This window comes from Oryx dammah, unplaced genomic scaffold, assembly GCF_014754425.2.
Source record: "Oryx dammah isolate SB20612 unplaced genomic scaffold, SCBI_Odam_1.1 HiC_scaffold_19, whole genome shotgun sequence".
Classification (NCBI taxonomy): domain Eukaryota; kingdom Metazoa; phylum Chordata; class Mammalia; order Artiodactyla; family Bovidae; genus Oryx; species Oryx dammah.
This window is the reverse complement of record NW_024070203.1, coordinates 28,316,722-28,447,854: the sequence shown is the minus strand read 5'-3', so window position 1 is coordinate 28,447,854 and position 131,133 is coordinate 28,316,722. Positions and strand designations below refer to the sequence as shown.

Here is a 131,133-nt window from a genome sequence, read left to right as displayed (position 1 = left end):
TATCCGAATTACCTGCCCCAGAATCACCTGGACTGTTGTTTGGAAGAATCACTGAGTCAGACCTCTGGAATCAGAGTCTCTGACAGTGGAACCCACCCCTTGTCTATGTAACAAGCTCTGCCGGTGATTCTGAGGTCATTCACACTTAACCCCCGCACCCCCCCCACCCCATCCATGCCTTGTGACTAATTAAGCATGCATGCGTGCTTAATTGCTCATTCTGACTCTTTGCAACCCCATGGACTGTAGCCCACCAGGCTCCTCTGTCCATGGGATTTTCCAGGCAAGAAAACTGGAGTGGGTTGCCATTTTCTTCTCCCGGGAATCTTCCCAACCCAGGAACTGAACCTGCATCTCTTGCGTCTCCTGCGTTGCAGGAGGACTCTTTACCTGCTGAGCCATCAGGGAAACCCAGCATCTATGAGACTGGTCCGATTTCTAGGATTAATCTCAAACATATTTGCCACATGCTTTGTACTCCCTTACAGGGGAAGAATTAAACAGATGATCCATGGATCGACACTTCCTGGGTAGCTGTTTTAAACTGAAAATTGTCAGAGCCCAAGCTGCAGAGTCGCCCAGACAGGACACCAGCGCTGGGCACCGTACCATCTGGAGACTGTTTTCACGGTTGTCCCTGTTTAGAGACGATGCTACGCACACTCAAGTTGGGTTTTAAGGATCATTTCAGAGCAAACTTTGGTCTGTAGATGTGACTATTGAAATCATTCATCGAAACATTCATTGAGTGTTTTCTATCTGCCAGACACTTTGGTGGCACTAGTGGTAAAGAACCCGCCTGCTGATGCAAGAGATGTGGGTTTGATCCCTGGATCAGGAAGGTCCCCTGGAGAAAGAAATGGCAACCCACTCCAGTATTCTTGCCTGGAGAATCCTATGGGCAGAGGAGCCTGGTGGATTATAGTCCGTGGGGTTGCAAAGAGTCAGACATAACTGAAGTGACTTAGCATGTATGTAGTTGCAAAGTACTTTGACTGTAGTATTATCTAACAATGCTATGATGTGGGTAGTAATATGTAACAGCAAAATCAGACTGTAACACAATTTATGAACTTCGTGTGATAATCATATGTCAAAAATTAATTAATTATTATGGATGTACTACTTTGTTGGGAAACATTCATAACAGGGGAGTTTGTGGGGAGGAGAGAACTGTCTGTGTTTTGGGGAACTGTCTATGTTTTCTGATCAATTTTGCTGTGAGTCCAAAGCTACTCTAAAAAATTATTGTTATTTAGTCGCTAAGTCATGTCCAACTCTCTGTGACCCCATGGACTGTAGCCTACCAGGCTCCTCTGTCCATGGGATTTCCCAGCCAAGAGTGGATTACCATTCTTATTGTCATTTGGCTGCTACAGAAGCTGAGGCCCAGAGAACAGGTTGAGCTCAAGGTCACAGAGTTCATAAGCATTGGAGCCAAAACACAAACCCAGGCTATGGTATGGAATATTCAGTAGCCATGTGAGTCTACTTCAGGATACCAAGTCTTGGGCTCAGGGGGGTGAACTGTCCACTGATAGTTTTGGCTAAAGGGATCAGTGGACCCTTTGGGCATTTAGCTCTTGAAGTTCCTGGAGCCTGGAACTCTGCTAGATGCTTTGGGGACCCTCACAGGGTGAGAAGACACAGTTACTTCCAGAAACTCACAGTGTAGTTAAGAGAACAACTCACATGCAAGAACCTCTTATGACTCACATGGACTTGCTGAGAGTTTTGCTCTGCGGGTCCCTGTGTGTGAGAGGCTGTGTTAGTGTGAGTGTTTATGAGTGTGTGTATATGCATACATGTGTGTAACAGGAGCAGGGGTGTGAGAAGAGACGGCAGTGCTAAGAGGGTGCGGTAGGAGAAGTGATGAGGCTGCAGAACCCACTTGAGGGGGCTGGGAGCCCAGGATGGTGAGACAAGAGGACTCCTTGTGGAGGTGACACTTGAAGTCAAGTGACAGCACCCTAGACTATCTGGGAGCTTTGAAAAATATCAATGCCTGAGAATTCCCTAGTAGTCCAGCAGTTGGGACTCTTCACTCTCACTGCTGAGGGCTTGGGTTCGATCCCTAATTGGGGAACTAAAATCCCACAAACTGCCTGCAAGTTGCATAGTACAACCAAACCAAAACAAAACAAACCCTGAAATTCCCAAAATACCAGTGTCTGGGCCCTACCCACGTGCTAAGTTGCTTCAGTCGTGTCTGACTCTTTGCAAACCCTATGAACCTGCCAGGCTCCTCTGCCAATGGGATTGTCCAGGCAAGAATACTGGAGTGGGTTGCCATTTCCTTCTCCAAGGGATCTTCCTGACCCAGGGATCGAACCCATGTCTCTTGTGTCTCCTGCATTGGCAAGGAGATTCTTTACCACTAGCGCCACCTGGGATAGCCTACCTACAGAGACTCAATTAATTGGACCAAGCCAGGGATAGGAGAGAGACAAGTCATTTTTAGAAGCCCTCTTCGTAATTCTGCAAATATCTGGACTGAAAACTGTACAAGTACATACTTTCCCAGCATCTTCCAGACCACTCTGTTTTAAATCCAAACTGCAGATCTTTCAACAGACTCCCTGGTGCTGGACCTTCTTGTGCTCTTTCCTGTGACCGAGAGGTCGGATGACCATGTAGACGCCTGCTAGGCAAGGCCACCACCTGCTGCTGTAAATCTGATGGAGTTGCATCATCGCTCTGCCCCACGTATCATCAGTGTCTTGTATCTGCATCTGGACGGACAGTCTGTTGTTTTCTGCTTTGTAGCAGTTTGTGCAGTCACAAGGGGACGTGTGCTGTGTGCTGCTCCACCGCTGGGGTTTTTGTCCTGTAAATATATGCTGGGGTGAGTTTATTTATAGGAAATGATGATGGTTCCTTTTGATTGTTATTGACCAGAGCAGGCTTTCATGTGTCACATCTTTCTTTAATTCATTGTTGTGGAAAGATTTTCAAAGAAAGGCCAAGTGGATTCTAACCACTTTAGGGAAGTTCTCCCTATGTGGGAGCTTCAGTGAGGCCCGAGGAAATGATCAGAAATCACCCCCAGAGTAATCAGAAGGATGGGAAGTCTGGGAGAGAAGAGCTTTGTAGATGTATTTGACAGTGCATTAAGGTAGTGGTTCTCAATCTTGGCTGAGACATTAGAATCTTCTAGGGAACTTAAAAAATCAAAAGAAACACAACAAAACCCCCAAACCTCAGACCTCATCTTGGAACAATTGAATAAGAATTTCTGGGACACAGTACCCAGCATCAGTATGTTTTAAATTCCTCAAATGATTCCACTGGTAGCCAAGTTTAGGAACCGCTGGGTGAAGGGATAAGAGTGCGGCCCTCTGGACTGTAGCCCACCAGGCTCCTCTGAGCATGGGATTCTCTAAGCATGAATACTGGAGTGGGTTGCCATGCCCTCCTCCAGGGGATCTTCCGGATCCAGGGATGGAACCCGGGTCTCCTGCATTGCAGGCAGATCCTTTTTACCATCTGAGCCACCAGGAAGCCCTAATAAAGAAGAAGGGGCCCTAATATGTCGCATGAAAGAAGAGGAAGAAGGTAAGATGAGGAAACAGTCATCTACAGCAGCTTTGGAATGTAATAGTTAAGTTCAGCCAGATCCAAGAACTCAGTTTAACTTGAAGAAACTGATGGCCAATCTCCAAACATCGTTGCAATCCTTAGTTCACAAGCCATTTGCATCACGAGCCCCAGGGTCTGTGAGGGCTGATAATGAGAAGAGTATCTTGCTGCTTCTGTGCCTCATGGCCCAGGGAAGAAGGGACTCCAGGATCACTCTGGTTCTCCATGCAGCCAGCGATCCAAACAGGAAACTGCCAGAGAGGGTTAGGAAAGTGTGGGTGTGGGGACGATGGGATTGGTCTTCAGAAGTGGGGTCGAGAGAGCCTCTGGCTTCTGCCTTTGTGGTTGTACAAGGGGAGAACCACAGACAAGACATAAGTCCATCATCTGTTGAACAGGTGTGGTCTGTCTGCTCAGTGTAAGCAATTAGCTGGGGACACTTCAACAAAATTCTTTTATTTGGAGATAATTACAAACTTAGAAAAGAGTTGCAAGGAGATTACAAAGAAGTTTCTCACCATGCATCCAGATTTACTAATCATTCATCTGCAACCACATTTGCTTTATCACTCCCTCTCTCTCTAGATGTATATGGATTTTTCTGAATCATTCAGAAAACCTTTTACTCCTAAACTCTTCATTGCTATTTCCCATGAGTAAGGACATTCTCTCATGTAATTGCAGAACTGTGGAAATAAACCAAGATCCACCAAATGAAAAATATCAAAGGCTATTTATGCTGAGCTTACTATAGCAAGAGAGTTGGTTAACATCACTTGAACTTTGGCAGAGGTGCAAAGGCAGGCAGAGGAGTGGGAAAGCTTTATAGTGGGGGAAAAGGAAGGCTTCAAGTATACCCTGATTGGAGGCTGTTGGCAAGGGGATGCTGGAGGTGGGCTAACTAGAAGTGGGGGATCCACATGATTGGTTAGGGGTGCGTGATTGAATTTCTCTGGTTGATCCTAAGTTGGGAGCAGGAACAAGCATTAGGAAAGGTGGCCCTTATTAATCAAGTCCTGGCCATTTGGGACCAATTGTTACTGAATTATTGTTTGGCTTCCTGCATTGTCACTAGAGAGAGCAATCAGGTTTTGTGCAAGTCTGACTTATAACAGGCTGCTACCTGGGCTGTTTATTGTAGATAGAGGGTTGGTTTTCTGGGCAAGTGGCTACAAGTTGTGGGTCAAAAATATTTTTTTAACAGTATCTGGCCTTATCAGATTTAGCTTTAGGGTAAAACACTGTTAGCTAACACATACTCCATATTCAAATATTGTCAGTTGGCCCAATTATATCTTTTACGGTAATATCCATCCCTCCCCCTGCTCTGGTCCAAAATGCACTGGAGGGTCATTCATTGCATTTAGTCGTCATGCCTCTTTTATCTCCTCTAATCAGGAGCAGTTCCTCAGCTTTTTTTTCACCTTTCACGACACTGACTTTTCTGAAGCATCCAGAAAACTCTTGAAGACACAGCAGTTCAGCTGACAGTGAGCCTGGGTCAACAGCCTGGCTCCAGGCCTTGTTCCTTGACTCCTGTCCTAGAGACTCTGAGAATTGTTTGGGTTGAGGCAGCTCAGGTAACCAGACAACCAGCCCTTCAGTGAGGACACGGAAAGTCACGTCTCCATGCAGGGCGGAGGAGAAGCTTTGTAAACAGAGTGTGGTACCCGCAGTTGTGGCCTTTAGCAGCTAATCCTTCGTCAGGTCGAGTTTGTGAAACGTGTTTTGCTTCCACTTATGGAAATATGTTCTCTCATTCCTCCAGCTTCTCTCTGCGTTTTACAGACATGGACACTAGTTTTTGTGTTTTTCCACTCCTCACCTCTCCTCCCTGCCTCCTTTTCATTCCAGTTTCCCATCTCAGAAAAGGGCCAGAATCATTTGCCAAGGGAGGGTCAGGGTGCCGTTCCATAGGCTGGGGAATGGTGGCCGCCATTTGTCCAGGATGGTTGAAATTGGTCTGTTGTGCTTTTTAAGAACATCAGGGACACAGAGAAGGTTTTGTTTGGGGGCCTGAAAAGCTCTGGGGACAGGACTGTCACTCCAAAAACATTCACCTCTCTGTCACTCCGAGCCACTCTCAGAGAGTGATCTCTGGATCTGTCAACAGCCTGGATCATAGCTCAAATCCCCTTTAGCTTTATCCATCTTAATACACTGAGCAGTAACACGCTTTCATTTATGGGAGACTGGACTAAGATAAGTTTGCTTTGTACGCTGGTTAAGATCTTGGTCTTTGGTGTCCGATTGTCTGGCTATCAATCTTTGCTATCTAACCATATGTCCTTGGGCACGTTACTTAACCTTGGGTTCCACAGCAGTAAAACAGGCAAATATTAGCTGTTCTATAGGCTCCTCTGCCCGTGGACTTCTCCAAGCCAGAATACTGGAGTGGGTAGCTAATCCCTTCTCAGGCGATCTTCCTGACCCGGGGACTGAACTGGGTCTCCTGCACTGCAGGTGGATTCTTTACCGTCTAAGCCACCAGGGAAACCTGGCAGGGGCGGTAGGTAACAGACAATGAAAGTGTCTGTCTTTTCAGGGAATTAACTCGTATTTTAAACCGAGACCTTCAATCCTGGAATCCTAGATATTTCAAGGTGAAGAGAATTTCCAAGTTTTGGAGTCTTCATTTTTCTGTTAAGTTCAAAACCCCCATAGTGAGCAGCAGAACCTGGGTTAGAAGTCAGCTCTGATTTCATGTCTGGATTTTTCTTTTTTTTTTTTTTTTTAATGTGAAAAGAGAGTCCTGGAGGAAATCTTGGGGTCTAAGATAGACAAGTTAGAAAATTGGCTTTGGTCAGAAGAACTGATCAGTGTCCCCTTTCCTCCACGCAGGGCTGAGGGTGGTGATGTGTCTTGAGTGTAAACCACCCACAAAAACATGCCACGGAATCAGCCAGTAGAACCTTGGGAGGGTGAGCCTCAGGTTTCCATTTCTTGAAATTTAATTTTTTGAGTGGGTTTTATTTTCCAGATTTAAAAAAGAAGTTTCGTAAATTTGCATAGGGAAGAATAAATAGATTCTAAGTTACAGGAAAGGTCATTTTTACTCCAAAAATCTGGACATATTCACTTACACCCTCATTAAGAATGAACTCTCCTTTCTTCAGTACCCAGGACCCTGCAACTCCCTGAGCCTCTGAGCTGGCTTAGTACAGAGAAAGAATCATACATTGCCCCTTTTTTCCCTTCAGAGTCTTTTTTTTTTTAATTGACACATATATAGTTGTTGTAAATATTATATGTTATAGGCATATAATTCAAAATTTTAAAGGTTATATTCCATTTATAGTTATTATAAAATACTGGCTATAGTCCCTGTGTTATACAATGTATTCTTGTAGCTTATTTGATAACCTAATAATTGGTAGCTCTCATTCCCCTACTCCTATCTTTCCCCTTCTCCCTCCCTCTTCCTACTGGTAACCACTACTTTGTTCTCTGCATCTGTGAGTCTGCTTCTTTTTTGTTAGATTCACTAGTTTGTTGTATTTCCTAGATTTCACAGATAAGTGATGTCATACAAAGAGAAGTATTTGTCCTTCTCTGTCTGACTTATTTCACTCAGCATAATACCCTCCAAGTCCACCCATGCTGCTGCACGTGGCAAAATTCCGTTCTTTTTAATTGCTGAGTGGTATTCCACTGTGTGTGTGTGTTTTCTTTATATCTTCTATATTGTACCATATCTTCTTTTTGATTAATTTTTATTGGAGTGTAGGAAAGTTATGACCAACCTAGATAGCATATTCAAAAACAGAGACATTACTTTGCCAACTAATGTCCGTCTAGTCAAGGCTATGGTTTTTCCAGTGGTCATGTATGGATGTCAGAGTTGGACTGTAAGGAAAGCTGAGTGCCGAAGAATTGATGTGTTTGAACTGTGGTGTTGGAGAAGACCCTTGAGAGTCCCTTGGACTGCAAGGAGATCCAACCAGTCCATTCTGAAGGAGATCAACCCTGGGATTTCTTTGGAAGGACTGATGCTAAAGCTGAAACTCCAGTACTTTGGCCACCTCATGCGAAGAGTTGACTCATTGGAAAAGACTGATGCTGGGAGGGATTGCGGGCAGGAAGAGAAGGGGACGACAGAGGATGAGATGGCTGCATGGCATCACGGACTCGATGGACGTGAGTCTGAGTGAACTCTGGGAGTTGGTGATGGACAGGGAGGTCTGGCGTGCTGCGATTCACAGGGTCGCAAAGAGTCGGACACGACTGAGCGACTGAACTGATGGTTGGTTTACAATGTTGTGTTAGTTTCTGCTGACAGCAAAGTGAATCAGCTATATGTTTACATACATTCCCTCTGTTTTTGGATTTCCTTCCCATTTAGGTCACCACAGAGCATTAAGTGGAGTTCCCTCTGCTATATAGTAGTTTCTCATTAGTTATCTATTTTATGTATAGAATCAACAGTGTATACATGTCACCGTATCATCTCACTGCAGTGAGCCTGAAGCTTTAACTGTTAGTTTACTCCCAAGGGATTGTTTCTTTGAGGTCCCTATAAATTGCAAAACCAAAATGTGAAGGATAATAATAAAACTTCTCTTCTATTAGAGCTGTCAAAAGGATGAATAGTCAGATTGGTGAGGCATGGGGAGGGTCCAGAGGGCATGGATATGAGAAAGCTATGTTTTGATGGAGGAGGTGGGCTGATGGAAGAACGGAGAGGAAGATACTGCTGGAGCTTCAATTATTTCCTAAAGAAGTTACTTCCATGTGGGGAACCTAAGTGTGGGGAACAGCGGAGGAACAGAAGGGCAATATGAAGACAGAAGATAAAGCAAGGAAAGGTAATACCAAACACAGAGTTGGGAGAATGTTGCTGAAGTAAATGTCCCCTGCTTGCCAAGTTTGCTAACATTGACCCCATATTTGAAAACTCCAGGCTTGTCACTTTGAGACTTATCAAATGTCCATTTACATAGTATTTGCCTCTTTGGACTGGCTGTGGGAAAAGGAGAATAGTCCACGAATTTAACTTACAGAGATTTTGGTTTTTTTTTTTTCTCTTCTTATTCTCAAATAAACCATTAAACAGGAAAGAACGCACAGACCTTGACCCGATTCATGTCTGACTAGAGCAGGACTGTGGGAGTCCAGTGCCTGTAAATCATCTCTCCTGTCTGAACTCCTCAAAGAAAATCTTTCCCCAAAGCAATTGCCTCAGCCAGAGTTCACCCACACTGACCAGCCCTTTGAAAATTCTGTCTGCAGATAATGGCCGTCACAGCCGGCCTGTCTTACTGAGAGGATCCTGTTGTCTGTGATATAATCCAGAAGAATCCCTAAGGTAGCTGATGAGATCTGCCTTTTGGAGAAAAAATATATATATAGCATTTCACATTGCAGTTTAAAGAGGCCTTTAATCTCACAATCCTAGATATTTTAGGATTCTAAAATTAGGAAGATGATTAAGTCTTCAAATTCAATTTAGAGAGAACTGTGGGTTAATGGGGATTCAAGCACCACCATCTCCTCTACTGAGGTTTTTTTTTTTTTTTTTAAATTGACACAGGCTTTTGTCAATACCCATGACCTTGAGATCCAACCCATTTTTAGGCTACAAATAACTAACACTGATCGTCAGGGGCTCAAGTCAAGGCTAATCTGGGGACACAGCGGGAGGGAAAGTCTAAGTGGATGTGTGTGTTGGTCCTCTAAGTTGTTTATCCAAATCATACTTTTAGTCCATGATATCAGAATCAGCTGGGATGCTTGCTTAAAATGTTTGCTGAAAATATTCCTAAGTTCTACCCAATCTGACTAGGTCAGAAATTTGGGAGAAGGGTGGTAGCCTAGAACTTTATACATTTCACACAGTTTTTCCATGCGATTCTAATGCACACCAAGTGTTGCTTTTAATGAGACTCAGCTCCTAAAACTTCCAATATCTGTTTAACCCCAGTTGAAATTTCAAATTCCTGGGAGAGAGAGAGAGAGAGACTATGGTTAGCTTCATGTCTGAGTGATCTGTTGCTGAACAACAAATTATCCCAAAACGTAGTGACTTCAGACAATAATTTTGTTTCATCTCATGATTTACAGGTCAGGAATTTGGGCAGGGCTCAGATGTGTAGCTTATGCAGCAACAGCTGGTGCAGCTGAAAGATCCACTTCCAAGATGGTCCATTCACATGGCTAGTAGGTGGTTCCTGGTTGTCAGCTGGGAGCTCAGTCAACGCATTAATGGGGAGACCGCACTTTGTCCCCACGTGAGCCTCTTTATGGGGGCTGCTTGATACCCCTACAGTGTAGCAGCGGAGTTCCAAGAGCAAATGTTCCAAAGGACTAAGATCAAAGCTGCAAAGCTTCTTCTGACCTAGATTTTGATGTCAGATAGCATCACTTCTACCATAGTCTTTGGTCAAAAAATTTGCTAAGATCAACCCAGATTCAAGCATAGGTGAAAATAGGCTTCTCTGGATGTGAGGAGTAGCAAATTCACAGGAGAAGGAAAGGAATAGATGGTGGCCATCTTTGAAGACTTTCTGCTGTACCCTACTTGGGTCAGTTGTCAACCCCTGGATCAATCAATCATGAACACAGGCATTGAAACACAGTATAGATTCAGCCCCTAAAAATAGTCTCATTTTAGTTTTTGTTGTCATGATTTGCTGCCAAATGAATTTGCTGCAAATATACAAAACAAAGAAGCAACAAAACAAAACACAGGTTTTCAGAGATTTTTGGATTTTGAAATTGTGATAGAAGGTTGTTGATTTGTATGTTTCTTATCATCCCAAGTTGACTTTTCCCCAAATGTTAGCTCCCTATCCTATCTACTTGGTCTCTGGTTATCTTTTTCTACTTATTTAGATTATGAGACCAACATGGTCTCTATCACAGCTTGGAGATTCAGCGAGTAGTAGGTTGAAGCAATGGAAAAACCAGAGTTCCAGCTAGTGGATCTTTCTCCTTATGACTTTAGTTCTCATTTCTGGGTCAGCACCTGATAGTCATGACCCCAGAGGAGACCAGTGAATCATCCAGTCATGGGGTTTGGAGGTGATTCAGCAAGATCGAAGTGGTGTCAGGAGTGTTTTTGGCTTAAGTTCTTGAAGGTACTGATTACATATCCAATTATGCAACCAGCCATGGAGGATCACATTGTGGTACACACTGATTCTCACCCAAACTAAGCGTGTGAGACAGGGCCCTCACCTCGTGGGGCATGTTCTCCTGGTAGATCTCAGGCCCTTGGAGCCCAGTAAAATTGCTCCTGCCAAGATGGTTTACGTATCTTCCTTGAGAGAATGGGAGACTCAGAGCTACCCTCATCTACATTTATCCTCCCAATATTATCCTCTTCCTCTGAACCAAGGACAGAGCTGATTTGGGGAAAAACCAGAGGTGATTCCTGTGTCACATTCTCTTGATGTGTTGTCAACCTTTATGGTACAAGAGAGGACTTCTCTGGGTTGAATCAGTTCCTGATGTCCAGCATTCAATAATTAGAGACTCATTCAAATGGGATCGGAATTTGTCCCTGTTTTTATAGGCAGAATAGTGTACTAGAACTTGACATCATGAGTTTGGATTCAAACCCCATTTTTGCTGCTGACTTGGCCCATTCACTTTATCTTTCTGAGCTTCATTTTTGTCAGTCAAGTGGGATGATGGTGGGAAGCAAGACAGAAAAACATAGGAGACACTGCATTACCTTTAGTATTCTGTTATCCTTGAGAAGGCTATCTGAATTCCTTCCCTTTTATTCTCTATTCATCCAATAAATATTTATTGTATATCTACTGTTTACATTGTTCTAGTTGAAGGTACACTGACTGTATCTGCTCTTAGTTTATATTCTCGTGTGATAAGGCCAAAATCTTAAAAGCGGAAATGGGAGGCAGTGATAAGTGCTTCGAGGAAAATGAAGCAAGATAAGGTCCAGGTGGTGCTAGTAGTAAAGAACTTGCCTCCCAATGCAGGAGACTTAAGAATCACAGGTTCAATCCCTGGGTAGGGAAGATACCCTGGAGGAGGGCATGGCAACCCATACCAGTATTCTCACCTGGAAAATCGCATGGACAGAGGAGCCTGGCAGGCTATGGTCTATAGGGTCACAAAGAGTCAGACACGATTGAAGTGACTTAGCTATAAGGGTCTAGAGAGTGAATATGGGGTGGTGGTCGTGGTGTGGAGTAATCTTGACTCACTTGATGGTGATCAGGGAAGGATTTTTGCAGGGAGGTGACATTTGAGAAGGAATCTGATAATCACTCCATAATATTTGTTGAATGTATGAATGAGCCAGGCAGAGTCATTCATGGTTTGATTTGAAAGAAAACATTCTAGACAGAAGAAACAGAATATATAAAGGATCTGAGTTGGGAATGACCAAGGCATATCCGAAGACTAGAAAGAACCTGGTGGAGTGGAGGAATAGTGAGTAGAGGGAGAGGTCAATGAGAAAGTCAGAGGTAACCAAGGCCTTATAGGTCAAGCTGAAGAGTTAGGTTTTATTCTGCATGCAAAGCGAAACTATTGGTGGAGTAACATAATCCAGTTTACACCTTAAAAATATCATTCTGCAATATGATGCCACTTCCAACCCACCAAAATGGCTAAAATTAAAAAGACAGACAATATCAACTGTTGAGATGTGGAGCAACTGGAACTCTTACACACTGCTGATGGGGGGAGAGATTGGTATGAATACAATAATTGGGAAACTAATTGGCTGTATCTCTAAAGCTGAACTTATATATATACCCCATGACCCACTGATTTCATTCCTAGATATACACTCAACAGATAGGCACACATATATTTACCAAAGGGTACGCACATGAGTGTCCATAATAGCCCTAAATGCTCATCAAGAGTAAAACAGGTACATGAATGTGATATTGTTATGTAATTGAACTATAGGGAACAAGTGCAAGCAAATTATAACAACACATAACAATGAGAATGAATTTCATAAATTTAGTGTTGAGCAGAAGCCATACCGAAGGTTCAACTGTCTAGTTCCATGTACACGAACATCATAAACAGGTCCAAATAAAATGAGGTGTTGGAAGTGAAGATAGTGGTTGGTTGCCCCCAAAGAGTCTAATGACTGGAAGGAGGGATGTAGGGGCCTTCTGGGGTACTATCGTATCGTGTTTCTTAATCTCAATACTGTTTACACACATGTGTTCAGTGAATTTCTCTAATTGTTGGGGCCTTCTGGGGTATTATCATATCCTGTTTCTTGATCTGGATACTGCTTACACACATGTGTTCAGTGACTTTCTCTATTATCTCTTTACTCTTGCTTCCCCAGGCCAAATGGGCCTTGAGCCCAGAGAGATGAAGAGTGTGGGAGAGTATTTACCCCTGGCCACTAGAGCACGGTCAACTTTTCTACTTACTATCACAGTGTTCTCAGGAGTGTTGAGCAGATGAGATTCATCCATTTTACAGGCCAGGACTTTGTTGTTAAGTGATCTGCCCAAAGTCCTGTGCCCTCATGGAAACCACCATTGTTTCCATTTCTCCATGTTGCCTGTCTGATTTGGAACAACTGGTTTCTCAGGCCCCCTTTTAGCTCTATGAATCCAAAATATTACATTTGCATTTGAGAATTTGAATTTTGAAACTAATTTAAGAAAATACAATGCTTTGACCATTATCCTTATTTATAGAGTCTTGTATATAATTATAATTTTTTAAAGCAATGTTGCTGATTAAGGGAATAAATATTATAAGCAAAAAAAAAAAAAAAGGAGAGAGACAGCGAGAGAGACTGGAGGCCCTTAAACTCTAGGGGAAGAAATGGTGGTTTTTTTCATTGTCAGATTTTCTCAGCCCCATTGCATGGACATATGGAACTGTGTGTGATATTTTTACTCTAACCACAAAATTTCATGAATTTTCAGTCACTGAATAATAAAATAAATCAACATTCTAGGTGAAAAGATGGAAGCAATTTTGAGGGTAAAAATATTTCCTTGAGAATTTCTTGAGAATCTAAGACTTTGACCACATTCGCTGGGACTGAGCCCTTAGAATGAAAGAGTAGGTCACTGTGTCCCCATAGGCCATAGGATGGGGAACCAGTGGCCAACAATCTGAGATCAATTTAGTCAACTGCAGCTAATAGCTAAACATTGTTAATAGGCAAATAAGAGAGTTCTCTTTCTGCCCTGTAGAAGAGAATATGACGTGTGGGCCCATCAAGGAAACTAGCATTGGCTGAGTGCCTCTTGGGTGGGCCCTCTGCTATCCTGTTATTTGTTACCTAAACAAGTAGAGGCTGTTTACAAAGGACCTTATGGGTATGGAAATGGAGTTTGACTTTCTTCCTAACCATGCAAGAGATTTAAGAAAGGGAGTGATCCGGTCAGATTGACTGATTGATTGGTTTTTCTGTGAAGAGCTCCTTTATTGCCTGAGGGACTCTGGCTCCATACTGAAGAAGGGGTTTATTTGGGTGAAGGGATTGGTGGCTTTCAATTTCAAGCTCTGGTTCTCAGTCTTCGGGTACATGTGCATGAATCGCTGCAGCGAGGGTGCACCAGGTTAGGGCCCCACGCACTTTGCCTTCCGGACCAGGGACAGATTCCAGGCCCCACGGGGTGAAGCTGCTGAAACTGGCTGGCTGTGGCTCCAGTCAAGCCGTCGAAGTCCCGTTCCAGCGCCTCCGGGTTTTCCACCAGTTCCTGCTCCTCTCGCTGTGGTTTTCGTGCCTCCCCAACTCCTCTGCCTTCTCTTCTGTCACCAGCTATCCCACGAAGCCGGGCAGCACCACCACCTCCTCGCCACGTAGACTGCGGCCCCGAAACGACGCTTCCAGTGCGTCGGGACCCTGGCAGATGCATGGCTGGGCGGAAGAGGCGCCCCAAGGAGGTGGGCGGGTTCACCCGGACCTCGCCGGGCAGAAGGTGCAGCGAGACGAGGGCGGGGTCGGCCAGGGCATCAGGGCGCAGGTGGACGCAGCGCTTGGCGATGGCTTCCTCTCGCTGTTCGCCATAGTCCGTCGCGACTCCGTAGCTCGCAGGCCAGCTTTATTTTTTTGAAAGATAAATGGATCTGTTGTTCCCCCACTTCTAGGAGTGTCGCTCCAGTCCTGACTCCTGGTGGCAGGGCAAGAGTGATAAGAGGAGAGAACGGAGCCAGGAAGAGTCGTTAGGGAGCCCTTTTGCATAGTCTGGCGACAGATTCCCAGCCAGTACACCCGTGAAGCATCAACATCACCCTTTTCCCGTCCTTTCTGCTATCATTGTCATTTACAGTGTCACTGTATATTTATATTTCAAATGGCATTGACGTTCTTAATGTCACTGCACATTTTTACTTCTCTATGTGTTATTACCTCCACCATATGTGGTTGCTAGTTTTGCCTTCGACATTTATATGGTCGCCTTACGTGCTTCCTTCTCATCAAGCCCTGAGAAGGAGAAGGATATTATCATTCCTAAAATATAATTTGGGCAGTCATATCCTAGTGGGGTTGAGTAGCTTGCCCAGGGTCTTCTTTCAGACTGGAAGGTCTGGAGGGTGACTGCTCAGGATTCTGTGATCTCATCATCACCTCCAGTTTGAAGATGGGGCTAAGTAAGGGCAAGTGCTCACCATCCTCCATGATGGATATAGAGATATGAAGACTGTTCACTGGGGACATTGTCCATCATAGATCTTTGAGATGATGGATAGAGGTAGAAAGAGAGAGAAAAGGAATTATTATAACATGGTCCCAACTTGCCATGTGAGGGAGCTGAAGGATGAAGGAGCTGGCAGAAGGTAGCAAAAACCTGGACACCTTCATTGCACGTAGATTCTGATTTTACCGGTGGGGAGACAAAGGTCCAGGGAAGGGAGGTAAATTATAACAATGTTGTTGCTGTTTAGTCGCTAAGTCCTGTTCGACTCTTTTGCAACCCCATGGACTGTAGCCCGCCTGGCTCCTCTGTCTGATTCTCCAGGCAAGAATACTTGAGTGGGTTACCATTTCCTTCTCCAGGGGATCTTCCCTACCCAGTGATCAAACCTGCATCTCCCGCACTGGCAGGCAGATTCTTTACCCCTAGCACCACCAGGGAAGCCCTTATGGATGTTATCTCTTCCAGTTCTTGCAGGAATCCTATGTAGGAGTTACTGCTTTTCTATGGGTGCTATAACAAGCCCATGGTCTCAAACAATAGAAATGCATTATCTCAAGTTCTGGAGTCCAGAAGTCCAAAATCAAGGTAATGGCAGGGTTCTCCCCTTCTAGAGGCTTTAGATGAGGAAGGACTCTTCTTTGCCTCTTTGGGTTTCTGATGGCTTCAGGCGTTCCATGGCTTGTGGGCTGCGTAACTCCAGTTTCTGCCTTCATCTTTGCCTCTGTGTCTCAAATCTCCCTCACCCTTTCTCTTAAAGGACATTTGCCATTTGATTTATGATCTGCCTAGTTAATCCGGGATTATCTCATCCTGAGATCCTTTATATAACTGCATTTGCAAAGATCTTTTTTTTTTTCCAAATAAGGTTTTATGTTTTGGGGCCATGATTCAACCCACTACAGTGAGATAGCATCATCATCTCCATTTTACCACAGGGGACCCTGATGCTCAGACAAGTTAAGAGATGTCCTCAAGGCCACATAGCTACAGATGGCTCTTTGTAATGCATTATGTTTAATAGCAGAAATGGTATTAACGACCAACCCACAGATAGCACTTATGTATATTAATTCAGTTAATCCTCGCAAAAACTCTATGAGGAGGCACGTGTTATCATAATCCCCAATTTAGAGAGGAGGAAACTGAGAAACAGAGAGGTTGGTTAATTTTCTCACGGTCACACAGCCAGGTACTTTGGCTCCATCTGTGCTCTCGTCCACTCAGAAACTGCCATATAGCCTCCTCTGCAGACACGAAAGGTCACCACGCAAACCACTGTTAGAGATGTTTTCAGTGGTGACTGGAAAGTCTCAAAAGGGGGTTTTGAGAAGGGTCCCTAAGATCTAGTGGGGGAGATAGACTATGTGCTCAGTCACTTCAGTAGTGTCCGACTCTTTGTGATCCCCTGGACTGTAGTCCACCAGGGTCCTCTGTCCATGGGATTCTCCAGGCAAGAATACTGGAGTGGGTTGCCATTTCCTTCTCCAGGGGATCTTCCCAACCCAGGATTGAGCCCGCATCTCTTTCATCTCCTGTATTTCCAGGCAGGTTCTTTACCACTGAACCACCTGGGAAGCCCCAGACAGACAGACTGTAGGCAAGATTACAGATCCATGGGACTATGCCAACCCCCGGGGTACGGGGGACACCGCTCTGGACATGGCAGGCCTCAGTTCCTGTCTCTGGGCTCTCACCTCCTGGCTAGTGGTCCCAAGGCGAACCTCCCTGTGCCTTTGTCCTGCACTTCTCTGCTTATGGCACAGTCCTCCTGAGAGTCAGTCAAGCTAGCAACGGCGTGCTCTCTCTCTTCTTTGCTCCCCACCTCCCCCCCTTTGTGCATCAGTTAGTGTCCAGCTCCCTGTGGATTCTGTCTCCTTGTTCCCTAAGTCCTTGCTGTCCCATGAACAGCTGTAGCTCATTGTGGGATAGGAATGGCAGCACATCTAAACTCTCTGGATTCCTCCATCCTTCCCCTGGCTGCCTGCAGAGTGGTCTTCCTGCAGCCCTCCCCCGGAAGGGCTGAGCATTCATTTGCTGAGCAAACCTGTGTTGGTTACCTTCTCTGTGTCAGGAACCAAGGAGACAGATATGGCCAAAGCAACCCTGTTCTCCGTCCTCATGGGACTTCCATTTGGGTGAGGGCATCAGCTAAATAAAGTCAGGAAAGCAAATTAAATAATAAATAGTTATGATTAAAGGTATGAAAGAAAGACAAAGGGGTGAGAAAGAATAATGCAGTGGGTGGGGTGGAGGCCATATTTTATTTTAGACAGTTGATTTTTTTCTTTTTTTGGCTTTACAGCATTCAGGATCTTAGTTCCCTGACCAGGGATTGAACCCTTATCCCCTGCATTTGAAGTACAGAGTCTTAACCACTGGACTGCTAGGGAAATTCCAGAAAGTATTTGATATAGGGTTTCAGGAAGGTGCTGAGGAGAATCTGGAAGAGTCTTGTGATACCTGAGCCAGATAATGTGGGTACAGTGCTTAGTAAGGGAGCAGTAAATGTTAGTCATTGTCATTCATGGATTACTTCACTCAGCAAACATTTTCTGAAGGCTAATTGTTATACTGGCTTCCCTGATGGCTCAACAGGTAAAGAATCTGCCTGCTAATGCAGGAGATGTGGGTTCGATCCCTGGTCTGGGAAGATCCCCTGGAGAAGGAAATGGTAACCCACTCCACTATTCTTCCCTAGATAATCCCACGGACAGAGAAGCCTGGCAGGCTACAGTCTGTGGGATCTCAAAAGAGCTGGACACAACTTATCAAGTAAAAAGCAATTGTTACACGTGTGTGCACAGCCCCTGGTGGTCTCAGTCTCAAGTGGAGAATTATAGGGGCCCTCTCAAACCCACTAGCATTCTTACTTTTGCCATGCAGATAAGTTAAGTCAAACACATCTATAGCCAAAGTGGGGATTAATTCTGTTTTCTTCTCCAACACTTCACAAAAGATAAGTGTCTCAGAGGCTCCGCTAATGAATTCTACTATTTTCTCCTCAGTCTTATCTTAGGTATAGATGTCTGCACATTACCTCACTTCCAGGCTGTCTCAGAGGGTTTTGATTTTGCAGTTGCCCTGGGGTGGCCTCTGGTCTCTGAACGTAAGGAGAGCCAGAGGGTCTTTTGGGGAAAATGCAGAAACAGCCTCCAATTTTGAATAGGACCAGGCTCTTGTGCTTGCATCCCCCTAACTTACAAACACTTGGGATTCTTGAATCTCTGTCCTCAAATCACCATTTTCTGGACCATCAACTTGTTCTGGGAGCATCCCTGGGGATTTCTGGACCACAGGCCCTGGAATGATAGGCATTTGGCAAACGTTGCTCACCTTGGGATTTTGGGAAGCTGCTCGAAAGCTATATCTTGTATACATTGACCGTGGAGTCCATTAAAGAGTTGCTAGTCCCTATGAAGTGGTTTGGTAGTGATTTAGTCACTCAGTTGTGTCCAACTCTTTGACCCCATGGACTGTGGCCCACCAGGCTCCTCTGTCCATGGGATTCTCCAGGCAAGAATACTGGAGTGCGTTGCCATTTCCTTCTCCAGTGAAATGGTTTAGTTCAGTTCAATACACATTTACTGAATACCTTCTCTGGTGTGGTCCCCATCCATGGGATGCCCCTGATGAAAAGGGAAGATGAGGAGGTGTCTGTTGTGGTGGCCCAGCCTGGGACCAAGGATGGTGGAGGTCATCAAGATGCCTTCTGGGAAGAGATGTGGTCTATGTGGGATAGATAATGCCTCCTCCCCAAATTCATGACAACTGGGAACCTCAGAATGTGACCTTGGTTGGAAGTAGGGTCTTTGCAGACGTAATAAGTTAAGGATCAGGATACGATCATACGAGTTAGGGTAAGCCCCAAGTCCAATAAGAGGCAGAGGAGGACATGCAGAGGAGGCTGTGTGATGATGGAGGCAGAGATTGGAGCAAGGCAGCTACCGGCCAAGGAATGGCAGTGTTTTCCAGGAGCCCCTAGAAGCTGGAAGAGATGAGGCAAGATTCTTCCTTAGAGCCTTCAGAGGGAGCCCAGCCCTGCCGATACCTTGATTTTGGATTTCCAGCCTCCAGAACGTGGGGGAACAAATTTCTGTTGTTAGAACCTGCTGAGTTGGTAGAGTTTGTTATGGCAGGCTTGGGAACCCCTGGGAGCCAACACAGTGTCTGAGCTGAGTCCTGAAGGAGGTATCAGAGCCTTGCCCTCATTCCCACACTCTTTTCCCAGGTTGGAGCACATGCAGTTGGGAAAACTCCGTTGGTCAGTGACAGCAGGAGCCTCATTCACCTCCATACCACTGTGCCTGCATGTAGGGGTTTCTGCTCAGTACTTGTTGAATGCATAACAGCTTATAAGTGAATGAAGGAAGAAGAGCGCAGTGCTCTCAAAGGAGGATCAGTGAGCGAGAGGCAGGAAATGGGTTTTCAGGTGTGAGAAACTGTGGCAGCCAGAGGGGAGGGGCTGCTAAGGGTTATCTGTGTCAGTTGCTTCTCCTTGTTTCAAGTGGGTACTGAGTGAAGTTTTTCATGGGGGATGTGCAGACTGGCCAGTGAAGAAGACAGAGAAATACCTAATACAGAGGAAGAGAAGGGAACTTGACTGTGTCCATTGTCCACTCAATGTCCGACACTGTACTGTGTCGGTTAATGGCCATCATCTGTCTTGTCGTTCTCCAAACAATCCCTCAGGTAGGTAAAAGTCCACCCATTTTCCAGATGTGGAAACTGAGGCTCAGAGAAGTGAAGTAACTTGTTAGACGTTGCACTGCCAGGGAGTGACAGGCCCTGAATCCAGGCCCAGGTCTCTCCTGCTCCCACATTTCTGTGCCTGCTTCCACAAATAAACAATTGTTGGCAAGGGAAGGTCGTTGGGGTCCCTGAGGCTGGGGAAGGACTCAATGCCGTCCAAGTCCAGATGACTGGATTGGGTGAGGGGAAGGGGAAGATTTTCTGAAAAATGATCCGGGTGGGCATGTGGAGTTCTGGGGACCTGGATCTCCTGATGGCTGTCAGCTGTGCCATTTTGAATAGTGTTCCTGTGGTTAAAATCAATGTCCTTTTCTTCCCCATCATATTTCACACTGCTCTAGTCTGTGTTTTTCATTGTTCTCAGGTCGGTCCGCAATAACGATTTTTAAAACTTAAGCACCATCGGGGTTCATTCCTGACTTAAAAGCACCAGTGCCTCTGCTAATTAAGCCCTAGTTCTCACCCACAGCAGCAAGAACACCCCAGTGGTGTTTAGGGCCTGTTCGTTTGTGCAGGCACTCATTCATTCCACAAGCACTTCACCATCATCTATGTGCCAAGCAGTGATTGAACTTGGCTCAGGGGTTTATAGGGCACTGAGACTCTGTCTTCGCCTCCATGAAGAGCACCCCTTCTGGCTTCATTCCAGGTCTCTATGGTGCTATAGTATGCAAAGAGCTGGAATAAAGGGAGGGAGGGAGAGGGGAAGGTGGGTAGAAAAGTTGGAAAGGGTTCCGTGGAGGAGGTGAAGGCCAAGTAAGAGTTCAGTAGGTAGGGCTGGGGGAGGCGTTGGAGCAGAAGTAGCCTGTGGAAAGGCACAGGGGTGTGTTGGAGCTGTGTGGAGAGGGTGGTGTCAGACATACTGAGAACACGTTTGAGTAAAGCCAGTTATCGTCCTTGTCAGGGTGTTACAGAGTTTTACTATAGGCAGCAGGGGTACTTGGTTTTTAAAACGTGGCTATCTGGGGCTTGCTCTCCTTCATCAGACAGAGCATGTGCTCACGCTCAGTCACACCGTCGCGTCAGACTCTTTGCGACCCCATGGACTGTAGCCCAGCAGGCTCCCCTGTCCATGGAATTTTCCAGACAGGAATACTGGAGTGGGTTACCATTTCCTCCTCCAAGGATCCCTCTCACCCAGGGATCGAACCCACGTCTCTTGCGTCTCCTGCACAGGCAAGCAGATTCTTTATTACTGAGCCATCTGGGAAACCGTCATCAGACAGGATATAAAAGAGGATGAAGCAGGATTATAAGAGGGAGACCATCTGGAGAGACTGGACCCTCCAGGAGGGGGCTCACCTTCTGAGTCACCACTGCTCATGGGGACAAGAGTCAGGAAGGGTCTGCATGGGGTGGGGCCAGGATGCCAGCAACTGTCTCTCACTGGGGCCGTGTAGCTCTGCCAGGGGACCGCTCTTATAGTGTCTGCTGGTCATTTCCTGGTCAGCGTGGGGCCTGATGGTGGTCTCAGCACAGCAGGCCTTCTTACAAGATGCCTGCTGGGAGTCAGGGCTGCGGAGGGTGGGTGGGGGGCGTGTCTCAGTGCAGAAGCTGGCAGGCCCTCCTGTGCCCCACTTACCCCTCTCCCGCTGCCGTTTCTCTCCTCCGGTGCTGTTTTCTCTGCTAGTCTCCCCCTGCTCCCTGGTGTGTTGGGGCAGGGTGTTTGATGTTTTTGTTGATGTTTTCTTGCTTACTCCTCGCTCTGCTTCATTTTCCCCTCTTCCCTTGTTGCCTGTTGAGATGATTACTCAGCCTAGTTGACATTTTTCCACTTAAAATGTTTCACTGCTCCTGGCTAAATATATTTTGACCTCAGCTCTGGACCGTGACTCTCTCCTCAACCAGCAAGACTGAGGACACTTTGTGCCAAAACATTCTCTCTCTTTCGTGTTGGTCTGAGTTTATCGTCGGCAGGTTGGAAAGGAATCCTCGGGTGCTGAGGGTCATTTGCAGCCCAGTTCAGATGTGGGGATTGACCTCGGGAGGCCCAGGTGTGTGACATGCACCTGTCACAGAGGTATCTGATCTGACGCACGGAGTTGGCCTGCGATGTGTGTCCTAATGGGTTTGGCTCTGGGACATCTTTCTTTATAAATCCCAGCAGGCAATTTACATAGTTTTGTGCCCCAGGGACACTTAGACGAGCTCTGAGTAGCCACAGACTCTGGCAGCTTATTAAATATTGGATAGAGACGAAGGGAAAAGAAAGTCAAAGCATTAGCAAGTCTCTGACAGAAGGATTGTTGGAGGCCACAGAAGGAGTTTATAGATGGCAAGACGCCTCCTTCTAATTCCAGGCAAATAGGGCCCTCTGGACAAAGCCTGCAGTCTTGACTGAGGTAGGCTGTGCCACCCAGAGTCACCAAACTTGATTTAGGAGGGGAAAGAAGAGGGAAAGCGGGAAGGACAGAGTGTTCCCTTAGCAGAGGGCCTGGGGGAGCTGAAAGTAGTGCCTATGCTTACTTAGCTCTGAGTTTGAGATGGAAATCCCAGAGATGTTGTTGATTCAGCCTCTGTGTCCACTTACTAATTCTTTCATCCACTCATCATGTTTATCAAGGATCTGCAGTCCTTGTGGCTGACACTGAGCCCAGCCAGCCCTGGCTCTGGGAATGCAGAGGAAAACAGAACAAATGTAAGACTATAGAGGGGAAGATGATGATCAAATTATCACAGATAGGGTGAGGGCTTCAAAGGGGTTATATCAGAGACAAGGGGGTCATTTAATAGGAGAGTTGACCCAGGCTGGGGTGGTGGGGGGCATGGAAGACTTACTCAATACAATGACTTTTAAATCTGGAGTGTCAAGTATAAATTGAAATTACATTAGGGGAAGAGGTGAGGGAGATGGTGTGTATTAAGCAGGGGCAAGAACAAGTGTAAAGGCCCTGTGGGCAAGAGAGAGGAGGGGGACTAAGAAAGGATGACTGAAGCAGAGATGACTGTAGGGAGCAGGGGAAGCAAAAGATGAAGTCGGAGAGAAAGGCAGGGGCTGGGTCAGAGAAGCCCTGGAGGCTAGATAAAGGCTAGAGTCTTGCAAAGGTCTCTGGAAGACTTAACATCATTTTGAACAGGAAAGTAACATGATCAGAACTGAATTTTTAAAAGAATACTCTGCCTGTTATTTGAGGAACGATCAGAGGGACAGGAATGGAAGCAGCGAGTCAATTAGGAGACTGGTAGGAGGCGGGGGACGGCTGCACTCAGAGAAGCAGTGATGGAGACAGAGGGGCTGGAGGTATTGGGGGTCTACTTCAGGTTTGTCATCTGGCGACAGGACCAGATGAGGATGGATCAGATGGAGGCATCGGCAGAGACTCCAGGGGGCAAAGCCCGTGGTTATAAACTGGGCAAGCATTTTCTGGTGGAGGGCACAGCAAGCTTGGAAACAGAAAGTGGAGAATTAATGGAAATGTGTGAGCTGGAGGCTGAAGCTGAACAAGAAATGGGGGACGTATTGGGAGGTGAGATCAGGAGACGAGAGCAGAGAGGTGTCCAGGGGCTGGTGGGGGAGCGAGCTTGCAGGTCCCTGCAGGTGGCCTGAGACAGCTGGAAAGGCTCTGGAGGGAACAGTGGAATGATCGATTCTGTCTCTCTTTTGTGTGTACCAAAGGTCACTCCAGGTACATGGTAGGCAGGAGGAGAAGGGAATGATGGAGGATGAGATGGGTGGATGGCATCACCGACTCAATGGACATGAGTGAGTAAACTCTGGGAGTTGGCGACGGACAGGAAAGCCTGGTGTGCATGAGGTCGCAAAGAGTCGGATACGACTGAGCGACTGAAATGAACTGAATTGAACTGAAGGGCACTCAGGCTGCTGTGTTGAGAAGAGGTTCAGGGGCAAAGTGGAAGCAGAGAGGCCAGTGAGGAAACGATGGTGATGGTTTAGCTGGAATCAAGGTGACGGCCAGGACCAGAGGCAGAGCTGTGGGTGGTGAGGCGCCGGCGGTCTCTGGATAGTCTTGGAACAAACAGAAGGAGGTGTGAGAGAAAGAGCCAAGAGGAGTGCCTGAGGCTTTGGGCCTGAGAAACCGGGAAAGGGTATTGTTCTCTCCAAGGATGGAGAAGTCCATGGAGGGGTCGTGTTGGAGAGAAAAGGGTGATCTTGAACATGTTAGTTTGAAGTGTGTCCTTAATATCGACATGGAGACGCAGGACAGGCAATGGGGTCTAGAGACAGAGAAAGCTGCCAGTCAGCAGTGGTGGGCAGTGTGGACGGCCAGGCCCTGGGTGAGCTGGGGCACCCAGGGAGTGATGTGCTAAGTTGCTTCAGTCGTGTCTGACTCTTTGTGAGCCCATGGACTGTAGCCCGCCAAGCTCCTCTGTCCATGGGATTCTCCAGGCAAGAATACTGGACTGAGTTGCCATTTCCTCCTCCAGGGGGTCTTCCTGACCCAGGAATCAAGCCCACATCTCTTATGTCTCCTGCATTGGCAGGCAGGCTCTTTATCCAGGGAATAAGAGTAGATCCAAAAAAGTTCTCAGGGCTAAGCACTGAGGTTAGTAAAGCACCGCGTAGTCTCCAGGAAAACAAGGAGACAAGAGCAAACTGCAGGGAGGAGGAAGAGAAGGAAGAGAATGGTTATTCCAGAGGCCGAGAGAGGAAGGTATTTCAAGATGGAAGGAGGGTCCGCTGTGTCATATGCTGCTGACCAGTCAAGTCAGACGGGAAGGGAAAGTGGGCTGCCTGTGTGGGCTTATGGAGTCATTGGTCGCCTTCATGGGTACAGGGTCAGGGGAGAGGTGAGACAGCCTACTCAGAGAGGTTCAAAGAGAAAAAACTGGAGTAAGGCCAGCCAAGAGCTCAGGTGCTGACCATCTGGGGAGGGTGTCTGGACAACAGCAAAGTGGTCTGGGGAGCAGGGCAGAGCAGGAGAAGGAGTGCAAAAACTACAGACTGGGAGGAAATGAAAAGTCTGGACCATGGACCCGGAGAGCCGGGTGGGGAGGAAGTCTTCAGCTGGGGGGCACCGGCATGCAGGCTCAGGGCGGCAAGACCCATTCTGGACACTTCCCTTGGCGGTGACAGGACTTGGCCTCCGCCGCTGGGCTGGGGCGGGGCTGGCAGGACAGGATGGGACTGGGACCAGCACATGAAGGTCTTCAGTGCCTGCGACTGAGCAGGGTGGTGCTTCTGGACCTCAGTGCACGTACATTACAGTCATCCGGGATGCTTTTCAAAAGTACAGAGCTCTGGGGACTTCCCTAGTGGTCTAGTGGTTAGGACTCCACACTTTCACTGCCGAGGTGGGCAAGGGTTCAGTCTCTGGTTGGGGAACTAAGATCCTGCAAGCCACGTAGTGAGGCCGAAGAAAACAACAACCAAAAACAAAAAAACCCAGAGCTCTGACCCTGCCTCTGAGAATCCCCATCTGTGCATCCTCAGTGAGGCTTGGGCCCATTTTCAGACTTCTTCCCAGGTGATTGTACTGTGCCAGCAGCTTCAGCTAATTCCCGCGTGTGGGACTGAGCCAGCATGGAGACACTTTGAGATAAAGAGGGCCATAGGGAAATGGCCAGCCCTGGCATTGGAAGGGCCACGATTGCGGTAAACTCTGAAGGAATTTGTTGGCTTTCCTTAGGACAGCAATTCTTACAACATTTGTCAAAATGAAAATCTTGATAAATTCTGCAGGTTTATAGCTCCCCAGAGGCTGGAGAAAAACATCATTTGGCAGCAGAAACACACTTTATTTATTTATTTTTTTGTGGTGGTGCAGATAACTTAGCAAATACTAGATACCAAGTTTCATATACTCTTCTGGCATTCCAATGCACTACATCCTAGAATGCAGAAAAATAGTGTGTGGGTGTGCTTAGTCACTTCAGTTGTGTCTGACTCTTTGTGACCCCATGGACTATAGCACAACAGGCTCCTCTGTCCATGGGATTCTCCAGGCAAGAATACTGGAGCGGGTTGCCATTTTCTCCTCCAGGGGATCGTCCCCACCCAGGGATCGAATCCATGTGTCCTGCATTGGCAGGTGGATGCTTTACCTCTGAACCAGCTGGGAAGCCCACAGAGAAACACAGTCAAGGCCTGTTGTTCCTGATGCCCCCTGGCAGAAGGACTTCCAGGGACCCTGCTGGGTGTCTTTGCCCTCTCATTCTGAATTTCCAGGATGTTCTGGAAAGATGTGGTCTTGTGAGCTCAGTGTTTATTTCTTGCACTGGGAAACTACTTCTATCCATTATGTGCAGTTTAGATAGGTTGTCAGCAGCAACTGTTAAGCCCACCTTGGCCTGTAGAGACACAATCCAGGACGAGCCAACTATAGTAACACAGTCACTGGAAATGGTGATTGGCTCAAGAGGGAGGCTTGGAATTCAAAAAGGGCCAATCACCATTGTTCTGGGGGAGCAGTTATTATATGGATAATGGTAAAGTTCTTTTCTGAAGCTAGAGAGTGTGGGCCTGGATTTATCAGTTGCCATTGTTCCCACACTGTGTGTATAAAGAAGCCTACAGATGAGGTAGAGAAGGAGGGAGGCAGAGAGAGACACACACACAGAGAGAGAGAGAGCGAGAATAGACACAGAGAGACAGAGATAGAGCAAAAGACAGAGTTCTGCCAGCAGTGTGCTTGGTCCCAGGCCTCCAGGCTCTGGAACTTTCCCTCCTGTTAGCTCCCCCTGCACCCTTCTAGGGTTAAGCTTTTTAGAGCTGGGCTCTGGCTCTTGCAACCAGAGCATCTTAACTAGGACAAATGACTTCTCAGTTTCTCACGGAACTCAGGGGACGGTGGAGTGGTGGGGGATGCACTGGAGGGTGAGGCAGGCGTGGTCAAAGAGCTTGTGAGGCAGCTGGCCCTGGGACGTCCAGGTGTCTGTCTCGGGGTCGTAGCAGTCGAAGGAGGCCGAGTCCTCAATGGTGCAGTCCGTGGTCAGCCGCCGCCCGCCCGTCACGTAGAGCTTGTTTCCCATCACCGTGGCCCCATGGTGCATCCTCCGGTCTTTCATGTCTGCGCATTTGACAAATTTGTTGGACTGAGGGTCATAAGCAAGGATCCTCCTCGTGTAACCTGAAAACCAAATGGCATATCGAGAAGGTCAGCGATGCTTAGTTGGGACTGGAGGTGGGTGGTCCAGGGATCTGTCTGATCTCCGCCATCACCTAACACTGAGGCTGTACTTTGAACTAAAGCGTGGAATATTTCATTAAGCTGGGGTCTGGACCTGGATCTATCTAACTTGAGTCTCTGCATCTTTTTTTTTTTTAATTTTATTTTTAGTCATGCTGCGTGGTATGTGAGATCTTAGTTCCCCAACCAGGGATTGAGCTTGTGCCCTCTGCAGTGAAAGTGTGGGGTCTTAACCACTGGATGCCAGGAAAGTCCCAAGTCTCTGCATCTTAACTCAGAGTGAAGGCAGCACACATGTCGTTCTTAAACTGAGAACAGAGATTCCAGGGGCCTCTCAGCTTCATTAGCTTTTTCATCTTTCACATATGCTCATTCAAGAGCCTTAACAATTCTAAGAAGGAGCTTTGGAAACTCAGAAAATGGGTCCCCACAACAGGCTTATCTAGTGGGTACTTTTAGGACCCCCATTTTACAGATCAGCAAACACAAGCACAAAGAGATTAAAAACATGCCTAGGAGCATACAGACAATTAGTGGTAGAGTCAGGGTTTGAACCCAGGTCTATCTGTCCCCCCGACCCCAACCAGCCCTCTTAACTATAACATCCTGAAATTGCAGAGAAATTATCCCTTAGCAGCTAGTCTTATTTACAATAGCATTTTTTTTTTTTTTTTTTTTAGTTTTTGCCCTGGATCTGGGATAGTGCTAAATGGTTTAGACAGGTGAGCACATTTTATGATCACAACTTTGTGAAATAAGTATTACATTATTTCATTCCTTTTTACAGATAAATACAGGGAGAGACTTCTGGATGAGAAAATAGCTTTGTCAAGTTGTCCACACTCCCCTAGCTGGATGGGTGCTTTTATTTTATTTCCTTATTTTTTTAATCTAATTTTTATTTTATATTCAGGGGTATAGTTGACTTACAATGTTGTGTTACTTCTAGGTATACAGCAAAGTGGTTCAGTTATGTGCTTTTAAAAAGGCTGTCTTATAGGACAACACCTGTCTATCAGCGACCCTTTTACCCAGGAAAGATGCCAGGTTCATGTCTGGCCTCATGATCCTCCATTCAAACTTACCTCCCACGATGACAATCCTCTCCCCAAGCACCACGGCAGGGGCACACACATTCTTGATCATTCTTGTCTCCATTTTGAACCATGTGTTTCTGGAAATGTGATAAACCTGAGGGAGAAATAAAATCACGGCACTGCATTTTAAAGTGATATATCTTTTTAAGAAGTAGAAGTAGTAGTTAAGAGGGTAGACGAGCAGTGATTTCTCTTTCTTTGCATTTTTTTCTGGTTCTGAAAATATAGGTATCTTACCATCAATAAACAAAATATATAACAGAATGAAGAAACTGTTATCAGAAATTGGTCTTTATGTGATCCGTGAGGTCAGTGGCTGTGCTTCTGTGGAATGGACTGAGAGTTATGCATTTGAGTTGATAGTATGTGTTTGCTTACCTTGCTTGGAACATTTCTTTCTTTTCACTGAGAAATGGAGCAACTTGGACTTGCATAAAACCAATGATCTTTGAATCATTTTTATTTCTGGCTCATGTTTAGATTTCAACATGTTCCAGTCTATCTGAGAGGGTCTTAGGGCCAAGAATAAATTTGGGTCCAAATGAGGAAGGCTTTTGAACAGGTCATGCCTGAAAGCCATTAGAATTATAGAGGAAAAAAAAAGGAAGCATGAGAAAAGGAAGAAAGAGGAAAGAGATGGGGGCAGGATTTCTTGGCCTTGGTCTGAAATAGAGCAGCAAATCACGATTCTCAGACGTGTGTGTGCGTGCTCGGTTGCTTCAGTCATGTCTGACTCTTTGCGACCCTGTGGACTATAGCCCACCAGGCTCCTCTGTCCATGGGATTCTCCAGGCAAGAATACTGGAATGGGTTGCCACTTCCTCCTCCAGGGGGTCTTCCCGACCCTGGGATCAAGCCCATGTCTCCTCGGTCTTCTGCATCACAGGTGGACTCTTTACTGCTGAGCCACTGGGGAAGCCTTCCCAGACATGTGCTCCTATTAAATCCCTCAGTTTAAAGTTTAAATATCAAATGTAAGTTAGTTCATGAGAGATATGGGATGGACTTCATGTAAGAAAAGCAGGAACAAAAACTTTCCAATATTCTTCACGAAAAATTCTTTCTGTGTGAATTATAATCGCCGCCATATTCAGTTCAGTTCAGTTGCTCAGTCTTGTCTGACTCTTTGCAATCCCCTGGACTGCAGCATGCCAGGCCTCCCTGTCCATCACCTACTGCTGGATTTTACCCAAACTCATATCCATCAAGTGAGTGATGCCATCCAACCATCTCCTTCTCCTTCTCCTCCTACCCGCAATCTTTCCCAGCATCAGGGTCTTTTCAAATGAGTCTGTTCTTCGCATCAGGTGGCCAAAGTATTGGAATTTCAGCTTCAACATCAGTCCTTCCAATGAATATTCATGACTGATTTCCTTTAGGATGGACTGGTTTAATCTCCTTGCAGTCCAAGGGACTCTCAAGAGTCTTCTCCAACACCACTGTTCAAAGCATCAATTCTTCGGTGCTCAGCTTTCTTTATGGTCCAACTCTCACATCCATACATGACTACTGGAAAAACCATAGCCTTGAGTAGACGGACCTTTGTTGGCAAAGTAATGTCTCTGTTTTTTAATATTAAAGGCCTTATATTTTATCATTTTAGCAAATTGATCTTCACAACCATCCTATGACGTGGATGACCACTACTTCCCTCCATTTTTCAGATTAGACCATTGAGGCTGAGAGAGGTTAAGTAACATGCCCAAGGTCACACAGCTAGACTGAGTGGAAGAGCCCAGAGTCCATGCTTTTATTCACCACACTCATGGCTCTGCTTGAGGCCATGGAGGTATGGCTTTTCTTTTCTTTTTAAAAGATTTTAAAAAATCATGTACTACTCTAATTTGCATTTATTACAGTATTAGTAGTGTTTAAAGATATCTGGTGCTTAGTCGAGCTTCCCTGGTAGCTCAGCTGGTAAAGAATCCTTAGTGTTTAAAGATATTTGGTAACTGTTTGTATTTTTGGCCACACCATGCAAAGCATACTTAGGATCTTAGTTCCTCAACCATGGCTTGAACAGATGCCCCCTGCAGTGGAATCTCAGAGTCTCTGGACCACCAGAGAAGTCCTTTTTGTAGGTTTTTAAAAATCGAAGTGTAGCTGATTTACAATATTGTGTTAGTCTCAGGTATTGTTGGTACTCTTGCCTGGAAAATCCCATGGATGGAGGAGCCTGGTGGGCTACAGTCCATGGGGTTGCTAAGAGTTGGACACAACTGAACAACTTCACTTTACTTTTCACTCTCATGCATTGGAGAAGGAAATGGCAACCCACTCCAGTGTTCTTGCCTTGGGAATCCCAGGGACAGGGGAGCCTGGTGGGCTGCCGTCTATGGGGTCACACAGAGTCGGACACGACTGAAGTGACTTAGCAGCAGCAGTGTATATGTGTTAATCCCAATCTCCTAATTTATTTGCCTGCCCACCCCAGCTTTCTCTATGGTTTTGTACTGTAAATATGTTCATTTGTATCTCTCTCTCTTTTTTTAAAGATCCCCCATATAAGAGATATTATATGATTGTCTTTCTCTGTCTGACTTACTTCACTTAGTATGATAACCTCTAGGTCCATCCATGTTACACAAATGGCATTATTTCATTCTTTTTTGTGGCTGAGTAATATTCCATTGTATATATGTACCACATGTTTATTCATTTGTTGATGAACATTTGGGTTGCTTCCATGTCTTGACTATTGCAAATAGTGCTGCAATGAGTATTGGAGTCATGTATCTTTCTGAATTATGATTTTCTCCAGATATATGTCCACAAGTGGGATTGCAGGATTGTATGATAACACTATTTCCGTTTTTTAAGGAACTTCCATACTGTTCTCCACGGGAATCCTTGCTGGCACATCAGTAAAGAATCTGCCTGCAGTGCAGGAGATATGCGTTTGATCTCCGGGTCAGAAAGATCCCATGGAGAAGGAAATGGCAATCCACGGGGTTGCAAGACTTGGACCTGACTTGGCAACGAAACCGCCACCACCACCGCCACCGCCATACTGTTCTCCGTAGTGGCTGCCCCAGCAGTGCAGGAGGGTTCCTTTTTCTCCTGTGTGGCTCTTCTTGATGGAGGCTTTTAAGACAAGCTCTCTTGAAGTCTCTGTCAGTTCTCAAAGTTGGTGAAGCAAAGAAGAGGCCACAGCTAGAGACAGGTTCAACCACAATGGCTGGCAAGCCTTGTGTTTTAAACCATCTGCAAATATGTAGGTGACACTCTGAAAAATGAGATCCTTGGAGGAAAGCAAACACTGATTGCATTTTACTTGAGTAACTGCCTCCTGGCTTGCTCTTCTTTATCAGTTTTGAGGATGGTTTCAAAAGTAGATTAAAGATTTGCTCACAATTCTCATGATACCCTCAGAGAGGCTGAGGCAAGGTCAACAGAGGATGGTTTGTGACCCTGGAGGAAGTGATACTTTGTTCTGGTAGAGGGTTTGCCTAATGCCCTCCAGCAGTAGAAGCAGAAAGAAGGCCAGGTAGAAAGGTTCATCTACATACACAATTTGCACAGTAACCCTCCGACTCCCCCCCCCTGGCCCCACCCCCCACTCTCCACCCCGCCCCAACACGGCTGTTTAGTCCTTTAAAAGAATGCTTGCGTGCAGGTAAACCATTTGATGAAGAAGTCTTTGTCCCTGTATCTGAAAACCCAACCTTCCCCTTCAAGTAACCCAAGCATTCATCCTGAACTATATATCTGGATGAGTACAATTTCCATGACAAAGCTAAATGCTAAGTAAATAAGAAGAGCTTCCAAACTGATACTTTTCCCATTTTCCCTTTCTCTGAACTGCAGGGTGAAAGGAGCACTCACATGTCAGTGTTTTGGGTTTTGGATTTCAGTTTTTTAAGATTCTTGTTTGATTGTCTTGTGCATTTCTGGATGAAGTAGCTTATAAACTCTTTTGGGCTTTGCATTTATTCTTAATAATTGATAACAATTTTGTAATGTGAACATCATCAACATATTTGTTGACTTAACTTTGAAAAATAGTTTTTTTTTTTAAATAGGAGGGGCTCTAGCTTTTCACAGAAGCACTTTATTATAAATCTGAGTGGCATTGCCAGAGTTTGGAGGGGTGCAAAACATGTCTCTCTTGGCTCAAGTACACAAGTGAAATCTGGAACAGGCTTAGCGTCTGCCTAGATGGTCAGGGAGGAGTGGGGAATATGGGCTGGAGAAGTGATGGGAAGAGAAAAACAAGGAAAGGGTTGAATAGAAATGATCACTTTTCTGTGTCGTCACTGGCACCAACTTAGTCCAAGCTGCCATCATCCTGGACCTTGCCTGGACCACTAGAAAGTTCTGCCAGTTCTCCTTCCATTGTCTTCTCAGGCCTCCTCCAGTTCCTTCTCCATGAAGCATCTAAGTGAAGTGAAAGTCTCTCAGTCGTGCCCGACTCTTTGCAACCCCATGGACTATACAGTCCATGGAATTCTCCAGGCCAGAATACTGGAGTTGGTAGCCTTTCCTTTCTCCAGGGGATCTTCCCAACCCAGGAATCAAACCCAGATCTCCCACATTGCAGGCGGATTCTTTACCAGCTGAGCCACCAGGGAAGCCCATGAAGCATCCAAAGGAAATTCTAAAAATGCGAATTCAGCCACTTCACCTGCCCTGCTACTCTCAGGATTGAACCCCAATTCCTTGACAAGGCCTGGAAAGCCAGACCAGCCTCATCAACATAAAGAGTCATCCCCCAGAATGTTCTAGAATTTCTGTAGGAAGGGCTCAGGGGCAGCAATCTGGGTAGAGGGAGTTGCTCAGTATGACCTGGGAAGGGGGCTGATGGAGATTACAGGGGGACTGACCACCCCAAGCTCCGCCTTGGTGCACAACCTTTCTGCCCCTTCCTCTGTGTTACAATCATCTTGTCAAGCTTTTGGTTCCTCCAGGGTATGTGCTGCTTTAGGGTCTTCTGCCAGCTATCCCCTTACCCAGGGACACCACCCCTCCTTCAGTAGAACAGTCTGACTCGTCCTCCTGGTGGCAGACTCATCTGCTCAGAGACGCTGCCTGCCCATCTCAGTCCACGTCAGAGTCCTGTGTCCACCATGTGTCCTCTTCCTCTTTTACCCTCCATCCTCACCTCCTTCTCTCTTCTCTTGCCTTTCTGCTAAAGTCCACTTAAACCAACCTCACAGAGTCCTCGCCAAAGGCCTCTGCATCCTCACACCCTCCTAGATTCCCTCCAGACTGGTTTACGGGACCCCTTAGCTGCTGCTGTTACTGCTGCTAAGTCGCTTCAGTCGTGTCCGACTCTGTGTGACCCCGTGGACTGCAGCCTACCAGGCTCCTCTGTCCGTGGGATTTTCCAGGCGAGAGTACTGGAGTGGGGTGCCATTGCCTTCTCCTTTAGAGCACCTCTCTATTCAGCATTTGAATCTCAGTTCTCTCCTAAGCTCCTGGAGAGTAAGTGGGATTTACAGCTTCTGTCCGTATCCCCAGGGCACCCAGTGTAATTCCTCTAAATGAACAGAGCCGACCTCAGGGGTGTCCTTGATCATCTTTAGGAGAGGGACTTCCCTGGTGGTCCAGTGGTTGGGACTCTGTGCTCAATGCAGGGGGCTTGGGTTCGATTCCCAGTTGGGGAACCAAGATCCCACATGCCACATGCATGACCAAAAAGTAAAAAAATAAAATAAAGAGAGGCTTTTTATTAAAGGTGAACTACAGAGATTAGAATGTGCATAAAGTTGAAAAACACCCAATATTCTGACATTTTGATCTTTATTAATCACACTTCTTAGGGAACTTGTAAGTGAAATTGGCATCTACCTATCATTTAAGGCAGGGGTTCCACAACCTGGCTGTGCCTTAGAATCTCCTGTAAACTTTAATAACAGTGAATGTCAGGATCCCACACGTGGAGATTCAGATTCTGAGTCAGCAGATCTGAGGCCTGGCTCCTGGGCTTTTGGTAACAGACTATGGGCCAGGGCTTGGGAATCTCTTCTAAGGCCTTACTGATTTGGGTTAGAAGCATCTGCAATATTTCCATTCTGTTGTTGTTCGGTCGCTCAGTCGTGTTCAACTCTTTGACCCCGTGGACTGTAGCCCGCCAGGCTTCTCACTCCATGGAATTCTCCAGGCAAAAATACTGGAGTGGGTTGCCATTTCCTACTCCAGGGGATCTTTCTGACCCAGGGATTGAACTCATGTCTACTTCTTGGCAGGCAGATTCTTTATCACCAAGCCACTTGGAAGCCCTGTAGAGCTTCACTATCTGACATTTGATGTGTTCTAGCTAGATCCTTTAGAGGTATCTGATGTACCTTTGTATGTATTAACCTTACACAAAAGAATGGATAAAATGGATAAAATCTTGCTGAAATTAAACTTCCTTCCTTCCTCCCTCCCTTCCTCCTTTTTCCTTCCCTTGCAACTAACAAGCGTGTATTATATGTATGTATGTGCATACATATTTGTATATGTGTATTCATGTACTCGTGTATGTATACATGTGTGCACATGCAGTGCACACGCGTGTGTGGCCATATTGTCATGTATGCATTTGTACATACGTGTGTGCATGCATGCGCTTGTTTGTAAGTGTGTGTAGACATAGTGGGAAGAACCATTTACCTGGATACATGCATGCATACATACATGTATACGTGTGTGTGCGCGCACGTGTGTGCAGGTATGGCAGGAAGGACCATTTACCTGGATACATACATGCATACATGTATACATGTGTGTGTGTGTAGGTGTGTGCAGGCATGGTGGGAAGGACCATTTACCTGGATACATGTATGCATACGTGTGTGTGTGTGTGTGTGTGCACTTGTATGGTGGGAAGTACCGTTTACCTGGATAAGGCGCACAGGGTTCTGCATGATGTCTTCTCCCCCAAAAAGGTAGAGTCTCTGGTCTTTCGCAGCAACCGCAGGGTGGAGGACCCCCACTGGCATGCTGGCCATCCTCTCCCAGACGTTGCCAACACTGTCATATCTCTCCATGGAGCCCATGACCTCATGCCCCTCGCCAATCCCGCCGATGGAGAAGATGAAGTTCTTGTGGGCAGTGCTTCTGTGGGAGTAGCGGGCCGCCAGCATGGGCTGCCCTGGCCTCCACTGATTGAGTTTCAGGGAGAAGACGTAGACCTTGGCGCTGGGCACACTGTTCCCCACAGCCATGCCCCCCAGCACGTAGATGCCGCGGTGCAAGGAGACAGCTGAGGCCTTGTACAGGCGGGCCGGGAGTTTGGCAAGGCTCCGCCACCGGCCAGTCTGTCCATCGTACAGCAGGACGTCCCTGGTGGTCTGTTGGTTGTCCTTCCTTCCACCCAAGAGGATGAGGAAGTCTTGGTAAGAGTTTCTTGGCGGGACATGCCACAGAGGTTGGAGGCTCACGGAACTAGCGGTGCTGTACAGAGAAAACACCTGCCTCTTGGCGGTCTCCAGGATGGTCTGGCAGGGGGGCGAGGACTGGAGGAGGGCGTCGTTGGCGATGAAGTGATGGAAGAAGGCCGGGTGGACGTACTGCAGCCTGACCTGCTTGAACAGTTCCTGCACATATCGCTTCCGGGTCTGGAGGTCATGCTTGATCCAAACCATGAGGGCCTCGAACACCTTCTCCTCCTCCCCACACAGCCCATCGTCCCCCAGGTAGTCTCTCAGTTCCAAGGCACAGAGCTCCTTCAGGTCAGCCGACGCGGCCACCTCTGGGAAATACGTCAGGGCCACCTCCCTGGCTTTCTTCCGGAGGGTCTCACAGCTGAAGATTTCAGAGAGTCTAGTCATGCCCAGGCAGTTGTTGGGGGTCAACTGGCTCTGGAGGAAGGAGGAGCAGGCCTCGAGCAGCTTGGGGTACTGCAGCATGGACGCGGCCTCCATCAGGGGCAGGACACTTTCCACAGTGATGTGCGCCTCGCCCGTGTACACATACAGGACAATTCGCTCCAGAGTCGAGGCATCGATGCCTTTCAGCTGGACCTTGGCCTCTCGGCTCTCCCGGAAGTTGCTGCAGAACATGGCCCTGAAGTAGGGACTGCTGGAGGCCAGCACGTTGCGGTGGCAGGGGACCTCCCAGGCCCCGGTGCAGATGCTCACGTCGGTCAGGATCCGATTTTGCCTCAAGTCATTGAGCTGCCTCAGCAAGTCAGAGGAGAAGTCATGGTCTTTGAAGAGGAGCCCCTCTGATGACTCCGCGTCCATCCTGTAAAGATGGGGAGAAGTCCCAAGAAGGAGGTCGTCCTGGAGGGTTAAGCTGTGGTGGCTCCGAGACTTAGAGCACATCTATCTGTCCATTCACTAAGTTCTTTGTGGGTACCACCAAGAATACTGCTTAGTGAAGCCTGGAAAATGGGACCACCTAATGTATGGGCCTCAGTGAAAATCTCTCTATTCGGTTATGATTATTCTCAAAGTTAACAGAGAAATAGCATCTGCAGACAATCTGAAAAAAGAAAAGAAAAGAAAAAAAAATTTAAAAGAGAGAGAGAAGGTGGTTGGGTAAGTTGGGAGAGTTGAAGGTGGTAAGTGGTTACAGGGGCTGAAACGTTAGCTTGAAGCAAAATGACAGTCTGTGCATTTGAAGCAGAAGTCTGTGAACTTTTCTCCGGATTCTCAGCATATCTCTTACTTAGTAAACTCATCCAAACATCTTTCCGGGTGTTAGTCATTCCCCACGGATGTCATGCTGGGGGCGTGGCCTCTGGTATCAAGACAGAAATGAGGGATGGAAATGGATCTTTGCAATGTTTTGTTTTTATTTTTAAACATGACCTCACGGAGTCTTGTGGCTTTTGTTTTTAAAATGAGATAAATAGAAAGCAGAGACCAGACGGTACCCTGGGCAGGGTTTATTGGATGACATTTGGCCACCCGTCCACCTGCAGAAGAATTAAACATTAGAGCTATTTACCTCGTTTTCCTGCAGTGAAAACCACCGATACCTGCCGCGGCTGGTCCCTCCGGAGACTTTCCACCTCTGGCTCCAAGTGAAACCATAAACCCAGGCCTTTCCTTAAGCTGGCAAATAATTTGTCCTGAGAGAATTCTGGATTTGTTTATGCTGAAGGCGCTTTCACAGTTTTCTAGAGCTTTGTGAAAGAACTGCTGGGCAGAGAGACCGTGTATACATTCCAGGGCTAAGAATAGTTGCGTATGTACTTTCCACTGTTATGACATGTGACTTTCCATTTGCGTTTTGCAGCAACCCGAGGGCCTGTGGGGCCGGCGCATGCCCACATGTCTTGTTTCCTTGGCAAATGTTTACATGGGCAGAAATAGATTTGGAGGAACAGCTTCTCTTAGACAAGACTTTGCTGCCCACTTGGACACATCCCGAGTCCCTTGTCCTAAAAGTGCCTGGGAATTCTAGATGTCTGTAAACAGGTTGCTGTGACCTGGGAAAAGTCGCTGAAGATAGTTCTGGGTGAGTTTAAGGTGGCAGATGGTCACAGGGAAGCCAGAACATGGGGGCCCAAGGGCATTGCTCAGTTGGTCTCTCTTTCCTACCATCTGCGGGCAGGATTGTTGGAGAAGGGCTGTGAGTTCCTCCTCCAAGCTCCAAGGTGATGGTCTCTGTGATGAAAATTGTTTTAGATATTTGTGGAGCATCCCCAGGGTTTCCAGACTTGGGGAAGACCGAAGCATCGTGGATCCTCCTTATCACAGGGGCTTCTGTTTTAAAGTGGCCAGGGCAGTACTCTTGTGGGTCACACCTGCTTCTCACCAGAGCCCTGCTGACTGTTCTTCAGTTCATTTTTTAAAAAAATAGTTCAGGCTTGCTTTTCTGTTTTATTTTTCCAATTTTTCCCATCAGAGAGGCTTGAGCTAGAGGAAGGAGGCAAACTGTGTTGCTCCAGGAGCAGAGTGTGGGCAAGAGAGAGAGAGAGAGTGAGTGAGTGAGTGAGGATGAAAGGAAGGAGAAGAAAGAGGAGGGGGAGGAAGAAGAGGAGGAGAATGCTGGTGGTGATGGAGTAGGATGCAATCTCCAAATATAAGAATTAGAGCCTTGCTGGAGGGCTGTAGAGCCACCAGGGTGAGTTAAAGGGACCCTGAATCTATCTTGCCTCTGCGTGCAGGGAGGTCCTGATTGAGGGTACCGGCAGTGAATAATGGCAGGGAAGCCTGGCTTTCTCTCCTTCTCCAGTCTTGCTGGGATTATTGCAACAGTTGCTCCCAACCCTTGCTCCTTGTCTCTCCCTCCAGTACATCCACCCTGTCACCACCACAGTCACCCCCAAGAAGCCAAATCAGAATCTTCCCATCCCTCAGCATCATGCCCTTCAATGGCTCCCACCGCCGTGTCTGCAGGATGAAGTCCAGACTCTTTAGCAGGAATCAGATTGGCCTCCTGCCCTCTTCCAGAAGCATCTCCTGCCACTTTCCTGTCCCACTTATGTTTTTCACTCTGGTTCCCTCAGACAACTTGCAGATCCTTGTAGGTGTTTGGTCCCTGTTGGGGAAGCTGGGCTGGGCTGCCTTTAAGGACACCACAGAGCATGGTGGCGGGGGATTGTCTCACATAGCTGCACATCACAGAGTAGAGAATGCCCAGAAGTGTCTAGAAAATCAAGATCAGGAAAGCATATCCATCACAGGTCACTGGGGACAGGTGCCTAGAGGTCAGAATTAGAAGCAGAAGATCTGAGCCAAGGGCAGTCAGAGACCCTGGGAGGTAGAAGCAGAGGGCTGGAGAGAGCAGCTGTCAGAGCTGGTGGCTCTTTTTGCACTTCTGCCAATGAAGAAACTGCCTGCCAATGCAGGAGATGCAAGAGAGACGGGTTCGATCCCTGGATCAGTAAGATTCCCTGGAAGAGGAAATTGCAACCAGTTCTAGTACTCTTGCCTGAAAATTTTCATGGACAGAGGAGCCTACAGTCCATGGGGTTGCAAAGAGTGGAACATAACTGAGTGACTGAGCACATTTGCACTTCTGAGCTATGCTGGGGATATATGAATGAGTAACCAAATTTTAAGGGCCTGAGGTCCTTCTATTTGTGCTTCTGGGCTTTTGCACATGCTCTTCCCTTTGCCATCCCTTCCATTTTCACTTCTGAACTCCTTTTCATCCTTCAAAACCTTGTTTGTATATCAGCATCTCCAAAAGTCTTCCTTGACCCTCTGAGTACCCAGTCCTCCTCTGTGCTGTTTCCATGCCCTCTACACACTTCCAACAGTACATGCCTCACACCTTCATTGCAATTATGTTTGCCTGTCTGTGTCCCTTTTGTTAGAATGGAAGTGTCTGGACAGCAAGAACCTTATCTTAATTGTTTCTCCATCTGCAGTGTCTAGCACAGTGCCTGGCTCACTGTGGCTGAATTATATATAGTTCCTGAATTGAGCATAACAAAGGGGAGACTGGGGAGACAGAGCAAGTTCTGCCGGGTGCCCTTCATGCCCCCTCTTTGCCATATAGGTTTAGCCGGGCTGCCGTGTTCAAGGCTTCCCTGATGGCTCAGTGAGTAAAGAATCCGCCTGCAATGCAGGAGACACAAGAGATGCAACTTCAATCCCTGGGTTGGGAAGAGCCCCTGGAAGAGGAAATGGCAACTCACTCCAGTATTCTTGCCTGAAAAACCCCATGGACTGAGGAGCCTGGTGGGCTTCAGTCCAAAGGGTCTCAGAATCGACTGAGCAACTGAACATGGGCATGCACAGCTTGGTACATGCCCATTAGAACACAGTGTAAACAGTGCTCTGGAGCAGTCCTGGATGTGCCTCGTTTTAATCAAATTCAATAACATGGTGAAGGGAAAAGGAAAATGAATGCTTCATACCACAGAGCAAGAGTTAAGTTCAAGTTTGGGAACTGAACTGTGAAGTCTTTCCAACTCCAGACCTAGTGCTTTCGTCTTTGGCCTTGCAGTCAGCACAAGGAAAACAATAGTCTCCTTATTGCTCTGAGGTTCCTGTATTATTTCTCTTCCAGACAGTGGGCAAGCTAAGATTTGGTGTGAGGGCAATAGGTAGGGATTTCTGGGTGTGAACTAACATGGCGTCACCCATTGGTAGGAATCCTGGAATGTCCCCTACATTCTCTAACTAATTAGACCTTCTGGGATCCAGCCCTGTCACGTGTTCAGATGAGCCCTGGTGTGCAGCGTCAATGTCTAACCAACTTTAATAAATCTTTTGGATTCTAAAGTTTTAGAAAAAACAAGCCCCATTCTGTTGGCCTGCCTATGAGGAAAATTGCTTTTGCTTAGTCACTTTAGTTATGTCCAACTCTTTGGGACCCCATGGACTGTAGCCCCCCAGGCTCCTCTGGCCATGGAATTCTCTAGGCAAGAATACTGGAGTAGGGTGCCATGCCCTCCTCCAGGGGATCTTCCCCACCCAGGTATCAAACCCACGTTTCCTGCATTGGGGGTGGATTCTTTTACTGCTGAGCCACTGGGGAAGCCTACGAGGAGAATTCCACATTAAACATTCGAAAAAGACACAAACACAGTCCTGGTGTTTACCCCCTAGCAGGCATACACGTATAACACTAAACCCAACCCCAAATGTGTATCTGCTGCCCCCACCCCTGTGTAACCCCAATTGGCTAATTTCAATTCATGAATCTATTTGTGTCCAATAGTCTTATGCTCTTTGTCTTAACTTTATTTCCTAACCTTTTCTGGGAGATGTCTTAGTTTAGGGTCTGAACATATGGGAACTTAAGATAAATGAGCACATTAGCTCCTTGCCTTTCCTTGTGATGAAAATCAGTGTCATAAGGAGTCAAGAATCAGGCTTCAAAGGCATGAAGACTCAGGAGAATCTTCCATCTCCTCTCGGCATCTATGTGGTCTTGGGCAGGTAGCTTATTCTTAACTGTACAATTAGTTTACAATATATTAATTTACTGCATAGTGATTCAGTATTTTTACAGATTGTACTCCATTTAAAGTTACTATAAGATAATTGCTATAATTCCTTGTGTGGTACAGTATGTCCTTGTTGCTCACCTATCTGATACAGAGCAGTTTGGATCTCTTTATGCCATACCGCTAATTTGCCCCTCCCCTTCTTCTTTGGTAACTACACTTCCAGCCTCAACTTCTCCATCTGTTAAATGGGGATAACTTGATCACAGAGAAATAATGTATGGGAAGCATCTAGCAAAGTGCCTGGCACAGTGTAGGTTCACAGGAAATTGTGGTTAGTATTATTCTATTACTTTGAAAATAATCTCATGAGATCCCGGTATTTCCTGTACTGTTTTCAGCATCTAATTTAGTCTCCTGCTCACTGTGGCTGTTTCCTTTGCCCTGAGAAAGTGCCATGTTCCCTATTATCTAGTCAGCTTTCAGGAGTCCTGGATTCCAATCCAGGCTCTGCCAGGGTCAGACTGTATGTTTTTAGACCAGTCACGTAGCCTCTTTGGCTTTGTCTCTAGGCCAAGAAGGTATGGGTGGGTAACTTCAGAATCCTGCCTCTCTCAGCTCACCCTGTGGTTTGTGCCCTCAAACAGACCACTGAAGGGACTGCCAGGATCTGATCCTCAGCAAAGGGGGCTTGTCAGAGCTTCTGCACATCTCTGGCCTGAAGCTGAGGCTCTGGCCTCCACACTGGTCAAGCTGCCAGCTGGTACTCTTTATTATTTTGCCCGTTGAAGGAAGTTCAGAAAGCTTTCTGCTTCCCCGTGGAGTTTTGCATCGCTATCACTTGGATTCAAGAGGTCTCTGCTTGTTTCCTGTCCAGAGCTGGGCCTGGATTCTTGAGGAAGGGCAGTGCTGCTGGTTCAGGTCTGACAACTACAGGCAAGGAAGTCACAAAATATGCTCTGCCACACGTGGCCAGTCCTCCTAACACCCTTCAAGACAAGGAAGGTGTTACCCTGACACTAACCAGGGAACCGCGGCTGGGGCAGTTTCCAGGACCTGTGTTTCAAGAAGGGACATATGTACACTTGAAGGCCTAGGGACAGCTCCTCGATATCTGGAAGACTGTTCTCTGTTGACATCAGAGTATCTCAGCTTCCTCACTCTGCAGGTGCTGGAGAAAAGTGAGAAGCAGACAAACGAGGTTTCAGTGATCTGGATCATCCAAAACTGTGAGAAGGAACTTGCCTCTTGTGATGTGGTTTTTAAACTTTTCTGTGTCTGTGAGTGCCTGGCTCTCAGCCTCTGTACCTATCTGACTGGGTATGTTTGTTTGACCAGCTTGTGGAAAGCTGAACATGGACTTTGTGCTGCAGTGGCTAAAAGGCATCCTGCTTCTTGATTCTGGAGTTGCCATGACAACCATCCTCTGAGAGCTACAAGCCCAGCTACTTTTACTAGGCCAGTAGTGCAAATGACTGCATTCCCAACTCTTCCTCCATCCTGTCCCACTGCCAGGAAATATTTTATACTTTCTTTTCCCTGGGGAGGGCAAGGGGGAGAAAGGGCCGACAGAGATGACGTCAAGACTGCTAGGGGATTGTTGGTATATAACCCGGCTGTCTGGTCCCACTTCTCCCCACAAACTCAAGTCTGACCTCATATATCATTTATGCCACAGGTCAGCTTTCTGGGCTCTAAATCAAATCAGGAATAAAGAAACAGTATGATCAAAGATACATTCTTACTCTCCCATTTTAGCACTGTGAGTCACAAAAAATAATACACTGCCTTGGTGTTTCTGTTTCCTAGGGTGGGTGCTCCCTGATGGGGAGATAGGAATTTAGGCAGGAGCGTCATTCTTTCTAGGCCACTGAGGCTTAGTTTACCCACCCAAACCTTCTTGGCCAAGTGACAAAGCACAGAGCCTGTTGCAGGCAGAGCCTGGATTGGAATCCAAGACTCCTGAAGTTTGGCAATTTGCAGCTGTGGTACAGAAGGTGGATGACCTACAGAGGAAGGTCTGTTGGGAGGGTAAATTTTAATCCTTTAAAAGTAGGAGTAATTAGAATCCCCAGGGGAAATGTGAATTGAACAAAGTAGGAGAAGGCGACAACAGAGGACAAGGTGCTTGGAGGGCATCATGGACTCAATGGACATGAGTTTGAGCAAGCTCCGGGACATGGTGAAAGACAGGGAAGACTGCAACCATGGGGCTGCAAAGAGTCGGACAAGACTGAGCGACTGAGTAACAGCAAAGGGTCTAATTAACTAAGGGTCCATCCAGCTGTCTATCCTATCATCCATCCATTCATCCATCCTCCATTCATCCCCGGACCACCAGGGAAGTTCCTTTTAATTCTATGTTTGCTTACTGCTTCTATTGAAGTCTTATTTCTTCATGAACAACACTGATATATTTTTTTAACTTGGCCTCCTATTTAAATGATTATCTCTTGTAAAATATTTACTTGCTTGTCCTAGCATTCTAGAATACCAACCCAAATTTACCTTTTATACCATTGGTGTATTATTCCATATGATTAGTTTTCCTCTTTGATGCTTCTAGTGCAGAACTGAAAGATGTTCTTGCATTTTTATCCCTCCAAAAATAGTCCCATAGCTCTTCTAGCTCTCTTTCTGTCTCAGTCTGATCATTGTGGACTTCTGCCTATTTTACAGAAGGAATGGCATTTTTCTTTCTATTGATGCTGAAGGTTTTGAAAAGGTTTCTTCTGGACATACTCTTGAGTCTTCAGAATGGTGTTCTCTTTTCTTGTCCTGCGGTATATTTTCAGCCTGTCTCTTTTCTTTATGTATTCATCTTTGAATGAGAAGATTTATCCAGACTCAGTGATGGGGCAACTAACAGGCCATATAGCTTGCCTTTGGAACTGTTAACTATCCCCTTGGGTGTAACTTGAATATCCTTCTTACTTCTACAGTTGGAAGGCTGGCTGATTATTCTTCCCACTTCCTAGCTCCATTCCCAGAGTTTAGTGACATCCAAGAAGTTTGACCCTGCTGGACTGAGGAGTGATTTTCTTCTATCTGCAATGTATTTGTGAGTCTATAACCCCAACTTTAACAAATGCCTCCAACAGACTTTCCTGGTCTCCTTCCATGGCTTTCAAAACTTTATGCCGACTGCACTCCACTTTTGGGATACAAAGTGTCCCTGGCAGGGACTTTACCCACCATCTTCCCCATCCTGTCCTATTGGTTGCTTGAGAGCTGCAGTCTGTAAAAGGATAGGATAGCTTTTGTGGGATGTGTGTGTTGTGAATAAAATTGAACTCTGGGTGCCTCAAAAGATATCACTTGTGTGATAGTGGATAACTGGTCAGTTTTTAAAAAAATTTATGTATTCATTTTCTTTTTGGCCACATAGAGTCTTTGTTGCTGCACATGGGCTTTCTCTAGTTGCGGTGCATGGGCTTCTCATTGAGCGGTTTCTCTTATTGCAGAGCAAGGGCTCTAGGGCGCTAGAACTCAGTAGTGGTGGCTTAGTGGCCCCACTGCATGTGGAATCCTCCCAGACCAGGGTTTGAACCTATGCACTGGCAGGTGGATTCTTCACCACTGGGCCACTAGGGAAGTCCCTAGCTGGTCAGTTTTCAGATTAGTCTAGTCTCTGGGTCTCTGAGTCAAGGAGCAGGAGTGTCAAAGAAATGAACTCTCTTCTTACTTTCAAAGAATTGAATCTCCTCTCTTTCATAAGGTAAAGCATGAATAGGTCACTCACTCTTTCTTACAAGCCAACCGTATCTGCTTCTGATATTGAGTTGATTCTGATATTGAGTTGTAATCAGTCCTACCTTTCTGAGGTTGTGGTGGGTGTTCTGCATTCCTTGTAAATAGTTTTTGGTGGGAAATAGACACTACCAGAGGGACACTTGTATATTAGCTTTACACAATGTTTTTGAGGTTCAGTTCTCAGAATCTATGAGGCATTCAGGAGCCCTCTGGGTAAAGTCTTCCCTTGTCAGCTTTTTGCTTTATCCTACACCTGAATAATCAGAAGGTAGGGGGAAAAAAAGAGTGAGCAAAGACAGCTGCAGTTGATTTGGTGGCTCAGACAGTAAAGAATCCACCTGCAGCACAGGAGACCTGGGTTCGATCCCTGGGTCAGGAAGAACCCCTGGAGAAGGGAATGGCTACACACTCCAGAATTCTTGCCTGAAGAGTCCCATGGACAGAAGAACCTGGCGGGCTACAGTCCATAGGGTCACACGGTGTCAGACACGACTGAGCGACTGAGCACAGGGTTACCCAGGATTGCTAGGAAAGCTTGTCCAAGTTTCCAGGGCTTTGGGTAAGGAAGAAGGAAGTATCTTCCTGTGTTTTCCATTTCAATGGGCAGGCCAGCACAGGCTGTGGAGTTTCAGACATGAGCTAGAGGTCAGGGAGTCTGCTATTTAAACTTTTCATAACATCTAGTGTGTTGTTGTTGGTTGCCCAAAGGCATTACACAATATTGGTAGTAATCATAGCAGTCAGAAACCTGGGAGACACGTACATTTTCCTATTGTCATCTCCAGAATTTTCTTCAGCACAAGTACCTGAAGGAACACTTTCTCAGTGGCTCCCAGAGAAGAACATTAGACAGTGGAGGTGGGGGTGGGTGTGGGCAGCCAATGACACGACTGAGATTCCCAGTTGTTAGTGGGTGTTCCTCCAGAAAAGACTGTGTAAGAACAGTAATGAGGGGGTCTTTTCTGAAATTAGGAGAGACACCAGGGCACGCTAACTGATTAAATCGTCCCAACACAAAATGATGGAACGCCTACTGCACACCTACTGCCTTCACTGAAGACACGCGAAGATCTCATTCTTACCAGGCCACACGGTAACCCACTCTCCTCCCTGAAAAGCATTACTTACCCCAGTTAGAGCAGGTCATGAATTAGACAACAATGGGGAGAACAGTGCAGGGGAGAAGGGGAAAAGATTGTTCCAGAAGATGTTTGTTGCTGTTTTTTAGTTGCCTCTGACTCTTTGTGACCCTATGGACTGCAGCCCACCAGGCTCCCTTGTCCTTCGCTATCTCCTGGAGTTTGCTCAAACTCTTGTTCACATTAAGTTGGTGATGCCATCCAACCATCTCATCCTCTGCCACCTCCTTGTCCTCCTGCCCTCAATTTTCCCAGCATCAGGGTCTTTCCCAATGATCCGGCTCTTCACATAAGTTGGTCAAAGTATTGGAGCTTCAGCTTCAGCATCAATCCTTTTGATAAATCTTCAGGGTTGGTTTCCTTTAGGACTGACTGGTTTGTGTGAATGTTCCCTAGAAAGAATGTCCCAGCCCCATGGCTAGTTTGTCATGTAGGATTGAGGGTCTGAGAAGGAGCCCTTTGGACAAGTAAACAGAGCAGTGCCAAACCAGGGAGGAGGGTCTGGGGGTGAAGGTGGTGCATTTCTTAGAACTACGAGGGGATTGCTGCGTAGAGGGGTGGCCAGACTTGGTATTGGTGCTGAAAAGGAAGAGGAAAGAGTGGTGAAGACTTGTTGCCTTCCCAGCTGTGCCTGAGGTAGTCTGTGAACCTTTGAGAATCATTCCCTGGGCTTCATGCAAGGTGCCCAGATGTTCTGATTTAGGCACACAGGGCCTTCCCCATTGACATTTTCCCATCGATTTTCTTCATGGGTCTTCCCAGGTCCTGTTTCTCTCCCTTACCCCCACTCTCCACTATCTCCCCATCTCATTTTCTCCTCTTGCTCAGCCAAGTTATTTCTATCTGCAAGACTTCTTTCCTGTTATCTCTTCTATTATCATTTCTCATGAGGCACTTTTCTGGACTTGACTGGTTTGGCCACTGGATTCTACCCTTTCCCCCTGCTTTCCTTGGGGGCAAAGAGAGAGCAAGAGAACCTCACCTACCAAGAGGAGCAGTGTTTTCTCCTGGTGAGTTTGCTTATTAAACTGTGAGTCAGTAATCCATGGTGACCATTTTTCTGTTTTGCAGGAGGGTCCAGGGCAGAGTTTGTCTGCCAACTCTGTTATATAAAGGACAAAAGGCAGTCTTGGAACAGAGAGAGTGCTGCACTTCTCCATAGTCAGGTATCTTTGAGCACTTTATATCCCGTGTGTTCTTTCCTTCTCATCGTAAACCTGGCAGGCAGGTCTCCTTAAGCTAGGGTTTTCAGCATAAGTATGTCCCAAATATTGCGCAAGACATACTTGGGCTAAAATACTTTCTCATGATTCAAAATTCAAATTTAAATGTGCTTCCTGTCTTTTCATCTGCTAACTCTGGCAACAGTTCATCAAGTCCAAACTGCAGAGCAGGTAATGTGACTTGCTCGGGTGCTTGATCACGTTAGCTTCTTACTCCTGGTCTTCTCTATCTCCACTATTCGAGCAGTCCAAAGAGAGAAAAAAAGAAAAGAAATATTATGCAAAACGAATGAATATTCTCCAGCCCTCTGCCCACGGACCATTTCATTAAACACTGTCAACTATTATCAGCAGCAACCTGGCAGCACGGAAACTCACTGGAGGGCGCAGTGATGATCTGATACTTTGGCTGAATCCTGAACCGGAGTTTTGACCTTTTTGAAAGGGACGTGGCAAAGCAGAAGCCCAGAGGCCTTGGCACCCACGGCCGTGAATAATTGCCCTGGCTTTGGCACCCACTGAATCTATGAACCAGGCTACCTCTGTTAATTCTTTCATGAGTTTTGTTTTCTTTGTTGAAAAGTTGAGAATGGGACTATTAACCTGCATTCTTCACAGGACCAGGTGATGCAGTGCAACTCAGCAGCTGGTACTGGACGGACCTGGGTTCGAATCCCAGCCCTGCCACTTACCAGCTGTGTGACCTGGGGCAAGTTACTTAATCTCTCTGTGCCTTGGCTTTCTCACCTGTAAACTGGAGACAATGTGAGTACAAAATAGACTGAAGACTGTGAGGTCTGGAGACAAGGTTTACTAGTGAACTCTTGCATTCGAACAAGCACTGAATTGCTAACAACCTAATCAAATCCTCCATTAAGAGCATTAGTCACAGGGTATGAATGAATGCTTAGCTCTGTGCGAGGAACGACTAGGGATAGAGGGGAACAGAAAACCTGATTTATGCCTGGAAAGACCAACAATCCCATGGGAGGAGACCAGTTGTACCTAGGTGAAACAAGACAACGAAATCAAGGGTGTGATGATTCAGTGCAAATTCAGGCAGAAGGCTCAGGAGGTGTGAGTATCGACAATCGCATCTTATGCTTTTACCCTCATTGCAGTTCACCCGGGGCATTCATAGATGTGTCAGGCGAAGTAACGGGAGGTCAGAATGTGGAGGGTCTGGACCTGGGAAGCTACTTAGAGGAGGGAGTTCTTTTAGTAGTCATAGATTTGGATCGGAAGATGGCATTTCTGATAGGACGAATCCGAAATGGGAAGGTGGGGAAGCTGGTGGCCCCCAGTGGACAGCAGAGGTGTTGAAGTGGGCCTACAGGAGACTGAGGCTGGGCCTTGGCACGTACCTCACCCTCAGGGAGCCACACGGCTGGCTTCTCGGTGTTCAGGACTTGGCTCATATTATCCCATCACATGTTTATCTTCCTTGGCCACCTGAAGTGGCTTGCAGTCCCTTGCCTGTTGATGTCGTATCACCCTGTTTTATTTTTTATCATACTTTATGTTTTATGGAATTATTCTATTTGTTACATTTGATTGTTTATTCTGCCTCCCCTAGTAGAATGAAAGCCTCATGAAAGCAAGAACATAGAACCCGTGGTGATGCTCAGTGAATATTTGTTGGACGAATGTACAAGCAGATAGAAAGATGGCTCAGAATTCTAGCTTAAGGAATTGGGATTTTATAGGAAGTTATGAGGACTTCAAATAAAACCTGTATCGAGGTACGTTCTATGTCCCCAGAAGGCCCTTTTTGTAACAGGAATCAGTGAGTGGTCCTTCCCTTTTCTCTTTGCTTGAAATGAGTCTGGAGAATGATGTGAGTTTCTGGGAGTGTCCATGGGTGAAGACGGGGTGGGTTGCGGAGCCATCAATCCGCAGCTGTGTTAGGGCAGTGGTTCTCCCCTGAGCTTCCCATTAAAGCCCTGGGGAAATTAAAAAATTCCCAGTTCCCAGGCTGCACCCCTAAAATCCAGATCTCTCGGAGTGGGGCCCAGGCTCTGCACTCTATAAGCGTCCCTGGCAATTGCACTGTGCAGCCAAAGGTGGAAAACACTGTGCTAGATCCCACTCACGTCACTTACAAACTCAGGCAGGATCAACTAGCCTGTCTTACTCATATTAAGATGTCAAGTAGAAACCATAACTCTTCTTTTGATCTTCCTTACAGACACTCTGCCCAGAGGTGAAGTGCGGCCAGCTAGCTTCTTGGGTACATTTGTGTATTTGATAACCTGTTTGGAATTAGCCATACATTTCCGTCTGCTGGGGCAGGCCAGTCCTAGCCAGGACTCATATGCCCTCTGATGAAACGTTATTTTGGGGACTGGTGGCTGGCAACCCCTGACCTGGCTTCTGTTCTGCTGGCCCCATTGGCTGGCTCAGTTCCAGCCTCCGCTTTCTCTGCCCTTGTGGTGGCCACATGGTGCAACTTCTACTTGTCACGTCTTCAGCAATGCTGGGGGCCTGGGATGACTTAACAGGGTTAATATTCATTTCATGTCACATGGAAGATGCCAAGCCGACGTTGCAGCAAATCTCATGTCCCTACTCTCTCCAGCTGGCCTAGGTTGAAGGTCCTGGAGAAGGCCAGGTGACCTGAGGTCTCCCTCTGGGAAAGGGACTGTTGAAACGCCTTTAAACCTTCTTGGCCTTTGAGACCTGTTTGGTTGAGTGTCGTCCCTTCCCCCATCCTCTGTGTGCCAAGATCTATGTTAATCTTCCTGGGCTGCGTAAGCCATATGACCTCTGATGAAATCAAACATCTGGGCAGTTAATCCACAGACCTGCTTCTAATTGGACTAATTGGCATGGGATTGGTAGAGCTGTAGAGAGACCTGCTGCTCCTTGTCTGGGCTCTCAATGCCAAACAAAAGAAGCAACTGGTCAGTCCTTCAGGCTGTGGATGCTCTGGAACAGTTGAAGACCCAGTTTGCTCAGCAGACAATTGTCTACTTGCCTCTTTTCCTCTCCCCTTCCCCCTCTCTGCACCAACATGTGCTTCAGAATGTGATTTGCATGAATCATGTCTCTGTATCTTGTTTTGGAAACCATCAGTGACTGCTGTAAACACAGCATTGAATGCCCCTGCTCTTTGGGTATCCTGAGATATATAGTGGCCACAGTGGCTAATTGATGGACAGTCCTTCATTTAACAAATGTATTGAATAAGCCTGTTGTGAATAGATCTTTATTGAGCACCTACTATGTGTCAGCCACTGTTCTAGTCACCAGAGATACAGTGTGGGAGGCAGGTAATGCTAATAGATAAGCAGAACAAATAACTGAGTAACCAGAGATGAGATGATTTGGGATGGTGATAAGTGCTGTAGAGGTGGCACGGTGTAGAGAAGAGGGTGGAGGAAAAGATTAGATATGAAATAATCCCTGATCAGGGCTTCCAAAGTGGCTCAGTGCTGAAGAATCTGCTTGCAGAGCATGAGCCACAGGAGACATGGGTTTGATCCCTGAGTTGGAAAGATCCCCTGGAGGAGGGCATGGCAACCCACTCTGGTATTCTTGCCTAAAGAATCCCATGGACAGAGGAGCCTGGTAGGCTACAGATCACAGGGTCCCAAAGAGTTGGACACGACTGAAGCGACTTAGCATGCAAACACGTGTGATCAGGGCCGCCAGGGTGGTGAGAGATGTAGACAATTGCTGTGTGGGTTGGGCCTGGAAGGCTGAGGAAGATGTGGTCCTTCATCTCATGGATCTCCTGGTCTAGTTGGGGATGTGTCCACACAAAGAGAATGATGAAGAATAATACTTTAAGGGCTCTGATGGAATTGTGTAAAAGGGAGAGCTTAGAAGAGGGGGATTGGCTACATGAAGGTGGGGCAGGCAAGGCAAGAGTGTGATGCTACAACAGAAAGGAAAAGTGGAATTCAAAGGATAAAGTTGGGGCCCTTTCCTGGTGATCCAGTGGTTAAGATTTAACGTTCCAAGGCAGGAGATGCAAGTTCAGTACCTGGATGGGGAGCGAAGATCCCACATGCCTCACAGCCAAAAACCAGGACATACAAAAACACAACAGAAACAATATTGTAACAGATTTAACAAAGACTTTAAAAATGGTCCACATAAAAAAAATTCTTAACACACACACACACACAAAAGATAAAGTTGGCTGGAAAGGGGGAAGATGGAAATTGTGCTAGGTGTTCATTTCTTTCTGGTAGTCATGTACAGATGTGAGAGTTGGACCATAAAGGAGGCTGAGCACCGAAGAACTGATGCTTTCGAACTGTGGTGCTGGAGAAGACTCTTGAGGGTCTCTTGGACAGCAAGGAGATCAAACTAGTCAATCCTAAAGGAAATCAACCCTGAATATTCATTGGAAGGACTGATGGTGAAGCTGAAACTCCAATACTTTGGCCACCTGATGTGAAGAACTGACTCCTTGGAAAAAACCCTGATGCTGGGAAAGATTGAAGGCAGGAGGAGAAGGGGCCAACAGAGGATGAGATGGTTGGATGGCATTACTGACTCAGTGGACTTAGTTAGAGCAAACTCCAGGAGATGGTGAGGGACAGAGAAGCCTGATGGGCTGCAATCCATGGGGCTGCGGAGTTGGACATAACTTAGCAACTGAGCAACAACCACCAAGTCCCAGGCATTGTTCACCCCTGGGGTTACAGGGGTGAACAACAGAGGAAAAGTCCCAGCCTCCATTGGAACTTATATTCTAATGGGGAAGGGTAGACATGAATATATAAACGCATAAGATAACTTTGGATGGTGACAACTGTTATGAAGTCAAAAGTGCCATAAGGTTGAAGAAGGAAGAATTTGGGTGTGTTTGGAGGGCAGTGATGGGAAGGAAACTTGATAGGGTAGCTGGTGTAGGCCTCTGGAGGAGGAGACGTATGCTGAGATAGGATCACAGGGTTGTCTGGGAGAAGGGGAGTTCCAGGTGAAGGAAAAGACAAGTACAGAAGTCTGGAGGCAGGAGGAAGCCTGGCAAGTCTGAAGAACCGAAAAAAGGCCTGTGTGACTGATGCCTGGTGAATAAGGGGAGAGTGGGTCAGTTCTATAAGGAGTCAGAGACGAAGCAACCAGGGAAGCAGAAAACACAGATATGAAGCCATTGTAGTGATTCAGATTAGAGAGGGTGGAGGCCTGACCTGGACTGAGAGCTTTGGAGGTGGGAAACCATGAAAAGTGACGATATTTTGAGTACTAGAACTATCACAATAGGACTTCTGATTCTTGGCCCTTGAGGACTGAGGGGTGGAATGAATCAAAGATGATGTTGGCTTGAACAACTGGGTAGTTGGGCGTGGTTACCAAGATAGGAAAGACCAGGAAGGGAACTGGTTTTGTGGGAGAAATCAAGATTTTTCTTTGGATGCCTTTCGTATGAGATGTTAGTTGGACATCCACCCCTGGAGAGGAAGCATAAAGGCTTGAGGTATAAGAGAAGCAGACCCTTCTGGGAACCTGGGATCAGTGTGGGGGAGAGCTGTGGTTAGGAGCACTGCAGTGCTGGCTGTGGGATGAGACAGCCTGGAAGAGGGACGTGGCTGGAGGCAAGGAGACCACCGCAGTCTGTCTTGTTAGTCCAGGTGGGGAAAGGTGGGAATCCTGAATCCGTTTGGTAGTAGTAATCTAGATTCACTTCCTCATGCAATAGACTCCTTTGTGACTCCATTTCAGAAATCATGGCCATTTAGCGCAGAGGATGGGGTGACTTGGCTAGACAAAAATTCAGCAAGCATATAGGATGCTCGTGTGATGGGTCCATCTCTTTGCTAAGGCTTTCTGATACTTTATCTCATTTAACCCTCACTGAGATCCTACCGGGTAGGTTTAGCTCCTCTGCATATGCATGAATCAAGTTGCTGCTGATGTTTTGGTAGACTCAAAATGACACTGAATCAGTGACCTCTGAAGACATCTCTTGTTAGCAAGATGCCTTGTTTATCCTGGAGGTGTATTGTTCTTGCCTAGGGAGGCTCTTTTACCTCTGGTCCTTAAATAGGGAAGCTTCTGAACTGTTATCACCCCCATTTCATAGAAGAGGAAACTGAGTCTCAGGAGGGCAAGTGGCTTCCCAAAGCAGCACAGCCTGAGAATGGAGCCTCCGTGGTCTTTCTCTCTCCTCAGCCCCTCCTTGCTCTTAATCACTGCACAGGGGGTTAGGTATCCAGAGAAAGAGAAGGCAGTGTTGATGCCTTGGAAGTCTCTGACCAGAAAAAAAGCCTGTGTGATAATCATGAAAAGATAAGTGCTTCAGAAGGAAGACAAAGTACATACTATGTGGAAACCCTCTTGTCTGACACACTGGATAAGAGCAATAGGCCATTTTATTTAAGCGGAAAGCAAAGAATCGTTACAATGAAACATACATAATTTTATTGTTCATAAAAAGCATTCAAATATACATTGATTTATTGAGAACTTTTTCTTCACAGATGAGCTACTGATGGGCATCAGTGCTATTCAGTCTTTTTATTTTAAATGCAACGCACCTTGATCTTTCCAAAGTATTTGATTTAACTTTCATAAAAACAAGAAAATTTTTCTTTTTGAATTTATAGTTGATTGACTTCTTTGATAATGAATTACATTATGTAGTTATAGTAGGGAGTACAATAGGTAAAGATAGGTTAGGGAGCAAATTCGGGGAACTCTTGCCATAGGCATGATCCACCAGAAGGGAGGGCTTCCTGCTCAGTGCTGTACCAGCCACCAGCCTTCAGAGCATCCAGGACCTCCACCAATAGACTCTATAGAGAGGATGTGGCAAATTGGTTAAGTGAGATTCAATTAAAAGATCTCCTGATAGAAATACATATATAATGCATATTTGTATGTACCAGACACTTGAAGTGAATGAAATCACTTCAATTTGAAATCCAAATCATTGTAAGGAAATAATTTTGCCTTTCTAATTTTTGTTTCTTCTGGCTCTACCATTTCTAAAGACTGGTTCTAATTTGAACTGGTTCAGTAGGATTTTAAAAACAACAACTTTGATTTTGTTTTCAGTGCAGTTAAAAAAAAATTAATATGTGGGTTGGGTTCAGAGTTCAGCCAATTAGTGTGTCCATTTTGGTTTGTGAGTCATATTATCTTGGTCCACATTACTCACAGTGAGGAATGATTCAAAACCAGTGCTTTTTTCCTTCTAGCCCAGTGTCTAAAAATGCTTCAGGCCTCTTTTGTCCTGAGACATCCTTGTTCTAAGGAATTCTGAAGTTACATTTATCAGGGAACAAAAGTCATTTACAGGAAGAGACTGGCATGAAAACCCACTGTCTTATGATTCTGACACTAAAGATGGTCTTTGTTTCTCTTTCCTTTGAGTTGTATCAATATTGGCTGAACACATTTTTTTTTTTTTTTTTGGCCACACTACATGGTATGTGGGATCTTAGTTCCTCAACCAGGGATTGAACCCATGTCCCCTGCATTTGAAGCATGGAGTCTTAACCACTGGACCATTGGGGAAGTCCCAGCTGAACACTGTTTGAACTCATTGAAAGTTGGTTACCGTAGGAACAGAACTTCTGGTTTAGTGTTTCTGGTTTAGTCACAAAGGAACCTTGGAGCATTGTCTTCAGAACCTAAGGACAATTCCTTGGGCACCTGGTAGGGGAGGTCCAAGGACCACTCTTCCATGGCCTACCCTTTCTCCTGAGATCTGGGCACAAAGTCTGCCATTCAAAATGGAGATCCACTCAAACAGTGGCACACATAGGCCACGGTGTGGTTTTCTTTGCTTCTTCCCATGGCTTCTTTTTCCAGGAACTTCCCTCCCAAAGAAAGGAAAGTTTGATAAAAGAAGAGTGAGTCCAATGCTGGCTGTGTGTGCAACCAGTGATTCTGAAAGATGCTAATTATGTGTCATCGTCTCACAACGTTTTCAAGATGTCAAAAATCAGACGTCCCTGCTGGTCCAGTGGTTAAGACTCTGCCGTTCCACTGCCGGGGGAACGGGTTTGACCCCTGGTGGGGGAAGTTCTGCAGGCAGCGTTGTATGGCCAAAAAAAGAAAGAAACTCAATGCCATTTCTATATGTTAACAACATACTTGTGGAAAGCAAAAATTTTAAAAACATGATACTGTTTATTATTTTTTAAAAATGTCAAATGTCTTCCTAGCATGAGCAATGTGGTACCGAATGAAAGCTGAAGATATGGTATGAACTCGTGTTTAGCTTAATGTGATTGCAGGTGGATTTATGTCTATGTCTACATCTACATCTATACCTATGCAGCTATATTATCTATCTACATGTATATATAAATAGAGATACGGATGCATACCTGAATTAGTATATGCACTTATATTTCCAAACTCTGTCTACTGAGTGGGCCTGGAAGCAATGAGCACATCCTGTGCCCAGACTTTGGTTTCTAATATCATTCTCCCATAAAAGGAACAGGATTTCTTGGAGAAATGGCAGGTTGTAGGGCTGGGAAGGAAATATGCAAAATGAACATCGAGCATCATATAGTGCCAGAGATAAAAGAAATATTCAAGAGGCAAAAGCAAGAGGGTATGTTCAAGGGACATAGGAGCAAACTGCAAGAGCTCCCAATAGACAAAGCTGGAACAATTTGAGCAACAAAATGAATAGTGTAGTCTTGAATTATAACCCAAAGTTGTGGTGGTTCAGTCACTACATTGTGTCCGACTCTGCCACCCCATGGACCGTATCCCACCAGTCTCCTCTGTCCGTGGAATTCTCCAGGCAAGAATCCTGGAGTGGGTTGTCATTCCCTTCTCCAGGACATCTTCCTGACCCAGGGATCAAACCCTGGTCTTCTGCACTGCAGGCAGGTTCTTTACCATCCAAGCCACCAGGGAAGCCCATCTTAGTTCACAAGTTGTGATAAATGTACCATATAAATGATATATTTGGAAAACTGGGAGGATGATATACGGGAACTCTCTAATATAATTTTACTTTTCTGTAAACCCAAAACTTATAAAATAAAAAGTTTGCTCTGGAACCCTCCTATCCCCCAGCTACTTTCCTTTCTCTTGACCCGATGTCTTTAAACATACTGGTCGTCACTCTGAGTCCTGGTCACGTAAGAAATTGTAGTGACCCAAACAGGCAGCCTTGACATCTGTCTGAGCTCAGTGTGGCAGTTCTTGCTGTTGGTATGGAGAAGCGAATACCATTTCCCAGCACTGTTGTTTCTTGGCTTATCCAGCTTCTGGGGGCTTATCTGAGGCATTTTTATTGGCTGTAGTGTGATCTGAGAAATAGTTAATTTGCAGCCTGGAGGAGTCCTGGGCATCACTCTTTTGCTGCTGAAGCAGCCAGACTCTGCACCACTGACAAAGGAACACAGTGTCCTGATTGGGCTGATACCCTCCTGAAGGCAGCCTGGGTATCCCTTTCTGCTTTAGCATCTATCTCCGTGTATGTGATAAAACCTCTGTCTCATCTTCTGGATCGTTATTCTCATCTTTTTCTTCTTAATCTTTGCTTTTAACCACCCTCCTTAGATTTACAGGAATTGATTATATGACTATGTGGGGTGCCAAGAGGGGCAGAGCATAAATTTTTTTTAAGAATAAGAAGCTGGTAGAAGCATTTTGTCCAGGGAGGAGTCTCTTGATGGCCTCTCATCAAGGCCTCTCAACAAATGGCCTTTCATAGGTAAAATAGATTACTTACAGTTCCAGGACCAGTCCATATGGCACCTCGGTGAATATTAGTGGAAGGTGCCCTCTCTAGGCAGCTGCAGTCCTAGGGCTGGATTTCAGGTCCCAAACATTCCCTCTGTCAGGCAGCCTTGTTCAGTAGACAACATACACAGCCATTCACTGTGTCCCTAAAATGTAAGGTAGGTAGCAATCCATTGCCATGAGGGAAGAGGGTAGTCACTGTTCAGGATAATCCCTTCTTATGCAGGTACCTGGGGACAGGGTATGAATTGTCTCGGGAGTCTTCGGGAAGAAATGGGATGGAAACTTACAACAAATGGAGCGCTAGTGTCGTCTCCTATTGGTCCATGGGAGCCAATTGTTAATTTTTCACAAATTTGATGAGCTGGTTGTTAATCACAGTCACTGTTAAAAATTATATTATGTAAAGCTACAATTAAATTGGGGCTTCCCTGGTGGCTCAGTGGTAAAGAATTTTCACCTGCCAATGCAGGAGACAGGTGTCCAATCCCTGATCCAGGAAGATCTCCTGGAGAAAGAAATGGCAACCTGCTCCAGTATTCTTGCCTGGGAAATCCCATGGACAGAGGAGCCTGGCAGGGCTACAGTCTATACACTTGCAAAGAGTCAGACACCACTTAGTGGCTGAGCAACAACAAAAATTATGTTGATGACAAGTGTAATAGATACTCAGAATTTATTACTGTCTAGTTATTTACTACATTTTACTGGCATTCGTGCTCTTGAAGTCATTTGCATCTGTTGTATCTGTATAATGGGAGCACTATATGGGTGTGCACTCTTCTGTTCAGTAACATTAGTAACTTGAAATTGGCTATGGTGGAGTATTTACACCCCAGAAATCAGCAAAGGCTAGAGATCAGCTACCCCTCCCCCAAGAGAGTTAACTGTTAAACATTTACCAACACACCACAGCCCTTCAATGTGATCCAGTGGGATCCAGTGTTTCTAGAAACTCTGTGACATGGTCACATGGTTCTAAGTCACTTTGTGGGAAGGGACACCAAATCCTCTAAGAGAAACTCAGCACTGAGAAGAGGGAAGGTGAGCTGTTCTGGGACTGTGCTTGAATGATATCACCCCCAACCCTGACCTGATCCCAGTCATATTGGGAACCCAGATGGTTGCACCTCTTAACCAGTGTGGATTAGAGGTGGAACCTCAGAGTTTGGACGTGAGGCTCTCCCACAGGATAGACACTTGGAATCAGACCCAGACACCTTACTGTGGCCTATGGATTCCTGTTCCTGCCTTGCTGACCACCTCTCACTCTGCCCTCACTCACAAAGCTTCAACCACACTGGCCAGCCAAGGCTTTCCAGATCACCCCTGCTCTTTCCCATGTTGTCCCGAGTTGCCCTCATCTGTCCTGGATGCTGAATCTCCTCCACCTGAGATATGGGAAGTTGTTGTTCAGTTGCTCAGTCATGTCCAGCTCTTTACAACCCCATGAACTGCAGCACACCAGGGTTCCCTGTCCTTCACTATCTCCAGGAGTTTGCTCAAGCTCATGTCCGTTGAGTCAGTGATGCCATCCAACCATCTCATCCTCTGTCACCCCTTTCTCCTCCTGCCCTCAATCTTTCCCAGCATCAGGGTCTTCTTTTCCAATGGGTCGTCTCTTTGCATCAGGTGGCCAAAGTATTGGAGCTTCAGCTTCAGCATCTGTCTTTCCAATGAATATTCAAGGTTGATTTACTTTAGGATTGACTAGTTTGATCTCCTTGCAGTCCAAGGGACTCTCAAGAGTCTTCTCCAACACCACATGATATCGAAAACGTCAATATGGGTGATTCTTTGTTATTACTTATGTTTTAATGTTCAATGCTTTCTCCTCTGAGAAGTAGGTCCCAGCTGCTACATTTAAAGTGGTTCCTTTCTCTGTCCCTCAAACCCAACCACCACTTCATTCCTTTAATGGTTGGTATCATAATCTGTGATTATTTTCTCTCTTGGTTTGCTTACTTGGGCCCTCTGGTGGCTCAGATGGCAAAGAATCTGTCTGAAATGCGGGAGACCTGGGTTTGATCCCTGGGTCAGGAAGATCTCCTGGAGAAGGGAATGGAAACCCACTCCAGTATTCTTGCTTGGAGAATTCCATGGGCAGAGAAGCCTAGTGGGTTACAGTCCATGGGGTCACAAAGAGTCGGACACAACTAAGCGACTAACACTTTCATTTTGTTTACTTGGTAAATGTGTGTCTCCCCCTGGACAGGAAGCTCTCTGAGGGCAGAACCAGGTGTGACTGACCCACCTTTGCATCCTCACGGCCCAACACTGCACCCGGCTAGCGGCTAGCGGGAGGTTCTCTGTTCCTGCTCGTGTTGCATGATTAGAATAGGAGTCAGTTGCCCTCCAGCCCCTTGCCTTTGATGATCCTGAGTCTGGATGAGGGAAGAGCCAAAATAAAGAAGAGGAAAATGGCAAAGGGTGATCTGCTTCAAGGCTGAGTCAGACCCCAGAGGTCTGGTTAGTTGGAGTCACCAGGGCAGCAGATGGCAGTCTGTGGGTGTTGATGGAGGCGGGTAGTTTGCTCATTTGATGTGATTAAGGCTCATGCAAGGTTCCAGCAGCCTGAGCTGGCTCTGGTCTCCTGAAAGGAGAAGAGATGGGAGGCTGGAGGAAGGTAAGAAGGCAAGTGGCCATTGCTGCTCAGAATGGCTCATGGAAAGGACTCCCTGCTCTGGGCCCCTCTCTCAGGGAAGATACCCTGTCCCCACCTAGCTGTAGTTCTCATGTGGGGTGAGGGGTGCATGGGGCCGAGGAGACACACTGACCTGCAGCTTGAAGCCCCTTCTCTAGACCTTGTCTTTGTTGGGGCCCTGAGATGGCTTCCAGGCAGGCACCAACCTCTCCCCAAGGTTCATGGCAGGGCTGTGAACAGCACTTGGGTGTGTGGGCTGCATTGTTTCCACGGAAAGGGAAAATCGAGAAGGTGGGCTGGGACCCACAAAAATTGAGAGTGGGCCTGCATCAGGGGCTCCAGAGCCCCTGGGAGGAGCGGCCAGGGAGCTGGAGCACCTGCGGTGGGTTGTGGGACTCCCTTTGCTCCTCAGGGGGAGCCTCAGCTTCTGCCCAGCTTCCCACTGGCAAGTGTCCCAAAGTCTGCGTCACCAACCAGCTGTGGCCAGGTGAGTCTCTGGGGATGAACCTGTCAGGGCTCAGAAGGGAATTTCCTGGGGAAATGGGTGGCGAGTCACCCCATGCACCCATGGGACCTGCCTGCTCTGCCTGCAGCCCCAAAGGAGGGATTGGCACCCACTCCCCACCTCCTCAACCCCCCTGGGGGGCAAGAACTAGGATGTCCCCAGTGGGCGGCCCCGGAGGAAGGGAGTGGGGCGGGGGCAGGGTAGGTGACAAGGCAGGGTTGCCTCCCCCCACCTTCCTTCTACCTCTGTCCTCTCCTTCTTCCCCATCCCCACTGGCCACCCTGCCCTCAGAGAGTGGGGGCTTAGGGAGCAGGGAGGGGGAGCCTGGACAGGGCAGGGGTGTAGCAAGGGAAAAGGAGGGGATTCCTGACCAGAGGACTGGAGGGTGGGGCACTCAGGGGACAGACAGGATGGGAGTTCTCTCTGAGGCAGCCTCCAGGTCAGGCACAAAAAACTGGCTTCTGCTTGTGAGCGTGAGCGCTGAGCAACATCAGGGAGGTGCCTTGTGCCTTAGGTGGCAAGCTTTGGGGGAAACCCCGTGTGGACATGAGCTTGTGTGGCAAAGAGCTCAGACATCAGGGTCAGAAGGACTTGGGTTTGAATTCTGGCCCTGATTCCTTCTTCTTATGTGTGACTTTTTCTTTATCGCAATGTCTTTTATTTTTTTTTAAATGCCATACAGTATATATAATTAAATGTATATTTATAAATTCACATATAAATTTATATAATGTAAATACATATAAATTTAGAAATAAGTATATTATATAAATTTTATAAATAAATAAAATTTATATATAGACATTTATTTATGTAATATATTTATATAATATATATTTCTATTTGTATCTATATTTAATTTTATAAGCAGCTCACACAGTTCAGTATTAGGGAAACAAGCAACCCAATCAAAAAATGGGCAGAAGACCTAAACAGACATTTCTCCAAAGAAGACATACAGATCTCCAATAAACACCTGAAAAGATGCTATGTGTGACTTTCAACAAATGACTCTGCCTCTCCATCTTCCTCGGCCTGCTTCCTTCCCTGTGAAATCCCTTTCCTCTCTTCTCTCCGAGGGTGGCTGTTTTCAGCAGTTTTCCATAGATCTCTTTGTAGCCCGTTGGTTTTTCTGTCCTTACTATTAGCTCAGATCCCAAGAACTGGCTGTTTTTGTTACTGTCTTTTTAAAAAAGTAAAGGCCAGCTTTGACAACAAGTAAATATGAGCATGTTTTGTCACCGAACCATTTACCTGTTAGAGCTCATAGTGACGGCAGTGACTGGTAGGTAGATACATGGGTATGTTGAGGATGGGGATGTTAATGTAAGGTCTTCATTTGTTGATCACCCTTTTACAACCACTGGGAAGTTACGGCTCAGTATGTTGGGCTATATGCTCTGTGGTGATTACATCACCAAGGTGATTTCCCAGGACCAAATCTGATCATGTTCTCAGTCACTCAAACATTCCCAGGGACCACCATTGTTCAGAAGGCCAAGCCTACACTTGGGAAGCAAAGCCACAGCTAATGTGGCCCAAACATACACCTCGGCAGCCTCACTGCCTGCCTCCACAACCCTCTCCTTCTGCCCACATGCAAGCCCCAGGGGAAGGGATTCACCGCTTCCTGAACACATCATGCTCCATCATGTTTCCAAGCCTCTACACATGTCATTCTTTGTTTTTCTGGAGGATTTCTATGCATTCAAACCCCAGCACGACTGCATCTCTGTGACGCACATCCCGCAGTTCCCCCAGGCGGAGCTCTGTGTTCTCCTCTTCTTACTCAAGGGTGGAGAGCTTTACCTGCCCATATTAATGTACTTAGGGGTTCCCTGGTGGCTCAGTGACAAGGAATCCGTATGCAATGCAGGAGATGTGGGTTTGATCCCTGGGTTAGGAAGATCCCCTAGAGAAGGAAATGGCAACCCGTTCCATATTCTTGCCTAGGGAATCCCATGGAGGAGGAGCCTGGCAGGCTACAGTCCACGGGGTCGCAGAGTCAGAAACAACTTAGTGACTAAACCATCACCACCTTTAATGCACTTACAGGGTCTGGTGAATACTGAAGCATCTGTCAACACCAGCGACCTGGGAATGAAAGGCCCAAGGTGTGGCTAACGTTCTCTTTATCTTTGTAGCTCTAGAACCCAGCAACAGTGATTGGCAAGCAGTAGGAACTGAAGCAGGTAAATGAGTATAGACCCATTTCCATGTACTTTGTGTTATTCTCCCAAGAAAAGCAGTTACCAGTGTGGATTCTGGACTCAGCCACCTCTGAATGCAAATCTCCATTCTGTCACTTGTGAATGAATTTAGCCAGGTTGTTGAATGTCTCAGTTGCTTCAGCTAATAAATGGGTAACAATATTAAGCTTAAAGGGATGTTGGAAGATTAAATATGAAAGTAAGCTACTTAGCAGTGCCAGGCACAAATAACCATCCAATGAAGGATGACTATAATAATTAGACCAAAGTGCCCATGTTCTCATGACAGACTCCTTTATGTGGAGTTGCACGTGGCTATGAGACAACCATCTTGGAACAGAGATGCTATTGGTACAGAATTAATCCATTTAAGAGTCAGACCATTAACCTTGATCCTAATGGCACTGTGCCCAGCCTAATTGTATTTGAAGATCAGAGAGAAGACTCAAGTGGGTCAGTTGTCTAGAGGAGCAAGAAAAACCATTTAAACCAGGTAGCAGATCAGTGAATTATACCCTTCGTTATGTTTCGTATCGACAAGTCCATTGTTTCCTTGCTGTTGGCCTTGATGTCTGTCCTTGGTGATTATCCATAAACGTAACTGTTTGCATTTTCCAAATATGTTTGAATTTCACAAGTCATATATTTCCAGGACAAAAGCCAAAATGAAATCAACCCAGTCTTTGAAAAAGCAGCTGATGAAGGCACAATCCACATCTTTAATTAACATTGAGGATTTGAAACTGAGTACGCAGAGGGAAAATGAATGAATTGCTTAATTTTGTCTTTCTTGTACTTCACCTACTCTCTTTACCCAAAACACCCATACCCCTGTATGACATGTTCTTCTAAAGGTTTTATTACAAATGCATAGTTTTTTCATCAACTGCAGACTTTATTTGTGCTTAGAAAGCATTCAGTTATTACCCTCAAGGAAAAGTTAAGAGGCTGCCCAGGTACTCACTAAGCCAGCATTCAGGGTGATCAATTCAAGCGTCTCGAGGTTGCTGCCCTTAAGCAGCTTGGCCTGGACACTTGGCTCAATCTGCCAGTGAAATAAACCAGGACTCTTGAGGGTGTTTCATGCTGGAGTTGTATTTGCAAATCTGGTTTGGGAGAGGTTTTCAACAAAGGTTCCTTCCTCTGCTCCTGCTGCGCTGGGTTGATTTAGTGCAAGAGGGCGACCAGAAGCTTCTGGAAGTCCCCAGAGGTGTCTGAGCGAACCATGTCAGAGAGAGACTTCTGGTACTTCTCTTGGAATCTGGCTTTTATCCCCTGAAGGTCTACCTGTAAGAGATGATAGCCAATGGGACGTTTATAGTGTTTCCACCATAAACACAGGCAGCCACTGTTCTGAGCACGTTATTCTCACTTGCTCATTTATGCCTCAGAGCAACCCTTGGAGTTGGAGTTACTATTCTTCCTATTTTGTAGCTGAGAAAAATAAAGTTCATTTCAGCTCCCCAAAGGTGGCAGAGGTGTGTCTGTGTGTCTGTGTGTATGTTCTAGTACAACTTGGTTTATGGACACTAAAACTTGAATTTCATATGACTTTATGTGTTACAAACATATTGTTTTTCCTTTGAGGTTTTTTTTTACAGTTACTTTAAAACAATCACTTTCTGATAATAGGGCTGTATAAAAATGAATGGTGAGCCTGATTTGACTTGCCGGCCACACTTTGCCGACTCTTAGTATAAAGTTAAAAAAATTGTCAACACAGTTTGAAATGAAGCCTTTTTGTTTTTGTCTCTTATACCCTGATCAGCAAGGATATTAGTGCCAAACAACAAAATTCAAATCATCATCAATTTGTAGGACTTAATTTTGAATCTACAATTGACCCTTGACAATACAGGAATTAGGAACACTGACTCCTGGGCAGTCTAGAATCTGTGTATTGCCATCTCTGCCTCAAAAATGAAAGAACTGATCAACAACTCATGCAAGGGCAGGAAACTGAAACAGTTTGAATAGAATCAGGCCTCAAACCTTAGTTGTTTTGATACTACATATTGGGCTCCAAAATCACTGCAGATGGTGACTGCAGCCATGAAATTAAAAGACGTTTACTCCTTGGAAGGAAAGTTATGACCAACCTAGATAGCATATTCAAAAGCAGAGACATTATTTTGCCAACAAAGGTCCATCTAGTCAAGGCTATGGTTTTCCAGTGGTCATGTATGGATGTCAGAGTTGGACTGTGAAGCACCCAAGAATTGATGCTTTTGAACTGTGGTGTTGGAGAAGACCCTTGAGAGTCCCTTGGACTGCAAGGAGATCCAACCAGTCCATTCTGAAGGAGATCAGCCCTGGGATTTCCTTGGAAGGAATGATGCTAAAGCTGAAACTCCAATTCTTAGGCCACCTCATGTGAAGAGTTGACTAATTGGAAAAGACCCTGATGCTGGGAGGGATTGGGGGCAGGAGGAGAAGGGGACGACAGAGAATGGGATGGCTGGATGGCATCACTGACTCGATGGACATGAGTCTGAGTGAACTCTGGGAGTTGGTGATGGACAGGGAGGCCTGGCGTGCTGCGATTCACGGGGTTGCAAAGAGTCGGACACGACTGAGCGACTGAACTGAACTGAACTGAATGGCAAGGGCTTCCCTGGTGACTCAGTGGTAAAGAATCGGCCTGCCAATGCAGGAGACTTGGGTTTGATCCTTGAGTTGGGAAGACCCCCTGGAGAAGGAAATGGCAAGCTACTCCAGTATTCTTGCCCGGGAAAACCCATGGACAGAGGAGCCTGGTGGGCTACAGGCCATGGGGTTGCAAAAGAGTTAGACAACACTTAGTGACTAAACAACAAGGAAATACAAACTTTTCCTCACACTTAGTTAATTTAAAGATCTGTAAAATGAGAACACAGGTACTATTATTTATTGAAAAAAATCTGCATATGAGAGCACCCACACTATTCAAATCTGTGTTGTTCAAGGATCAATTGAAAAACTTGAAAAGGTACCACCTAGGTGCTGGAGGTGGAGAAAGGACTTAAGAAACACGAATAAAAAGATTGGTTTGCTCTAAAGACTCTTACAACCTAGTAAAGGAGATAATAGTTGTGCCATGGAAGATATTATTCCAGATAGAACACAGGAAGTCTCATAAAAGAAGCACAGAGCTCTCTTTAACCAGGAATTCTTTTGGTTTTTGTTTGCAATTTTGTTTGTGATCATTATTGTTTTTAAATTAGACTATATCTTGCTTTCTAGTATTTGTTCAGTCGCTCAGTCGTGTCCGACTCTTTGTGACCCCAGAGACTGTAGCCTGCTAGGCTCCTCTGTCCATGGAATTCTGCAGGCAAGAATTTTGGAGTGGACTGCCATTTTCCTTCTCCAAGGGATTCTCCCGACCCAGGGATCAAACCTGCGTCTCTTGCATCTCCTTCATTGGCAGGCAGATTCTTTACCTTGAGTGCCACCTGGGAAGGGCTTTCTAGAGAGACCCACAGACCATTGCCCAGGTTTCTGGTTCTTATTTTCTCCTATCCCAATTAGAGGGCCCAACAGGAGACAGAAAGTGAGAGAAGGGGAGGGTAGAAGAGTGGAGGGCTGTTGGAAGTGGATGCTGTGCAAGAGATCAGGCAGGTGGCGCGTGTCCCCTGCTTCCTTGACTGGTAGGCTGCTTGGCTGGGGGAGGGGGGTGAGTGCAGGGACAGGATGGGGCTCTCCCGGGCTCTGTTCTAGTATCAGGCAGCTTTGGGGGGCTAGGGGATCTGGCCAATATAACTGTCTGGGCCCGAAGCATTCAGAAGGAATGGTCCCCACATGGAGATGACCCAGGGCCTGTGGTCAGCACTGAGCTAGGACAGAGCATATTGGGACAAACAATCCACAGTCCAGCATGCTGGAGTGACCATGGTACCTTGGGGATCACTTGGAGAGCTCCAACCCTTGGGCTCTTTAGCATCCTTGCTGGCCTTTGTCACCAACCTGCTCCTCGGAGTGTGCTAGGATCTGCAGAGACTCTGGCTGGGCCTGAGATGCTAAGAGACAGAGAGACAGAGAAGGCAGAGACCTGGAGAGATTAAGGAAAGAGAGAGATTCAGAGCAACCAAAACAAAGTGGAGAGGGTGGCAGAGAGACTGGGGGAGGGAGAGAGGAGGAGGAAGGGACAGGGGCTTTGGGAGAAAAAAGGAAATATGACTCAATCATGGAGGAGGAGAGAGAGAGGGAGGAGAAATTCCAGGAATAGAAATAAAAATGAAGGGCCGGTCGTGTTGCTAAGTCATGTTTCAAAACAGTGTCAGATGTTAAGTATTATTTGTCAGAAATATGGGGGCCAGAATTTGGGTTGGTATCTCTTCCCCCTCATTTAACACGTTTTTGAGGGAAGATGTCAGTGGTTTTCAAGTTCAAGTTCCACTTCGCCCTCCAAGGTCTCTCTGCTGTGGATGAAATGCCACTTCCCCTCTCTTCTGTAATTTCTCCTCTCTGTGGCCCTGTATTCCGAATCTGAGTCTTGACAGTTGTTTCCAAACTTTTTTGGCTATTTCTCTCCCTGGGCCTTTGTTATGCTCAGGCATTCTCAGAGCGGGGCGATAATGCTCCCAAAAGGGGCAAAATTGGTTCTTAGAGGCTGAAAAAAAGAATCCAAATCTTTTAATGTAAATGTAACTATGTCTATACATAAGGAACATAAACAGATATACAACGTATGCTGTGTTAACGTTTCTTGGACGGGAGTAAAGATTAGGAAAAAATGACGTCTAAAAAGGGTCCCTCATGGGGGGATCGCTAATTTTAAAAAGGTTGAGAAACCTTGTCTTGTACTGACGTGGTTTTTGTGCAGAATTGTGCTTTGGGGGTGTGTTTAAGGAAATAAAGGCCTAACTCAGGAGTCTGGAAAGGACTTGCTAAGGCTCTGCTGCTGGGTGACCTGTTGCCAAGTGAAAGTGTTAGTCACTCAGTCGTGTCCAACCCTTTGCAACCCCTGGACTGTAGCCCACCAGACTCCTCTGTCCATGGCATTCTCCAGGTGAGAATACTGGAGTGGGTAGGCATTGCCTTCTCCCAGGGATCTTCCTGTCCCAGGGGTTGAACCAGGGTCTCCCACATGGCAAGCAGATTCTTTACCATCTGAGCCGCCAGGGAAGCCCTTGAAAAGGAGCTGCCCTACCCGGACCAGCCCCTCCAGGTCCCTTCCAGGCACCACCCCAAGCTCTCTGGAGGCACCGATGGCAGAAACAGAAGCTGCCGACTTCCCTGGTAGTCCAGCGGTCAAGACTCTGCACTTCCACTGCAAGGGGCATGGGTTTGATTCCTGGTCCAGACACTTAGATCACACATGGCCCACAGTGCAGGAAAACAAAGATGGAAAAGGAAAAGACATAGAAGCCACTATCGTTATTGTGTTTTTATGACAAGAAACCGACTGGAGCACAGCACAGTGTCCTTCCACAAAGTCTGGGAAAGCAAGGACCATCTCTGTAGATAGACCCTTAAAAAAAGTCATCTGTTGATGGCCTCCGTGGTGGCAAAACAAGAAGGTGGAGCCAAATGCGTCTTACCTCAGCCCGGCTCACAATGATGTCAATGAGGGTCTCCTCGTCGGTGCCCGCCCCCTTCATGGACTGGTACAGACGGTCAGCAAAGTAGCCCTGGAGGTCCCGGGCGCTCCTCACTGGGCAGGACAAAGGGAAAGAGAGCATGAGGCGGTCACGTCTTGTTCAGTAACAGAGTGACGCTGGGGAGGAACAGAGCTGGCCTGCCCTGGGAGCGGATGGTCATGACCTTTGAAAGGAGCAGACTTCACACTGTTGATAAAGCGTCTGGAGGATTCCCCTGGGGTCAGGGCACCCGACTCTTCAAACAAGTTCCCTTCAGACACATAAGAACCTCTCCTATTCTCTGAAGACCCTGGGGAGGAGGAGGAGCGTTGTGGGCACCCTCAGGCTCTCCCCGCAACGTTCACGATTCTCACCAGCAGAAATGCCTTCTCATCTTTAAGAGAAATCTCTGATGCCAGGGTCAGGTGTGGAGGGGCAACACAGTGGTGGCTTAGTCTCTAAATCGTGTCCGACGCTTGTGACTCCATGGACTAGCCTGCCAGGCTCCTCTATCTGTGGAATTTTCCAGGCAAGAATAACAGAGAGGGTTGCCATTCCCTTCTCCAGGGGATCTTCCTGACCCAGGGATCAAACTTGGGTCTCCTGCATTGCAGGTGGATTCTTTACCAACTGAGGCACCAGGGAAGCCCCCGAGGGGGAACACAGACTGGCCTGCAACCTCTCCATAACAAAACCTGGTAATCTTGAAGACTGGCTCAGTTGCACTGTGATCCTCCTGGCTGCCGTGCTAAGCAAACTTCCTTCCCTTCGTTTTTCATCACTGGGTTTTAGGTGTGAGCTTCATCTCTGAATCTTTTCTGAAGTCTCCACAACCTTCATCGTGTGTGGCCTGGGATGTGGCTTGATGAAATGTTTGGTCCTGTCTACACAGCATCTTCCTGTGATGCTGCTAATTGCTCTTTTCGAGCCCTGCCCCAGTCAGAAATGAATGAAGTATGAGCTAGTCCACAAATTAACAAAGTGTGGTCTCTCATCACCACTCAGGAGATGGGGTGCACCTCGGCTCCTGGGGATAAATCTTGGCTTGTCCTCCCCCCTCCCAGGTTCACAGGTGTCTAACACTTTGGGGGAATGAACTCTTTTCTGTTTATGTTGTTGATGTTTTGCCTAGAACAATGAACATTTTTTATGTTAGGGATAAGTAATAAATTCAGCATAAGTGTGGAATGCACATCCTTACCATGTCCTGTAATGAGAACTCTTGTTTTCTAGGTAATTGCCAATGGGATTGATGCTTACAAGCCAGAGGCAGGAACAGAACTGGGGAAGCAGAGTCTAGTTTTGGGGTCTGTCTCCTTATTTTTTAGGTTATGTGGTAGTCACCAGAGTGTCAGTGGAGAAGCCCAGACCCAGGTGTCTCAATCCACAAGCTGCTGAATTGGTGGTGGTTTGGGGGGTGAACCTGGCAATTTGAGGAGCAACGTATCTGAGACTCACTGTGGCACCCCCCTTCCCAGGCATTCTGAGCTGGTGATCTCACAAGATTTTCCTGAGGACCTTCTGCCATGCATTTGTATTAATTGATGTTGAAATAATCATCTGCCTGATGTCAGTGTGTTCTGAGCCTACACTAGGGGTGACTTCTCCCTTGAATTCCTTCTTCCTGATATTTTGGGGAGAAAATTCTCAACTTTGCTGCTGTATACAGACTATGCTTGGTGAACAAGCTCTGCTGGTCATAGCTGCAGGAAGGCCTCAAAAGTTTGGATGGGGCTAACTTGGAAGGATTTCCCAGATGGCTCAGTTGTAAAGAACCCACCTGCAAAGCAGGAGTCATAGGAGATGCAGGTTCGATCCCTAGATCAGGAAGATTCCCCGGAGGAGTACATGGCAACCCACTCCAGTATTCTTGCCTGGAGAATCCCATGGACAGAGGAGCCTGGTGGGCTGTCGTCCATAGGGTCACACAGAGTCAGACACGACTGGAGCGACTTAGCATGCACGCTCACACAGCTCAGGAGGATATGGGAATAAAGCTGTTTGTGGCTGTGGGTGCAGGGCAGCCAGATGCTCTGCTGTGTCCCCTGCTCCTCTGGGCACGCAGAGCAGGCATTCTCAAACTCCAGGGAAAGTAAGACAACCACTTGGGGAGCTTGTAAAGGTGTGGCTTTGGGCTAAATTCCTGCAAGTTCTAAGTGGGTGGCCTGGACTGGGACTCAGAAACTGCATTTTCACATCCCCTTCCCCCATGATACAGGGGGTCGTCAGACTCCACTTTGAGAACTGCTGTTCCAGAGACTGTGAGCACTGAGAACCATTTGGTATCATAAACACCTCCTCCTCAATTTTAGCTTCACACTGGCATCTTTACTAGTTAGGTAGGAGCAGGGTGGGGAAGTGTCTAGAGAATTTAGTTATGGAATCATGTTCCACTCTCTTGGTGGTTCATTTTCAAGGTCTTTTCTGATCTCTTTTTAATTTGCTACCAGGGGAGTCCACCTAGCTCCTGCATTTCACGGTCCCGCAACTGTAGGGCCGGGCCCTGTCCTGCCTCTGGACCCGCTCTGCTCTCATTGCTTTTATCTTTGTGCGTTTGTGCTTGTGCGTGCATGCTCAGTCGTGTCTGACTCTTTGCAACCCCATGGACTGCAGTTGGCCAGGCTCCTCTGTCCAGGGGGATTTTCCAGGCAAGAAGACTGGAAGGGGTTGCCATTTCCTTCTCCAGGGGAATCTTCCTGACCCTGGGATCAAACTCGTATCTCCTGGGTCTCCTGCTTTACAGGTGGATTCTTCACCTGCTGAGCCATCAGAGAAGCCCATTTTATCTTTACTATAGCTCAGTCCATTGGTTTGTGTGTTTGTCCTGACATTGACGCTTCTTAAGAAGAGGAAATGGACCTGTTTCCCAGTGATCCCCATGCCTGGCACAACCCCTGGTGCTAAGTAAATGTTACAGACTTGAATGGTCTTATTACCACTAATACTTAAGATCAATAACGATTGATATTAACCTTTTGACTGAATTCTGGTGTTTTCCTAATTCTTTACAACTGCGAGTACAGAAAGGATTTGGAACCTTGTAAATGGGCCACGAGTAGATCTCTCCGTTTACTTGAGACAGTCATCCTTAAAGCCCTAAGGACAGTCATCTGTGTGTATCCATCTTGGGACAGGGGCAACATTAAGGATGCTCAGGCCTCTGCATTGGATCACAACAGCAGAGCTGCTAGCTTGAATGCAAAATGTTGATGGATTAAAAAAATAATCAATTGCTGACATTGCTCCCAAAAGTCCCATCAAAAAAAAAAAAAAAAGGCAAAACAAAAGAGTCTGGCAGCGAGAGGACATTTTTTAAGCTTCCAGGGGCTGCTTTTTTGGTTCTTCCTCTTCTTCTGGGGATATTCTCTCCATCTCTTGTGCCATTTGGGATGCTGCCCTGGCCTCCGCACCACTGGAGTGTGGACAATGGACAATGCCTTCCTTCCAGGACTTGCGAAAATGAGAAAGGAGCCTGCCAGTCACAGCCCAGTACCCATCTCTCTGCTATTTCCTGCCTTAAGGGCAACACCTGGAGAGAAGGGCCTGGCATTTGCTTGGCATGACCCTGATCTCGTCTCCTCCCCCTTGCTTTCTAAACAGACCTCATTCATTCCAATGTCGAAGGAAAACAAATGGAAAAGTTCACCCTCGAGCCATCAGGCACCTGCGAAAACTTGTCCATGGATCCAAACCTGAGCGCTTTCGAGTGTGTATCATGTGAACCCATGCTGCCCTGAGACTAGACAATGGTCCCAGGCTGTTGGTGGTTGCTGCTGGGGGCCCACAGTCTTAGTGGACTGTAGTGGATACTGTGATGTGTCCCAGAGCTTCTGTCTTCAGGACCATGGCACTCAGGCAAAGGGTTACGTGCTGGCTGCTCACAGCTGAGTCACTTTTCAGGAGGGAGGGAGTGACTGGGTCATGCACATTAGGAGTCAAAGGAGGGAGCTGGCTTCCCCAGGGTTGCACATGCCCTGTGGGTGCAGCCAGCCAGCTGCTTGATGAGGGGTGCGAAGGCCTGGGACCCTTGCCTACACTTCAGACATCTCGAGTTCAGGGCTTCCTGGGGACCAGAAAAGCTCCTGTTGCAGCTGCATCAGACCCATTCTCTCCCTTCCCAAGGCTACTTAGATATGTTGTGGTTCTCAGACTATTACCTGAAGTCTTCCTGCACACAAACCTCTGTCTCCGAGTCTGTTTCCAAGGAGCCTGGCTGAAGTCAGGGGCTCTCCTGGCTTTACTCACCAAGCGTTAAGTACGCCTTCTGCAGGTCTCCTGATGTTTCTGCCTCGATGGCCTCTTCGATGTCTTTGCCGATGAGCTAGAGAGAGAAAGTCTAGCTGTTAGTCCAGCTTTTGCTCTTGGCCATGGTGCCCTGGAGGCTTGTTCCTCCACAAAAAGACTCATCCAGATTTGGTCATGCAAGGACCAAGGAAACTTTGAAACTCCCACATGGCCTCATCACTTGCAAGGCTGGGGGTGGTACCCCCCCCAGTTTGAGTGGGGACTCTCAGGGCCAAGGGAGTTTGACCCCTAACGGACGTGACCGCAGGCAGGACCACCCCCTCGGCCTCAGTTTCCTCTTCTGTAAGAATCAGAGAGTAGAAGAACAATGAATAAATACCGAAACAACATTCTTTGTGTTTCTATAGTACTTGAGTTTCCTATGTGTTTATAAAAATTCTTTCCATTTCCAGTTTTTCAGGAGGCTGTGGTTATAATCATCTCCTCCATTGTAAACTGAGACGGGGAGCTCAGGCGGCTACAGTCTGGGCGACAGGTAGAGGCTGTGAAATTCACGGCAAGGGCTTGGTCTAATGTTTCTGATACGGTGGGACTACATGGGCTAGGAGCAGGGTGGGGGTTGTGTAGGGGCCTGACCACGTCAAATGCCAATTTCTGTCCCTCTGAGGAGACTCCGAATGATCTTATATTCACCCCCAGCTCGCCTATCATTCTGCGTAGCATTACACGTTAGGTTTCCTTCCAAATATTTATAGAAGCTGAAGTTTAGAGTAAATTGTGACCACACTTAGCACAAGTACCGCCTGGGCTGAGCTCAGAGCAGGCATATAAAGAGAAAACAGAAACTTCAGGTTTGGGAAATGCAGTTAAGCATTAGAAATATTGAAACTTCTTTCTTAGAAATTATCTTTTGAGGATATGACACAACTGTGAGTCTATAAATAACTGGGGCCTTTGAGGACACACCAGGGGAGTTTATTCTGAAAATCCTGGTAAACAACATATTCTTTGTGGTGGGAGCACGATGGATGCAGGGGGAGGAGGGTCTGAATTCAATGAAACCCGTCGCTTGATCTTCTCATCATAGCTGGCCCATCTAGAGGTCCGGTGTGGAATGGACCTAGATAAGATGGGAGTTGGGTTGGGGGGCTTTCAGTCCTGTCCTCAGTTGTTTAGGGGTTGGATGTGGGAGCTAGTATTTCAGAAGAAACTGCTCTCGCTTTCAACCATGAACAGGGTTCTTGTTCTGTAGACAGAGGTTGTGTTACAAAAGGAGATTGTATTCACATAGGTCTATGTTTACTTAAAAAAAAAAATCCTCACACTAAACCACTTTCTGTTTTTATTGTTAATACTGGGCTAGAACAGTATTTTTAAATTTTCTATAGCATCTCAGTCTACATGACAGATAAAAGCAGGAAAGCAGCGCTGTTCTAGGGAGGCGGGAGAAGGCTGACCCCAGCCCTAGACGCCAGGCTCCCCTCCTCTCAGAGTCTCATCGCTGCCCGTCTCCAGGGGGCACTATTTATGAGCTACAGGGAGATGGCATTGTCCTTTCTTCTCTGCCTGTCTCTTGATCCTATCCCCTCCTGATAGCTCCCAAGGCACCTCCAGAGGCTCCACTGAACACAAACGGAAAACAATCCACTGGCCCAAAGTACTAGGACTCTCCTTTGCAAATGGCATGCTCCCCACTGGAACACTTAATTCTCAGGGAGCTCTTTGAACAAAACCAGGTTTTGTGATCTCGGTACAAAAACACATTGCCAGGGTGGACTCCAGACAAGCCTCAGAGGCTTCTAGTTTACCAGGTAGCATTGTCCGTGGAGAGATTACTAGAAGAATAGGGGAGTCATTGCTTTCTTTTAAACCTGATGCCCGACTGACCACATGCCCACAGCAGAACCACAGGCACTCTGGTTTTAGTTATAAAAGCTAAAGGGCTAAAGGCTCTGGAATGGACTTAGAAAACCTTTGTAAGGGGAGGGGAGAAGTGATGAGGGGTGCGGTGGGGAGGAAGTGACCTGGGGCTGAAGGTATGTACCTACAATTTATACTGAGCCCTGTTTGGGAACATCAGAACTCTATAAGCCTCTCACGTTTGGTAGACTTGTGAAGAGTGATAACTTTTCACAATGCGGCACAGTTGGGAAGCTTTGTTGTTTGGGCTGGGATTTCTGAGAGTGTCAGCAGTTAAGATTCAAGTTTAGAGGACAAATCAAGGGCTAAGTTTTTGTGCCAAAAATTAAAATTCAACTCTATGCCAGCAAAACCTATGTCACATAATAGACTTCAATGATCTGACTCTAGCATCTTAGTGCTTTTAGCCAGAGACCATGAGAAAATTTATGGAGCCAGATTCCCAAGATCATGGTCATGGTGAACCCTCAAAATCAGTGATAAAGATCAAGATGAATAATGTCCCAGCAAGGTTTTTGGAATAGATGAATAGGTATTAATAGCATTTTAAAGCTGGTTTCATGTAAAGAATCCTCAGATCAGTAGATTATCTTATTTTCCATTTGAGTTTCAGCTGTTTTTTGTTGCTGTTGGTTCACACAGGGAGACTCCTACCAACTGCTAATGTTAGCTGAGCACCCACTGCATGCCAGGCACTAAATGCTTTAAATCTGTTATTCATTTAATCCTTACTAACTCTGTGAAGCAGGTACATTATTATCCCTGTTTTACAGTTGGGGAGATTGAGGCACAGAACCCTTAGTAATTTGCCCAGGGTCATACAGCCTAGAGCAGACTTCTTAAACTTTAACATGCATCAGGATCTAGAAGACTGATTAAAACAGAGATTGTAGGACCCCAACCTCAGGGAATCTGATTCAGTTGATCCAGGGTAGGGATTAAGAATTCTTGTTTTAAGCATGTTCTCAAGTGATACTGATTCTGCTGATTCAGGATTAATTTTAAGAACAATTGGTTTAGGGAGTATCCTTAGGTCGTCAGTAACTCATGTGTACACACACGCACACACACACATGTATGTGTGTTTCTGTAGTGATGCCCAATGACAACCACCCCAGAAACTCCATCCACGGCCCCTGTCTAATGGGAAGAGGCTCTAGGTCAAGGAGAAGGCTTCCAGTTCAGTCTACTCAGCTCTAGGCCCAAAGGCCAGGGGAGTTCAGGGTGAGCTGCCTTTGATCAGGACTCTGGGCACGATTTGAAAGCAGAGGGCCCTAAAGGCTTATATACAGCAATGATAAAATTCCAAAGCTTTCTTGTCTTTTCATCTGCTGGCAACACGTCGGAAACGGTATTCTGAGTGAGGAGCAGCCAGCTCTAGCCGAGGTAGGAGCTCAGGCTGGGGAATCTTGGAGCTCTCATCCACTTTCTGCTACTGACTTGCTGTGTGGTCCTGATAAGTAACAGATGGCTCCTTACTCATAACAGACTTCCCTTGTCCAGCAGTTGTGGGTAACAATGGCTGTTCAGCCTACATTCGAGTTACAGTATTGTTGTGCAATTGAAATGAGACACAGGGTACAGATGTGCTTTGAATAGTTAAAAGCACTCCACAAATAAAAAATACTAGACAAAAGAATATCTGATAGTCCACAAAAGCCTTCCTGAAATCAAAGACTGATTTTCAGGGAAGGACTAACTACTAAGTGTCTTGAAATAGCTAACTCACCTTGTTGGCTTAAAATGATCATCAGATTAAAAAATAATTGTATAAAAGCAATTTATACATATCTTTTCAGGAATGTATCTCTGACGTATTATTGCATCTGTCTCAGGCACTGTTTAGCCAATTGTCAATTGGAATGAAAATAAGGGCAAACATTTGTATGCTTACTACAGGCCAGATACTGTCCTGAGCCTTTTATATTCATCTTATTTAACTCTTAAAATAATCCCTTGAGGTTGGGAAGATGATGTTCAGGGTCTTTTTTTACAAATGAGGATGGAGACATCTGGTCACTTGTTACAGTAAAACCAAGATTTGAACCTGGGCCCTCTGACTCTAGGGCTTTGCTCCTAAACTTGACCTGCTGTCCTAGCCTCTGCTACAAAGTGGGGTTTCTCAGCCTCAGCACTGCACTGGGGCCGAATGGTTGCCTGCTGTGGGGAGCTGTCCTGTTCATCGTGAGATGTTTAACAGCATCCCTGGTCTTGACCCTCTAGATGCCAACAGCACTGCTCCCCCCAACACATCTGGTTGTGACATATTTCCAGGCATGATCAAATAATCCCTTGTGTACGTGTGTGTGTGTGTGTTCAGTCATGTCCAACTCTCTGTGACCCTATGGACTGTAGTCCACCAGGCTCCTCAGTCTATGAGATTCTCCAGGCAAGAATGGAGTGGGTTGCTATGCCCTCCTCCAGAGAATCTTCCCAACCCAGGGATCAAACCCGAGTCTCTTGCAACTCCTGCATTGGCAGGAGGATTCTTTACCACTGCGCCACCTGGGAAGCCCCAGGTATCCCTAAGGGTGTGCAAGATCATCCGTGATTGAGAACTACTATTGTAAAAGACACTCGCCGCCCCTGCTCCCACTGCTCAGTTCCATACCCCAGATCTCGGCTTCTTTTGGAAATAACTTGAGACTCTCTTCCTATGTGAACTCCTTGCCTTAGTGCTGGATCACTTACAGTTTGGTAGGCTTGAAAGGTGGCTCGTAACTGCTTGTGGCTTCTCTTGGCCAGGAGTTCATTGAAGGCAAGCTCGTCCGTGCCCCAGCGGCCTTCCCCTGCCTAGAGAACCAAGTGCAAACATTTTGAAAATGACTTTTGCAAAAAGACCAAATATACACAGCTGTGACCAGGCCTCACTTACAGGAAATAATAAAACATGAGCCGAAGAGAAGCCAAATGGATTGACCTAGCGCTTTCAATTTCTAACCCACAAGTATACCTCACCTATCTATTTATATTATTTATATGTCCCTTTATTTCAGAATGGATCTGAGGTGGTTAACACCAGAGTAAAATAATAGAATAAGCAATTCTTTTAGGTTCACGAAGACAGTATAGATGAAAAATACTTTCAAGATCTCATACTTATTTCCCAAGTAATTCCAATTCGCATAAAAGAAAGACATAATTGTTGAAAATCGTGTTAAATAAAAGAAAACCATTTGCAGAGACTGGCACGCCCGCATACTTACATCATACAGCTCTTTGGCATCCTGCCCAGCTAGATCTTTGTCCACATTATCTCCTTCATCACGATTAGCCTAGAAAAATCAACACGTTGTTATTAACTTGAGTTCCTGCTTGAGCAAAGAAAACAAAAAAGGGAAAGTCCTCGAAAAGGGGTGATTTCAGAGTCGTGGCCTGAAAATTAGACTCAGCCTGGCCAAGGGGCAGCACTGCTCTTTGCTGCCATCTTTTGGGCACAACTGATAAACAGAGTAGCTTCTGTGATAACACATTTTTCTTTCCTTTTTTTTTTTTTTTGTAGAAACCAAGGTCACTCACAAACCCCTCTGACCTCTAAGAAACCTCATGATGTCCCCTAGAATGAGTCTGTTGGGAAGATATCTCTTTCCTTCCAAAATATCAAGTTGCACCTCTCAGGGTCCCTGTCCTGAAGAACCCTGGATGTTGGTCATGGAAGGTCTTGGAGGTCTCACTTAAGCCCTTTAGTGGCAGGTGGAATTCTAAGGTGACCCTGATGGCCCACACTGATCTCCTCCCTTTGAGTGTGGACAAGACCTGTAAACATGGTGAGGTATCACCTCTGTGATCGTGTTATGTTTATGTGGCAACAGGGATGTTTGCAGATTTAATTAAGGTCCCTAATCAGTTACCCTGGGTAGGTCTGACCCAATCAGGTGAGCTCTGAGAGGTCAGAGATGGAAGAAGTCAGAGCGATGAGCTCACACTGGTCTGGAAGAAACCATATAGCCATGCTCTGAACTCTCTCTGGGGCCACATGACAGGGGACTGTGGGTAGCCTGTAGGAACTGAGGGTCTTTTTAGTTGACAGCTAGCAAGAAAACAGGAATATCAGTCATACAGCCCCAGAGAGCTGAAATCTGCCAACAGCCAGTGAGCTTAGGAGAGGACCCAGGCCTCACAGGAGATGGCAGCCCTGGATTCCAGACTATAGAGACCCTGAGCCAAGGACTCAAGGGCTCCTGTAACAGGAGCCCCGGCCCATGGAAACTGCTAGATCATAGATGTGTGTTGCTGCTGTCTGCAGCAATTTGTTATGCAGCAGGAGGACATTCATAGAGTCTTCCTGCTATGGCTCAGGCTTACTCTATGTGTTCTCTGCTGTCAGTCTGTCCACATGGAAAGTAGTCAGAGGAAACACACAAAGCTCAGAAAGACGGGTGTGTCAATGAGAGGGCAGATGCCATCTGGCTGGAGGCCCAGGGGCTGCGTCCTCACAGGGCCAGTTCTGAAAACCCTGCTTTCCTGGCCAAGAGGTTCCTACAGGCCTAGACTTAGGGTGAATCCTGGAAGTTAGTTGTATCATGAAAAGGACCCTATTTGGGGTCAGATGAGTTGGCTCTTGCTCCCGGCCTGTATGTTACTGTGTATACCCCTGGAGGTTCCTCACTGGCAAAGTGAGATGGCAATGCTTAAAGAGATGACTCACTAACAGAAAGGGATTGTAGACTGCAAATGACAGGCAGATTGTTACAAGGGGGAAAATCTCCACTGAATAATTTCAGAAGAGCTAGATGGACGGAAGACAGGTTGGTGGTTCCTCAGTAGCAATTTAATAAGAGAAGGAAATGTTTATTATCTACACTGCCTTTTACATCATGGTTGCATGTTGCCAAGGGCTGTTTCTCAGGACCGTGAAGCAGGTGAGGCCTCTTCACTCTTACCTGTAGCAGGGAAACCAGAATTCTTTTTAGGCTTCCACTTGTATCCCCTTTGACATCTGATTCAAGGCTCTTGTCAAACACTTTAGCGGAAGAAGAAAGGAGGAGAGGAAGCAGATTTAGTTTCCCAGAGGTAGTTTGCAAGAAGCATTCTTTAGTATCTAAAGTCAGAACAAAAGGTCACTTACACCTTTGGTAGGCCTCTTTAATGGCAATGATTTCCTAGGAAAGATAATAAAAAAAAAATCAATACTTCAAGGCGGGGTTTATTGATAAGATAGGCAGATACCAGCCAAGGTAAGAGGCAGAGCCTGTTTCTGGACACAGGATGCCTTCATGACTTCCTCCAAAGGGGGCAGTCCCTGCAGCTCAAGGTCCAAACCTAGAGCAAGTCAGCAAGTCCCTGGCTGTGTGGAGATAAGGGGTTTCCCTGGTGCTTCAAGGGGTAAAGGATCTGCCTGCAATGTGGGAGAGTTCAATCTCTAGGTCGGGAAGATCCCCTGGAGAAGTGAATGGCTAGCCACTGTAGTATTCTTGCCTGGGAAATCCCACAGACAGAGGAGCTGTTGGGTCACAGTCTATGGGGTCACAAAGAGTTGGACACAACTGAGCGACTAACACACACACAGACACACACACATCCTTAGTTAAAAGTGAAAGCATTACAGCTAAGCTGATTTATTTTTTAAAGATTCCTCGATGTGGATCATTTTTAACGTCATTACTGAATTTGTTACAATACTTTTTCTGTTTTCTGTTTTGGTTTCTTGGCCATGAAGATCTTAGCTCCCCCACCCAGGGATCAAACCCACACACCCTACACTGGAAGGCAGTCTTAACCACTGGACCACCAGGGAAGTCTCTAAGCTAACATAGTCATTCACTGCCTTCTTGCTCCATCTCACTCCCCATCCTCCCCACAAGGGAGCCAGTTTTAGAAATTCTGTGCGCATTTTCCCTTTGCATTTGTACATATATGTTTGTGCTACTGAAAATATATAGAATTGTTTTGTGTATGTGTTTAAAAACTGGAATACTGTATATATATGTTCAACTTATTTTTTTCACTCAGTAATAGGTCTTTAAGGCCCTGCTATGCTTACGTACTATTAGTCACCTAGCACTTTTTTTTTTTTTAATGGAAACAAAGTGTTCCATCCTACAGTAAGCCCCAGTTTATTTAGCCAGCCTCTGACTGATGAACATTTAGGCTGTTTCCAATTTTTCTCTACTTCAAACAAGGCTGCACTCAGTCAACAATTTTGCTATGTGCTGCAGTGCAAGTCTCTCTCTAGGGTGTGTGCTGGGAAGGACTGCCTTACGGGCACATGCCACTCTGATAAAACGAGTGTCATAATAAAGTGAACTACATGAATCTTTTGGTTTCCCAGTACATACAAAAGTTACATTGATGTATATGTACGGTTGACTCCTTTTGCTGTCCACCTGAAACTATCACAACATTGTTATTCAGCTATAATCCAATATAAAATAAAAGGTTAAAAAAATAAAAAGAGAAAAGTTATACTGACACTCTACTGTGGTCTATTAAGTGTGCAATCGTGTCTAAAAAAATAATGCACATACCTTAATTTAAAAATACTTTATTCCTGAAAAATGCTAGCTATCATCTGAACTTTCAGCGAGTCATCATCTTTCTTCCAGGGGAGGGTTTGAAATATTACGAGAATTGCCAAAATAGGACACAGAGACAAGAAGTGAGCAAACGCTGTTGGAAAAATTATGCTGATAGACTTGCTCCAAGAAGCATTGCTGCACACACTCAGTTTGTAAAAATGCAATAAAGTAAAGTGCATAAAGCCGTGTATGGCTGTATGTTTCACTGGCTCGTACCGAGGGGGCCGCTTGGGAGCTGCCTCAGTTTACACTTGAACCAGCAGCATATAAGAGCCAGTGTCTCCCCACAGTGTCTCCCCCAAACTGTTTAAAATGAAAGTCATGAGGCAGCGATGGGGAGAAGCGAGTGGGGCTGATGGAAGGTGAGGAGCCAGGCCCGTGTTGCTGTGGTGGGCAGGAAGGGGGTAGGAGGGGGTGGGGGCTGAACACCTGTGACTCTGCAGCCCCCTCCCCTTTCTCCTCCTTCCAACCCGCTACCAGGATCTGCCTGAACCTTTTGCCTGCTCTCCCCCTGCTTTTCTCCTTTTTACTGTCAGATCTATTTGATTGGGAAAAAAAAAGTCTTACTCGTTGTTTGAGACCAGGACCCAAAAGAAACTAGGTTGAGGGTGAGCCACATGGGGACAAATGTGATTAGAAAAAGAATGACCAAATTAACCTTCTGGCCAAGGGAGGCTGCCCGGATACTGGCTGCCGGGTCACTGGCAGTTTGGTGCTTCTGGAAAGGATGGGGATACTGAGTAAGGAGAGTTGTATGGTTATTGGACAGAACCAATGCCATCCGCCTGTGCTAAGGCTCCTCTAAACCACTATCCTAACCCCAAATAGAGGGGTTTTATTATCTGTGGGAAGAAGAGGAGTCCAGGGATGTTCAGGAAAGGGGTTTGCTCCTGTAGCCTGGACCCCGGTGGTGCCTCGGGTAATGGGCTGGACAGCACAGGCTGAGCAGAAGGAACGAGCCTGGGTTGTCGACATTTGAGGCCTCAATATTAATAGCCCAGCAGCATCAGAGCGCCAGGGTGGTTTTCCTCGCCGTCTGTTCCAGGTGCTGCTTCTGTTTCCTCCCTGGAGGAATCAAAAATGTTGGGTTTTCTTGGCACTTTCCTTGCTGGACCTCCCCACTCTACATGATGGATGTTGCAGAAGAAGAGGACATTTCCAGAGAATGGCCTGGGGACCCTCTTTACTCTTGATGATGTCCAGGGTCCCCGGGCTTCCCTGGCGGCTCAGGTGGTAAAGAATCTGCCTGCGGTGCGGGAGGGCTGGGTTTGATCCCTGGGTCAGGAATGGCAACCCACTCCAGTATTCTTGCCTAGAGAATCCCATGGACAGAGGAGCCTGGCAGGCTACAGTCCATGGGGTCGCAAAGAGTTGGACATGACTGAGCAGCTAACACACACACATGGCCCCTATGGGTTCTGGAACCAGATACTAACAGGCCTTCACAAATGTCCTTTTTAGCTCCTGACATGATGGCATGTACCCACGGGACCAGGGGAGAGGGCTGCTAACAGAAGGACATGGAAACCTCTGGGGAGGTGGTGGCAGCCCCACTGTTTCCTGGGATCCCTCTGGCATTCCCACCCGCCTGCCTCATTCCTTTGCTCCCTGCATCCACACTTGGATTGCTAATTGCAGTATTGGTGCTAGGAGACCTGCAAAGTCAGCCTGGGCAGGTAAAGTAGGACTCGTATCCCCCATATGAAACTGCATCTCTTTAGAAAAATAAAGCTGGATTGACACAGCTCTTCTGGAAGGCTCTATCCTGTCAAGCCAGGGGCAGTAACACCAAAACCGACCATCAGAATATTGGAAGAGGCATCTCTCCAATGTGAACCAAGCGGGCAAATTGCTTGCCCAGACACTTGCTCACCACAAGGGTGGAGGGCTAGGAGGACTTTCCCTTCTGGCTGCTGTAACCCTCTCTGACGGGCACGTGGACGCTCCCTCAGGGGCTCGGCTGGGACTCACCTTATTGGTTCTTGTGCACAGGACCTCGATGAGCACTGCCTCGTTCGTGCCCAGGCCCTTCATGGCCTTCTGCAGCTGCCGGGCAGCATACTCATCGGGGCGATCCAGAAGGGCCAAGGCTGTCTTCTCAAAGTTTCCACTCAGCTCACTCTTGAGCACCTCCTCCAGGTCCTGTGGGAAGATGGCAGGAGTCCTGACTGAGAAGGGCCTGAGGGCAGGGCGACAGATGTCTGCTTTCCGCACGGCACGGCCCCAGGGGAGACTGGACGCTTGCCGTGGATGCCCAGGGCACGCTCTAGACAGGAGCACTACAGGGGTGAGTGACCTTCTCTGGAGGACAGTGGTCACCCGACTGCCCATCCATCTGCTGGGGACACTGAAGTTGAGTCACAATGACGACAAGCATTTGCAGAACACTTTAGGGTTCAGACAGCTTTCTCATTGATCCTCGAGACAGCCCTAAGAGGAGAGGTATTTATTGCTTTATCCCCATGGACTGAACCTTGGTAAGATAAAGGACTCATCTGCAAACACTTGGCTAGAGAGGACTAACACAAGTTTGTCCTCTCCAGGAGACTGGCTCATTCATTGGCCAGATGGGGGTGCTTTTGCGCGTGAAAGCACATGTGTGCTCAGTTGTGTCCAACTCTTTGCAACCCCATGGACTGTGCCTACCAGGCCCCTCTATCCATGGAATTTTCCAGGCAAGAATACTAGAGTAGGTTGCCATTTCCTTCTCCAGGGAATCTTCCAGACCCAGGGATCGAACCTGTATCTCTTGTGTCTCCTGCATTGACAGACGGGTTCTTCACCAGCTAAGCTACCAGGGAAGCCCTGAGAGTGGAAGGGGGGCACTACCAATAGTCGCCCCTTGTTATCACAGGGGAACGACAGGAATATCGTGAGACTGTCCTGGGCAAGCTCCATGTACAGCCACTTTGGTGTTTTGTTAAATCCTGAAAGGGACACACGTGAGAAAGAACTCAAGTAGGGGGAGGGAAGTTCATGAAATTCTCCCTGGCATCTGTTTTTGGCAAGCCCCCTCTAATCGCGAGTAGACTGCCTGGTCCCACCTGCCTCCCTCTGGCTAGATGGTTTAATGAGAAAAGCGTCAAGAATGAACGTTCAGTCCAGCTAGAGCTGTCGACATCCCAACTGAAATGAAGGACCTCAAAGCAGGACTTTCATGCAGAGAGACTGCTCCATGTGGGTCAGACTGGAAGCCAATAGACCAAGCTACAGCACGGAGTGGGCCTGGCTACTCAGCTCCACGCATGATGGCTAACAACACAGCCACGGAGTTCTGTGACCTTGGAAATGCGCTTAATTTCATCATCTCTCGGTTTCCTTCTTTGAAGAATGGGGAGAATAGTAAGACTTACTTCCTAGGGCTGTTGGGAGAATTAAATGAGACAGTCCTTGTAGACACTGAACACAGTGCCTGGCACATTTTCGATGTTGGAGAAGGCAAATCAACTATTCCTCAAATGAACCTTTGAGTTCCAGATCTGGGAGAAAAACCCAGAAGATTTTTATCCAAGGCCCTGGGATCTTCTGCCTCAATAGTGGGTTGTGATGTTAATATTAGTAGCTTCATTCCATGGCAGTTGCTGCATCTAACCCTGACCTTGTGAAGACAGGCCTCTGGTCAGTGCTCTGGTGTGGATCTGCCCGAAGACTGGAAATCTTTTTTCAAGTCAGATGGGCATTATATAGAACTGCAGAGAAGAGAGATTCCAGCTGCCTGCTCTTAGAAGCCACAAGCATGAAAACAAACCCCTGTGTGTTTACATTCTATTTGGACACAGGAGCCAGCTCAGGATACCTTGGCTCTAACCCTGGTTTCCTGCTAACTAGCTGTGTCACCTTGGGATGCTTATTCTCTTTGGAGCTCAGTTGACTTGAGGATTTAGATTTGTTTGTCTCTAATGAACTGAACTGAACTGAACTGAATGTCTTCCAGGGTTTCCCTGATGGCTCAGTGGTAAAGAATCTGCCTACTGATGCAGAAGATGCTGGTTCAATCCCTGGATCAGGAAGATGCCCTGGAGGAGGATATGGCAACCCTCTCCAGTATTCTTGCCTGGAGAAACTGCATGGACAGAGGAGCCTGGCAGACTACAGTCCATGGGGTTGCAAAACAGCTGGACATGACTGAGCAGCTGAACAACAATGACAAGAGATGTCTTCTAGCTTTGTAATATAATTCTCAATCACCTCTTTGGCGGTCTCAGCCATCTGATACACAGCTGAGAATTGGAAAGTTAAAAAAAATGATTGGCAGATGTAGGTATTGCAGACTTTGTGCGATAGAGTGCCCACTTTAACAAAGCCCGAGGTTCTGACTTTGAACCCGTTTACTTTTATTTTACTGCTTCCTAAGTGGTGCAGTGATCAAGGATACTCTTGCCAATGCAGGGAACACAATAGACACAGGTTCAGTCCTTGGGTCAGGAAGATCCTCTGGAGAAGGAAATGGCAACCCACTCCAGTGTTCTTGATGAAAAATCCCATGGTCAGAGGAGCCTCATGGGCTACAGTCTGTTGGGTTGCAAAGAGTCAGACACGACTTAGCGCGCATACACACTCTTATTTTACACCAAAGCTCAAGAAGCCTGTGTCTGACTTTCCATATTGGCAGGACAGAAGTAGACGAAGTGCTTGAGGGGCTGCTACAGTCAGGCACACTGACAAGGATGAAAGTTCAATGTCATTCAATTCAGTTTAAAGCAGCTAAACTGAAGCTTCAGTTATCTTCACCAGTGTCATCAATGGATGACATTGACAAGCCTCATCGTGAGGAGAGAAGCAGGAAAAACTACAAAAGCACAGCTGTCTGGACCACTCAATGTAGAAATAAGCTGCTCCTCCTCTTACTGGCAACGCGCTCTCCAGAAGTGATGGCTGGCCCTGGAGGTGGAAGTCTTAAACTTGAGGCCTGGTTCTTTTTCTTAGTAACTGTGTGGTTTTGCGTCAGTCATTTAAATAGATGAGCTCCACTTTCCTCTCTGTAAGATGGAAACAGCCATTCCTTATTAGGGCTTCCCTTTGCTGGAAGGTGCCAGCATTCCCCTGCCTGATTCTCCCAGCAACCTGAGACGGGAGGCAAATTTATCATCGTATTTGTGAGGAGACCAAGCCTGGAGAGATGGTTGCCCACCCAGTGACAAATCTGTAAGAAAGTCCATTTCTATCTCTCTAATTATACATAGAATTATTGACACTGTAAAGATTTTCTAAATCTGGAATTAGAATGCAGCATAATTAATATTTATTTTGTAAACTGATCATTCTAATGACATTAAGAAAACGTTCAATTTCATTCATGATATATTAGTGAAGAAAATACTGTAGAAAGGCTAGTGTGTTCTTAAAGATTTCTGTATGTAACACTATCAACAATAAGAATAAAAGAAATTTGTAAAGAAAGGAAAAGGTATAGATGCTTAATGAAACAGAGGGTGTTTTCACTTTTTGGTTTTTTAGTTTTTGTAACAGTCATTTATGAAGAATAAATCATTATTGAAGACACCTGAATAAATAATTCTTATATAAAGACCCTCCCGCAAAAACTGATTTTCAAATTAGTGGCCTATCTATAAGTTAATGTGTGGAAACAGTCCAAAAGAATGGGGAAAAAATGACTGAGGGATTAATTCAAAAAGAAGTCAGTTGAAAAAGCAATGAGTTAATATTGATTTTACAGGCTGTTAACAAGGCCATTTCAGTTTTTCTGAAGTCAATTAAAGCTCTAAATAGTCGTCTTGTTTTGTTTCTCCTGGGCTAACTAGATAAAGCTTTAAAGGTATCTGTCACTGTCTTGGGAACATAAAGGAAGCAGAAGAGAAAGTAAGACCAAAGGCCATGTGCGCATGGCTGAAGACCCTCGGCATCACCTTGCCGTACAGCGTCTTGTACTTTTGTTTTATTTGTTGCCTCTCATTTGATGTCCTGCTTGATAAGATTTCGATGATGGCGGCTTCATCAGTTCCTAAAGTGCAGGAGAAAGAAACAAAACCACAGTGAGCAAGAAACAAGCAGGAAGTTTATTTCAGTCCAGCTGGAGAAACCAGGGTAGAGGTCACAGACTTTGGTGTAACCTAGATGGACCATTTGACTTTAATATCTTGTGCTGATAACTGTCTTCTCCTTATTCACTTAATAAGTATCCACTGAGGTCTCACATTGCATAAAGCACAGTACTAGGGATTGTAGTGGAAAGAGGAACAAATACAGTATATCCCTTAATTTCATTGCTTAACATAAATGTAAGAGAAATGAAAACTTATGTCTGCACAAAACTTGTATTCAAATGTTCACAGCAGCATCATTCATAATGGTCAAAAGGTGCAAACCACTTGAATGTCCAAACCACTTGCATGGATAATGGAAAAATGAACCGAGCCATATTCATTTGGTGGAATGTTACTTGGCTGGAAAAAGAAATGGAGACCGATACATTTGACGATATGAGTGGACCTTAAGCACACCATGGTAAGTGAAAGAAACCAGTCACAGAAGATGAAGTATTATGATTCCATTCATATGGAAGCCCAGCACAGGGAAACCTATATTAACACAGAAAGAAGAACAGTGGGTGAAGGTCGGGGGAGCAGAGAGGTGATAGCTCAAGTGTAGGAGGTTTCTTTTTAAGATGATGAAAATGTTCTAAAATGACCATAGTCTCACACATTACCACATTAAAAACAACTGAATACATTAAAAACTGAACACTTTAAATGGGTGAATTGTATGGTGTGTCTTATACCTCAAAAAAAAAAAAAAAGGCTGTTTAAAAAAAATGGTATGTTCCTTGGTCTCCAATTACTTAAAATGGAGTGGAAGAGGTTAAGACAAAAGGCCCAAATTGCTACAATATCAGGCCCATTCATAAACTTGTTAATTTCAGAGAAAAGTCCTAATCGGGAGCTTGAGGGGTCATTACCCCTTAAACTCCTTTGAACCACACTTTTCCCCTGATGCTCAAAATAATCCTTGTTCATCATAGGTGAAAGTGAAAGTTGCTCAGTTATGTCCAACTCTTTGCCACCCCGTGGACTATACAGTCTATGGAAATCTCCAGGCCAAAATTGGAGTGGGTAGCCTTTCCCTTTTCCAGGGGATCTTCCCAACCCAGGGATCGAACCCAGGTCTCCTGTATTGCAGGCGGATTTGTGATCAATATTGAAATGATAATGACTAAGAAAGAAGGGCAGCGTGTCATTTTTAGAACCTGGACACAGGATGGGAAGGGGCTTCCCAGGTGGTGCTAGTAGTCAAGAACCCTCCTGCCAATGCAGGAGACATAAGAGATGCAGGTTCGATCTCTGGGTGGGGAGGATCCCCTGGTGGAGGGCAACCCACTCCAGTGTTCTTGCCTGAAGAATCCCATGGACAGAGGAGTCTGGTGGGCTACAGTCCATAGGATCGCAAAGAGTTGGACATGACTGAAGTGACCTAGCATCCTTGCATGCACAGGGTAGCAAAGATGTCCCAGGGGTTGCAGGTATGGGAATGAAAAAGACTCCTTGACCAACAAACCTTGAATTCAGTTTCTTCAGACTGGGTTCAAGTCCTGGCTCCACCCTTAAACCACACGACACACCGTCAGATTCTGGAGCGTTCCTGCCTGTTCCTAGACCTCCTCTCATGCCTGCTGCCTGTAAATAGTGTGTGCTGGCAAAGGCTTGAAGTGTTTGGCCCCAGCCCACATCGCTTTATTTGGAAAGTCAGTGCTGGGACTTAGAAAGACTGTGCTGACCCAGGTGTTGGAGGGCTGTGCGCTGCTCCTAGGAAAGCCACAGCTCCATGTCTGTGGACTGTTCGTTTGGTCTCAAGGACTAGTTCCACCTTTAGAATTCCAGGAAGATCTAGCTCTTTGATTCTAGCTGGAAAACCAGAAAATTTTAGGATGAGCTCACTTGCAAAAATAACATTCGCTGCCTGCCTCCTTCCGACTCACTCCCAAAGCTATTTCTGCTGTCCCTCCTCATTTCCTCCTGCAGCCTCGCCAACGGAATCTGTATGCAGTTACTTCCTCTGCGACGTGATGTCTTTTTAACCTCTGAGTGCCGGAAATCTCACCTCAGAAGGGATTTTTTTTTCACATTAAAAAAAAGTCTCTGAATCCAACCCCTTCCTTTTTTTTTTTTTTTTTCCCATGTGGGCTGCTCCATGGGGATCCTGCCTTATTCTCGCTGTCCTGAGTGGCCTTTCTGCTGAACAGACCAGCCTGCCCACCCTTCTGCTTCAAACCATTCCATCTAGGCCCCTTTAGATCCAGAACAACAGCCTGGACTCTTCTCTGCCTGCAAGCCCTTCTGTTGGCTTTGCGCCTCTCACCTTCATTCCCATTCCTCCTTCAGGACTCAGCTCACTGGACTCTCCTGGGAAGAGACGGACACTCCTTCCTGGGTTCCTCCTATTGCCCTTCCTCCTCCTCTGCCATCCCTCACTGCAAGTTCCATGGGAGCAGGGGGCACTGCTCATTGCAATCTCCACACAGAAGGCTCTCAGTATTCATCAGACCTGACTTGCTGAGTGAAGGAATGTTTAAATGCATGGGGACGTTTGCACTGCATTTTGACAGCGCTGGTCTCTGTATGGGTGTAAAGCTGTGTACTCTGCTCAGGCGCTCTGTTCTAGCAGGTGATGTGATGTGATGTGATGTGTGTGTGTGTGTGCTTGTGTTGGACTCTTTTCGACCCCATAGACTGTAACCTGCCAGGCTCCTCTGTCCATGGCATTCTCCAGGCCAGAATATTGGAGTGGGTTGCCATTTCCTTCTCCAGAGAATCTTCCCGACCTGGGAATCAAACTCGAGTCTCCCGTATCTCCTGCACTGGTAGGCAGATTCTTTACCCCTCAGCCCCTGGGAAGCCTGTACACAGCAGGGACCAACAGGAAATCTTCTGCTCTGATGCTTCAGTCAACCTACATCTGCATAATTCATGACAATTGAGTTAAAAATTTAAAAGTAAGGCTTTTAAGACTTTGCTTCCTGCAATACTTTTTAAAAGGAGAGCAGAGCAGTCTGGGGCTGGCCCAGCAGCAGCCTGGAGGTGAGGGGCGGAGCAACTGGAAGTGACTTGATTTCCCTCAAGCTCTTTGAGTCCGGGCATCAGGTTTATGTGGGGAACTGTTTCCACTACTGGACCAAGAAGCGATTTACTGAACAGTGACCTCGTCTTATATTTCACAGTATGTGTGTCATATAAGCAGTCTGTGCAGGGGAACAATTCCTGTAAACATTTACAATGGTTTGAGGCACCAGGGCCAGTCCCCAGGGATTCTGGGAAAGACTATTTTTTTTTTTTTAATGAGGAAAGAAGGAAACTCAGCCTTGACTGTGCATAGGACACAGTAATTACACAGTCGAGGTCAGAAGCCGGTGACCGTCAGCCTTGGAGGGCCAAGAGCCTCCTGACTTTGGCTTTTCCAGCAATTTTCTGGGAAGACACGGAGCTGAGTTTCTGCTTGGTTTGAACCGACCTCCCTGGTATCATCCCTGATGAGCGACCACTTCTCAGCAGGCCCCGGAGCCAGCGAGAGCCACCCTCCAACAGCGCCATGGAAGCTTCTCCCTCTAAGACCCGTTTCCGTATTTTTCCGAAGGAGAAATGGCAAACCTCCTTTTGCATTTCTGAGAGGATAATGAATGTTGGGGTCTGTGCGCTATCAGATTAAGGCATTATCTACAGGAAGGATCTGCTGAGATGGGGGTTCACAGAGCCTTGAGAGGAAGGCCTAACGGAGGGTCAGTGTCAAGGGATTTGGGTTGACCCAGACCAAGGGTCCAAGGTACTTAGGAGCTAGGGAAGCATAAGCACCAAAGATGTGAAAAGGAAATTTGCCAGTTTAGTGTTATTTGGAAAAACCAATTGTTATTTTATGGTATAGCATTCTTGTGTTTTTTTTTTTAATTGGGGTACAGTTGTTTTACAATTTTGTATTAGTTTCTTTTTCTGTATCAAAGTGAATCAGCCATACTTATACACATATCCCCTCTCCCTTGGATTTCCTTCCCATTTAGGTCACCACAGAGTCCTGAGTAGACTTCCCTGTCTATGCAGTAGGTTCTCATTATCTCTCTGCTTTATATTGTAGTGTATATATGTCAATCCCAATTTCCCAGTCCATTCCACCACCCCTTCCCTGCTTGGGGTCCATATGTTTGTTCTCTATGTCTGTATCTCTATTTCTGCTTTGCAAATAAGTTCACCTATAGCATTTTTCTAGAATCCATATATATGTGTTAATACACAATATTTGTTTTTCTCTTTCTGGCTTGCTTCATTCTGTATGACACATTCTAGTCAATCCATGTCTCTACAAATGGTCCAATTTAATTCTTTTTTTATGGTTAAGTAATATTGCATTCTTATTATTTTGACTTTCATAGGTGGGTGAAAGCCACCCATGTGAGTGGGAGCCCACGTAACCTTTTTGATGCCTAGGGCCTCTAACCCCTCTCTATGCAACATAGTGGATGCATGTGGTTACTGAGAATGCAGTGTGGCTGGTCTAAGTTGAAATGTTCTGTAAGTGTAGAATATATATAGTCCTTTGATGACTTAACGTGAAAAATGGGATGTCAGGTATCTCATGAATAACTTTGAAATTGACTATCAGTTGAAATGATATTTGTAATACAGTATTGAGTTAACTAAAATATATTGTTAAGATTAATTTCACCTGGATTTTAAAATTTGGCTTCTCAAAAATTAAAAATGACCCGTATGTCTCACCATGATGGCTATTGGACAGCATGGCCCTAGAAATTTAAATCCAGCCCTGGCAGGGCTGGTATAGCAATAAGATAAGTACGTGGTCTTACAGATGAGCTTTGCCAATGATAAAATTTTGCTTGGACTTACTAATAGAAGTTGGAATTCTAGACCTTTATCCAAATGATAGCTTTTCAAGATGGCTCTAGGTCCAATCCCCCCATCCTCATTTCATAACTTTTTGACTTTGGACAAGTATTTAACCTTTGAATCTTGGCATTCTCATCTGTTAAGTCATTACAGTACAAACTTACAGGATTGTCGGGAGGTTACAAAAGATGATGTGTGTGGTACCCAGTTTAGCACTTGGCACGTAGAAGGGACTCTCCAACAGTCACCAGCACAAGAGTGGTTCCACCTCGTGGCCACACCCAAGTGGAGGCGGGAGGAGAACACAGCAGGACTTTGACATTCAGTAGGCGCTGCATCTGTGCTTGGCGAAATAAATTCGTGTGGTGGCTAAGAACTCAGGGATTTATCATAAACCACAGCTGACTCATTCCACACCCACTTCAGCCCCTGTCTCCAGCCCACATCCAGATGTCAGGCCCTCATTCAGGAGGCAGCAGGGAAACACCTGTGAGGCTGGCTCAGACCCTCAGAACTATAAACATCCTGACACTCACAGGCAAGCGTGCCTCCTGATCAGCCAGCCAGGATGTGAGCAAGGACCAGCTCCTCTCTGCTGAGCTCACCTCTGATGCCCCCCAAACCGAACAACCTGGTTGTCACCCTTCATTTCCAGCCCTCCCACCTCTGATTTACTCAACAATACTTACTATGTAGAAATCCCTTCTACTACTTCCCGCCACATTGTCTTCAACCCCAGCTCCTTTGGGATTTCAGCGTTTCTTGGGCAAGATAGACTATTCTATAGTTGGATAGTTCCTTCTACGGAAGCAAAAGATGTCTTCCTAGAACTTCCACTGCGGATCCCAGGTCTTTCCCCTGGACTCACACAAAAAGTTTAAATGGCCATCTTCTACCACAATACCCATTCCTAGGAAAGTAAATCTCCACCGATTGACCTCTAAGTAAAATCTAGCACTTGTCTTCATAAAACATTATGCCAAGAGAAAAAAGCCAGACATAAAAGGCCACATATTGAACACAGTGAGTCCCCTAAAGATGAACCTTCATGTGTCGAACTTTCCAAGATATGAACGTGCATTCTATCGACGCCACGTATGAGTGAAATTGCAGCCTGCCCTCCAGGCTGCACTCCGGGCTCCCACCTCGTCTCCCTCCTGCAGTCAGTATCTCTTCTATCCTGTTCACTCGATGCCCCAGTCCCTGTGTGCGGGTTCTTGTACTGTACTATTGTACTTTTCAAAGTACTGTAAGATTAAAATGATTTTCTTTATTTTTTGTTTGTTTTTATGTATTATGTGTGTGAAAAGTATTATAAATGTCTTACAGTACAGTACCATGTAGCTGACTGTGTTTGTTGGGTGCCTAGGCTACTTTGTTGGACTTAGGAACAAATTGGACTTATGAATGCACTCTTGGAATGGGACTCGTTTATATGTAGGGGACTTAATGTAATTCCAGGTCCATGAAATGTCCAGAATCAGCAAATCCATAGAGAGAGAAAGTGGACCAGTGATTGCCTGGACCTGAAGGTGGAGTCAGAGCGGCTATGAGTACATGTGGGGTTTCTTTTGGTTGATGAAAAGGTTCTGAAATTAGAGGTGATGATTACAAAACCCTGTGAATATGTGAAACCCCATTGAAGTGTAGACTGCAAAAGGATGGATTTTATGATATAGAAATTATATCACAATAAGAAAAAGAAACATTTAATAAAGCAGCTTTTGGATTCAGATGGCTTCTACCAGCCGTGTCTTCTCAGGCCCTGAACCCACCCATGGCCATTGTGTGGCCGAGGTGGCTTAGCTGTGATGTCTCTAAATTGTTGGCACTTGGAGGCAATGACAGAAATTGGTTTAATCCCAGGGCTCACTGCTTACTGGTGTTGTGTCTTTGGGCATGTTACTTAACTTGTCATGGCCTTTCCTCTCATCTGAAAAATGGACTTTTGTGAGAATAACTTAATGAGATCTTATATATAAAGTGCTTGGCTCAAAGCCTAGAATATTAAAAGTTTCCCAATAGGTATAAGAAAGAAAATTGAGGAAATTCATCAACCTCGCTCCTCCCAAGCTATTGCCATTACTTCCTTGTACTCCTGGAACCCTTGATCAACAAACCTGGGATAACTCCAGTGACTTCCTTGGGTTCCAGAGCCTCTGATTATGGTCCCAGCACTAGGTGCCCTTTCCCTCATCCCACTTTGTTCCTGGGTTTACCTTTCTCTTGATCTCTTGCTTGTTGTTGCTATTTAGTTGCTAGGTCATGTCCAACTCTTTTGCCACCCCATGGACTGTAGCCTGTCAGGCTCCTCTGTCCATGGGATTTCCCAGGCAAGAATATTAGAGTGGGTTCCCATTCCCTTCTCCAGGGGAATCTTCCTGATCCAGGAATCGAATCTGTGTCTCCTCCATTGGCAGGCTGATTCTCTACCACTGGGCCAACAGGGAAGCCCAATCTCCTGCTTAGGCTCCCATTCTTGGCCGCACTTAGGCCTGGATGTAAATAGCTGCTCCAGTGTGGCCCCTTGATTCTTAACCTTGGTCATAGTTTTGTCTCCACTTGTTCAGCTTCCAGGTGAAGCTCCAGGTCCGTAATTCAGTTCTCATTAGCTTTGACTCCCCACCACCTCCCATGAAAGACATCAGAGGGTTTAGATGACATTAGGATTATAGAAACTACACTTCTCATGAAGTTTCCCCCAGCTCAAGTTCAAATTAAATGTCATAATTTTCAATCTCTAGCTATTATGTTGAATCCTGAAATGTAATAGGATCTGATAACTTTGAGAGCTTTTATAAAGGGAAACTTAAAAACGATCAGTTTAGCTTGGAAGATATTAATACAAGATAAGTGGGAGGTCATCTTCCTGAGATCGTGGGAAAGTCAGACGTGAGATCAAGTTTAATCAGCGTCAGGAGTGAATGAGAAAACAAAATATCTTTCATACCCATTCCTTTGCAGGCTTTGTTCAGCTTTTTGGCATCTCGATCGGCATCAAAATGCTGATGACTTTTTGCTTTGGTATCTCGACCACCATCCAAGCCCTGATGACTTTTCCCTTTGGCCTAGAAGAAAAAATAATTGCAAAGGTGAGTGGACAATTTGTTGTTGTTGTTGTTGAGTCATTAAGTTGTGTCTGACTCTTTGGGCACTAAAAATGATCTCTGGCTGAAATTGGCAGCTAAAAGGAAGACCAAGCAGACACCCAGATGAGGGAACAGCTCCCGCTGTACACATGGGTACGTGTGGAAATCAGCTGGGGAAGCTCTGGCTGCAGAGAGATGGCTGGTACCTCCTGGAGCCAGCTGGACTCGGATGCCACAGAGAATGGGCCCCTTTGTTCTCTGGGACAATCAGCCCGATCAGCTCTGGGAGGAGTGATTTTCTCATCGACTCCTCCTCTGTGTGTCTGTTTCTGAAACAGAGAGTAAAACAGTGGGCCAGTGTCTTGGAATGCTGGTTTTCCCCCTTTGCCTTGAGACACAGCCTGTCTAGGGAATAGTTGCTGCCTGCCAGAAACTGAGGATTCTAGGATCTTATTACAGATCCATTTTGTAAGCTGGGCTAAAGCTTTACCATTCACACAATGAGAGATGTACTATTTAATTTGTCAGAGATAGGAGGTATTGGTTTTACTGATCCTTGGGAAGAGAAAGTTCTGTATGTATACTAATCTAATGTTTCCCATATTTTAGTCATTCACATAGTACATCCAGTAAATGTCCACAGCTATCTAGGTCTACATTATTATTATTTGCTTATTATTTTTCTCTCAGTTGACCTAATTTGTTTTGCTTTAAGTTATTTTCCAGAAAGAAACTTTCTGTTAGCAATGAAGTGGAAAACCAGTGTTGCTTGCTTAAACAGAAGGTAAGCATAAAAAATCTGCACCGCTATTAAAAATTTAAAGACGTGAGGTTAATTGCGGTTATGCAATGAGTAGCTCTGAACACACTCTGGCTTTTCTCAGCTCTTTGTCTCTCCTCAGAGACCTTCTTTAATGACAAGTGTCACTTATTTGCCATCCTTCCGGGAAAGCTGGCTCAAGTGTTACTGTCTACACTCCCGGATTCTCCTCTCCCTCCTTTCATTTCTGTGGGCGCCTACTGGGAATGAGCAGTAAGCCACATGAAGCACAGAGGAGGAGCTGCGTTCCTCTGCCTGGCAGCTCTGTGTCCTCTGAGGACTTCCCCTCCCCTCTTCCACGCGGTCTCACTGGGGCTGTCAGTCATGAGGCTTGAGCCCCGTTGTCCTGCCCTTGGGTGGACACGCACCCTGTCACTCAGGCAGTAGTGACTGGTTCCGGAGTGGGGATGCAATCCAAGCAGGATCAGTTAGAATTTTTCTGCTTGATATATAGATATTGGGAGAGAGATGTCTCTCCCTGGTGGGTTTGCTAAGCTGACTGAGCGTGAGTGTAGGGTGTGTTGGTGGCCATGCGGTCCACTCCATGAAGGAAGCATGGGTTCAGTATGAAGCAAAGCAGAGGTAATAAGAGTGGAAATACGGAGAGAGAGAGAGAGAGAGAGAGAGGGAGAGAGAGAGAGAATAAAACTAGGGACTGGAGGAGGGCTGACTTTTAGGTTTTGGTTAATGGAGAATCATATAATTTTAGAGCCAAAGGGATATCAGGACCCCTCCCCGCCATTGCCTTTTGCAATGTACTGTATAGTCCATCTTCCCCTCCCTCCTCTATTTTTTGACCCCGTGTGACATGAGGGATCTTAGTTCCCCAACCAGGGATCAAACCCACGCTCCCTGCAGTAGAAGCACCATGTCTTAACCCCTGGACCTTTAGGGAAGTCCCACCTGGCCCATCTTAACGTATCTATTCCTGAAACAAGCTGGAGAGGGACTCATATTTGTTGAGCACCTGCCACATGCTAGACGACTCCTTCACTGACAGACCTTTCTTCACGGGGAAGAGTAGGCGTTAGTCACTGATTTACAGAGGAGGAAGCCTAGGTTCACGCAGGTCAGAGCATCTATCTGTGTTCTTACAGGATGCGTGTGTGTACCAACTCAATTTGTCTCCTAAAGCCCATGCTCTTGTGTCTCCTGCACCATCCTCTGTGTGTGCGTGCTCAGTCACTTCAGTCGTATCCAACTCTGTGCAACCCTATAGACCGTAGCCTTTCAGGCTCCTCTGTCCATGGAATTTTCCAGGCAAGAATACCAGAGTGGGTTGCCATGCTCTCCTCCAGGGGATCTTCCCAACCCAGGGATCAAACCCACGGCATCTCCTGTGTCTTCTGCATTGCGGGCAGATTCTTTACTGCTGAGCCACCTAGGAAACCCTGCACGATCCTGCCTCACATCTAATTATGACTGGTACCTTCACATTCAGTGGAGGGATGGTGTGTCCCATTTTTCTTTCCCAATCTTTTGTCAGCTGTAAGAAAACTATCTGGGACTTAGGAAGGCTTGTTGGCAGGACCAGAAATATAATTTGTGGAGCTCAGTGCAAAATGAAAATGTAGGGCTCTTTGTTCAAAAGTGATTGAGAATTTCAGGTGCCATCAAAGCATTTAACCAACAGCAGGGCCTTTGTAAGTGTGGGACCCTGTGCAGCTGCACAGGCTGCACACTGACCAAGCTCACCCTGCTCTTTGATCACATTCTAAAAGGGCTGGTTCTCTGGGTGTGTGAGTGTGGGAAGGAGCAATCTTAAAGAAGTAAATTGTGTCTCTGCTTTTCATCAGGAGTATTATGGGTGGCTCAGGAAGTGAGGTGGAGTTGAACCAGAGCAGCAGAAATCTCCCAGTAACAGGCTGGTTCATAAACAGTTTTGTAGGTCACTTTAGCTTCATCCATGAAAGAATTCAGTGGAACTCTTATTATCTATCCCACTTCCCAACTGACAAGTTGAAACAGAGATGGGGGCTCTATGAATGGTTTTGGTTATGCCTGAGGGTCCTGGCTGAGGGGCGGTGAGGGTGGGGAGGGGTCCAGGTGGGTTTACGCTTGCTCAGCTCTGTGCTGGCAGTCTGCTTCTTCCCCAGGGGGAGACTTTCTTCCTCATTGGCACGAAGATGCTGCCAGGGCCTGCAGAAGCCATGAGGAGACTTGTTCAAGATCCCCGGGCCAGGTAAGTGCAGAAGTGGAGCCAGGGCTTTAACCAGGACTGTCTGGTAGTGAGCTACGGAATGCCATTCAGTCTCTGTTTCAGTAAGACGGTTCCATGATACAAATATCATGGAGTTGTAAGAGGGGAGGGATGTGAAAAGGATCCTCTGAACAGGGGCAGTTTGTTTATCTAAGACCAAAAAAGTACAAATAAGTGTCCTTTAGGCCAAAATAATATTGATGTCTGGGCAAGGTGGCGGGGCCGTGTCGGGGGGGAAAGGAGGCTGGTGGAGGGTGTGCATTGGGAAAGGGTTGAGCCACGTGGCAGGAATAAAGATGATGTTGAGACTTCATATTTACTAATGCAGCGTGTAAGTCTCTCTCAGACGTATGACTCTCAGCAGGGCAGGATAAAGTAACTGCCCCCTTCTAGGAATGAGTCTTAGCTGTCTTGGTTATCTTTCCTTATCAGAAGAGAATTCCATCTTGTTCCTAATTGTTTAATCACTTAGTCATGTCCAACTGTAGCCTACCAGGCTCCTCTGTCCATAGGCTTCTCCAGGCAAGAATACTGGAGTGGGTTGCCATTTCTTTCTCCAGGAGATCTTCCCGAATCAGGAATCGAACCCCCATCTCCCGCATTGGCAGGCAGATTCTAACAGCAGGATATTCGATGTCAGAGGAAAGGAATTGTGTTTTGTGATTTTAAAAAGAAAAAAAGAAAAAGAAAACAGTCTGTTTGGAAGGAATCTTCCCCTTGGCATGGCCGGGACTGCGTCTACAATGGCTGCATTCATCAGCCATGGCCAGTGTTGATGCAAGGGCTGTCCTTGGCTTGTTCCGATGAGCCGGGTAACAGCTTCTCCAGAATGCACATGGAGCAGACATTCGTCCTCCATGGTTCATTGTTAATGGGCCGGGCAGCTGACTCTGGGGCCTTGGGCCAATTTGCTCATCAGAAGATTTTGTTTTGAAACCTGAGGCCACTGAACAGAACTTCCATACAAAGCAGGTCTGCAGGAATGTGAACCAGACACAAAATGGCAATGCAGGAGACCCCAGGATGGGGACGAAAGGTTGGGTTTGTGAGGACTGAGGCAAACACATGGTTATTCTACCTGCTTTCTACTGCTGCTGCTGCTGCTAAGTCGCTTCAGTTGTGTCCGACTCTTTGCGACCCCATGGACTGCAGCCCACCAGGCTCCTCCGTCCATGGGATTTTCCAGGCAAGAGTACTGGAGTGGGGTGCCATTGCTTTCTACTACAAGGCATCAAAGAGCTGGGGCAACACTCCTTTTTTTTTTTTTTTAATAGCATTTGCATTGATACTCAGGAGACGTGTAAAAAAGACATGATGCTAGATGTTAATAAAAATGATTACAGAGTCTGGGTTTGAGGCCACACAGATTCAAGTTTGAATGTGGTCCTGCCCCTCTGCAGCCATGTGAACTTGAGCCAATTAAACTCTAAGCCACTATTTCCTCATCTGTAAAATGGGGGCAGTGTCTGCCTTCTGAGATCAGAGACTTACTTGAAATAACATTTCCAGTGCCAGATAATTAGACAAGCCACAGACATGTTAGTCCTGTCTCTGCTACTTTGGGCAAACTCTTTTTTGTTGTTGTTTTGTAGTGATAGTTAGGCTTTCAAGTCTGTGTATTTTGACTTGGCAAATTTGGACGGTATACATGTATTTTCTAAACTTGAAATTATGAGATTCTATTATCTATCTATTCATCCATCTATTATCTATCTTGCAGTGCCCCAGAAGACATCATGTTTATAATAAGTAGCCACTGAGGATATGTTAATGGGTTTCCCTGGTTGCTCAGTGGTAAAAAATCCTCCTACAATACAAGAGACACAGGAGACACGGGTTGACCCCTGGGTTGGAAAGCTCCCCTGGAGGAGGGCATGACAAACCACTCCAGTATTCTTGCCTAGAGAACCCCATGGACAGAGGAGCCTGGTGGGCTGCAGTCCATGGGGTCGCAGAGAGTTGGACAAAACTGAAATGACTTAGCACACAGGTACAGGGATATAATAGTCAACTTTAAGTACACAGCTTTCTAGTCAGACTGGATTTGAATCCCATGGGGACTGCTTATTTCCTCTGTGACCTTGGGCAAGATTGGGAAACTCTCTGTGCTGCGGCTTCCTCACGGCGAAATATCGCCTATCTCGTAGGTTTCCTGTGAGAGTTCAAATAAGTCATTCATGCAAAGCATCTGAAAGGAAGCCTAGCAGAAGGCATATGTTCAATAAATGGAAAAAAAATTTGTTGAAGGCAGATCAGCCATGACCTTTCTAGAATATTCGAAACCTTTCCTGCTTGAGGGGTTTTCACCTTGTAAATGGCTCTCTAAAGATCAGTTTTTCATTCATCACCTGCAGCGTGGCTCCAGAGTTCTAAGCATGCACTTCACTGAGGGCAGCAAAGTGGTTAATAATTCAGGCTGTGTGGAGTTCAGATGATCTGGGCTGACACCACAGCCACATTCTGGCCAGCATGACAGTTCGCACCCACTGGGTGTGAGGGTCCCACTGAGATTCAAGTCTGGTGCAGAGTCAACCATCGGACTGCTCAGTCCAGGCCCAAAATGAAGCAAATACTTCCAGCGCTACAGAGAGCACTGCCTGGTACATGATTCCTCTGGGAGATTTTTGTTTTTTTCTTTCTTGTCTACATGTCATCTTTCTGTGTTTTCATGTCCTTGCATCTCAAACAGGGACACCGAGGATCAATTTTTCTGGAGGAAGGATGCAAAGAAAGTCGATCGATCCTAGGAGCCTACTAGGAAGCAGTGCCACCTAGGCAGAAAAAGGGTTGAAAACATCACTCTGAAATGACTCAGGTTTAGCACATTGACTGTCCAGGAGGAAAGGTAGCTCTCTATTGAGTTCTGACAACTTTATCGAGTTTCGATACCCCCAGCCAGAAGGATGAAGGGAAGGAACAGATACTCAAAGGCTTCTGACTCTGTGCAGTTCAAGCAAGCCTTAACTCTTATGATCAAGAGGGAATATTTTACGAAATCTTCCTCCAGCTCCCAGCAAACTCTGCCAATGGTGTGTGTTAAAACAAAGGATATGGTTTGCAAATTCGTTGCTCTATGCATTATATCATAACTAAGATTTTCCAGATAAGTCATCCAGCCCGAGTACACTCATATTTAAATACACTCCTGCTTATCCGTAGATGTAACCTGCTTAGGTGACCTGATCTTCTACTTGGTTAACATCAAGACTGGAAAATAACACACTGTCTCGTGAGAGACATGTGAATTCATTGAAAAGCAATGCCCTGCAGGCAAATTAGACTATCCTCTAGCAGTTCCTCCCCTTTCACCTGCTTTCTCGCCTCCCTTCTCTTTTTCCTTTTCCTTCTTTCCCGTTCTCCTTCCTCCTTCTATTTTTCTTCCTTCCTCTTCCTTCAACAAACAAGCATGGAAGATCTATTATGTGGCAAGCACTACCCCAGGTGAGGGGGACTCAATGGGTCTATTAATTGTAACCCTTGTCCTCAGGGAAATAAACACAGAAATAGATCAATGACCATTGCGTTAGGATATAGTAAGCACTTTGGCTGCAAACAGCTGAGAAGAGAAAGAGGAATTTCTATGGAGAAGTTGACATTTGTGCTGGCTCTTCAAAGATGCATAGGAGTTCAGTCAGTTCAATTCAGTCACTCGGTCGTGTCCGACTCTTTGTGACCCCAGGAATCATAGCACGCCAGGCCTCCCTGTCCTTCAGCAACTCTGGGAGTTCACTCAAACTCACATCCATCTAGTCGGTGATGCCATCCAGCCATCTCATCCTCTGTCATCCCCTTCTCCTCCTGCCCCCAATCCCTCCCAGCATCAGAGTCTTTTCCAATGAGTCAACTCTTCACATGAGGTGGCCAAAGTACTGGAGCTTCAGCTTTAGCATCATTCCTTCCAAAGAAATCCCAGGGCTGATCTCCCTCAGAATGGACTGGTTGGATCTCCTTGCAGTCCAAGGGACTCTCAAGAGTCTTCTCCAACACCACAGTTCAAAAGCATCAATTCTTCGGCGCTCAGAAAAACCATAGCCTTGACTAGATGGACCTTTGTTGGCAAAGTAATGTCTCTGCTTTTGAATAGGAGTTAGGCAAGCGCAAAAAAGGGGGAAGAGGAAGGGTGGAAATGGAAGAAAAGGGACAGTCCAGGGAGAAACTATAGCAGGATGCTTCCTGGGTCTGTGTGCATGCGTGCTTACTGTGACCTGTGACAGCGCTGCTGCAGAACAAGCATGATCTGAATGTGACATAAAGACAAAATGTGAACTTGGGAGTCAGTCCCACTGTGTTCAGTTACTCTTTGCCCCTTGCTGGTTGTAGGCCTGCAAGCAAGCTGACCCATCTGTCCGAGCCTTTGTTGTCTCATCTTCACAGCAGGGCGGTACCAGCTCACCGCAGTGTGCGATTTAGCTGTGGTCGTGCTCAGGGTGCAGTCGCACCGTGCCAGGTTACAATCAGCACACGGACGGTGGCACGTAGGAGGTGGGGTGCTGGATGACAGGAGGAGGTAAGGGTCATTTGTGAACTCGGAAATATTATCAAAAAGGAATGGGAGTGGCATTTGGATTGTTTACTCTTTCCAGCTCTGGTCTCCAGAAGCTTTCGCTGTCTGCAGTCTGCTGGGTAAATATTTAAAAGTGGTTGCTTGGTATCCAGGCTCTGAGACAGGAAGTCTCCGAGGCAGAGCTGGGGAGCAGAGGGCAGAGGGCTCACTGTACACTGATCTGAAGAGGCCTGCTGTGTGAGCTGACGTGGAATCAGGAGAGGATGGGGAAGACTAGTAACAAGGGGTGGGATTAGAGCTAAGCAATGGCCTAGGCTTATTAAACAGGAGCAAAATGAAGGCTGGGCTAGGGAGACCCTCAGACACACCTGCACTCTCCTCAGCATTAGCAAGACCATTGCTATGCTGGTTTGTGGTACCTTGAGTGGTTTGTGGTACCCATTTGGGCTAAACTTGCCTTGTATAGAGTTGGGGCAACTGAGGTTCACTCTGGGCCAGACACTTCTTTCTGATCACATAGGTAACCACCCCACCCCACACCCCTCTTCAAGATATCTGCCTTTGAACTTGGTGTGATGCTGGTTCTCTCCTTATCCTTTCAAAGTCTCTGTTTTCCCATCTGCAAGATGGTAATAATAGTATCTCTCTCTTGTGGGTTGTTATAAGGATATGGGTCAAAAATGCTTAGCAGGATACTCGGCATGTGGTAAGGGCTCAGGGTTATTTTTAGCACTTCCTTCTATCTTGACCTGATTCCGGCTGTGTTGAACAAGCCCTTGACATGGTGCCTTGTATGCCAGCTTTAAAATAGCTCATTACATAATTTTGTCCAAAAACCATTTTTTACTTGTAGCTAAGTAGCAGCAGGAGCTAAGAGTTTAAGAGAAATTTATGGGAGAAACACTTCAAACTGAGAATGACAGCTGAATATAACACATTTACTACATGCCCGGCACAGATCCAAACAGTTGACATATACTCACTCAGTATTCACAATAACCCTATGAAGTAAGTATGAAGGTGGGCTAGGGAGACCCTCCTATTTTGCAGATGAGGAAACCAGAGCACAGAGAGGTTAATTAATTGCCTGAGGTCACACAGCTAGTAAGTGATGGAATTCAAACCTACACAGTCTGGATCCAGAAACTCTACTGTTGACTTCTCATCAACCAATTTTTTTTGTCCCTGTCAAAATTGTTTATTTAAAAAAAATTTAATGGTAGAAAAGTTCATTTCAACTCTTAAAAATGCTAGTTTTTACAAATAGAAACATCAATGGAAACCTGTGACTGGTCTGCTGACCAAGGAAGCTGAGGACCATGTGCATGGCCATGGGGTCAATAAATGTTCCTGATGATGAGTCAATAGGAACTGAAATGAAAAATAAAGGCCAGTTATCACTATTTGCAAGGCAAAAGGGAAAGCCTCTCCCAGGGCAAAGTGTGTATGCAGGGCAGACGTTATTGTCAAACTCTGCTACCAATATTCCTTCTGAGTCAAATGAAATTGTATTTTCAGCTTCTTTTCTGTAAAATGGGACCAATACCTACCGTACCCAGCAGAATCTCAGGAAGATAAGATGAATGGTGTTCGCAATGACAATGTGAATATCATTTACCATAGCCAGGATTTAGAAACGACCTATGGGGCTTCCCTGGTGGCTCAGCTGGTAAAGAATCTGCCTGTAATGCAGGAGACCCAGTTCAATCCCTGGGTTGGGAAGATCCCATGAAGAAGGAAATGGCAACCAACTCCAGTATTCTTGCCTGGAGAATTCCATGGACAGAGGAACCTGGCATATAATCCATAGAACTGCAAAGAGTCGGACATTACTGAATGACTAACACTTTCACTTTTCATGTGTCTGTCAATGGATGAATAGATAAAGAAGATGTGGCAGATAGCTAGCTAGCTAGCTAGCTAAATACACAAACAAACTTGAGATATTATGTCATATATATATATATAATGGAATATTATTCAGCCATGAGAAAGAAGGAAATCCTGTTATTTCCTACAACATGGATGGATCTTGAGGGCATTATACTAAGTGAAATAAGTCAGAGAAAGACAAATACTATATGATATCACTTATATGTGGAGTCTAAAAAAGCTGATAGAAACAAACACTGAAATGGCAGTTACCAGGAACCAGGGGAAAAGGAATGAGGTTAGCTAAAGCATACAAACTCGCAGCTGTAAGATGAGTAAGTTCTGGAGATCTAATGAATAACATAGTGGTTATAGTTAAATAATACTGTATTATATACTTAAAGCTGCCAAGAAAGTATCTTAAATGTCCTCACCACAAAAAAGAAATGGTAACTACATGCCATGCTGCAGGTGTTAGCTAATGCTATGCTGGTAATCATTTTGCAATATGTAAGTGTATCAAGTCAACACGTGGTACACTTTAAACTTACATAATGTTATACATCAGTTTATTTCAATAAAGCTGGAGGGACTTCCCTGGGGGTCCCGTGATTAAGACTCTTGTGCACCCACTCCAGTGTTCTTGCCTGGAGAATCCCAGAGACGGGGGAGCCTGGTGGGCTGCCGTCTATGCAGTCGCACAGAGTCGGACATGACTGAAATGACTTAGCAGCAGCAGCAGCTTCCACTGCAGGGAACACAGGTTCAGTTCCCAATTGGGAAACTAAGATCCCACGTGCCACTATGGCATACACATAAATAGATAAATAGCAAAGATTATGTTTAAAAAAATAATAAAACTGGGGAAAAAAGAGAACATGTGAGGACTGGGGAGAACGCTTTCATTACAGTGATCAGAATTGGCCAGGGAGGGACTGACTTTTCCGACCTGCTCCAATAGGCTCTCGGGACTCTTCCTCCTCTCCCCATCTCATCCCAAGTCTTCCAGTTACCCCTTTTCCTGCTACTAAGACATCTTGCCATAGGGATCATCGTTCGAGGACCACAGTCTGCCAGGGAACTGAATTTTAGCAGAGGCATTGTGAAGACTAAGAAGGCATGAGGCCAGCTGCAGGACCAGTTTCTGATGTTTGCCCCCTTGGGGTGACTGCTTACCAGCCTGATGAACTGTCCAACATTCTCACAGGTAAAAGGTCACTTCTCTCTGCCTGACAGAATCTATGCAAAAACGACTGCTGGTTTGTCTTACTAGCCAGAGGCCTGTCCATGTGAGGCAGGGGAAGCAGAGGGCGGATGCTGTGATGGATGGATTCCTCCCTGTCCTGCCTGAGTCTGCAGAGAGCCAGAGGAGCTTCGAAACTGACAGCATGGAACCTCATGTCCCTTTATTTTTTAAACACCTGGTTGCCCACTGTTGGTTCTATGGGCAACGGAGGAGAATGGATCTACTTAAGGAAATTTACTGAAGCTTCATCTTCTCTCTGAAACTGTCCTGACCCTCCTGGAAAGAAATGAGGATTTTCTGCCAGTGGTGGGCTGGCACTGAGGTGAACAACCGTTTGACTGCCCAAGATGGAGGGTTTCCTGGGAAATCCTGGGTTTTCAGTGCTAACACTGGGACAGTCCAGGTGAACCAGGATAGGTGGTCACCCTAGCTGAAACTGACTGTGCAAGTTTGCAATAGTCAGCATGTGCACACACAAATGACTGAGTCCTAATAAATCTGAATCATTAAGATATAAGGCAATGGCACCCCACTCCAGTACTCTTGCCTGGAAAATCCACGGACGGAGGAGCCTGGTGGGCTGCAGTCCATGGGGCCTCGAAGAGTCGGACATGACTGAGCGACTTCACTCTCACTTTTCACTTTCATGCATTGGAGAAGGAAATGGCAACCCATTCCAGCGTTCTTGCCTGGAGAATCCCAGGGACGGGAAGGCCTGGTGGGCTGCCGTCTATGGGGTCGCACAGAGTCGGACACGACTGAAGCGACTTAGCAGCAGTAGCAGCAGCAAGATATATGTATATACTAGGTATGGGCTTCCCAGGTGGCTCAGTGGTAAAGAATCTGCCTGCCCAATGCATAGGAAACATGGGTTTGATCTCTGGGTCAGAGAAGGAAATGGCAATCCACTCCAGTATCATTGCCTGGATAATCCCATGGACAGATGAGCCTGGCAGGTTGCAGTCCATGGGGTTGCAGAGTCAGACAGGACTAGTGACTGAGCATGCATGCAGATATATGAGGTATAGGTATTTTAAAAACTCTCCAGATAATTCTAATGTGTAACCAAGGATGAAAACCACTGGTCTCATAAAAATTAAGACATTTCCAACTGATATTTCAATGAATGAGAAAGCTTTAAAAATATATACACTGAGTGTTTGTACAAGTAAGAAATCCTAGACTTTATCCAGGGTGTAAAAGATAAAGGGAAGAGTTTTATCAGAGATTCTTAGGGTAGAAATTCAACCAAGTGTTTTTCAAAGTAGATAACATGGAACACTGAAGATATTAAAACCCACTGGATTTCTAACTGGGAGAGGAGTTCCTTTTAAAATTCTCTCTAGATTCTTGTGAATAGTCAGTCTTTGTCTGGTAATATTATGTTTTTCACACTTTTCCAGTCCAGGAGCTGGCAAACTACAGACTGGGGCCAAATCCAGTCCATTACTTGTTTTTGTAAATAAAGTTTTTATTTATTTAACATAACGAACATGGGACATAACCAACCCATTCATACTCATTTGGTTAATGATTGCTCCCACGCTGCAACAGCAGAATTGAGTAGCTGCAACAAAGGTTGTAAGGCTTCCCTGGTGGTTCAGTGGTAAAGAAATGGCCTGCAATGCAGGAGACACAGGTTCAATCCCTGGGTGGGGAAGAGCAACCCACCACAGTATTCTTGCCTGGGAAATCCCATGGACAGAGGAGCCTGGTGGTCTATAGCCCATGGTGTGGCAAGAGCCGGGCACGACTTAGCGTCTAAACCACTACCAACAACAAAGATTATGTGGCCCAGAAAGCCTCAGATATTTACTCTGCAAACACCTTCTCTATTTTATGCAAACTAGTGTTTTTTATCAGAAAACAAATGACAGAATCTGAGCCTTTGGCTGGCAATAGTATTTAGATTGAGTTTAATACACTCTTCTCACTTTTTGTATTTATGTCAACTGATACTAGTTTCCCATTTATGGTATTAATACAAGGTTTCTTTTTAAGATAAATTTGTGTCAAAAAGATGAGTGGATTCAAAGAAAATAATTAGAACTATTAATAAAACATGTGGCACAAGTATTTGGAAGCATTCCAAAAGGTCACACTTAAGTGTGAAGTCTGGGAAACATTGTTCAATGTATTCAATCACCTCATTTTACAGATACACTGAAGCTTGGTGGTGAAGTCATCTGCCCAGAGTCACTTACGCGATTATGGAAAAATACTGGATTCTTATCTCCAAGGACAATGTTCTTTTACCCCTAACTGGCCACTCATTTGTACTTTGAAACCAGTTAGCATGAATGCAAAGTATTGTACTATTTAAAGTCGATGAATTTAGAGCTAGATACTGTCCTGGTGACATTTCCACAGATACATTTAGTAGATGCTGAGAGGCAATTTGAAACACAACAGAGGGGTCATTCACCTCTTTAAACATGAATCTTGGGTGATTAGTGGCATATTGTTTCATTAAGTTAATTGCTTCTTGGCCATGGTTTCCTTGAAACAATAAGTTTGATTAAACGGCTTGCTTTTTTGGGTTTTAAATCAAAATCCACTTAAATGCTTGTCAGAACAAAAAGCTAAACTATTAAATAGAAAAAAAAACATATATAGTAGTATACTCTGTTGGGTATATTTAAGCACAGTTTCAGTCTTACAAGAATATTTGGTAATTTTTGCCATTCAACTATTCCTCCATTTTAATTAGGACTTACCATGGTCACATTGACTAATAACAAAGCTGACTCCTCTGTTCTTAGATCCTCTTTCCACTTGAATCAGCTTTTGAAGTCTGTTAGCCAAAGATGTAGACCAGATAGCTAGGAAAGCGTGTTAGGAAACCTTTGAAGGGTGCTGAGAACCAGGGAGCTCTTTGTTTCTATTGATTCATCCTTTCAAAGATGGAGTTTTTACAGTGACAGGTGTGACTATTAAAGGTTTGGCCATCACTCTCTTAGTGTTAGTCTCAGTCGTGTTTGACCCTTTGTGACACCATGGCTCGTAGCCCACCAGGCTTTTCTGTCCGTGGAATTCTCCAGGCAAGAATACTGGAGTAGGTAGCCATTCCCTTCTCTGGGGGATATTCCTGACCCAGGGATTGAACCCAGGTCTCCTGCATTGCAGGCAGATTCTTTACCATTTTTACCATCTGAGCCACTAGGGAAGCCATCACTCTGAATGAGTACAAATGTTTGCAAGACTGGGCAAATAAGGCTGAAAATAGAAAAAGCATCCCCTTGGATCAGATCTCAAAATAATATACTTACATAGGCTGTGTGTCCTGAAAAGTAAGTACAACTTTTTAGATTTTAAAAAGTGACCTTTCTTTTAAATTTGGGGTTTCTATAAATTTAAATTTTATAATTAGCATTTTAAGAACAACATTTAAAGAAGATTGGCATTGTTAGGTCATTTTCCAGAAAGACACAATTTCTTAGGCTACGTTCTTTGGGTTATACTTCTCAATGTGGTATTTACTGTCAAAGGTGACTATGAGGTTGAGACTTGACCTTAAGGAGATGTGAACTTCAGACTCATCAAGGTGGTGGGTGCCATTGTTTCCAAAGATACTAGTGATACACTCAGAAACACAAACAATGTGAGAAGCCTACCACACCCTGTCTCTGGTCTTGAAAGTCTTGCTTTTCAGGAGTTTTAAATCCAAATCCACTTTGATGCTTGTCAGAGCAAAAAGTTAAACTATTATTAATAAATAGAAAAAATACATTGCGGTGTACTCCATTGGGTATATTTAAGCACAGTTTCCATCTTATAAGAATATTTAGTAATTTCACCATGTAGCTACGCCTCCATTTTAACTAGGACTGGCCAGGGTCACATTGACCAGTAGCAAGGCTGATTCCTCCATTCAGGGGGAGATTGACTGGGGCAAGTCTTTGAGGGGGCTCCACCCAGAGGAGAGGTGAGCAAACTGACTCCTGATTATTTCAGACAGTGTCTTTCCAGATGAGCAGTGTTCATCTAGGCAGGAAAACCAGTAGCTCGGCAGTCTTGTTCCTGGGTATTTCTGCAGAGAAGCTCTTTGCATTCTGGCTATCAGAACTTAATTAATGAGCTAAGGACTTTTGGGGTGGGGGGAACCACTGCCTCTCGACTGCCGAGGTCATCAACAGGAGGGCAAGGGTCAAGGTTCAAGATGAGTTGGCTTTTGCCCTGTGATAAGAGGGGCAATCAGTGGGAGAGAGAGCCTGGGAGAGCCTGAGAGAGGGACAGGAAGGCATGATTGCTGGTGGAAGCTCAGCCAGATAAGGACATTATCGGGACTTCTCCTGCCCAGTGGCTTTGCTTTCCCATTTAAGGTCTGTGCCTCGTGAAGTGGTTCTCAACTGACAAGGAGTGATTTTGCCCCTCTAGGGAGATGGGGCAATGTCTAGAGAGTTTTTGGTTGTCACAAATAGGGGAGTGTTGGTGGTATCTAGTCACACAGGCCAAGGGACTCTAATATAAACATCCTACAGGGCACACAACAACCCCCTGCAGCAAAGAATTACCTGGTTCCAAGTGCCAGTAGTGCTAAGATCTGATCTGTGAATGGTCTACAGCCCTGATCACGTGGCTGTGACAGTTCTGTCAACATGTTACCTGAAGGTGTTGAGAAGCCCAAGCTTCTGGTGGTAAATGACACCTAGGTAACAAGGTCCCCAGTCACAAAGAGGGCATTGCTGTGGTTACTTAAAAGAGGGGATTAGAAGTGGACCATGGTGTCTTTCTCTTTGATTTTCTTTCAAAGGAACCTAGATGACACATCTGAAAGATGAGTACGGGGATAAGGTAACTAGGAGGAAGAGTTCAAGTTCAAGTTGGTCCCAAGGTAAAAGCTTGTTATCCCCACCAGCTGCTTTGTCTGAATCACAGCCTCAGCTGACAGCCCCAGTTGGCAGCTCCTTTGGGAGGCCCTTCAGTACTGTGTGGGGCTGGACAACCCCGAGTTTCTACTAGAGACAGAACGCCATCAGTGTCTCAAAACCAGATTTTGTGTCCTGGGGGAAATGTCTGCTTTGAGGTTGTCCACAGATTGTTTGGGGATTTAGAGGCCTCTAAAGAGTGTTAAGCCTTCAGATAGTCAATGACTGCTGTATTGCCTTAACAAAAGTGCATTTGGAGGATAAGGTGGTGATGGGGTGTTGATGGCTATTTCTAAGCTATGAAAGGAGACATGCTTTCAAGAGTGATGAAAAAATGAAACACTCTTCCCATTAGAGAAGATTTGCCCATGTCCTTTTTCTATTGCCAAAGACTGTTTTTTCTCCTCTTCCAATTCAATGAGCATATAAACTTGGGATTCATTGCTTACAGGAAAAAAGGAAACGAGTATACTCTGGGATCCTCCGGAATCAATGATAAGTGGGCAGATGGAATTGAAAATTGAAAATATTAGGGGCTGAGCTGAGCCATTGCAGCACTGAATAGTGCTGTGTATTGGGGCATAACCAACATTTTGTGAACAAGTTCAGATTTGCTGAAAAGGAAACAAGGTAAAAGAGTGAAATTTGCTTTAAGCAGATTTTTGTCTCCTCTAGAATGAAAACAATGAATGCTATTCTTTCCCCTGGTAAGAGAGTTGAAATATGCATTGGATCCAAACTTCTTAATTATTTCTCTAAAATTCTTTTCATTTTTGTCTTCCTTTTCATTCCCACCACAATCCAAACCCACATCATCAGAAGGGTGATTTATTCTACTGCCTTCCCATCTGATCTTCAAATCTTCATTCTCTTTCTATTTCAATAGTAGTCATATTTGTAGTCATAGTTGGGGGTGGGAGGGAGGTGCTACAAGGAGAGGATATATTATATATATGATTCCCTTTGTTGTACAGCATAAACAACATTGTAAAGCAACACAACATTATAAAGCACGTATACTCCAATAAAAAATAAAATAATAAAACTATGACTTTACATTTAAAAACAAAAAACCAGTAGTTATAAGAAAGTAATACTGACAAAGCAACGCCACCCATCCCTGAGAATAGGTAAGGCCAACCTTGGCTAAGGTGATAGTCCAGGAAATAGGTACATACCCAAGTCAATCAGAATTGTCCCTGGCATTGAATGTATGGATGCTTAGAGAAAACTCTTTTCCTTAGGGTAGTTAATCTGGAGCTATGTGAGGCTGTGGAATTCTCTGTGGTGCCTGAACTGTCTGTGGCCAGGTCTCCCTCTCATCAACTCCTTTTGCCTTCCCCACTATTCCAAAGGCAAGGTTCATTTTCAATAGGAGAGAATGAGGCCAAGACATAGAAAGAAGGAGAGAGTGTGAGAGAGAGAGGAGAGGGAAAGAACGCTTACTGACAAGATGATTTCCCCAGCACTCGGGATGAATCGTGGTCCATCCCCGTGCTCTTCATCTTTGTCAGTCACTGGTCTTGGAGTGGGCTTTTGTGACAGAGGGATGTCTGCCTGGGGTTTCCCAGAAGATTTTCCTCACTGACAGGGGACTGTTTACAGAAGAGAAACCCACTCTTTCTCTACCCCTTTCCTTCTTGCCTGTGACCCTATCCTGTGAGATCGCAAAGCTGAGCACACACGTGGCCACTCTCTTGCCTCCATGAGTGGAGATGTTGCCAGTACCTCGGGGTGGGGGTGGGGGGCAGAATGGAAAGGCAGAGGTACCCTGAGTCCCTAGTGATGGCACTGAACTGCTGAACCAGCCCTGGAGTTCCCTGCATTCAGGCTTCCGGTCAGAGTTAATAACTTAAGGTCTTTGTTACTTAAGCCACTGTCAGTCCAGTAGTTTGTGAACAAATGCATACTCACTTAAAAACAAAACAAAACAAAACCCCAGAATTTATACTTACAAACCACCTCGACCCCAGACTTGTCTCTTGAGTTTCAGATCCAGCTATGTTGGGTATAAAACCCAGATATTTCAAACCCAACAGATCCCCAAACCAAATTCATCCTTTCGCCTTGCAGACTTGTCCTCACTCCCAGGATGCGCCACCATCATCCCGCATTCACAGCCAGGTACCTGGGGGGCCCTGTGGAGTCTTTCTTGTCCCCCACCTCCCGTATCCTGTCAGTCAGCAAGTTATGTCCGTTTGACCCTTCCATCTGTCTTTTTCTCTCCAACCCCATTGTCACTGTTTCAGTTCAGGGCAGGGGCTCATCATCTTTCTCCAGGGCCACTGCCTTTCAAGGGCTTTACTTGCCTTTGCTCATGTTTCTCTCCAAACCTTTCTCCGCCAGCTTCCAGCTCGGTCCACCCATAACGCCCACCTTGTCATCCCCTTGTCTGAGATTGACTGGGGCTTCTCTGTTGCCTAAGATAGTAGTTCTCCAGGTGTGGTGCCCAGACAGCAGCGTCAGCATCACCAGGGAACTTGTCAGAAATGCAGAATCTCAGGCCCCACTATAGAGCGTCTACTGAATCAGACTCTCTGCAGATGGGGCCCAGCTCTCTGTTTAAATAAGTCTTCCAAAGGAATCTGCTATGCAACGTTTGAAACCACTACTAGCTTAAGGCAATGAAACCCAATTTCCTTGGAGTAGTGGGTTGACTAGTGCCCCTGAATTCATGTCTACTCAGAACCTCAGAATGTGACTGTATTTGGAAATTGAACCTTTGCAGATATAATTAGTTAAGGAGTTTTAGATGAGCTCAGACTGAGGGAGGGTCCTAAATCCAGTGATTGATATCCTCATAAGAAGAGGAGACTCGGGTTTGATCCCCAACCCAGGAAGATCCCTCATGTCACAGAACAGATAAGCCCATGCACCACAGCTACTGAGTCTGTGCTCCAGAGCCCAGGAGGCACAGCTCCTAAAGCCTGTGCCCTAAAGTCTGTGCTCCACAATGAGAGAAGCCACAGCAATGAGAAGGCTATGCACTGCAACTAGAGAGTAGCCCCTACTCTCTGCAAGTAGACGAAACCCCAGCAGCAACAAAGACCCAGCACAAAAATGAATAAACAAATGTAGTGAAAAAAAGAGAAAACACAGTGAATTGATGAATTCATTCACATTTGCTGTGTGCCAGGTATTGTGTCAGTACTGGGGATGCTAAGACAAACAAGACCCAGTCCACCCCCAGGGCAGTTGGAGCCGTCCGTCCAGTTCTGTCCAGTGATGTATAAAAGTTCCAGAATCACCTGGGAGAGAAGTGATGGCATTATACACAGAATATTATGGAAGCACTACAGAAAAGCACCTATTCCAGTGTGGGGATGAGGAGAGAAGGAGAAAGCTCAGAGATGGAGCAAAGACACCATGAAGTGGTAATCCAGTTCCATAGTTGTAGAATCCCAGTTGGTTAGCTTCTAGTTAGTGTAATAGGAGCCCAAGACATAGTGAGAAGAATTTCTACCCAAACCTTAATTCATGTTTACCTCTTATTCAGTTTAGTTCAGTTCTATTCAGTTGCTCAGTCATGTCCAACTCTTTGCGACCCCATGAATCACAGCACGCCATGCCTCCCTGTCCATCACCAACTCCAGGAGTTCACTCAGACTCACGTCCATCGAGTCCGTGATGCCATCCAGCCATCTCATCCTCTGTCGTCCCCTTCTCCTCCTGCCCCTAATCCCTCCCAGCATCAGAGTCTTTTCCAATGAGTCAACACTTCACATGAGGTGGCCAAAGTACTGGAGTTTCAGCTTTAGCATCATTCCTTCCAAAGAAATCCCAGGGCTGATCTCCTTCAGAATGGACTGGTTGGATCTCCTTGCAGTCCAAGGGACCCTCAAGAGTCTTCTCCAACACCACAGTTCAAAAGCATCAATTCTTCAGCGCTCAGCTTTCTTCACAGTCCAACTCTCACATCCATACATGACCACTGGAAAAACCATAGCCTTGACTAGACGGACCTTAGTCGGCAAAGTAATGTCTCTGCTTTTGAATATACTATCTAGGTTGGTCATAACTTTCCTTCCAAGGATTAAGCATCTTTTAATTTTATGGCTGCAATTACCATCTGCAGTGATTTTGAAGCCACCAAAATAAAGTCTGACACTGTTTCCACTGTTTCCCCATCTATTTGTCATGAAGTGATGAGACCAGATGCCATGATCTTAGTTTTCTGAATGTTGAGCTTTAAGCCAACTTTTTCACTCTCCTCTTTCATTTTCATCAGGAGGCTTTTTAGTTTCTCTTCACTTTCTGCCATAAGGGTGGTGTCATCTGCATATATGAGGTTATTGATATTTCTGCTGGCACTCTTGATTCCAGCTTGTGCTTCTTCCAGCCCAGTGTTTCTCATGATGTGTTCTGCATATAAGTTAAATAAGCAGGGTGACAATATACAGCCTTGACATACTCCTTTTTCTATTTGGAACCAGTCTGTTGTTCCATGTCCAGTTCTAACTGTTGCTTCCTGACCTGCATACAGGTTTCTCAAGAGGCAGGTCAGGTGGTCTGGCATTCCCATCTCTTTCAGAATTTTCCACAGTTTATTGTGATCCACACAGTCAAAGGCTTTGGCATAGTCAATAAAGCAGAAATAGATGTTTTCCTGGAACTCTCTTGCTTTTTCGATGATCCAGCGGATGTTGGCAATTTGATCTCTGGTTCCTCTGCCTTTTCTAAAACCAGCTTGAACATCTGGAAGTTCACAGTTCACGTATTGCTGAAGCCTAGCTTGGAGAATTTTGAGCATTACTTTACTAGCATGTGAGATGAGTGCAATTGTGCGGTAGTTTGAGTATCCTTTGGCATTGCCTTTCTTTGGGTTTGGAATGAAAACTGACCTTTTCCAGTCCTGTGGCCACTGCTGAGTTTTCCAAATTTGCTGGCATATTGAGTGCAGCACTTTCACAGCATCATCTTTCAGGATTTGAAATAGCTTAACTGGAATTCCATCACCTCTACTACATCTTATTAGATGTATTAGTACAACCTCAGACAAATAACCTAACCTCTTTTTGCTTCACTTTCCACAATTTAAAAGAGGACTAATAATAATAGTACCTTACTATTAGAATTGCTATGAGGACTGACACTTGTATATATGAAGTGCTTTATAAAGGGCTCAAATTTCGTGGATCATTGTGCTCAAAGCTATTCACTGTCTCACAACTTAAAAAATGTCTGTTTTCATTACCATCATCATTTCAAAAGGCCCTTTTAAACCTCCAGTGATGCCCAATATTGCTGGGTGTTGGGGTCATGTTGCTGTGCTATAGAGCAGAGATGCTTGGCTGTGTTGGGATGTGCTCAAATCTATCCTGTACTCAAAGCGCCCCAGGCTCCTACACCTTCAGAGTTCCTGGGTCAAGTTTGTCCTGGGTCAAGTTTTCAGTTGCATGCTCTTCTTCTGTGAGTGTATTTGTTCTTGCCAGTCTTTATTCTGCACCTCTTTTAAATGACTGCTTTTAATCTATTATAGTCAAGAAACCTCCAAAGCCAAGATTGTGTAATTTTGCCTAAAACATAGCTAGACTTCACGTGGGAGAGTTGTCATTAAATAAAGCTTGCTTTAGTGCATGTCATGTTCTGATGGCAGAGGCCATTTTTGTTTCCTCTTCTGGATGGTGATGATCTACAGGACTAACTTTCCAGGATAAAAGTTTTCCTGATAGAGATATTCCTGCATAGTCTAGGCTGGTTTCTATTTGGGGGTCACTGTGATTCTTCGAGTTTGGGGATCACAGTGTAAAGCACTCTTGGTTAAAGCCATACGTACTTTTGTCTCAAATTCCCTATCACACTTCAGCTGTCTTTAGAGGCTCGCTGCTTTTCTCAGGAATCTTGACCTAGGCCCCACCTGTCATGTATCTCTTGGGTGTTCACAGTCCACCACGTAGTCCCATTTCAGACAATATTTGTGTTGGCTAAATACCAGCACAAGCGAGTCATAAACGTGGCATCTTGACAAACACCCTGGGGACCACTGAGCAGATGTTCTGACATTTACGAGTTGGTTTTCATTTCCAGGCACTCACAATGGCACTTCGTTCATCAGCAGTGTGCTGAGCTGCGCTTGCCAGGATCGTGGTGTGCGGGTCACCATTTCTCAAACTCTGTGCTCATCAGCATTGCCTGGGGAGTGTTTAGAAATCCCAACACCCAGGCCAACTACCAGACCAATTAATTCAGATTCTCTGGGGGTGGGACTCAGGCCTCGCTGGTTTCTAGAACCCCCAGGTAACTCCAACATCCAGGCAAGTTGAAGTTTTTCCCCAGTCTGGTACTTCTTGACTTCAACGTGCATGGGAAACACTTGGGGATCTTGTGGAAGTATAGGTTCTGATGAAGTAGGTCTGGGTGGGCCTGAGAGTCTGTATTTTTTTCTTTGTCTGAGTCAGGTCTTAGCTGTGGCACTTGGGCCCCAGAGTGCAAGGGCTTAGGTAGTCTCTGCAGGCAGGCTCTCCGTTTGCGGTGTGTGGGCTTAGTTGTTCCTTGACATATGAGATCTTAGTTCCTCGATAAGGGATAGAGCTCGTGTCCCCCACATTGCAACTGGATTCTTAACCACTGGACTACCAGGAGAGTCCCGGATTCTGTATTTCTAAAAGCACCCAGGCCATGTGGATGTTGCTACTAGCCCAGGGTCCATGCTCTGAGTAGAAATTCAGCAGTACTTTTTTAGCACCTGTTCATTAGTCTCGAAAAAATTTTCCAGAAATCAATAGTCCTCTTGAGTTTGTGATGATTTCCACATTTATCCATGGCATCTCTACATCTTGCTCCCTGTCTATGATTCTGCCCTCTACAGCCATACTCTTGTGACTAAGTCATCACACTCTTTGTCACAATATTCTATTTTCCTCCAAATGGTTATTCTCTTGAAAATAACTCACACAGAGAAAGAGTCATCTGGCTGAACCTAAGCATTTTTCATAAGGATCTATTTTTCTGTCTCTGTACAAAGCTCATTGAGCAGAGACATGGCCTCTAGGCGAAGTAGACTTTGAACACTGGGTTTCAGCAAATGAAAATAACATACTAGTGTCAGTTCTTACTGCTCCAAACAGGTTAGGTAGAAACACTATGTCTAGAATTCAGAAAAATCAGTGATGATGGCAAAAGCATTGGAGAAAAACACAAAGGAAAAAAGTAATTTTCAGTTTTCAGAATTGACAAGGATTCCATATCAGAGTACCTTGGAAAATATGATTTCCAACTTTCAAATGGCTTTAGACCAATATTTGTCAAACAGTTATCTGTGGACTCTGCTTTATGGACATATTTTGAGAGATTCAGCTTTCCTAGTAGGTTTTTAAACTGTGGTTTTGGAGAAGACTCTTGAGAGTCCCTTGGGCTGCAAGGACATCCAACCAGTTCATCCTAAAGGAGATCAGTCCTGGGTGTTCATTGGAAGGACTGATGTTGAAACTGAAGCTCCAATACTTTGGCCACCTGAAGCAAACAACTGACTCATTGGAAAAGACCGTGATGCTGGGTGGGAAAGATTGAAGGTGGGAGGAGAAGGGGACGACAGAGGATGAGATGGTTCGATGGCATCACCAACTCGATGGACATGAGTTTGAGTAGGCTCTGGGAGTTGGTGATGGACAGGGAGGCCTGGCGTGCTGCAGTCCATGGGGTTGCAAAGAGTTGGACACGACTGAGCAACTGAGCTGAACTGAACTGAAGAACTAGTATGAAGCATGCTGGACCATCAGGTTGAGCAGGCGCTAGCACATGATCTCAATGCCTGTGTTTGTGTTTCTGTTTATAAAGCATGCCAAATAACATACTTTACTTTAATTGTTACAAGCTCATGATAAAAGAACAAAGAACAGAAGGAGGTTTAATGTAAAAAGCCTGCATTTTGGCCAAGAGAATGCCCAGTTGTCTTACAGGGAGTCTTATAAACAAAAGTTTCTCAGTAGTTAGGATAGAGCAACGTGATGGGAGAACTAAGAAGTCACACACCACATCATATTTCAGGGATGCTGTAACTCAGAAAAACCACATAATAGCTATCAGTGCCATTTTTGCATTGAGCCCAGCATTTAACCTCAGCACAAGAACATTATCTATTACACTAAATCAACAACATACTTTTGTACATCACGGACTCGTATTTTGCTAACATTTAGTTTCCAAATGTGTTCTGGTTGAGTGTGTGTGTGTGTGTGTGTGTGTGTGTGTGTGTATGCTCAGTTACTCAGTCGTGTTGACTCTTTGCAACCCCGTGGACTGTAGCCCACCAGGCTCCCCTGTCCGTGAAAATTTCCAGGTAAGGATACTGGAGTGGGTTGCCACTTTATTCTCTAGGCGATCGTCCTGACCCAGGGACTGAACCTGAGTCTCTTGTGTCTCCTGCATTGGAAGGTGGATTCTTTACCACTAAGCCACCACCAGGAAGTATAGCTGCTTCAAAACTATAAGCATCTTAGTTTTAAGTTTGTACGTATTCAAGTCATTTTCTAACGCAGTCATTTGTCCTTGTAAGAGATTTTGCATTTACTTACCTAGAAACATAATCTTAGAACATATCATTCTTTATACATGTTAAATTCCACTAATATTTTCTATGGTGTCATAGGAGCATAGTGTAGGATCACATTCCCTGTTCCCGGGCACCATTAAAGGACACTGTTGGGAAGGGAAGCTCAGTTCCTAGATTAAATTTTTACCATAGGTGCAAATATGGTAACAAACATTTTCCAGGGAAAAATGCCCCTGCTTGGAAGGAATGCCTCATGGGGATCTTTTCAGATTGGAGGGTTCAGCATGACAAGTCATTGGTGAGTAATATGGGGCCCATGAGAAAGCCTGGTCATCCTTATGATTTGGAGGGAAAATAAATGCTTACAGGCTGGTGGGACTCTGGCTCTCCACTCCCTGATGGGTGGCTGAGAGGCTGCAGGTCTGCCGAGGGTAAGGCCTGCCCTTTGGGCAAGTGTTGACTGCCTTCTGGCAGGGAGTAAGATTGGCTCTGAAGATTCAAAAAAGAAATACATAAAATGCTAGACCACTCACACAAGCCACGGCCCCATGGGGTTGACTTTCAAGGGGTGAAAATATCCTCTGAAGTAGCTAAGGCAGGAGCCAATAATTTTTCCTGAGGTCCTCTGCACGGATCAGAGTATCTTATTTTATTTATTTTAAAAAATATTAAAAAAAATTTTTTTTTCTTTTGGCCACATCACACAGTTTATGGTGATCTTAGTTCCCCGACCAGGGATCAAACCCAGGCCACCTGCGTTAGAAGCTTAGAGTCCTAGTGACTGGCCCACCAGAGAGTTCCCAGGATCAGGAGTATTTTTAAAAGTAGGTTTCAGTTTCTCTGAAAGACCAACTAAATGGAAGCCTCATAACCTTGGCTAGTATGATAATGGTATTTACAGATGACTTTAAAAATAATGCCTCTCTGAAGACAATGCTTATAGGTTTGCAACCATCTGAGTGCAAGTCTGATGTAGAGCAAAGGAGAAATATCTTATAAATAAAGTTCTACTTTACGGAAAATTTTGAATTTTTATTCTCTTCATTCCTAGTGTACACACAATAAATCCTTCTTCCTGTGGGAAGTTACAGTAGGTGCGGCAAAACCTTATTAAAATTCTTATTGCCATAGCTTTGGGTATACCTTTTTCACTGTAAAAAAAATAATAATAATAATCAAGATTGAACTCCAAACTGCCTTGTGCCTAGTTAGTTCCAAATGGTAGTATTTTCATCAAGTTTTAGCCATTTATAGTTTACAGACATGCTATTCACATGAGCCTAGACATTCAGAAGAAAAGTAAAATATTAAATCTATTTTGTGAATATTTACAAATACCTGGTTGTTTGGTACTGGGATATTCTCACCTTTCAATCCAAGCTATATAGGCTTGTGAGAATCCTAGTAGCTTTGTCTACTAGGATATTATCATGTCTGATATTTACAACATGAACCTGTAGTCCCAAAACATTGAGGGTGACATCTATGAAGATTTGTGTAGCTTTGCTACAAACTAACAGCTTTAATCACACATTCCTTAAATTTTTAACCACTTGCTCTCTGCAAGGCATTGTTTTTCACCTTGTTCCAAATACTTCTCTTTCATCCCTCCTAAAATATTTCTAATGGAAAAAAAATACATTTCAAATGCATTTTCAAAGCATAGTTTGCTGTTGTGAAAACCAACAATTAGGAGTGATCACAATGATAAAGTATGAAAGCATCAATCATGATTTCATAATTTAAATTTCTCCACATGTTAACCAAAATTAGAACTTGGTTTGAGTCCCAAGAGCAATAAATACTTACATGACGATTGCCCATTTTCGTTTCTTCAGACAGTTGTTCTGTATTTCATGAAGAGATCAGTTCTCCGAAAGGCCAAGTTTATAATGGTTTTCCCAGGGCATAATATCTCTTGAGTTTAATAAGTAACCGTTGCCATTGCATTTGAATACATTGCTGGGGATGGGTAAGGACTGACTCCAGCAACAAGTGATCTTAGCCTGCCCATGCTGCCTTGGTTGGCCATCTTTTAAAAAGTAAAATATATTTTTTTAATAAATTAAATATAGGCTTTTAAAGTTGATCTTATTCACAACTAAAGGGCTAAACCTGTCTCACTCTTGAACTATTGAAAGCGTTACTCTTTTTTATTTTAGGTGTTCATTTAAAACTTTGTACTTGGAGTGATAAAAGCATTAACCAAACAAGACTGAAAAATCTTTTTATTTTACTAACATCGCCATTATTATTACAGAGGGTCTTTTTGAAGGCTGCACTGAGTTATGCTACCATCGTTTTTTATAATCTAGCTAGCTTCTAAAAATAATATGTGCAGATGGTACATTTCCCCCCAATAATACGAAAAGGCACCATGAAAAGTCAGCCTACTGAGCACTCAGCCCCTCCCCTCGGAGCTTTGAGTCCTTACAGACATGGTATGCATACACGGCCATGTTTATCTGTTTGTCTATCACTGGCTTCTTTTTCTCAAAAAATGGGTGTGTGCATTGCCTTTGTCCCATGCCCTGTGGGCTTCACTTAGTAAATAGACACAAGACACAGGCACATTTCTTTTTTTGGTGGTCACATGTTAGTTTACTGCGGGTATGAACCAAGCCTTATTTAATCAGTCCACTGTTCAAGGTTGTTTAGATTATTTTGGTCTTTTGCATGACTGTCTTCATTTATGCATATTTGCATATGTGTGCATATTTATCTGTAGAATAAAATCTTAGAATGCAATTGTTGGCTTAAAGAGTTCTGTTCAGTTCAGTTGCTTAGTGGTGTCCAACTCTTTGTGACCCCATGGACTGCAGCCCGCTAGGCTTCCCTGTCCATCATCAAGTTCCTGAGCTTCCTCAAACTCATGTCCATCGAGTTGGTGATGCCATTCAACCATCTCATCCTCTGTCATCGCCTTCTCCTCCTGCCTTTAATCTTTCCCAGCATCAGGGTCTTTTCCAAAGAGTCAGTTCGTCACATCAGGTATTGGAGCTTCAGGTTCAGCATCAGTCCTTCCAATGAATATTCAGGACTGGTCTCCTTTAGGATGGACTTGTTTAATCTCCTCACAGTCCAAGGGACTCTCAAGAGTCTTCTCTAACACCACAGTTCAAAAGCAGCAATTCTTCGGTGCTCAGTTTTCTTTATAGTCCAACTGTCACATCCATGTGCTTTAAAATTCTGAGAGATGCTGCCGAGTTGTCCTACACACAGACATAAAAATGCTGAGTGACTTTCAAAGACCTGACTTTCAAGACAACGTGTATACCTTTCTACAGTTCTATGCCAGTGCTTCTCTCCGCATATTGACCAGCATTAAAGATGATCAAACTTCTTCATTTCTGCCAATTTCAAAGATAAAAAATGGCTATCTCATGATTAATTTACATTCCTTTCCTTGGTATTCTTAAAATAATATATCCTGGTCCTTAAAAGCCATTTGTATGAGTTTTACAGTATTCTGCTTGTTTATGTCCTTTATTTTTATTGAGAGTTACTACAGTTTTTATTATTTACTTGTAAGAATATATATAATAAAATCCATGCTTTTGTCAAGTATGACAATTATAATTCCCCAATTTATCTTTTGTCTTTGTTTACGTTTGGAATGTGTATTTATGTGTATATGTGTGTGAAGGAAGTGTTAATATTTACATATTTAAATATATCCATCCTTTCTTCTTTGACTTGCTTAGAAAAAAGTCTCTGCATTAAGATTATTTAGACTTCTTGTATATCTTCATCTTCAAGTGTTTTTTTTTTTTGAATGGCTTAATTTTTTTAAGATTTATATCTTTGACTCATTTGGAATTGATTTTGATGTAGAATAAAGAAGAAATGGATTCTGCTTTAGTTTTAGTTGTTTAATCAATCATAGATGGTTATTAATTAATCCATCTTTCCTCCTCTGGTCTAAGATGCTGTCTTTATTTTATGCCACCTGCCCATGTAACTTAGGATGAAAATTCATATAGGTTTATTACCTCTGCTTATATTCTCATTCTTTTGTTCTTTAACCTTTATCTATTGAGTCTCTTGGATGGGCTGATCACTGGGACTACAACAATGAACAAAATGGATATGAATATTTTCTCTTTCTGGAATGTACAGCCAAGCTGAGGAAATGTACAAAGAATTATTACAAACTGTAGTATGGACTGTGGTGGAACCAAACAGAATGCTATGATGGAAGCAAACGCGTGTGTGCACACATATCCATGCATATGTGCAAGTGTGTCTATAATTTACTCTAAATAGAAATAGAACTCTTTAAAGAGCTAGCATTTAGGCTATGAACCAAAGGATGAGAAGAAGGGCATCATTTGAAGTGAGAGTCTTCCAGATCTGATGTTTTAGTTTATGCTATGGCTCTAGAAACAGGAAAGTGAAGTCCTTCAGTTGTGTCTGACTCTGTGACCCCATGGACTGTAGCCTACCAGGCTCCTCCATCCAAGGAATTTTCCAGGCAAGAATACTGGAGTGGGTTGCCATTTCCTTCTCTAAGAAACAGGAAAGAGCTTTGCAAATGGTAGAAAATGAAAGATGGCCAAGGAGACTGGAGTCTATTGGGTGTCAGGTGGGATGCTGGGTGCTGGAGATGCAGTGGTAAGCCAAACACTGACTCTCCTCTGCGTACCACAGTGGAATGGGGCGGAAGGCAAGAAGACTTAAGTTAACAACTAACATTTTGACTGTCCATGATGACTTTGTCTTTAGTGTCTAATGTGTGTTCTATCATTCACTGCATCCTTTTCCATCCACGTATTTCTTGGGGCCAAGTCCTCCCTGCCCCACCTCTGTGCTGGCTTTGAAATCTACCTCTGTGTCACTAACCCCTCCTAGAACCCTTGATCAAAGACAGTCTCCCTCCCTCCCTTCCTCTCCCACCCCAGGCTGTTGAGGCTCAAAGTTCAGGAGGAAGAGGGCAGTTTGACATGCGCTGCTCAGTGTGGAGATAAGTTCTGTTCAAGGGTGCCCAGTTACAGAGCACAGGAAATTCATCAAGAAGAGATATGGTTTATGGCTGCAGGGAGGTAAAAGATAGTAAGCTTGGAGACCAAAGAAGAAACTGACACACCTCATTTTTCAAGATCACCACCACTCTAGCCACCTCTGGATGATTTAACTGCATCCACAGTCAAGTTTGGTCTGAGCTGAATCAGAACTATTTCTAGTATCATCTCATCTTTTTCTCCTTCCCCAGCTGGATGAGGATGTGGAGAGGTGGCTGGGATAATCCCAGGCAGTGGGTGGAGAAGGCAATGGCACCCCACTCCAGTACTCTTGCCTGGAAAATCCCATGGATGGAGGAGCCTGGTGGGCTGCAGAAGACACGACTGAGCAACTTCACTTTCATGCATTGGAGAAGGAAATGGCAACCCACTCCAATGTTCTCGCCTGGAGAATCCCAGGGACAGGGGAGCCTGGTTGGCTGCCGTCTATGGGGTAGCACAGAGTCAGACAACTGAAGTGACTTAGCAGCAGCAGCAGGGGGAAAGGGAAGGGACTTCCTATAGCCCCAGGCCATTTCTGGAAGAATGTCAGGCCTGGAGGTCCAGAGGGCAGAAAAAGAACAGCCTGGGAAAGAGGAATGATCAGCCTTGATAGGGAGAAAGAGGGCACAAGTGGCATGATTGGAGAGGTTTGGGGATTTGTTTTTTTTGTATCATAAATACTTAGTGATTTTAAATTATTATAGGCGCTGCATCTTTCTTGGCTAGACTGGGCCTGTTTATTTATGTCACATATTTGGTGGTTCTCAAAGTGGTGATGCCAGCCTAAATTCTAATCTCCTAACTTTACCAGAAAAAGATATCAAAAAAGCAAAATGGCTGTCTGAGGAGGCCTTCCAAATAGCTGTGAAAAGAAAAGCAAAAAGCAAAGGATAAAAGGAAAGATATACACATGTGAATGCAGAGTTCCAAAGAATAGCAAGGAGAGATAAAGAAATAGAGGAAAACAATAGAATGGGAAAGACTAGAGATCTCTTCAAGAACATTAGATATACCAAGGGAACATTTCATGCAAAGATGGGCTCAATAAAGGACAGAAATGGTATGGACCTAACAGAAGCAGAAGATATTAAGAAGAGGTAGAAAGAATACACAGGAGAACTGTACAAAGACGATCTTCACGACCCAGATAATCACGATGGTATAATCACTCACCTAGAGCCAGACATCCTGGAATGTGAAGTCACGTGGGCCTTAGGAAGCATCACTACAAACAAAGCTAGTGGAGGTGATGGAATTCCAGTTGCACCTCAAAGATGATGCTGTGAAAGTGCTGCACTCAATATGCCAGCAAATTTGGAAAACTCAGCAGTGGCCACAGGACTGGAAAAGGTCAGTTTTCATTCCAATCCCAAAGAAAGGCAATGCCAAAGAATGCTCAAAATACCACACAGTTGCACTCATCTCACACGCTAGCAAAGTAATGCTCAAAATTCTCCAAGCTAGGCTTCAGCAATACGTGAACCGTGAACTTCCAGATGTTCGAGCTGGTTTTAGAAAAGGCAGAGGAACCAGAGATCAAATTGCCAACATCCGCTGGATCATCGAAAAAGCAAGAGAGTTCCAGAAAAACATCTATTTCTGCTATATTGACTATGCCAAAGCCTTTGACTGTGTGGATCACAAGAAACTGTGGGAAATTCTGAAAGAGATGGGAATGCAGACTACCTGACCTGCCTCTTGAGAAATCTGTATGCAGGTCAGGAAGCAACAGTTAGAACTGGACATGGAACAACAGACTGGTTCCAAATAGGACAAGGAGTACATCAAGGCTGTATGTTGTCACCCTGCTTGTTTAACTTATATGCAGAGTACATCATGAGAAATGCTGGGCTGGAAGAAGCACAAGCTGGAATCAAGATTGCCGGGAGAAATATCAATAAACTTAGATATGGAGATGACACCATCTTTATGGCAGAAACTGAAGAAGAACTAAAGAGCTTTTTGATGAAAGTGAAAGAGAGTGAAAAAGTTGGCTTAAAACTCAACATTCAGAAAACGAAGATCATGGCATCCAGTCCCATCACTTCATGGGAAATAGATGGGGAAACAGTGCTGACTTTATTTCGAGGGGCTCCAAAATCACTGCAGATGGTGATTGCAGCCATGAAATTAAAAGACGCTTACTCCTTGAAGGAAAGTTATGAGCAACCTAGACAGAATATTAAAAAGCAGAGACATTACTTTGTCAACAAAAGTCTGTCTAGTCAAGGCTATGGTTTTTCCAGTAGTCATGTATGGATGTGAGAGTTGGACTATATAGAAAGCTGAGTGCAGAAGAATTGATGCTTTTGAACTGTGTTGTTGGAGAAGACTCTTGAGAGTCCCTTGGACTGCAAGGAGATCCAACCAGTACACCCTAAAGGAGATCAGTCCTGCTTGTTTATTGGAAGGACTGATGTTGAAGCTGGAACTCCAATACTTTGGCCATCTAATGCGAAGAGCTGACTCATTTCAAAAGACCCTGATGCTGGGAAAGATTGAAGGTAGGAGGAGAAGGGGACGACAGAGGATGAGATGGTTGGATGGCATCACCGACTCAATGGACATGAGTTTGGGTAAACTCCGGGAGTTGGTGATGGACAGGGAGGCCTGGCATGCTGCAATTCATGGGGTCGAAAAGAGCTGGACACGACTGAGGTGTAGCCACCACTACACCCCAACAACAGAGTAGCGCCCCCACTCCCAGCACGCCACACCCTTAACTGAAGAAGACCCAGAGCAGCCATAAACAAATAATAAATAAACACCTGTTTTTAAAAAAGGAAAGAAAATAGGGTCTTTGCAGATGTAACCAAGCTAAGAGGAGGTCATTAGGATGGTCTGGAACCCATTGTAAATGGTGTCTTTGTAGGAAGAGGGAAATGCCATGTGAAGACTCCATCACACGGCACAAGGCCCTGTGATGACACAGACAGAGGCTGGGGTGACTGAGCTGCAAGCCAAGGAACATGAGGGACTGGTGGCCACCACTGGACTCCAGGAAGAGGCAGGGAGGGATTCTCATCTACAGGTTTCAGAAGGAGAGCAGCCCTGACAACATGCTGATTTTCAACCTCCAGAGTCCAGAATTCTGGGAAAATATATTTCTGTTGTTTCAAGCTGCTCAGTTTGTGGTACTTTGTCATGGCAGCCCCAGGAAATTAATGCAACATCTTAGAAAACAAACAAAAGAACCTCATCAGTTGCTACAATCCTCACAGCAAATACATTTGGCAGGAAAATTTGTATTCACTGGCAATGGCACCCCACTCCAGTACTCTTGCCTGGAAAATCCATGGACAGAGGAGCCTGGTAGCCTGCAGTCCATGGGGTCGCTAAGAGTTGGGCACGACTGAGCGACTTCACTTTGACTTTTCACCTTCATGCATTGGAGAAGGAAATGGCAACCCACTCCAGTGTTCTTGCCTGGAGAATCCCAGGGATGGGGGAGCCTGGTGGGCTGCCGTCTATGGGGTCGCACAGAGTTGGACACGACTGAAGCGACTTAGTAGCAGTAGCAGCAGCAGCAGCAAAACTTCCATTTAGAAATACCTTGGGAAAAGCTCATGTGATAATAAGACACAAGTATTTCAGATAATCTTGTAGCCATACAGTATTCAAAATAAGAGAAATACACAGATGCCGATTTTCTAAATGTAATAGTCAAGTTGAACACTTGCCTAACATCTATTTCTGCAGGGAGAATTAATAGCATATTCTTTATTTAGTGTAATTTCATTAGGACCCAAAAACTATAGTTGATTTTTGGACTAATGACTTCTTCCACATAAACAAAAGCAAAAATGTTAATATTTTGTCATATTTGTTTATATTTTTTCTCTAAACTAAATAATAAATATAGATGTTAATAAACATTGCTATATTAAGACAACAGGACTGAAATCTGCAGGAAATGACTATGGTTTCTGAAAACAACTATATTTTCATACTTCAATATTTTTTCAGTAGTAAAAACCCTGCAAGTAACACATTTCATCTTTCAAGCATAAAATTAAAAATCTCACAAAAAAAATTACCTTCTTAACTCACTGATTGGTTAACAAGGACATATTGCATATTTGCCTCATGTAAGACATGATGCTAAGGTGCCGGGCATGTGAAAAATTTAGGACACAGCTCCCATCACTGCCCTGCCAGATGCTTGTGTTCTGGTTGAAGAAATAAAACATCTACTTGAGAGAAAACACTTTGATTTAATGTAGCATTTTGTGGCAAAACAAACAGAACAGAATAACACAGGGATTTCCCCAGTGGTGCAGTGGTTAAGAATTCACCTTATAATGCAGAGGACGTAGGTTTGATCCCTGGTGGGGGAACTAAGATCCCACATGTTGTGGGGCAGCTACTGAGTCCATGTGCTCTGGAGCCTTCAAGCCAGAACTAGAGAAAAGCCTGCCCTTCATGTCACAAGACAGAGTCTGCACACCAAAACAAAATGATCCTACATGCCAGAACTAAGACTTAAACCATAAATAAAATAAATATTTTAAATGAATAAATATTTAAAATAAATATTTTTAAAAACCCATAACTCTGGGAGAACAAAGACCTGAGTTTTAGGTGGTCTCTGATACAACTATCAGAATTACCATCTCCACTTCTTGGGTTTTAACTAACTAAAAGCAAGAGTTGGACTTCCTCTCTCCATTTACTTCCAGACATAAAATATGACTGAGCACGTGTGCAATGGGGACACAGTGGATACTGAGTATCTATTGTGTGTCCAGTGTTCTGCTCAACACTGGAGGTTGGTGGTGATGAGACCAACTCTGGGCCCTGGTGGAATTCACACTCTATTGCTGCTAAGTCACTTCAGTCATGTCCGACTCTGTGCGACCCCATAGACGGCAGCCCACCAGGCTTCCCAGTCCCTGGGATTCTCCAGGCAAGAACACTGGAGTGGGTTACCATTTCCTTCTCCAATGCACGAAAGTGAAAATTGAAAGTGAAGTCACTCAGTCGTGTCTGACTTAGCGACCCCATGGACTGCAGCCCACCAGGCTCCTCCGCCCATGGGATTTTCCAGGCAAGAGTACTGGAGTGGGGTGCCATCGCCTTCTCCATCACACTCTACTGGGGAAACATAAAGGCTGGACAGTGACACAAACAGCATTTACAGACTGAAAAGTGCAAGACTGTGGGGAAGAAACAGGGTGAGATGAAAGTGAGCAGCTGGGGAGGCCACTGTCAGGGACAGGAAGGAGAGGCAGTGTGAGGGGAGGACTGGGTGCTGAGCCCTGAAAAACAGACACAGCGTTTGGAGGACAAGGGGAGGTGATTTCAGGCCAAAAGAGGCCTCAAGGCTGAAAGGCTTTGGTACAGTTGAGTATACTACCCAAAGCAATCCATAGATTCAGTGCAATCCCGATCAAGCTACCAACAGTATTTTTCAAACAACTAGAGCAAATAATTTCATAATATGTATGTAAATACAAAAAAACCCTCGAATAGCCAAAGCACTCTTGACAAAGAAGAATGGAACTGGAGGAATCAACCTGCCTGACTTCAGACTATACTACAAAGCTACAGTCATCAAGACAGTATGGTACTGGCACAAAGATGGAATACAGATCAATGGAACAAAATAGAAAGCCCAGAGATAAATCCACACATCTATGGACACCTTATATTTGACAAAGGAGGCAAGAATATACAATGGAGAAAAGACAATCTCTTCAACAAGTGGTGCTGGGAAAACTGGTCAACCACTTGTAAAAGAATGAAACTTGAACACTTTCTAACACCATACACAAAAATAAACTCAAAATGGATTAAAGATCTAAATGTAAGACCAGAAACTAAAAAACTCCTAGAGGAAAACATAGGCAAAACACTCTCTGACATAAATCACAGCAGGATCACCTCCCAGAGTAAAGGAAATAGAAGCAAAAATAAACAAATAGGACCTAATTAAACTTAAAAGCTTTTGCACAATTAAGGAAACTATAAGCAAGGTGAAAAGACAGCCTTCAGAATGGGAGAAAATAACAGCAAACAAAGCAACGGACAAAGAATTAATCTCAAAAATATACAAGCAGCTCCTGCAGCTCAATTCCAGAAAAATAAACAACTCAATCAAAAAATGGGCCAAAGAACTAAACAGACATTTCTCCGAGGAAGACATACAGATGGCTAACAAACACATGAAAAGATGCTCAACATCACTCATTATCAGAGAAACAAACCAAAACCACAATGAGGTACCATTTCACGCCAGTCAGAATGGCTGCTATCCAAAAGTCTACAAGCAATAAATGCTGGAGAGGGTGTGGAGAAAAGGGAACCCTCTTACACTGTTGGTGGGAATGCAAACTAGTACAGCCACTATGGAGAACAGTGTGGAAATTCCTTTAAAAACTGGAAATAGAACTGCCTTATGACCCAGCAATCCCACTGCTGGGAATACACACGGAGGAAACCAGAATTGGAAGAGACACGTGTACCCCAATGTTCATCACAGCACTGTTTACAATAGCCAGGACATGGAAGCAACCTAAATGTCCATCAATAGACGAATGGATAAGAAAGCTGAGGTACATATACACAATGGAATATTGCTGCTGCTCAGTCATTAAGAAGAATGTATTTGAATCAGTTCTAATGAGGTGGATGAAACTGGAGCCTATTACACAGAGTGAAGTAAGTCAAAAAGAAACACCAATACAGTATACTAACACATATATATAGAATTTAGAAAGATGGTAACGATGACCCTATATGTGAGACAGCAAAAGAGACACAGATGTAAAGAACAGTCTTTCTTTACAGTCAGACTCTGTGGGAGAAGGCGAGGGTGGGATATTTGCGAGAATAGCATTGAAACATGTATATTAACATATGTGAAACAAATCACCAGTCAAGGTTTGATGCATGAGACAGGGTGCTCAGGGCTGGTGCACTGGGATGACCCTGAGGGATGGGATAGGGACGGAGGGGGGAGGGGGGTTCAGGACGGGGAACACATGTACAACCATGGCTGATTCATGTCAATGTATGGCAAAAACCACTACAATATTGTAAATTAATTAGCCTCCAGTTAAAATAAATAAATTAATTTATTAAAAAAAAGAAAAACATCCCTAAAGGTCAGGAGAAAGGGCTGAGAGAAGGGAGAAGTAGGTCAGATGGAGCAGAGCCTTGAGGGTTGTGGTGAGGGATTTGGAATTTACTCAGAGAGAACTGCAAAATCACTAAAGAATTTAAGATAAGAGTAAGATAAGAGAGCCTGATTTAGTGTTTGAAAGATGGCCCTTGCTGTGTACGTGATGGGACTCAGGGAGGAGGAGAAGAGTCAGGCAAAGAGGTTTTTGCAACTGAGCAGGTGAGTGACGCAGGTGGCCTGGATGCAGAGGTGGGGTTTAGAGGTGGGCGCCAATTTGGAGGTGGAGCCAAGAGAATTTGCTAATGGACTGGATGTGCAGACAGAGGGCGAAGGAAAGTTGAGGATATCTCGTCCAGATTTGAGGCTCAAGCCCCTGGATAGAAGGTGGTGCCAGTAACTGAGGTGAGGAAGGCTAGGGTGGAAGGAAGAGATCTCCCAGCAGGAGATCAAAATTTTTGGCTTTGGTCATATCGAGTTGTGAGATGCTTATTAGACACCTAAGGGGTGATGGCAGACTGGCAGTTGGGCATGAGTGCTACCTGGGTTAGAGAAACCTTCAGGAGTCATTGGCATGCGTGAAGTCATAAGCTGGGTGGGGATTACTCATAGAGTGTGAGGATGAAGAAGAGGAGAGATAAACGAAGGCCCAGGACTGAGCCTTCCCTGTACCATCGCTTACCTGCTGGACAGAGAGAAAGCTCAAGGCAGTGAAGGAGCCGTGAGTCAGAGCAGAGGAAAACTGGAAGAATGTGGTGTCTAGAAAGGCAGGATAAGAGAGTGCTTCGAGGA

At 45.4% G+C, this 131,133-nt stretch overlaps 2 protein-coding genes, 1 long non-coding RNA gene and 1 pseudogene across 5 annotated transcripts; 1 reads left to right on the top strand and 3 right to left on the bottom strand.

Annotated features, from left to right (window-relative positions):
- Positions 1 to 14,050: 14,050 nt before the first annotated feature.
- Positions 14,051 to 15,209, bottom strand: LOC120879133 (annotated as a pseudogene).
- A 10,398-nt stretch (positions 15,210 to 25,607) lies between these two features.
- KLHL38 (kelch like family member 38) lies at positions 25,608 to 37,859 on the bottom strand. Of its 3 annotated transcripts, XM_040261866.1 has the most exons (4): positions 36,997 to 37,326; positions 34,941 to 36,528; positions 28,105 to 28,210; positions 25,608 to 26,959 (listed from the first exon to the last, which is right to left on the bottom strand). In XM_040261866.1, the coding sequence occupies exons 2-4, from the start codon at positions 36,366 to 36,368 to the stop codon at positions 26,670 to 26,672; spliced, it is 1,824 nt and encodes a 607-aa protein (XP_040117800.1). In that variant the 5' UTR covers positions 36,369 to 36,528; positions 36,997 to 37,326; the 3' UTR covers positions 25,608 to 26,669. The 3 variants fall into 3 exon arrangements, with proteins under 3 accessions (XP_040117800.1, XP_040117799.1, XP_040117801.1); XM_040261865.1 differs by having other exon boundaries at positions 34,941 to 37,859; XM_040261867.1 differs by lacking the exons at positions 25,608 to 26,959; positions 28,105 to 28,210 and adding an exon at positions 34,269 to 34,713 and having other exon boundaries at positions 34,872 to 37,846.
- Positions 37,860 to 62,741: 24,882 nt separating this feature from the next.
- ANXA13 (annexin A13) lies at positions 62,742 to 120,042 on the bottom strand. The gene is made up of 12 exons (XM_040262181.1): positions 120,028 to 120,042; positions 118,584 to 118,707; positions 94,079 to 94,153; positions 86,149 to 86,243; positions 82,253 to 82,423; positions 78,832 to 78,865; positions 78,647 to 78,726; positions 76,970 to 77,038; positions 76,455 to 76,556; positions 71,844 to 71,919; positions 67,560 to 67,672; positions 62,742 to 63,327 (listed from the first exon to the last, which is right to left on the bottom strand). The coding sequence occupies exons 1-12, from the start codon at positions 120,040 to 120,042 to the stop codon at positions 63,208 to 63,210; spliced, it is 1,074 nt and encodes a 357-aa protein (XP_040118115.1). The 3' UTR covers positions 62,742 to 63,207.
- Positions 94,534 to 105,443, top strand: LOC120878936. The gene is made up of 3 exons (XR_005724672.1): positions 94,534 to 94,685; positions 94,933 to 95,001; positions 104,575 to 105,443. It is a non-coding gene; the product is annotated as an uncharacterized LOC120878936 (long non-coding RNA).
- Positions 120,043 to 131,133: the final 11,091 nt, after the last annotated feature.

What these genes read in the sequence shown, in the direction of transcription:
- KLHL38 (XM_040261865.1), bottom strand. Translation starts at nt 36,368, where the DNA reads ATGTGCTCTAAGTCTCGGAGCCACCACAGCTTAACCCTCCAGGACGAC. An exon ending in ACCCTGTGCGCCTTATCCAG is followed by an intron (nt 28,211 to 34,940) that starts GTAAACGGTACT and finishes TTTCTCCCTCAG; the next exon opens with GTTTATCACATTTCCAGAAA. An exon ending in GAGGATTGTCATCGTGGGAG is followed by an intron (nt 26,960 to 28,104) that starts GTAAGTTTGAAT and finishes TTTGGTTTTCAG; the next exon opens with GTTACACGAGGAGGATCCTT.
- ANXA13 (XM_040262181.1), bottom strand. An exon ending in CAAAGCCTGCAAAGGAATGG is followed by an intron (nt 86,244 to 94,078) that starts GTATGAAAGATA and finishes CCTGCACTTTAG; the next exon opens with GAACTGATGAAGCCGCCATC. An exon ending in TAAAGAGGCCTACCAAAGGT is followed by an intron (nt 78,727 to 78,831) that starts GTAAGTGACCTT and finishes CTTCCGCTAAAG; the next exon opens with TGTTTGACAAGAGCCTTGAA.